The 144179-nt window shown below is 42.9% G+C and overlaps 1 protein-coding gene across 1 annotated transcript; it reads right to left on the minus strand.

Moving 5' to 3' along the window:
- Window positions 1-18674: 18674 nt before the first annotated feature.
- ELOVL6 (ELOVL fatty acid elongase 6) lies at window positions 18675-95258 on the minus strand. Its single transcript, XM_082050942.1, has 4 exons — window positions 94976-95258; window positions 43745-43876; window positions 23075-23226; window positions 18675-21099 (listed from the first exon to the last, which is right to left on the minus strand). Exons 1-4 carry the CDS (start codon window positions 95062-95064, stop codon window positions 20675-20677), a joined length of 798 nt encoding a protein of 265 aa, XP_081907068.1. The 5' UTR covers window positions 95065-95258; the 3' UTR covers window positions 18675-20674.
- Window positions 95259-144179: the final 48921 nt, after the last annotated feature.

The raw sequence follows: 144179 nt of genomic DNA on the forward strand, positions 1-144179 counted from the left end.
TGTTGCATTTGCCTGAACGGGAACAGCCTCACCTGGCTCTAATGACCCTCTCCTGGGAGCCTTGGTGTGCTGGGTGTCCCTTGGGGGGTCACAGCCAGTGAGGGTTATGGGAAGGGAGTTGTGTCCTGCGCCTAGACCCAGGGACTAGCATAGTTCTTATCTCCCCCGACTCTTGCAAGGTTTAATTTTCCTCTGGCATGGGCAAAAAGGTGCTAACATCCAGCCCACACAATGTGCTCGTTTTTGTGCCTGCATTGACTAGAGCTGGGAGGCTTTTAAAATGTGCCTATGGGCTCAACAGCACCCTCACGGATTGTATCGGCATTAACCCTCCTCTGTCCTCTCCTTGTCCTCCATGCTCTCACACCACCAGTAAAAATGGTAAACTTGTTCAAAGATCTTGCTGCTTCTGCAGATTTCATTGCTTTCAGGGGTTTCTGGTTGGGCTGGAGCTTCCACAAATAGACACACATGGTAGGAAAAAAAGTCACTCATGATACTGGGATTTGTATCTAAACCAGGAAATAAAGTGGGTAAACCTTTATAAGGCTTAAAAAGATTATAAAAGGTTTATATATAAGGTTTTAAAACTTTATGAAGAGATTTTCTCAGATATCAAGAGCCTCTATAAACTGCAAGAGGGAGCATGGTGACTGCTGTAAATGCTGGGCTCTGAGCGGTGGCCAAAGGCTTCTTTGGGAAAGTGGGATCCCACTGAGCTGCAACCTGGATAATCTGTCCATGGAGAACCAGGAGTTAACTGTATCTCTGATAAAAGTAGAAGCTTAGTTTGCCAGGGGGGGTCAGTGTCTTTCAAGCTTTCAGCTTGCGTATCTTGCAGAGAGGCCAGGAACTTGGGCCTCTGTTGGAGACATGTCATGTAGTGTTCATCTGTAAGGGAACAGTGTGGTGGGGTTTGGTTTGGGGCATTTTTCTTCAGTGTTAACGTATTTCATTTTATTGACTTAAATCTTTAGATGTGAGGTTTTACACAGATTAAATTGGGATATAGCAAATGATGTTTAGTCTTCCATTTGAAAGTAAGTACATTTAAATGAAAGAAGCTGTAGCATTTGAATAAAGGAGAGCAAGGAGTGTGCAATGAACATATACCCAGAGGGGCTGTCACTTCAGATGAGTGTGAGGGCAAGCTCTGTAGCTTGCTAACATGGAGACCTGGCTTCTTTACGTGTTATTTCTGCTCACTACTTGATATAATCAGAAATCCAGGAGGTGCTTAACCCGACCACATAGAACAAAAGCTGTATTGAAGTATATTGCTGATAGGTATTCAGGATTTGTTATATGTCCCCTAATATGTAGGGAAACAGTGACTACAATCTGCATTCAGCACATAACAGTAAACACATATCTGGTTATTTACCATGTTCTAAAAGCATCTATATTCAGTAATAGCACATATGTATGGATGACTGGGTTAATCTTTTCACCTGGATTTCTGAATCTGTTAACAAACCTTCCTATGCTCCCTGAAGGAGGCTGGTGTAAACATTGTAATTTAATCATAAAGATTTTGACCTTGGCACTATCAATGAGAGGCCTTGTTACTGGCTGAGGGTACATAGCAATATGCTTGAAAGTGGATATTGCAAAAATGTGTTTGCCATGAATGAACATTTGAGTGAATGTTTGCAGCTAGTTTTATGTCTGGTTTTGTCTGTTCTCTGGTGGAAAACTTTATCAGGAAAATATCTGAGAAGAGTTAAATTCAGACTCTGGTGCAAAAGTATCCAGTGAAACAGAAATGTATATAAGCTACATAATCATTTTTGCTCTCTCAGCCAAAGGCTGGAACCAGTCCCAGGCGTGATCCATAATAGCTGAGCAAGCCTCAGTCTGGAACATTAAGTATTTGTTTACAAGCTGATTTGGTAGATAACTATACATGTGCTGATTGAAATAATTGGTAAATTAGACAGCTGCATAGATGTTTGCAGGATGATGTTTACAACTAAAACTTTACAGAACAAAATGATTCTTTTGGTGGTGGTAGAACAAGAAATACGTTTGAAGAAATTACAATTGGTCTCAAATATTCTGCAGATGGAAAGAAACTCTTATGACGCAGGATGCATTATTTGTTGAGAATGAGTTGTTCCAGTTCTGGTTGTGGATGAAAGACAGGATTTAAATGAATCAAAAATTACACAAAGCCATAACTGTGGGGTTTAAAATTCAAGCAAGTAAAACCTCAGAAGTGAAAAAGCGCTATTTCTGCATGGCTACATTGAGATAACCACTTGGGATGAGATTCCATTGACACAGCTTGGGTACAAGGAAGCAATTGCTTGGTAGGAATGAAAGAGCTCAATTTGTAGGGTGCATAGGGAGAAGGTGAAGACAAAAGGGTAAAGTTAGCTGCACTGTTTCAGATGCTTCGGAAAGTAAGTAACTTTCTCCCACTGTCACAGAAGCATACTTGAGGCAGAAAGGTGAGTCTCATTATGTCATGGTTTGCCCACGTGAAACATGTGTTCCAGTAAATAAGTCATTTGAGGGCTTATATTAATACACTTATTTATAACGTGTTTGCCAAAGGAAAGGGACGTTATTTATTTTCATTACTTTCCAGGTGTGATGGTTCACAGCAAATAGTTTGGACAGCTTTATGGCCTGCTCCTCCTTCAACCCGGTGATGCTCTTCCATGAAACTGTTCCAGCTCTTCTACACTGATCAGTCTCTCTCTTCTCCTACATCTTGATGCCCCTCTGCCATTTTTACCTGCATTGAAAATGCTGGTCAAATTTTTTCCTCTACTAATGACTCCATATGCAAAACTGTAGTTATAAGCCTTGCCTTGAATACCTTGCTTAACATTCTTTTCATGTAAGCCCTTACAAGATAATGGGGCTCCTTTCTCCTCAAGCATATGTTTCAGCTGCTTCTTACTCTCAATGGTTTGTAGACCCTTCCTCTCCAATTTTTCCCTTTGCTCACTGGGGATGCTTCCTCTTTTGTCTTTGTGAGATGCTGTCACAGCTTCAGCAAGCCATGTGTAGGAGAAATTTATTGCAAACTAATGATGGTGCCCGTGTTTATTTGAGTTGCTGTCATGTTTAGTCTCTATCACATCAGGGAGAGTGGCTGCATCACTGGCTCTCACTTACAGGCTTGTGTTAAATGTCATTTTCAGCATGTGTTATAAAACATTGCATAGTGGAGATAAGCCGTTTTGTTAGTTCTGAGACACACAGCTCCTCTTCCCAGCTATCAGGAAGAACCTCACATAAGTTGTATAAATGACTTTATTACGGTCAGATACTGAACTAATAGATTTGTACTGTTGTTAACTGCTTAAGCAAAAGCACCTGATAGGAAAATTAACACTGACAATGTAGCATGACTTGGTTTATTACAAAGTCAGGTGGTAACAGCATCCAGGTTTGTCCAGCAAGTACCCACAAGCCTTCCGCTTCTTGCACATTAAAGCTACCCCTGTGGTAGGCAGCAGTGCATTGAAAAGAGCTGTATTAACTGATGTCCTAACACATTATTGAGCACCTGCACAGGACTCATCCCTGGGTACAGCTGGGGATCCCACCCAGTAGCTAAGCAAGGAGAAGGGGCAATTGGAAAGCTTTCCTTGAAGTCAAGATCCAACTTAAAGAAAGCAACACATAATGATGGAGCTTGTCTAAAGAATCAGATAGCTGTACGGACCTATCAAATGTAACTGGGGAAGTGTTTTGGGTTTAGAGGCTCTTGGGTGAACGGGACACACACACACACCACTGAGCTAAACCAGAGCGAGAAAGCTGTAGTGCTACATATTTATTTCTCAGTACCTCTCTCTGAACAGAGTAAATGATTCTTTAACCTCACGTTTGGGAAAATAATCAGCTTTATTTTTACTTTAGCTCTTCTCTGATGCTGAGTGATTTCACGGTGGCAGAGCAGTGTACTCAATTCACTGGGACACAGGGGTTTTATTCTCCATCATCCTGACATCTCATCCAGTTTAGACGTTCCTCAGTACTTGTAGATCATCTCCACAAAGATGAAAGGATTGGTAAAGATGCTTCTTGGGGAGTGGCATCTCCCTCAGCCAGGTCAGAACCTCCTTGGCATGCAGTGGGACATCAGGAAACAGCCTGAACCTTGGGAGTCTTCCAAAAGTTGGAGAAAAGGCCTTCTGCTCACCTCACGCATGGGATAGATAAGGTGTGTACTCATCAAATCATGCTGAGCTTTTGAAAACTTGGCCACTTCTGTGACTCCTATTGCACCGATCAGGAAAAGGGCTCCCTGCAGATGGGGTAGCTGATGGAGAATTGCTTCACTGACTCGTCCATTTTCTGGGAGAAGGGGGCTGATCCAGTAGCTTTACATATCACTTACACACCAGGCTGGTCCAGCAGAGGGGGCTTTTACACAGAGGAGAGACAGGCTCTGTGTGCAGAGCCTGACACACAGGTACAATAATTTCTGCAGCAGGAAACAGCTGTGCAACCAGAATTCACCCACAGCACTTAGTGTGGAAACACAGGGACAGGCTTATTAGATTAAACTTGTGATGCAGGAGACAATGGGCATTTCTTTTTTGTGCCTGGACTAGTCATTTCGAGATGACTGATACGGTATTGTTATGTCTAGTAATAAAATATTTCCCTGTTGTCACTCCACCTTCCCAATCACAGGATGTTTCGATAACCACTGTTAAAATACGCTCATACTGAAATGTAGCAGCAGTGATATGATCTTGGAGGAAGCGAAAATGTAAAACCATAAATGGTTTTAAAATTACATTTATGCAGCACCTAGAATTGATGCTCTATAACATAAAATAAGCTTTATTTACTGCTCTGAAATGTTTTGTTTCATTTTTAAGTTAGTTACCTGCACATAGAAAATTTAAAACTCATGAAATGCAAATTGGTCATATCCGCAAGCAGGACCTTGGTGGATAAGAGAAGTTTATGACCTTGATTTTGACCCTTAAACCCTGTTCCTTGCAACCATCCTTACTGGGGGTACATTGCCTTCTTCGGATTTTGTTTATACACCCCCAAAATCATGTGTCAGACCTGCAAACAGCCGTACACATGCTCTACAGCAGCTCCTGGCTCCTCCTTTAGTCAGGCAGCCTCTGTGCAGAGCCATGACTAAGCTCTTCCTGGGGCATGACTGGCCTTTAGAAATTCACCCGTTGATAAATAATAATAATTTTAAAAGTTGGCTATTTTATTTCATGCAGTGATGGGTCTCAGTGACAACCAAAACATTAATATCTTTTCAGGTATTCCCAGCATGATCCAAGGTCTGGTATAGATCTTTTTAGATGCGAAGTATGAAATGACAGATCAGCTGAGGTGGCTTCTGCTGTGGAGCAACCCTGATATTGAAACCCAGACATGATTCACACTGGCTTTGTATGTCCTGTGCATGTATACTTTAATGTTCTGCTGCTTGCAAGCCATTCACCTACACAGCACTAAACGTTCTGGGCAGACTCAGCTTAGCCTCTTAACTATGTTAATATTTTTGTACCTGTTGGTTTTTTTCTGTTTTTTTGTCTTTTGTTTGTACTGGTTTGCAACTTGCACATTTCTTGGCATTGGCTCCTCAAATGGGGTATTGTCAATATGCAACAATAGAAAGTATGATTTAACAGACAATTGTGAAGAAAAATGCACAGCCACAAAGAATAACAAGCTAGTACAGCATAGTTTTTTCAAGTAATCCAAATCTGACAGTGATTCAGCTTCTTTTTTCTGACTCATTTTTTTTTCTTCCTATTCAGGTATGTCCAACAAGTAGAAAAACTCCAAAACTTCCTGTACAAGTAAGTAAACAAGCTTTACTTATTAAACATGTTATTTTGATATAGCGAGTTTTCAGTGATGCACAAAGACCATGCATTGTAATTTATAATTGGAACCCATTCTTCAGGTGTAGTCCTGTGCTATCTAAGTTGTGGCAGTTGGTTTAACACTTTGCTATTGAAAATCCGTATAAACTCTGCCACCATTGCTGGCCCAGGGTGACTACTGGAGAAATACCTGTTACTTTTTAGAGAGTCATTGTTTTTCTACTATAATTTGTTATTGATTTCATATACGACACACAGTGTGTGCTTTTAATACTGTTTTGCCTAGTAGCTGCTTGAGGGTTTCTTTTGATTGTTTTCTGCAAGTTAAGTACACTTTCTTGGTTATATCCAATCCTCTGGAATAAAACTCATCTGTTCATTTTTAGAAAGTGAAGTTTTGTAGCTTTATTACCAAGCATATAACTTGGTAATCATGAGTTTTATGTTTCTTAGCAAATGCTTTGCATAGCTCTAACTTGAAAAATAAATGCCAGGAAAACACATTGAGGGCTGCAATAAAAATCATAGAAGCAGTACAGGGCTGAAAGGCAATCCAATAGATTGCCTGGTTCTTTCTGTTCCAGTGTAAGGCAAATTACCTTTATAATAATATTGTACTCTGTTATCATATTATATCTTCCTAATATGTTCTTCAGTACTTCCAGTGATGGAAACACCACACAACCCTGCCTTACAATCCGCTGCAGAACTTCTCTTACCTCTTAATGCTACCCTGTGTCTAACCTTGAAAGACTCTGCTATAAATCATTCACTCATTCCATGGATGCTCTGAAATATAATAGATGAGCCTGAAAAGGTCAAAGCATCTCTCTGTTTCAGAACAAAACCTTGTAAATGACCATCCTCAAAACAGTGGTTTTGCAAAACCAGCACCACTGAAAGTGTCAGGGCTTTCTGTTTTAAGAAAAACCGCGACTATGATCAAGAAACGTGATTTACTTTTAGCAAATGACAAAATGACTGTGAGTAGTGAAAAAAGTCCCCAAAAGAAAAGCCTTTGTACATCCTCTGAAATGAAAAATAGCATCACCACTTGCATATATGTGCATGTGTATGTTTGAAAAGAGGATCAGTTTCCTATTCATCTCCAGAGAGGGAACTGCTCTGTGGTTTGCAAGATTCTGAAGATGCTCCATGAGTGATATTTCTCAAAGCTTTGAAATGACTCAAAAGCACAGAACAAGATGTTCCACCGTGTTCAATCGTTTCGACTGAAAGCCACTGTAATATTTTAAAAGCTATCACTGCCTCTGCAAAAACTCTACCTATCTCCAGGATGTTTTTGTAAAGAATTAAGGTAGAGGAAGGAGACCACTAAGAAAGAAAATTAAATCTCAACTGATTCATAAATAGTTAATGATTGGGTTGCTATCTGTAACTTAGGAATAGCAGCAAACCACTGATCCCTGTTTGTTCTTTGTCACACTGAATAGTTGCTGTGTTTGGCTAAATGGGAGTATCTTTTGCCAAGATTTTCTATAAGCTGGTTTTGTGGCTTGATACTCTAAGGGAAAAAAATATATTGCAGTGAATTAACAGAAGAGCTCAGCCTCTGTTATGGCTTGGTACACTGACAGGGGGGAAATATGCTCAAAGCATACCTGCTATATGACTATCAGAATAGCTTAACAGCAAAATTTGACATAAAAAATGATAGACTACAGAGGGGAACTAACTTAGGTCTTAGCTGTCTCACAGCAAAGCCCAAGTGGCCCTGCAGCTCAGGTGAGGCTTGCAAATGCTGATTCAGCACAGAGGTTGGCTGTGCAGGGAGCATCTTCAGCACCTCAGGGGCTTCTGGGCACAGCGTGACCAGGGCCAGAAGGACCCTACTGACCACAGCTCCACCAGCCTGGCACCGAGAGCACAGAAACTGGAGGAAGATGAACCGCAGCTGCCAAACACTTGCTCAGAGCCCAGCTGAGCTGGTACAGCCCTGCTGTGTATCATCGCTGTGGCTATTCTGCCTGGCTGGATTAAAACCCAGGATGAGCCCTTGTAACCACTGTCCTAGATTACTCACTAAGCTCCTACATCAGTGTGCTGCAATATGCTAGGGGTATTAGCAGGCTAGTAGATAGGCCTAGGAGCCAGATCTCCTCCTCTTCCTCATTCTGTTTTCTGGATTAAAAAGGGATGAGCAATGCTGGTTTATTCCTGCAGAAGGGTTTTGGAGCATGGGCAAACAAACCACATCTAATTTGCTGTAAACACAGATACTGTAGTGAATCCTGCAAACTTAACTGTGCTGATGCTTTTTGATCTTGCTCCATTTGCAAGACCTTTACAGTCTTAACAGTTATTGAGTATATCTTAGAATAAGGTTTCCTTCCTCATTTTTAACATTGCCATTGTAAGCTATTTTTTGGTTCAATAATATAGTGCCTTTTTAGTTGTTGTTTTTTTTTTTTTTTTTTAAATATAGCTACTGAAATTCCATGTGGTAGTCAAGCTATTAGGAAAGACATATTTGCTTCAGTATACTTTATGCCAGATTTTCAGAAAATACATAACTGCAGCATAAAAAAGAAAAATAGTGGTTTCTATTCCCAAACAAGAGTCTGTCTTGTTGAAACCTCTGAGCATCCACTTCACATTGTGTGTTCACTCTTCCTTTGATCACTTCATTAAAGATGGAGAGATGATTGATTTACTTTACTTTGTTCTAACCTTAACAACTTCGCAAGCTGTGCAATACAAAGACTCCTCAGAAAGGAGAAAAAGGAAAATGAGAAGGAAGGAAAATTCTGAAAGGCCTCTTGGCACTGTGAGTTGAAGCAAAGAAATTTGATTACAGCAGTTCTTCCAGTGGCAAATCATAGAGCTGTAAAAACTAAGTATTTAACCTCTCAGGAGGTCAGTCTCTAGCTGATGTATCGCCATGCACATTGAGCTGTCCTAATAGGAACACATGCCATTCGTGCTACTCTGCAGACACCTTACCTGGTGTGTACACGTCCTTTCTGGAGAGGGAAGGATCAAAGATCACTTCGTTAATTCAGAAAAAAATTACTTGTTCCTGCTGAAATTCCTTACGTCATTGCATAACCACTCTTCTCTGCCAATGGGCTCTTCCTAAACTGAGGGAAATGAATACCTCTTTTCATTTCCTTCCTTCCTTCCTTCCTTCCTTCCTTCCTTCCTTCCTTCCTTCCACCCTTCCACCCTTCCTTCCTTCCACCCTTCCTTCCTTCCACCCTTCCTTCCTTCCACCCTTCCTTCCTTCCTTCCTTCCTTCCTTCCTTCCTTCCTTCCTTCCTTCCTTCCTTCCTTCCTCCTTCCACCCTTCCTTCCTTCCTTCCTTCCTTCCTTCCTTCCTTCCTTCCTTCCTTCCTTCCACCCTTCCACCCTTCCTTCCACCCTTCCTTCCTTCCTTCCACCCTTCCGCCCTTCCACCCTTCTTTCAATCCTTCCTTCCTTTTTTCATTAATCACTTTACAATCATATCAGAGTTTGTCTTCCTACGCTACAACTCAAAATAAACAGATAACATCCACTGACAATGCAGGTATTACAGCCACCTTCTCTCTTAGGCAGAATGAAAAACCTTACAAACCCATCAGCCTAGAATAGACAAGTGTGGAACAAAAGGATTGGCAAATAGCACAATTTCACAGCATTTGAGTCAAGTTCCCATATCACCTCTGCAGACTAATTTCTCCAAAGAGCTTCTCCTTCTCATCATTCTCAAACACATTCATGATTTTTTTCTTTTTTTCACTGTTTCTAAAAAAGAAGGAAAAAAAAAAAAAAAAAAGAATAAGAAAAGGAATAACCATCCATCCTCCCTGAGAAGCCCTGCTAGCAATTTCCCACTGCTTCAGAAGCAGCAAGGGAAGCAGACAGGAGAGGTGAGTTGTAGAAGGGATGTGAAGCGCTGTGTAGCAATTTGTGGTAGTTGGTCCCATGCTGTGAGATGAACTCATGCTCACTTGAATGCCCAGTTTTAGGTAGAGCCTCTGTTTTTTCTTCATGCCACTCTTCTCCACATTTATTCCAGTCTTGTGCATCTGTCTTGACCCTCTGTGAACTTGGAGGATGAGCCCCACTTCTGGCCTTATAATCTTCTAAGGGCTAGTCTGTCCCCTTGGGCTGCTGGCTTTCTGGGTTGCTCCTTCAAGGACAAATTTTCACGAGATACTAGTAACAGCAGTACGTAGTATTAATCTACACAATATGAAGAAGTTTTGCTTGAAAAAAGCTTGGTCCTCAGTGAATGGGAAGAAAATGGTCTAGGAACCTTTTTGCCTCAATGTAATTTCCTGAATATTAAGGGGATGCTGTCATCTTTGCCAATTTATATTGAGTAGTTCCCTACTGACTTCTTGGCTGGCCTATATTATTTATGCAGCACGAGGAAAAGAATTGTCAGGCTTTCTTTCTCTCTTTTGGCTTAGCAGCTGGACCTGGCTATAGGGATCAAGTCTATTGCTTTGGTGCTGCTAGCTGGTTGCACTGACTTGCTAAACTACAAGCTTATGTAAGTGCCTCTACTCCATCATGCACTCCTCCAAATCACATAAACACCACATTTAATATAAAGAAACCCTTGGGGCTACCCATACTTGCTTGTACTTTGTAGGTGTTGAGGACTAACCCAAAAGCAGAAGTGATGTCTGGGACCTGAAGTGTCATTTTGTGCATCAGATGAGAGAAGAGAACTGCTGGGCTGACCCATCTACCATGTATGTGAAATCTGGTCTGCTTGCCTGGGGCAATGGATGGGAGAGTGAGAGGGGAGCAAGGATGAAAGGGACAAGAGGTGGGAGCAAGGATGTGCACCTGAAATGTACAGTCTTAGTAGGAGTCGTAGTGGGACCTGAGTATGACACACCAGCGTATCAGCTGAGGATGTTTCCACCCTGCTGTCAGCTCCCAGCTAATACAAGCTTCCCTGGCTTACAGTTTTGCTTCTGGTGCTCTGAACGCTGCCAAAGAAATTGTATAGACGTGATCATTTGGTTTTATCCATCCCCTTACATACAATCAGCCAACACTTGCGTCCATGTCCTACTGTCCCTCTCCTTAGTGGGGAAGGGTGCTGGCAGGGTGCATTAGAGATACTTCCCACCACCAAAGCCTGGCTGGGTGACCCAGCCTCCCAGAGGCACTGGCTGGAAGAGATTTCTGGTATGCGAGCCTGTCTTTGCCTGCTAAAGGCAATACAAGGGTGCAAGGTGTGAGCAAGCAGGAGGAGAGCAGGAGTACAGCTGTGGGGCAGGGCTTTCTCAGAGGCATGAGAGACACTGCCATCAGACATTACTCCAATTGATTCATATTGGACTTGGTCAGAAAAGGTGTTACTCATCAATCAGACAAACCCTCAGGCTACTAATTGAAGAGAGAGTGAGCAGATCAGGACTTCTTAATAACTTCTGCATGCACAGTACTTCCCTTTTATACACCAAATATATATATGGGAGCAGGAATGTCCACTATGCTCATTTACACAAGAAAAACACCAGGCCATCAAATGAGCTGATCCATTGTAAAATCTCTCTGCTCTTCCAAATTTTAAGTGTCCAGCAGGAGGCAGCTATTTAATGCCTGTAAAAGAATGGAACTGCAAAGTGCTCGGGGAAGCTGTGGGGCAAGCAGCACTGAGTCAGAACTTACTCAGTTCTCTTTCTCAGGACTTGTTGTGTTTAGTGCCTATCATCTTTCCTGCTGTGCGAGGATTTAGAGAGGAAAATCAGTTTAGTTAACCATTTTTTCCAGAATTTCTGAGAACTCCATTGAGAAAAGTCTGGAAGCAGGAAGATAAACATGGCTCTTTTTTTAATTTGAAGGCTGTAAATTTTCATCCAAGAGACTGACATTTTACTATCTGGTGAAGTAGGCTGATTAGCAAATTCAGGAGTTTTGCTTTCACTCATGCAAAAGAAAAACAGGGCAGCTATCACTTTCCAGACCCACACTGCTTTTAGCAGCATCTCTGCACACAGGTCTGTGTCCCATGGAGCATCCAAATTACTGTTGCCACATATATTTTTTATTCACTCATTTTCTAGCTCCCACCTGTTATCAGCTCTCTTGTCTATTAAGCAGGAATTTTGGGGAATGGGAGACTTTTCCCCTTATTAGACTGCCTGAGAGGGTTGTCAAACAGGTATTTTCATCTCTAGAAGCTATGCAGCTTTTGGAAGTCAGGTACTTTCCCAGTCATTTTCTCTCCCGTATTTTGCACATTGCCTAACTGTAGGCTTCGCTCACGGATCACAGAGTGCCATGCTGTGTGGTGGAAGCTTGTTCAGAATTACATCTCCTCCATACCTTCCTCTGTACAAGCTCATTATAACAGTGCTCCTGATGGGAACTTGCTTATTTTTTTTTTTTCCCCTCAAATTCTGTCCAGAATTACTCAAATAGGCTTATGTATGAAGGAAGAAAAGGAATATATAAGAGAAAACACTTCTTCCTTCCTGCCATGTCCCCACTGAGTATCCTGCATTTCCTCCCATCAGTGCTAACTCACTGCATGAATATCCCTTCACATACTTGAAAGCTCATACAAATGTGAACATAGGACAATCCCTTTCCAGAGCCTGAGGAAGTGTTGCTTCCTCCATGCTGTAACTGAGTACCATGAGACAGAGTATAAAGTGACATCAGGGCAGCCAAATTAAAGCCCTTCTGATAGTGCCCTCAGAGGCTCGCGCACTGCCTTGCTCAGTCTCCTCTTGCAGGCAGCCTGTCCAAGCCATTAATTTTCCCTTATTATAGCAAGCCTGGGCCTCCTGGCTCCTCCGAAATAACTACCTCGGGAGCTTGGCTGCAGCATTTACTTCCTCTCCTCCCGAGCTGTGATAGCAAAGCCTTAGGCACACTGTGATTTTAGGCTCAGCGCCCTCCCCTTTTAGCCAAGCTTTTAGGAATGAAATGTATTTCTAGGAAGGAAAAGTCCTGCTGCCGAAACTGAGGGCTGGTTTTCCAGCCCGCGGTGCTCCTCCCTGCCCTGGCTGCTGCTGTGGCTCCTCTGTGCTGAGGGACTCAGTGAGACAGGCTCTGCTTGTGGGAGGTGGATGGTCCCCCAGTACGCGTTGCTTTGGTGGTGAGAAGTGAGGCTTTTCTGATGCCAGGGCAGGGATTTGTGCTGACCTGTGCTACTGGCACAGGATGGGAGGCTGGCGTGAGACTTCACCTTCACGCCATGCAGTGAAAAGGAAGCTGATGCTGGTAAGGACATAATATTTCTCAGTTGGAAAGCATCTCAGAAAAAAAAAAGAGACTTGGAGGCCGATTTCTTGCATACGCTTTGTGCCTGAACTAAATGTCCTTGTCAACAGGTCTGTCAGCCCACTTGCTTGCTTCTCACCCAGCCATGCTCTCTTTTGGCAAGGAAATCCTGGCATCTATTTGATGATTTCCCCCATGGGAATCAAGCTTGTCCCAAGCAGTAACAGAGGTTGTTTTCCTTTCAGTCTTAAACAAAGATAATTTTTTCAAAGTTTCCTTTAAATATTGGTGCCAAAGAAATAGGAAGAGGAGTTAGCACAAGAACAAAACTAAGCTTCCCTTGAAGTCCAGGCCGAGAAAGTTGAAAACCTAGTAGCTTAGGATCCAAACTTGTGATGAAAGCTGTGAGGCATTTTCCTGAAATGGCAAATTCCAGAAAGTTTTAATACTACTTTTACAGTTTCCAGGTCCAGCTGGCAGAAGGAAGTTATATACCCCCTTGCTCCCCAAAATACCACCTCTGGAGAGAAGGAACTTGAGGCAGGAGAGCAACAGCCATGGCCCCTGCTTCGCCTTCTGTGGTGTGGCTCCTGCATGGGGTTGGCTTTGTGCATTCCTGCCTGGCATCTTCACCAGGCCAGGAAACGTTTCGTCTTGCTGGGGTGACAACAGAGCACTGGTAGAGCCACGTGATGATGGATACCTGCCTGGCCACGCTGTGCTGAAGGACAAGCACGACACAATTTCTCTTGTCCTGATACCATCTTTCTGGGTAAGTGGCAGCCCACATTTGGTGGGATATCAGAATGACTGATTCTGCTGGGGACTTTCTGCACAAGGTCATTGAAAGTCATGGCCCCTTGACAGAGGAAACTAGAAAGAAGAACTCACTTCTGATTGGGGTATAACAGGTGACACTCCCTACCCACTGCCTTGCCAAAGGTACTAGTGTGTACTATGTCCACAAAAGCTGTACCCCTTTGCTTTTCACAGAATCTTAACAAAAGCAAGATTTACATGGTTCATCTCCAATCCTACCTCAAACACAGATGTAATCCAGTCTGGCTCACAGGTAGCTGTCAGAAGCACAGAGAGTTGGGTAGTGGAGCCAAGGAAATGTAGTTTCTCCTGTAAACCTGAAACAATCCTGTACTGCTCATGGCCTGTTTTTTTCTTCCCCAGTTATTGTTAGAGTTGTCCCCAACAGCAGAGCTGTACCTACCTTAGAAATCCCACTCCGCTTTGCTACATTTCCTCTTTTGCGCTGCCTGTGATAATCCTGAAGATGATAGGCATCACTTCCCAGTCTGTATATCCAATTCCTGCCTTTTGCTGCACCACTTCCAGGCTGCTCCTTGGGCTGGTCCCCAAACTAATCCTCAGGTCACCAAGGTCTCTCACAGCCTCCTGCATGCCCATCGTGGGCTTTGTGCTCTGCTTTACCCTTCTCCCTCCACCTCCAGCTCATGCCGTCTTTGCTCAGAAACCAGGGCTGGGAACGGGCTGGGAACGGGCTCGCTGGTGAGTGCTGCTGTGCTTGCATGTTCCCCTGTTCAGAAGGTATCACAATGGACAGGGATTTTGGTTCTAACCAGAGATGCAGAGATTAAGACTTCCATAGTATAAGCACATAGAAACAGGACATTCAAGCACTCTTTATCTGTGTGATATGTACTCATATCATACAAATGCATGTGCACACATACAAAGCAAAACCCATATAATGCTTCTGTGTAGTACATGAAAACATGGACTTGGTAGAGATTTGCTGCAAAGTGAACCACAGAGTAGCCATGTTGTGGCCTCATAGCTGGAGAACCGCTTCTCTTTTTCAATGGCTGGACTTGGTGACAGTATAGAGAATGAAATGGACGTTACAGATTAACAAAACACAGACACAGACTTTATTTTGAACCAAAAGTTAAAATTTTATTTGGAATATCAATATACTCCAAAAAAATAAAAATAAAAACTTCCTTTTATGTAGTGAAATAGCCATTTGAAAATGGTAAAATAAAGATATTTCTCATACTATTCTCTCCTAGTTATTGTACACATATTTAAGGTTGTTTTTTTCTGAATATAAATCTAGCTTGAACTTTAAGGCTCCAAAAAGCCTAAAGCATGTAGTGGCTCTTTTGAGAAAGCAGATAAGTCAATCAGAGCTATGTTTTTTCAGCAGACAGGCCTGCTTGAAGCTGTGCAGGACTGGACAGAAGTGAGACTTCTCAGGAAGGTCACTGTTTCAGGGGAGTATTATTTTATACCCATTGGGAAATACATTCTAACCCCACTTCATGCAGAATTTTATTGAGCTTTACAATGTACCAGGGAGAGCCCTGGTTCTCCTTAACCGTCAAGTTCTTGTGCAGATCTGACCTTATTCGTGTTGGTGCAGTTGGTTTAATTTAAGAAATCAAATCCTACCCTGTGGTGTTTGCTCTGCTAGAAAATAAGTTTGTAACAAGGCACTGATCCTGCCTTTCCCCCTGCAAGCAAAAGGTTTCTGTGCCCATGTACAGCTGCACTGACAGCAACAAGGCGTTTATGACAGCAGGATCAGGGACTTGTCCTTTAGTTAGCTTTTAATAAAACAAATGGAATGGAGAATGTACTGAAATAAAATAGTAGAAACCCACTGACAATTCTGAGTTGTAATTCTTCCCTTTCAGAGGACTCATTGACGCTAGGCTGGAAAATATGACTAAAGGTCCACGTCAGGGCCTGAGTGGTGCCCCGAGTGGTTCATGTCACCTCTAAGTGAACACAAAGGGATTTAGGGCTCGCATCGCCCTCTGCAATGGGGCTGCAGCGGGCTGGAGCAAAGATCACCCAAGCCACAGGACATCTCACCAACAATCTCACTTTAGAAGACATTGGTCCAAGTCCTGAATTTACCCAGTATTGTCTGCAACTTGCTGTGATTTCTTCCTTGATCAAAGCCATTTTTATTACCTAAAGTATGTTTGTATTTATGATTTGTATATAAACATGTTATATATCTGTTACTGGTTCTGCAGTACAGGACAGACTACAACTACGAGAGATATTACTGGGCTAAGATGCTATATCTGGCACTGCCTACAAAGGCTGCTGTTTCACGGGCACAGTAATTGCTGCCTTCTGTTCTTTGTTGCCTGAAAACCACCTGAATACTGATCCCTGAGGTACCATTGCTCTCAACTAAACCAGGTTTTTCTTTTCAGGAGAGAAAAATGAAATACATCCAGGCCTTGGAGTTCACAAGTTGTTACACCGTGGATATTCCCCTGAACAAATCCCCAGACCCACGTTTGCACTCAAGGAGCCTTGTTGCACTGGCCACCCCATCCTGGGCACCCAGCACCAGTCAGTCCCCGCAACTCCCGCTTTGCCTTGCCTCACCTTGGCAAGGAGGGAGCATTCAGCCTGGAAATACCTTCTCCTTCTCCCTCCTTGTCTCTCCTGCAACTTACGCTCACTACTTTATTCCTCCTCCCCAGCTCGGCTCTGTCGAGTGATTCCTTTGGCATGCTTTGGCCCTTATCTGGTAAGTAAAAGCTTGTATCCGTCTGCAGTGAGATTCTGGTGAGAGGTCTCTTTTGGAGCCAACTGCTCTTAGTTGGGTGTTATCAGTGAGCCCAGACATAAATCATTCGTGACTTTGAGTTACACAAGGTCTGGAAGCATGAGGAGTTTCCTTCTCATCACAGGCACAATTTAAAGAGGCTGCAGAATTACCCACATTTTTTTTCTTGCACTAAGTAGTTGAAAATATTTTCCTCAGAGCATTCAGCACACAACAGTAGTGTTCAGGAGGAACCGAATTCTGCTCACAGCTGCCTAAGCATAAATCTACACCAACCTTTCTGGTTTTATTTCACTACATTGGATTAATGTATCAAAACACAAAACACAGACTTTGACCTTAGCAGACTGACCTTATCACCAGTGTAACTTTCCTGACTTTAATAGCAAATCCCATAACAGCATTTCCAGCATCTGTGGTGGTTGTTACAGGTCCTATAGTGCTTGGTAAATTACATGAAGTTTGAGTTCCCTATGATGTGTGAGAATGCAACAAAATTATAGCTTTATTTAAAATAATTGGGGAAAAAAAGGGGGGTGGTAGTGGACAGAAAAATTTGAAAGTGTGACCCCAAGGCTGAAACCAGGGAAAATACATAGAATCCAATTAGCTGTGTTTGTATCTTGTGGCTCATAGGTTGGAACAGCTGGAATATTGTGAGGTGTCATTATGTTAGGGTTAACTGGCTCAGTGTTTAAATACATGTGAGTGGGTTAAATGTGATGTCTATCATTCATGAGTTTTTTCACGGAAAAAAAAAACAGTGCATATGTTGGTTTTGGCCTTATCCTCTGTTTCTTTAATGCCAGTTACCACATTTGACTCCTGTGGAAAACCTCAGAGGAAAAGTCCAGTGGTACAGTAGGAGAGGGCTATAGGACCTGTGTAAACGCATGTGTGACGTGTCATCTCCTGAAGCAAATGGCAGCGTGACAGCCAATTCCCAGGGTGACGGCAGATGTACCCTAATTTACCACCGTCCCTTATGTGTCTGATCTTGCTGCCCGTCCCCCACACATACACTTGCCTGCAGCCTAGTCATCCGCCAGGATGCCCGATGAATTGGATGCTGGTTCCCCTGCAGGCCCCGGGTATCCCTGCACTGCTCAGGCAGGTTCCTGCCCTGGAGCCACCTCCGGGTGGTCAGGATGGTGTCCCTTGCTGGTGGGGCAGTGGGCACAGTGGGGACTGGGCACTGGGAATGGGGAAGGGGCACCTGTGAGGGCTTTGGGAGGATTGGGTCAGAGTGGGTGAAATTCTCGCTCTGCTGAAGTCAGTGTTGGCATTGCCAGCGTTGCCATCCAGCACGCACAGCTGTGGGTTTTTTTCTCTTCTGTAACTGAGCAAAACAGTGTATGGAACACAGAAGGGTGTTTGCAACCCACCCTGTTTTCTGCCTGTGTTATAACCTAGGCTGCGGGTCCTTGTCCTGCTTTGGCATCACTTCTTATCCATAAATTTTATGGGGCTTTTTTAACTATAAGCCCCAAATTAGCAGGAGATGTGTGCGGCTCCTGCCCCTCTGCTCAGACAAAAGGCTGGCACACTGAGTCTGTCCTACGCACAGAAAAGCCTCCACTGACTTCACAGGGTCCAAGATTTCTGCTCCAGCTTCAGCTCCAGACACCAAACCATGTCCACCCCCTCTTGCTTTATTTGAACAGGACTGGGGGTCTAAATGGCACAATGGTGGCTTCTACCAAAGCTTTCATCTAATCACAGTCGACTCTAATTTTGCCTTTTCCATTCTTAACTGGTCTTCTGAACCTGCTTCTTAGCCAGGGCAAAATTACGCATGAGGAAAAAGGCTTATTCAGCATTATAATTATCTGCTCCCAAGCTGTATAACAAAATGGTTTACACATTTAATTGGTTTTGTCTAATATTTCCACGTATACAGTAGTCCTATTAATGAGTATCATAGCTTCATTACTGCATATCACATTTTGCTATTTGTTGTGTACCATAAAACGTCAGCACATCAATAACTTAAATAACACAAATGTAAACTCATTTTCTGCTTGTTATAATTATGATTTTAGCCTGCAAAGGCTTTTTGATTTGTAAGACCATTCACATAACATGGAATGTAACTTTATTTGTTTTTCTTTTGTATATAATGAGACACCAAAAGCCCTTGTCATCTCTTAACAGGATACTAAAGCAGCTCTGTTTCATGAATGACAGCACAATTAAAGCTAAAAATAATCATTAAAAAAAATCCTTTGTACTGTACAATCTCAAATTAAAGCAAGAAAGTTAATGACAATCTTTTGCATTAGCCAGGAAACGTGATTCTCTGCCACTGGGCTTTTTTTTTCTTGTTGACAATTCACAGAATGTGTATATGGGTGTAGTTATAGGTGTGTGTATATCCTATGCAGAACAGCAGTCCCTATTTTGTTGATCTAGTTCTTCTAATTGATTAGTTAAACTACCTAACTGATACAATTTAGAATACTACATTAACACATTTAACATCAAGTTTACATACTTGCGTCTTTGAAATACTAGGAACTCTTACACATTTTATTTGGCTTCGTAAGGACTGGAATAGCACAGATAATGCGATCTACTTGTCTTTGAAAGAATATGGCTGTTCTCAACTAACTCTCTAAGGTTCAGAGTGAAATACATTTCTCCTTATATCTGTAGCTGACTTCAGAGAAGAAAGAGTGTCTTCCTAAGTGGTCAGTCTGATGTTACAGTACAGATTCTGCAGAGAGAGAGAGAGATAGGTATTTAATGAAGGATAAATCTCTCTGGACTTTAGAGTTAAGCTGTTGCAGCAAAATTACTCCTTGTAGACTACTTTTTTTTTTCCTACACAAATCCCAAGAAAAACCTATTCCAAGTATGTTTTGTAGTAGTATCTCCACATGACCAGAGGAGGGCACTTTGAACATCATTGCACTGCCCGGGGGCAGATGCAGAAGCACAGTGTTACCCAATGTGGTGCAGTCCTGCCACCTCTTCCCACCCAGGCGGGTAACCCTGGGTGCACAAAAATACAGAATACGTGTTGTACCACAGGGCTCTGTTCTGAAAACAGTGGGCAGATACGTCACCCTCTTCTCACTAACTAGGATTTCTTCTGATTTCCCCTATTTAATTCAGTCTCGCTGTGGGTTAAATTAACAGATAATTTCCTAAAAATCACGTGAGGGGAGTTGTCTCCCTCTCCTTCATGAACATCCCTCTGCTATTAGCCCCTGGTAATTTAGTAAATATTGATCGATGACTTATCCTGCTGCAGAAATTCCTTGCCTTTAACTGAAAAATGCACTTGGAAAATGCACTCTCTGAGATATGTATTGCAACGGTGCATCTTTTCACATTAAGCTCTTGCAAAAGTCCTGCTCCTTCCTGCCTTCTGAGGGAGGTGACTGCGTCCCAGATCTGCTCCCCCGGCAGAGCACACAGCAGAGAAATCAGCTCTTCTCTTTTCCATTCATGACCACAGTGTGGAGTTCAGCTACTTTCCATGCAGGAAACATCCTTTTGGGTTTCATTTTGGCTAAAGGTATGAACCTTTTATGGAAAATAATTTAATTTTGCAATCTTACGGTCATCATAGATTGTTTTCTTTTTGTTTTCTTTGTCACCTCTCTGCTTTGTTTTGTTCAAGTTTAACACTGAAAATTATTAGAAAGGATTTAGAAACTTTGTTGTTGTTGTTGTTTAAATAGAAGTCTTTCCTCCACCCTGGGGAAACACACTGCTTATTTAATGTACTTTGTATCCCCCTCAACATTATTCCTTTTATCTTATCTTCTCCTTCTTCTCTCTTTCTTTCTTTTCTTTTTTCTCTTCTTTCTTTTCTCCTTTCTTTTCTAGAGCAGACAGGTACAAGAAGGAAGTTGTCTTTCATCAGCAGTCCTTTGAGATAGAGTAGAATTCAGTGAGTCCTCACCATGATAGGATCATAAACTTACTGGGTTAAACCAAGCTAACTTTCCCTAAGCTGCCAAGTTTTAGCTGCACCATACATATATGTTTTTCCTTGTGCCATTTTCTTTTCTTATAATTTTGTTTTTCTTGATGACCCTGAGCTATGGCTTCTGTCTCGTTTCTACCACTAGTCAACCTTCTTTTCTTTTCTGGTTTTGCCGATATAGGCCTCAAAGAAAAAATGGCAGAAGAGCACAAAGTAGCTGAGGTACATGAGAGAGGACCAGATGATGTTCTGCACGTGGGAATGGCACTGGCCCTGCTGCATCCAGGAGAAGACCAGGTAATTGATCACGCAACCGATCAACATCTGAGTGATCTGCGACAAGGTGATGAACATGGCAAACTTGCGTGAGACTCTGAAGCCAGCAGCCCGCAAGGCATAGTAAGAGTACATAACGGCGTGTACTCCGTAGTTCATGGTCATGAACCAGCCACCACCAGCCACCATGTCCTTGTAGGAATACCACGAATAAAGTAACACAGTAATGTGGTGGTACCAGTGTAAGAAGATGAGCTTCTGTTTCCTAAGAATAATGAATATTGTATCACCTGTAACAAAACAAAACAAAAAGGAAAAAAATGGAGGGAGGGGAATGAGAAACATATTGAACAATTCCACAATCATTGCGGCGCTCTCTTCCCTTTACTGCTGCTGCAGTATACACTGGTTTGGAACATGAAAAACCACTCTACATTTGAGAGCCTGTCTGATCTGAGAGCCAGCTTGGCTTCTAATCTCTACGCAATCTTTGGAAAACCAATGTATCCACATTTTCCTGTGTGGATAACCTGAAAATTCCATGGGTTTACTTGGTAGCCCTTTGTTGTAAACATAATCCATTAAAGCCTGAGGTGAGGTTGGTGGATGTATGTGTATCATTTCTGACTGTGAGACTGTCCATTATATTCTGGGACTAGAAGAGAAACGCAGCTCAACAGAGAGCAGAAAACCCAAAGAGGAAGTGGCACGGTGTCATCCAATTCAAACGCCTACCTGGAAACTGAACCTAGTTAAACTCAGCAGAGCCTTTTAAGCTACTATGCATAAAGCTTTTGCATATGCAGCCTGCAATACTGAAAGGTTTGTAATTGCCAGAAAAAAGGTTTCTAGAAAGAAATTTTGTTTACGTTGAAACGCACATCCATTCCTGCAAATTCATCTTGCTATTGTAGAGAAGTAAATTTAATTTTCTTTTGTATTTTTTCCTTCCTTCTGCTTCTCATGATTGCACTCAACATCTAAATTAGATATATGCATATATGTATGCTACTTGTTTTCTACTGTTATAGACAGTGTTTCTGTTTCCAAAAAGAACCTCAATATTTGAATCTGGGGACTTATTTCCATGTATATGTACCCCAGGAAATCCAAATCATGAATATCAGTGATGAGCGGAACTAAAATTGCACTGTCTGCCCAAGGTTTGTAGTGAGCCATAACGCTAATGTTTACTTAATTAACTGCAAGATGTTGACTCACATTTTCATAAGTAATCATATGTTCAATTTATTGCTGCTGTGCAGTTCTAGCTGATATTTTCCAGACTCAAAAACTAAATTTCTGTGGTTTTGCAGTAATTTTTGCAGCAGGAAACCAAGGGATCCTGACAAAGCAAGGCAACTGGTGTCTGTCTCTTTCCAGTTTTTATGGTGATGAATTGCTGTCCTGTAATTTGCTGAATCAAATTCTTTGCTGAAAGGTAAAGACTTATTTTTGCTCTACACCCAAACACAGTCAGTGCTGCAGCCCTTTGAGGTTTAGTAAGGGCATTCTCCGAAATGAAAGCTGGAGGGCTGTTAAATCACTGCCTCCTCTTTCCCATTAAAACAACCCTTTCTTACACTAATAAACCACGGGATGAGAACACATGCAGACTGGCTATTAAGTTGGCTTTGGAATGTATATCCTAAGTACACTTACAAAAAAAATTGCTGGAGAGACAGGCATTTATAAGAATCAGGACTGGAAAAGCTAGGGATATTATGGGAAATTGGTTTCTATTTAGAGGAAGCAGACAGCCACAGCTTTCAATGTTTAGGGAGGAAGCACGTTACTGTTCATAATTGTACGCCTACACATGTATTTAAGGAGGAGTGCTGCAGAATGCAGGCAGAACCTGCCTCAAAGCTTCTTGCTGACACAGCTGCTGTAGCCCACCCTTCACTTCTGTACCCGCGGGGTGAGCGACTCTCAATTACACTACTCGTATTTGCCTATGAGTAGCTAAGGAAGAGGTGTGGACCAGATTGCTCTTACCTCTTGACTGCCCTGCTATGTATAATCATTACCGTTTATTCCTGGGCTGGGAATGGTCTTATTCAACTGCACGTGGCTCTAACTTCAGCCAAGCTGGACTTAATCTCTAGAGACTAAAACATGGAGAGTTTGTGGCTGGTTTTGTTTTCCCACTTTTTCTAAGGCTAAAATGAGGTTTCAGCTGCACTGAGACCCTTCTTGTGCTTCCTGCACAGACATTTTTACTCTAAATATGCACAGGGAGAGAAAGAGACAGAGGGTACTCACCTAGTTCAGGTGCTTTGCTTAGCACAAATGCATATGCCCAGAATTTGCTGACAGGTCCAATGTAAAAACTCTGGTCACACACTGACTGCTTCAGGCCTTTGGTCATCAAAATGTACAGCATATAAGCACCAGTTCGAACAGCACCGAATATACTTTAAAACAAAAAGAGAAAATGAAGAACGTTGAGTGGACACTTTAAATCTACAAGCCATCACTTCAAATCATTGTGAGAAAAAAAAGCCACAAATGTGCCAAAATAATAACTTTGAGAGAGCCTTAAAGCTGGAACAACTCTGCTGGCTTCTAGGAAGTCATTCTGAACTCAGATTTGTAATGTGGACTGCAGTCATATCACCTGGTAAAAGCCTGGAACGTCAGTGTTTCTTATTTCATTACTACAGGAATGATCCTTCAGTTTTCAGGAGCAGTGGGAGACATCTACTTCAGCTGTAAACAACATGCAGACTTTCGATGGTGATGGCTAGAAGACTACAAGAAATTAGTTGATAAAGAGCTGTCATCAACATAATCAGGACCAGTTCCCTCTTCTGATTTCCTCAGAGTTTTCTCTTGTCTCTCCCTGTGCTTGTTACACCCACGGGAGCTCTGAGCAGAGAGAAACCCAGGTAGGGCACACAGATTTTGGTGGGGGTTCTCAGACAGGGCTGGTGTTTTGGTGCTCATGCTGACTTCATACTTCATCTCTTAACAGGTCATTGCTAACAGAGGAATCAACTAGTTGAATCAAGTCGTATACAGCAAATTCACCCTCACGTCATGCAAGGTAACAGTGTTCTGTAAAGAAGAAACATCAAGAGAGAGATTTGCAATGGTATTACGTAGTGTAGTTACAGAGGAGATAGGCTCAGATAACAAAAGACAAGCAGCTGATGTAAGGAGCAAAGGCTTCTCTCTCAGCAGTGAGGAGCTCTGCAGAAGGAATTGCCTCACTGTTCTACGGCAAGAAAATGCTTGCCCATTGTCTACTGTTTGCAGCTTGTTGGCCCTTCAAAAGCTTTGATAAATACTGGGTGAAACAAGCAGCTTTCAGAAAAATGGACCAAAGAAAAACCCAGTCTCCTCTGGATCTGAGTGTATCTTACTTTATGCCTGTATCTTATGTCCCTGTGCCTCTATGCAGCTACATCTTATCTCGCCCCAGCTCCTCTGTGCTTTTCTTACTCATGAATCATCTGGGTCCTGCTCTGCCTTGGCGTCTTTCATGACTATTGCATGGCAGCAAGCAAACCAAGCCACCTAAAACTGATGTGTAGACACATGTGGGCAATGCAAGCACCTTCTAGGTAAGGTATGTGGAAGAAGGAACAGTTAATCTGAAATTGTAGATTCTCAGTTACTTGTCCTTGTCTTCTGAAGTCAGTATTCTTTAGAAAAAGTGTTTAAAAATCATCAAGGCAGACTGAAAAGTTGAGGTCTATGGTAGTTCTTACTGCACTTGGTCACACTGCATGTTTCAAGTTAAGCCTGTTAAGATAAAAATTGTTGATCAAAGTTCTTCATTTTTTGCACACAGTACTTAGATTGCCAGATTACCCAGTCAAACCTGGCTGCTGCTAAGGAGCAATGCACTTGCTGTGCATTGTGTGCACCCTGCGGCTGAGGGGACCACCACACTGCCTGCTGCTCTCAGGGCTCTGTCAGCAGCATCAGAGATGGGGCTCATGCCCGGGGAGAAGTGTTACATCCTGGCTCCTGTGCCCTTACATTTTGATGCAAGAGGTTTGACTCTCCCATCAGGAAATTCAGATGACAGTTAGCACTTAAGAAGCTACTGTTATAATCTGCTAGTTGTACAGTGGTATTTGCTCATGGGCTCTACTGCCAGATGAGTCCTCTTGTGCTATGTGCAAATAGAAAGCCATCCTTCTGTGGTACAGGTTTGCTGAAGGAGTTTAGCTGAGCCTGGGTTTCCCATTAGCACTGCCCAAAGCAGTGCACATATTCCCGAGCTGAAGGCAGAGCTGCTGCAGTCTCCCACATTCATCCACCCCTGCCTGCAAAGAGACAATGCAATATCCTTAGCATCTACGCAGCCCATAGTGCATCCTCTCTGTGGAGGGTTGTTCCCTCCCAGACACGCTCTCTCAGTGTGCTTTTCTCATGGCTTTTGGGGATCAGTCTTTTTAACTCAGCAGAGAGTGCCAAAACCTGCAGGAGGAGTTTTGAAATCAGGTGCAACTCGTTCTGTGTATTCTCTCTGGCATTTATCATATCTTTTTTTTTTTTTTTTTTTTTTCTCAGGAGTTGCATTTCTCATTCCCAAGAAGACAGAGATCCTTACAGAGATGCCATCTGATCACTTCCCAAGGCACTGAACTCCACAAGCCATCCAGGGCAGGCTGCTGCTTGCCCCTGTTTTGAGTGGTGGCAAAACTGGGTGGAGGAAGATCAGGTAGAATATCTAATGACATACTGCTTCTCCCATTAGCAAATACCTCAATGCTGACATTAAAATGGGGAAAAAAATGAAATTTTAAATTAAGAAATCAAATAGCTGCAAGCAATATGCCCTTCCTTGTACAGAAGCTGTATTGTTTTTCTAAAATATCATTTATTATTAAAGTTTTAAAACCAAAGAGAATTCTGTGTCACGAAAACAAGCTCAGATGAGAAGAGCACTTTTTCAAGCAACAGGCAAATGTTGACTTAACTGTAAGCGATGAGTACGGACACCTAGGGATTTAATCTGGACTAGTAACAGCCAAAGAGCAGTTGCCCTGTGGGGATGACAGTGTCACTTTGCTGTCCTTGAGATTATAACAATGTAATTTTTCCTGTTTTCCAGCTGCTCCAGAGCTCTCCTTGGAGTGCAGCGTGTGCACACACACGCTCACACACTTTTCTATAATTTCACAGCACAGTGGCTTCCTCTAGCTCTGTTACTCCAGCTACTGCCCATGGTGTGAGTCAGACTAACCTGATTTCTTTTTTCCAGTAAAAACCGTTACATTTTTCACATAATTCACAAGGGAAGGCTTTATAAATAAGGAGGACAGCAAACTGGAAGTAACTGATTCAATTACCTAAACACACGCCATGAGCAGGTAGCTGTTTAGAAGATGTACAGCACGCCAAAATACTCTCTTGCCAACAAGCACACGCCACCAGAGAGAGGAAAAGATCTAATGCACATCTGCAAATGTGCCTTGGTCCCAGAGAGCCGGGACTGCTTTTTGTGTCTCTGCCACTTAATCTTGTTTGTTCTGTAAGATAAGACCAACCAACAAATTTCTATCTATCCTGCAAAGACGTGATGTGCAGCAGAGTGATGACATTGCTTGCTCAGTAAATCACTTCTGCTTCATTTCGTCCTCGCCCTGCTCTCTGCTGTAGCTTTTGTGAGTTAGTGAAATGAGCTGCTTACCAAAGCAGTCTGTCTGGTGGGAATCATCAGCAGGGATTTTAGAAATAAGGTACCAGTGAATTACTGTACAATTACAGCCTTTTGCAACTAGAGAGACTGATCAGAAACAAACTGTACCACCTAATGCAGCCTTCTCATCTATTCAGACTCAAAACGTCCTACATTCTCCTCTCTTCAGGCAGTGACTTCTCTGGTAGATTAACAAATGCCCAATTGATATTTTACTGTCCATAATATGATCAAAATATATCCATGAGTAAAATAAAAACCTGATACTTTTTCCTCACAAACTTGTTTTCAAACAAGGGCCTCAAAACACATCCCATGCATGGGTCAGGCTCAGCATTAAGAAGCAGGGAAACTGAGGGCTGGGGAGGTAGAGGATGGGAAGAGAAAGCAGGTGTTAGTGGCCAAAGCCTACAACTGCTTTCTGTTCCCACCGGCCAGAAGGGAGTGAAGTATTTGTTTCTCAAAAGCCTGAAAGAGCTTACACATAAAGAAAAGTTCTAAGTTGCACATAAAAAAAGTTAAAAGTTCAGCACAGAATAAAGCAACATTTCCTAAAGGATTTTAGTGCTGTGATATTCACAGAGCAGAAATTCTCTGCTCTGGTTTGCGTCTTAAAAAAACCTGTAAACTAACCAAACATACCATGCAAACTGTATCTGCAGAATGAGGTAAAGATAGCATTAAGGGGGACAGCAGTCTTGACTATGGCTAAGGTGAATGTAAAATACATTAGCTAAGCTATATGTCAAAAGCGGAGTATCTTATTTTCAAAAGCGTGCCATCCCGCATTCACAGCACCAGCAGAGAGCAGCAGGGAGCCTGAAGACGGCAAGATCCAGCTGTGCGGCACAAAATTAAGGTCTGGTAGAGCCTTCCTTACCCAGGCACACAGGCAGTTCAACACAGCCCTAAACCACCGGCGCCCAGCTGGTTTAACCAGCCTCCGAGGTGTGGGGCTGCCTGCTGCTTCGGGTGTGCTGGGCAGGTCCAGCAGCGAGCCGGCTGGGCTTTCACAGGTCCGGCTCCAGTCTCCAGCCTGGGGCTCAGCTAGAGGAGAGAAGGACTCTTAAATTCTGCCCTGACCTGTTTACATGGAGACTCACAGACTCCCAGCAAGTGTCTGTGCGCCGGGAGCACAGGGAGGTGCAGAGCGTGTGGTCCTCCTCAGTGAAACCACATGGAACAGAGGGTGCTCCTGGGAGAACAGCTGAGATCACTTTACGTGCAGAGCCACAGCCCTCAGACTGCAGCCCGCTTGTACCATAGCAATGGGAAAACAGGGAAGCAGGTTGTTTTATTTTTATATATTTTTTTTTTCATTTCAGCATGCAAAATATTTGCAGAAGCACTCTGAGTTCAAAATAGATGTTTAAAGGTCAGCGGGTGAAGAATGCGGAGCTTCCTACACCTTCCTTCATGAGAAATCAAACCACGTTCACCTTTCTGTTCTCTTCAGGAGTATTTCAGCGGTCATATCAAGTTTCCCTTCTCCTGCTGAAGACCTGGTCTCTTAACACAGTGAAATGGCCTTTCTGCGCCCTTCTGATTTAAAACCTGAGGTCCTCAGAGAAGAGGAAGGAGTTGTGGTTCTAACGATGGGGCACAGCAGCACGGGATGCACAGCGAGCCCTCGGTCTGACAGGGCAGAGCAGCAGGGCAGTCCCAGAGCACACCTGGAGAAAGCAGGTACTGTGAAAGAGCAACCCAATATTTCAGTGCTTAGCCAAGTAACAGAAAACGTAAAATATGAACTGATACTGGGAAAATGCATGGGGAAGGATCTGTAAGAGAAACAGCTCTCTGAACCAGGTTTCTTGAAAAGAAATGCAGCTGAAGCCACCTTCATCAGATAGCTCTGAAGTCCCCAACAGGGCAGTTATCCCCAAATCAGTAAAGAAACTCTGAAACTCCTGATTATCAAGCAGGTGGTGCCTCTTGATGTGAAGGAACGCCTCATATCTTTCAGCCATTTGCTTGCTGTGCCCTTTGATTAATTCCTAAAACAAGCTTGCAACAAAGCAATGTTGCAACATGACTGGCAGGTTTGTTTTGTAGTTCTTTGAAAGTATTTGTGGATCTTTTCTTCTCCACCTGGTAAGGGCGAGCTTCTTTACAATCACGCTTGCCTTCTGCAGTCTCATGAGACGTGGTCCCAGAGTACCAGCCCATCACTGATGTGCACCAAGCAGCTGGGGCAGCAGGGACAGGGCTGGGTGACAGCTTTCTTACAAAACTGATGGATTTTGGAGCTAGAAATGAAACTGTTTGCAGGAGATTTCTATCTGTCCGCCTCAAAACTCTGCTTTGGCCATATGAGAAGGAACAGTAGTTTTTGCTGACTAAAAAGACAGACACACATCTCTGCAGGATGCAAGCATTGAAGGGGCTGCTTGCCTTGCAAACCAGCCAAGGGAAGGGGTTTTTCTAAGCTTGCCACAGAATTTTTACTAGGTAGTTTCAGATAAAGTTGGCAGGTCAGTGTTGGGAAATGGCCCTTTCCAGGGAGGAAGCACATGAGGATAACTCCTACCTAGCAATCAGGGCAGGAGTTCTGGGAACATCCATTTGTAGAGTGACCACACACACTGTATATACAGCAGTATTGTAAGAAGATACACCTAAACTATTGTCTGTGCAGACAGGTGAGGTAGTCAGATCACAGGGTGCCTGCTGTTTTGCTGTTGCTGTGGTGATTATACTATCAAACCAGAGGGAAAGACGGAAGATTTAATGAACCGTTGGACTGCTCCCAACCTAAAATCTGTGTGTACGTTTTGTGGTGGCTTCAGGTCCCACAGGAGCAGACTGCTCTGGGAAACTGCTAACCTTTGTGTCAAAAAGAAAAGACCATCAAACATTTTTTTTTCCGGTTCTCCCAGGATATTGCTGTAGTGAGGGTAGTTTCTTTTTACAGTTGAGCCAAAAAGAAAGGGAATGTCCAGGTTAAAGTGGTTATCCGGGTGGTTTCAAATGCGGAAAGGATATTAAGGTCTGGCTTGGGTTGACCAGAATTAGAGACCAACAGCCTACTGACTTTTACTGGTGCCTGGGTGCTTATTTAAAGCCAATTGTTCCTAAATAATTGTGTGGGTAGATGTGCCAGACAGTTTTGAGTCTGGGAAAGGAATTAAAACCATAAGAGTGGCCTCTCCAAGAGCCTGCACCACAGAGCCGGCATTCACCCCACCGCAGGGAGGGGACTGGCGAGACTGGCCGCCACACACTGACCTCCCAGCATATGGATGCAAAGGGTGAGTGAAAAATATGCTTCCTGGCTAATTAAGTTTCCTCAAACTCAATTATGTGTCCACAGGCATGTATTCACACGGTATCACAGAGAGTAAGTGTGGGTCCTGCAGGCCCCCCTTCCTAGGGAGTGGATGTGTGCAGGAACGTAGCAAAGGAGCAGCACAACCCACCAGAATTTGCAATTGCTTTGCTCTGCTTTCTGACACCCAAGCTGCTCTTGGGTGTTTGTGGACTGGTGAGATTTCACTGCAGCTGTTCCTCCCTTTCTTCTATTTTAAATTGATCACTTCTTCACTTTTTTTTTTTTTTGTTCAAATGATGTGCACGTTCATCCATACCTGACTTGGGAAGCTTTGCAGAGTAAAGGGAGGAGCAGTACTACCTTCCCTGGGCATTGTGCAACACGTGATGGTGAAATATTCAAAACAAAACAAAACAAAAGGTTAGATTTTACAGATGGAATAAAAGAAGAGCGTAGGAATTAATAAACCCTCTGACAATTTTAATATATAGTTTCACTAAAGGGTTGTCGGACTACCTAAATGTTATCTCAGATGCGACTCCCGTCTTAGTTTGCCTTGGTTGTATTCAAATGCAGTTCCATAAAATCCTGGATCTTCTCATATTTAAACACATGTAGAAACCACAAGGTTGCTTTAGGCATATCTTTGATTGCAAAATCATTATATTCTTACTGTACATTGAGAAACCATGCACTTGGAAAACAGCCATTAAGTACAAATGAAATGTGGGCAAAGACTAAAAGATCCCATTTGGCTGTTGTTCAGTGACCTACATGGAATTAATGGCTCTTATTTTGATCTCAAGGAGTTAATGAGAGCTGTGGCTAAGTCAGTGCAATATGACATGTCCTCTAATCTCACAGAAAAGCAGCCTAGAAAAGGATCTGGTACCCAACGTCCTAAATGGTCAATGTGACACAAGGACAGCCTACATGAAATATTCATACATATAACTGACTAGAAAAAACAGCTTTGTAAGTCTGTACCTGGTTATTAAAAATATTTTGCTAGGTTTGTGGAACTGAGGGCTATATATTCCAAATTAAATAAATCAGTCTCTTGGTCACTGAAGGATACACAGTGATATGGTATTCTAAGTGATAAACTTTGAAAAAGAGTAGTACTGACTATGGATTTGGTCTCTCTTAACTCTAAATGTAACATTTATGAGGCATTTTATAAGCATTTAAAAGAGAAGACTTCTTAATAGTGAATTACTTTGAAATCCTAGGGAGACACTTGTTCAAATTACAGCTGATGAATTTAGCACAACTATTATTTTAAAAATAAATAGCAAAGAAAATCAATGTAATTAGGCTGTTGTTTCCTCACCCTTAAACATTTCTGAAGTGCTTTCAAGCAATGCCAAGGTTAGTGATGAAGAAAGGGAGACCTAATCCTGCAGAAGGACTGTTTTTATAAAACACTTGTAAAGCATTTCCCTGTTTTACCTCCTAGAACTGATTCAGGTACCTCCCTGGAAGACTCCGTCTCCTCATCGAATCCATCTGTGATGGAAAGGACACCTCCATTCTCTCCACAGAGGAGACCTTGTTGCCATACAAAAATTTTGGTCTTGTCTGCTTTTCAACAGCCAAGATACCTACCAGCTCCAGCTTGGGCTCATCCAGAATTACCAATGTCTCAACCATATTCAGGACAGCAAACGCTTTAGCTCAGGCGTCCCTATGTGAAGAACTGCCAAGTACAAAGCTGCTTGTAAGTTGGGGCTTCTTCACATTCAGACCTCACTTCTTTCAGACTTCTGTCTGTGTTGGCATCTTTAAGGCCCTTAGCACTGTATTTGTGAGTATTTCACAGTTCTTAATGGCCTTTACTCTTGTGATAGCCTTGTAAAGTGTCTAAGCATTAAGACCCATTTCAAAGACGGAGAGGTGAGGCAAACTGAAATTTAAGTGTCCTGTCAAAAATCTGTGTCTGAGCCAGGATAAGAAATTATGTGCAACATCACGAGTTGTGGTTCAGTGCCCTGCCCAAGAGGCCTGTTTGATGTAAGCAGGAAGAGCTTTGACCTCACCCTGCATCAGTGAAAACAGTATTATTGAATTAAGAGTAAACATGCTCCAGTAGGAGGAATTTTCTTCATAGAGTCCTTTGACCTACTATAGATTTTCTTTTCACTTTTTAAAGTTACTCTCTAAACCTTCAAGTCCCAAACCCTCCATCTTAATTACCCGAGGTACACCTATATCTTCAAAGATAAATAGTTTAAAGACATAAAAGCCACCGTTACACCTCTTAATATCCCATTTTCATTGTCTGCACGTCTGATATTTTGGCAGCATGCTTTCAAGACTTAAAAATACAGAGTGATGTGCAGAGAGATACAAAGTTGTGCTGTCCTAGAAACACAAAGAGCTGAAAACTTCCTGAATTAGCTGGAAGATCAGATAAGAGTAACACATGCCTTCTACAGACTCGGTCAGACTCTTGCTTCCCCTGTTTTCTCTGGATTTATTAGGCAAATACCAGTGTGGATTTGGCCTGACAGAGATGAACACAAGCCACAGAGAATGTGAACCTATGGAGTGACTTTTAAGAGCATCCCTGCCGCTACCTCCCCATCACTGTCCCACCCCCGAATTTGTGAAGGACCAGACCCCAGCAGCTGACCCTGCCATTAGAGAGAATATGCGGATTCTTCTCCCTCATGGAATTTTTGCAGTTGTTGTGGCTGGTTTGTATTAATGCTCCCTGCTGATCTCCTTATTTGCACCAGTGAACTCCAGATGAAAATCAGGTATGGATCAGAACGCACAGTGGAGGGCGCCTTTAAAGGCCTAACTCCTTGCGACATGGGCAAGTACAAAAAAACACACTAGTGAGGTGGAAAATTCAATAGCAATATTCTTTAAAAAACCTCCTGTTTTCCTTTACTAATGCCCTTGGTTGGTAAAACTACAAAAATGCAGGTATTTAATCCCATTCAACACAACTGATTCTGTGGGAAGTTAATTTTACAAGGCTGCTTCTATCTACCCAACTCTATGAAGAAAAAGCCTGAAGATATAACCAGTGAGTCAGCCATAGATGAAGCCAGAAAACTAAACTCTCACTGTAAAAAGGAAAAAAAATCTCATTATTTCAAAGTCAGCCTTGCAGAGGACTGCAATGCTCACTTTTTGTATGTTTGGGATTTAGGACTATCATGATGTTACTGTGCATCTAAGTTGAACTCCTTTCTGCTCTATATGGTTTGCGTTTCACTGGGGGAAAAAAAAAATCAGTCACACACTGGGTATCATTTTCCTGTATTTTCCTTTAATGAAACTAACTTTGGGCACAGATATGAAAACGTTACCGAGTCTTCCTCGGTGCTGATGAGCTATGGCAACTATTTACGTGCTTATTCTGTCTATGGCAATTTTAGCGCAAAACTATATTTTAGTGTAAAATTGTAATATTAGAGAAGGAGGTTAACGCTACCATATTTTACCCATTTGTAACTGTGTTTAGATAACCACATGCTCAGTTACCACAATTCAGTTGCTAGCAGACAACTGAAAGCACAGTAACTCCCTTGTGCACCTGTGTCCTCCAAGGCCTAGGCTATTGATAAAATTATTTGGGACCATTATTTATTCTCTTAAAATGGGCAGGAACAAAAAAACCTATGGAAAAAGCACCTTGGTCCCATGAAGTACCTTTTCCCTATGGTAACTGAACACATATAAAAGCACGATTTCAAAAGTTAACAGAACAGTCTTTTAAGAGCACTTACGTTAATCTCATTCTTTAAAAAGAACACACAACTCATCCTTTTCAGCCCAATCATCTGAAAGGCCGTAAGGTAGCTATATTCTTCACAATGACTAAACTATTGCAATTAAGAGCACGATTTTCAAAAATGTTTTAGACTAAGAAATGTTTTTAGCTTCCCAGACTCCCTGAAAGCTTGAAATGACTAATGGTTTTGTTCCCACTTGCAATTTAACCTCTCCAGCTGAGGGAACACGTTATTTGAAAAAACGCTCATTTTCTTCGAGGAGGCACATGTGACAACCAGCGATGGGCATCTCCTGTGGCTCCTCTGCTTTGAGCTCTGGTACCCATGTATTCCCCAGCAGTTTTGCGGCTTCTCTGGCTGCTCCAGCCCTGCTTCCATGGGCAGGCTGTGCTGTTTAACCAGACTGGTGAATGCAGCTAAAATAGCCATCCCTCCACCTAAGACAAGGTAATTGCTCTCAGTCCCCACGGGGAAATTGAAGACCAGGGAATGCAGGAGTCTTTCCAGCCAGGCTTGGCACTACACAGTTCAGAATGTGGCACCGTGCTCTGAGCAGCTACTCACTCTGCTCTGCAAAACCATTCAAAAGGCATTAAAGATGCTGGTTTGCAGCACTCGGCTGGATTTTGTTTCAAATAGGGTTCCTTTAGAGGGTGACAGAAAATCCCAAGACTGACTCAAAGCTTGGAAATATACTTAGGATATGGTTGAGAATGGAGCAGAAACAGTACCAATGCTGCATTAAGTACCATTCCCATTATATATGCTTGGTACATATTCTATATATATAATCCACTGCCCTGAATAACAGAATTGGAGGCCTCCAACACATACTTACTCTAACAGTTACCATCTCTGCAAGAGCACAAGAACACCAAGAATTTAACGAGCCCCAACAGCAAAATCTTCCTTCTACCGTCTTGCTACCCAAATGCTCCTCAACTTCTCCCCCTGCCCATCTCCTGACCAGGAAGCAGAACAGCTGGGTCTGGTAGCTCAGTCCTCCCTCACCCTCCTTGAAGGTGAGGGAGTCCCATTCAGGGTGGAGTCCAAGCCACAGTATTGTTAAGAGAAAGGAAAGGGGAAGATGAGGAATAACATATGCTTTTCTCAGTGTGGTGCTCACCTAAAACCTGCTGGTCAGCAGTAGTGAAGTGTTTTATAATGGGGCGCTCTATGTCTCAATACCATGTGTGTGAGCAAAACTTGTGCTGATCTTTGCAGTTTTCATCATTCTTTTTGGCAAAAGGCTTCTCTTTGCATAGATTTATGCATACTTTGAGGTTTGGGTTCAGTCCTATCAAAATCCCAAAGCAAAATTTGAGATAATTCCCCTTCCATCTCTAAAAGAACCCTCCCATCATTGAACCAAGCACACAAGCCCTGCTTTTCAGACCTTTCTACGGTATCTGATCCAGATGTCTCTTTAGCAAGCTCTTCAATGCAAATCATTTGAGTTTTCAGTTGGGACCAGAACCTGAAGCCAGGCCAGCTCTGAGCAATTTAAAAATTGTGCAAATATTTTACATGGCCCTAAGAAATAATATATCATTTGTGCAGGTTTATATACCCATAAGCATATGAATACATGTCTGGGTGGTTATTACTTTCCCATGTGATAAATTTTGGGGAGGGAAATGAGGTATATTAAAGTGACAGCTCACTCTGTGGTTTTCAAGTGAGGGCAGATCCTGTGCTCCTTGCATCAGTCTTTTTTGTCCTCCTTGGCAATAAATCGCTCCACATGGGGCCACTCCCTTCAGTCCTTCCCTCTCGTCAGCAGATTTCCTGGTCACAACTCACCTGGCTCCCGAAACTATTTCTTTGTTCCTTTTATTGACAAAACTGAGAAGAAAACCAGGCTTAACTATTTCCTTCCCTCTCCTGGGACCTCATTAAGCATACCCAAACAGCGACATCTCTGCAGGGCTCCGGATCAATGGACACTGTCATCTGGAGATTTTAATCACATTAACACCACAGCAGAGCAAAGTCCATCTGATTCTCCCGTGCTAAAGTGGCAGGCTCAACACTTCTGCCAATTGCTGCATCAACTACTTGGAAGGCTTATTTATACGTGTGGACAAAAATCAATCTGCCACAGCTACCGCCTTCCAGTCTCTCCTCACAGAGCTGAATTCCCTCTCCAGGAAATGCAATTTGATTCCCCGGACCTGCCTTCTTTATGATGGGGATTAGCTATATTCAGACAATCCTGAGGAGCAGAGTACAAAAATAATCAATAAAACAACGCTTTGTGAGCTGGTGGAAGAACCTGCACCACTTACAAAGCATAGCAGAAAAACAAATGCCAGGGCTAGATTGCTGCTGCACTCAATCATTACCCCAGGAACATGAAAGAATAGCAGAGGTTGCTTACAGGGACACCCATGTAACCACACACTGCTGAAAAATGGAACTGTTTTTCTTTTGACGAATGAAAAATAATTTTTCAGCTGTACCCACGCATCCCTGAGTCTCATCCGACTTCCCAAGAGTCAGTTACAAGCTAATCAATAGTAATTACCTATCATCCAGTCTTGCTGCTGTCCTCAATGTGCTGTTACCTGATGCTGCTCCCTGATTATCCAGCACATGGAGGGCAGGAACTTGCAGGAACAATATTTCTTGATGAAAGCTATTATTTCTTGAGCAGTAACTCACTCTTCCATCACTACATAATAATTGGACTTTCGTTGCAGTTAAAGATCCCTGGCACCCTGTGAAGGCTGTATACTTGAGATATTTTTCTGTCCGGAAACATTTCCTAGTTCTTAGATATTTATCTCAGCAAGTTTGGAATGTGGCTGAATTACTAAAAAGAGAAAAAAAAAAAAAAAACAACCAAACACAATTTTCAATTTAAGCCCTGTGTTTGGTGCGAAATCTCATAAGAATTAAAGAATCCATCTAAGGATTTCTAAAGTAGCCCATAAGGATTCATAAGCACAGTGTAACTCTTAAGCAATCCTCAATGAATGCTTCAGGGGCATTTGCACTTATTCCTGTGTCGTTACTGAAATTATTCTCAGCATCCAACATTATCTCAAGAAAATTTTAGAATAACTGTAATATTGCAGTGATTTAAAAGATAATCCAAAAAAAGTGGCTTAGCTATTTCTGCAGGATAAGTTAAAGATACTTAAAGGATCAAATGTATCACGTTCATGGAGTAACTGTCATGTATAGCATTGAAATATATGTATGTATCAGGAATTTGAAATTATCCTCAGCAAATAAAGCTAAAAAGTAATAAAGTAAAAGATTTAGCAGAGAATCCAGCTAGCCAATGGAGCTCGCCACAACTAAAGCTGTAAACCAGGCAGATAACAAAGCAAGCAAAATCTAAGTTACAGGGAACGGCTAGCATTTGACAGAACAAAGAAGGCTTAAAGAAGCTAAAAGTTATAATACAGCTGTAATGAGCTGCTCAGATCCATAAATTTAATGGCATTTACAGGCCCAGAACACTGACCTTCCTTTTTCATTCTGTCCTCCCCAGGCAGCACTCCTGCAAGTGTCTGGAGAAGTTCAGATCTCAGGGATTCGCCAACAGTTGGTAAATAATAAGTATATTTTATTTATTCAGCAACCTAGGTAAGATGCCGAATGGTACAGGCATGAGGATGCTCATTTATTTGGAAGTTGTTAAACTCCTCATGTACTTCGCTAAACCCCGGCTCGATACCCGTGTGTGACCCCGCGTGTGCGCAGCGCTCGGTTCCGCAGTGTTTATTAACACGCTCGTCCACAGATGCAATGTTGGATTTGACAGGTTCTGCAAGTTAACACCTCTCAGTGTTCTATTTCCCGCTGTCTCCAACAAGCACAAGCTGTTGGGGACTTACTCAAGAGAAAATACACAGAGATTCCTGTTCCCCAGGCATTTCTGCACAGGGAAGGATCTTTTACCAGGCACACAAACCAAGTACTGAGGATGAGTAAATTGCAGAAGTGCCACCACATGGGGACAGATGGGAGGCTTGATTTCTTCCGAATGCATTATCTACTTTCTCTCTAGTACAGTTCTCTTCTTAAGCCAGCAGACAGATGTTGTTTATTCCTAAAATACACTTTTCAGTCTGTTCCCCGTTTAAAATGGAGAGGAAAAGTCTCACTCCTGGGGGGCTCTGCTTTGAGCCTGCGAGGGCTCCCGTGGGCTGGGGCAGGGTGATCTCAGAGAAAGATGTAATTCCAGGTGACAAACTGACTGTCCATACCCAAGGATTGCCAGAGTGGGGAGGGAATAGGGGCAATTGAGCACAACAGCTGCTTCCTAAAAAATGCACTGAATTCACTTTGCTAAGATGTTTAGTTTTCCAGCAATAAAGACAAACAAGCAAACAAACAGCCAGAGGAAAAAAACACAAAGTTTCTAAAGAATGGAGGCCCAGTTTAGCACTGAAATGAGATTTTCACAGGAATTTATAGCCAGTCCTATCCATTTCTTCTGCAAAGTAGCATCGGCCAGGTCACACAGTGAATCCTTGTTTACTTTTGATTAGGCCTTATTAGGTAAAAACAGCAAAACCAGTTTACATTCAAAATTATGTTGATGGACACAATAGAATCCACAGCAGTAACAGCAAAGTGAGGTGAGATTTCAGAAGGTGGGCACAGCATTTTGTCATGTGGCATCAATTACAATTCTTGGAATAAAGATATTTTTCATGGGATGTTCTTACTTGGAATAAATAAGGTATATATTTGAGATACCTCTTCTTGATGGTATTTTATTCCTCTTAGTCTACATGTTTTTATCACCTCTACACTGTTTTTTTTAATGGTAACTAGCATTTGTTTTGCAATGTATAAATTCACCCTACATAGCACTGTTTGTATTTCCCCATTGGGATTACAGTTCAGCTTACAGAAAAGAATGTTTTCTTCTTAAACTGTTAAATCTCATTCAAGGGATTTTTTGTCTTCTCTCTAATCAGTTCGAATTCCCACTGTTCACTCAACTTTCAGCTTTTGCTCAAAAATGGTAACTAAAAACATGTTTCTGATATCTGTTACGATCAGGTAAGTACATAAAGATGAACATGGTCCTACAGACATAAATTACTGAGTATGTATATATTAAGCATTTTACTAATTAGGGTTCTGAGAAATGTCCTACTGAGAGTATGCACTAATGCTACACAAATATAGGGAATGTTTCACATGGAATTCACTTGCTTTTAAGTTTATAAGACAGAAGATTATTAGTTCACCTTAACTTCTGCTAATTATTTTTAATGTAAATTGGCAAATATTGCTCTTTTCAGTAATTAATTTTCTCTTTGAATGTCTTGTCAGGATCTTGATAAATTTTTGGAGTATTTTAAGATTTTGATGGGTTGCTCAGCAACATATGAAATTAAGTTGCGTTTTAATCTCCCTGGAAAGTACCAGTGAATGGCAGATCTTGAGGCAGGATGTAAATTTGAATCATTTTTCATCAATTTTCCTACTCATAAGCATGGTAACTAGAATACATTTCACAGTCACAAATCCAAGCAATTGAAATCCTTTCTTTAAATTTACGTTCAGTCTTTTCTGCTCAGTTCAGCTCAGGACTGAGTTCCTCACCTAAAGCCGTGTTTCAGGCTGCCTTGTCAGGAGGTCTCTGCAGAACAAGTCCAAACCCTCCTACAAAATGCTGCTGTGCTTGCAGGAACAAACCCATTACACCAGTTTCATAAAAGCAAAGTGAGTCAACTTCTTCCAGTGAGCCTTTTTGTTTTGTCTTTCATATGTAAGATCTGTTGCTATTGGGATACTTCACTTTTGAGGCTCTGGTTAGCTTTGTGGTGAGCAGCTAGTGACCTTTCAGCTACCTTCGATACCATTGCCACTACTTCGAGAGAAAGCATTTCGCAGGAAGAAAAACATTTGGAAACCGTGTATTGACATCAACTGATTTCCACCACTGCTACAAAGCACAGCTGATTTGGATTCGAATCCAAGCGATCTCAGGTGATGATAATTGCATTATGGTTGTGTGGTTTGGCTGGACAAAGAGCAGTCCCCCCCTCACACTGCACCAGTCACGATCAGGCTCAGCCTCTGCCCACAATGACCGCATCACGTTGGATGTCTTCATCTGCTGTATTGACGTGACAGTATTTCCTAGGGAAGACAACCTTTTACTATTATTAGTTAGTGCCTTGACCCTGAGACTTCTGTTGGCAGCCCCCTAAGGACAGAGAGCAAGTGGAAACGGTGTCACGCTGCTGTCTTGTGTGAGGATGAGGCGATCAAATACATGTTTAAGCTCCTTGGTAGCGATGCTACCCATACACAGACTCCGCAGCCCATAAAAGGAACCAAAAAATCCAGCTGAGATGTAACGAAAAAAATGAATTAATGACTTCAAATCCTTCTGTAAGAGTCCTGGTCTCAGCTTTGCTGATTCCTAGAGATGCCAGCACGACACTTTTTAATATACTCCAAGTAAAAATTTCAACGGATGACTCTAACTTCATGTTCTAAGGGGCATGAATTTAAAACTGGCAACACAGGTTTGATGTCATTTTGCAGATTTTTAACCCCAGGAAATATTCAGAAATACAGGGCTGACTGTCACTTGCATGTATAGGTGAACCAGCAACAGTTTCCTTGGGGTCTTATGAGACTGAAAAATGAACTTTTGTGTCAGCTTCCTAAGAGCAGGTTCCCATTGACGAGGAGTAGCGCAGAGCTGCTCCCCCAGGACTTCAGTACATAACCAGGGTGGGTGAGAACACTTAATTGAAGTGTAGAAAACACAACACAACAAAAGACTGAAAAAAATTTCAGACAACAATAATTCTTCAGTGCTTGAAACAAGTCAACAAACCTCCTAGGGAGAAAAAACAAACCAAACCAAACCAAAAACCCAATAACAATGAAAAAAACCCAACCCAACAACCTAAGAAAAATATCCCAAACTAATTTCTCAGCAGATTTCAGAAGATCATGTTTTCACAGTGGTTTCCAAATGAAAAGCAAGATTTACTGTCATTGCTCCTACAGAAGTTTTCACTGAGAAGTGGTAACCTTATTCCAGAGACAAAATGTTCAAAACCAGTTGATGCTTTGAAAGGAAAATAAAGCTGCTTTTCTGCCTCAGAAATCCTGCTGGCTGCCAATGTTGACATAAAACTCACTCTTGACCAAGCTACTAAATGCTCAGCAAGCCCAGTAGGGTGGTGTAGTTGTTTTGTTTATTTATAAGCATGGCAAGTTTCCTGCTGTAGCCGCTACCACATTTAAATTATCTTGGCAAAAGCAAGGCATATGGGATACTTTCTGAAGAAAGACCATGTCAGTGCCTGATAGGCAATTTCCTTTTCTATTTTTTTTAGTCCCAAACCACATCTTTCCAGCCTCTGCTAAATGTTACTATTCCTGAGGATACCTGAAGCAGATAAAATAGTAGGAGTGCTAGAAGGGAGAAAAACAAGGACTCCAAAAAAAGCCTGACACTAACCTTGAGGCAGAACACTGAGGGCTCTCTAAGCAGGTTTTTCTTCCTCACTACAACCCTCGCAGCAGACAAATACATATTACTTCGAATTTCTATGAGGTATCTTAAAAGTCACAGCATTTTAGCATCCCAGAAAGCCAAAGAGGAAGTCTTTTTAAAGTTAAAGAACATTTTTCGTGAATCCATACTAAGTCTACAGGTAGAACACTGGCATCTAAATCTACTTGAATTGACATTCAGAGGAAGCAGAAATATCCAAGTTACTTGGAAAGTTTACAGCATTCAAGGTCTAGTGCAGCTTGCTAATAGAGTCAATAAGGCTGGGAGTGACCAACACCCCTAGAAAGGACAGTGGTGGTGAAACATCACAAAATGTATGTTCCAATTAACATTTTTTATAAGAAGTCTTCATCTCAGGTTTTAATGAATATTCTGCATTTCCTCTGTTTTCCAGGCAAGAAATGTGTTTGAGTTGGTTTTGTATGGGATTGCATATTACTATGGAAGTGCAGAGGTTTTCCCCTTCTCTACTTGACCCGTCTGCATACAACTCAGCCCCTCAGAACAGCAAAGCTTTCTAAGCACAGCCATATAATTTTCATGAGCAACTGGTCTCCATTGGCAAATCCAGCAGCTTAAATACTCAGAGCCTCTGTGTAGTCCAAGCACCTCACGCTCCTGTTCATCCCCCCCTCCACCCTGCTGTCTCATTTCCTGATGTGCAGAGGAAAGCGTGAGTTCTGCAGTGCCAGGGGAACACTTGTCCCTGCACGCTGTTATCTGAATTGATGGAGGAAGCAAACCCCGCCATGGTGAATCCCTCTCAACCCGCACCCTTCCGGCCACTACTTCCCATCTGCACAACTAGAGCTCACCCACGTGGGGCACAGCGAGAGGTGGCCGCTGTGGCAGGTTCATCCTGGCAACGTGCATCTTCAAAAACACCAAGTCCATGTTTTAAATTTCAGCCAGCAGCTCATACTGGCCATGAATTAGCTATTTCATATGATTATGATGGCAAACTCCAACCAGCAAGTAATCAAGACGTTTATTTTAAAGTCCATCTAGACAGCACTTTCACAGTGCAGTGCATATTCTTGCTATTTGTCGATCAGTGTATCGCTTATGATTATGGGAGGAAATTAATTAGTGAAATTGCTTAAAAACCCCACACTGTGAATGTCGGCCACAGACCCATCTCAAAAGAATATTATTTTTAAATACATCCTAGACACCTGCAAAGGACAGTTCTGAAATTATGCTTCTCCCCCTCAAATTGGGAATTAAACTACAAATGCTTTGCGTACGTCAGCTAGTTGCTAGTGGCTACATTCAATAAGAAAGTGTAATTGGAATATGCATTTTGGGATCCTGCTGGCTACAAATCACTTTACAAACTGATCCACAAATGACATGCCATTTAGGAACCAATTCAACAGCTGCCGAAATTCAGCTGTTTCTGGAACAAATGAAGGCAATTGCTTACAGGGCCCTAACAGCAAAACTTTATTAGACACACAGCCATAAGTATAGCATCACATGCAACCAGATGGAAATAATACATTTTCACAGTGTTACAACTGGCTCTTATAGTTATCCAGACTGCTCAGAGTTTTGTCTGCACCAGGATATCTATTTTAAAGTACTGATGGACTGTTAAAATCAAGTCAACATAAAGTTCTTCTGTTAGCATGTCCTAGCTGGATGAGACAATACAGAAATACAATTTATTTTTCCCTGTTAGAGTTTTAGAAAGTGCCAATATGATAGAACAATTTTGGAGGAAAAAAGCAAAAGCCACAAAAACAAGCAAACTTCTCCATTCCTGCTTTATTTTACTCTGTAGAAACTCTCAGCTCAAACTATTCCCATCCTGTGAAAAATCATGCACCCTTCACAGCTGCTCAGTAAGCAAACCTGTTCTATGTACTTGTGAACTAATACAATCAGTAATTATTATATTGATATTAGAAAAAGTTTCAGTTATCAGTGTTTGATAATGGTTTGCAAATGGTTTCTATGCTATGAACTATAACTTACACTCCCAATAGGCACTAAAAATCTTCAGGTCTTCTGTGTACTGTTATTAGTAAATTGTACGAAATGTTCATTTGTAAGGGCTATTTTTATAAGCAGTTTTTCATTTATCTTCAGCCCCATTAAAAATTAGTATATCAAGCAGATAGAGTGGAATTCAGGTTGCTTAATTCTACTGACTTCAGCAACTATCAAGAATCTGACCCCGGCTTTCCCCACACTTGATGATACAGTGTCAACACACAGCTAGAGAGATGTGCATCACTAAAATATAGCCTTCCCTTTTGCTACATTCACAAGCTCTTTGTGATGGAATAACCAGAAGTGAGATTCTGATTTCCATTACAGTGACCTAATTTACCTGTCATTAAAGCAGTGACTTTAGGTTTACCTCACTGTAATGGAAATCAGTGTCTTGACTAAATATTCCATATAGGCACCCATATAAATGTAGTACTAACTAGTAAGTGAGAACAAGACTAACATCTTAATGCACTTTTTCTCATCCCCCCACTTTATTTTCACCTTTGCTCTTCAAGAAGGTTATTTATTTCCCTCCTTCTCAATCAACGCATGATCTGTCAAGTCAAAGGGAATAATTTTGATGGTGAGAAGTGGATCAGGACATAACCCCGAATAGAAGAGCTGAAGAAATGCCATTTCTGGGTGAGCTTATTGTCGCATTAGCAGTGCTGTTATATGTAAAGAAGCCCAAACCCTCTTCATAGACTACAGTCAAAGGCAGCTGGTGTGAAGAAACGCCTACCTGAAGACGGCAAGGCTCAGGGACCAGAGCACTAGTGGTTTCCTCAGTTCAAATTTTGCTCGTTTGTTCATTAGGTGCCGACCACCAAATATAAAGGCAGCATACAGAGCTGAAAATAGGAATGATTTTTTCCTGCAAAACAAAACCAGAAAACACTTGTCAAGGATTTAGTTAGTATTAGATACACAGCAGAGTCACATAACTGCCAAGGGCTTGTGTGTTTCCTTGAAGGGAAACTCTTTTGAAGACACTCCTGCAGCCCAGCTGAGATTATTGATAGTGTATGAACATACATGTGGGCACACAGGGCCAGGTGCAGGCAAAACTTACCTGGGGAATTTCTGGAAAAGGACAGCCAAATTTGGCTCCCTTTCTTCCCCAATGTCCAAAGACTGAACTTAGAGGAAGAGCATAGATATTGCAGAGCCCAGACACACTTCTTCAAGCGCAACACAGTTGATTCGTAAACAAGCTGATCATGTTTTGTGGCTCATTTATATTTTTCACACCAATTTTTGTTTCCTGCAAGCTCCTTGCTACCTCGCAATTTAGTTTCCCATTGTTTTGTCCAAGAAGCCACTTAAAGATCTTGAGCACTGCAGCACATCATGAAGAGCCTCATGAAAAGCGGAGAACCAGCAAGGAGAGGTCAATAGTCCCATTAAGCAGCGACCATACCTGGGTGGCATTGCCCTGTTGCACAAACCCTGCCTGCAAGAGCCGGTTCAGGAAAACCAGGGACTTTGCTGAAAGGTCAAGCAGGGCCTTGTTAAGGAGCTTCAGTGATACTCTTACAATTGCAAGTTTTTTTTTTAAAACTGCTGGATAGTAGTCCAGCTCAGCAATAATCGGCAAACATTTGAACTCTTCAGTTATAACTAATTGTAAATCAGCCATCAGAGGTCAAAAATAGATTCAGCCTGGAATTCCTTCCCAAACAGCACAATATTACACTGACTAAAACTTAATGATGTACAGCATTAATGATGGCGTAACTGATGGGCATATACTTAGAAACTGTTTTTTCTCTAAAAAATCTATAATTACATTCACAAACACCAGTGGGACTATGACTTTGTAGCAAGAGATGCTGGTTCTTTTTTGACCCCAGGAAGAACAACAAACACTCTCAAGAAAGGTAACTGCTTCATTAACATCCCAGAAAAGGCAGCAGCAAGTTACAAGATCTTACATTCCTTCTGACGCTGGAATCCCCAGACAATGCAGCGTCACACAGACCTGTGACCAGGACATGGCACCCTGCCCAGGCTTCCCATCGGGTAAGGTTCACCCGCATTGTGATCTTTAGAGCTTTTATAGGATTTTCAATTGGATGTTTATATGAAAGTATGTTTCTTCACCTCAATATAAAGACAACGATGTGCTTATGGTGTCACTATTGATGCCAAGTAGGTGCCACCTCCAGGCTCTTCCACTGCAATTAGATGGCTGAGGGTACCCCATGGCAAGGAATATGTGCACCACAGCACAGCACATCTGTGCCTGCTCAAGGCAACCAGTACATGGATCACAAGCTCCTCAATGGACAAGGGTCTTCTCATGAGGTCCACGAAAACTAAAAAGAGCTGTAGCAGCACATCTGATCGGAAGTAAAAAGAAAGCACACATAGCCTTCACTGGTGATGAGTTTTATATGCATTTGAAAGCTAAGTAAAAGGGAAGTCCAGAGAGACAGAGGCGTATCAGTCTGCGTGCAGCAGCATGTCATTTTCTGCCCACTTAGAAACTCCTCTGTTTCTATTGACATGTTTATAGCTGTGTTGCAAAACACAGGTAGCTGCATGAAATTCTGACTGGTGCTCTGCACTGAGAAGGGTGGACCTGGTGCCGGTGGTCCCCTGGGTGAGCTTTAGCATCAGCACTGGCACCCAGCCCTAGGAAGATGAGGATGACCACAGAACTAGCGCCCTCTCACCTTGTGCATCGAGATTGTCTAATTGCCATGGTAATGTTTATCACAACTTGGTTTTGAAAACCACAAAGCTTCAGCCCTTATCTATCTCATAATAAAGAAAAAAGCATTCATTTTCATTTCTGTGGTCTTAAATTTTACAGTCAGGGAAGGGGATATCATGATTGCAGTTTAGCTTGGCTGGGGGCCAGTAAATATTTGTTAACCAGTTTGGGTAGTGATGAACCAACCCACGCTTGCTCATACTGAACTGCCTAACATTTAAGCCAAGATATATGGGTTATGGGACAGAAGCAGACTCTCAGTGTGAGGTTGGAGCGCGTTCCCATTTCATTCCCTCTTCAGCAGTGATGTGAAGAGCAGCCCACAGCCAACCTGGGTGAGGGAAGGCAGAGGGAGCGTGTACCACAGTCAGTGGTGCTCTTCCATCTGCCCCAGAGCATGGGGAGAGATATCTGCTCTGTGTGCTTCGGCTCCTTCAATCCCAAACACCTGGACTTGCAGCACTCAGTGCAGACAGACAGCAATGCATACAACAGGGCATGGAGATATGCACACAACAAGATGTGGAGATCAGCACACGTGTGGCTGCTCAAGCCAGGTGATGTGCAGGGGCCTCAGAGGAGGCAGCCCCGTGCCAATCCCCAACTTCTGTGGGGGGTGCAAACCCCCAAGCTCCCGTGAACAGCCCTGCAGTGGGAGTCCCTCACACCACAGGCAGGAAAGGTCTGTTTTGCACTGGTCCATGCGTGGAGCTCCAAAGCAATGGAGGGCAGCACAGGACGACATCTCAAGCAGCGCAGGACAACAGACATCTCAGAGCAGGGGAAGAGACGGCAACACAGCGTTGCCATGCGGCTGCCAACAGGACGTGGGCTACGCAGGCTGGCATGGGAGGAGGTCAGGATTTGAGAGCAATAGGTAGAGATATTGTGTGGAAGGGCAGGCAGGCAGACAGCAGTTCAGCTCTGGATCGACTACAGCCAAGATATCAAAGTAATGGTCCCAATCAAGAAAACAAGACCAGTCGGAATGAACTAGCAGCTCAGGTTTGTGCTCTGCTGGACTCCCCGGGCAAGATACTCTACATATTTATACAAAGTAACATTTCATCTTGCTTCTTACTACAGAAACTATCTTTTGTGAGTTCAGTCAGTCTAATTAGGTCAATAGTTACGTTGTATTCATTAGAGCAGATACATTTTAGGTCACTTTTAACAGCTTTGTAATGAAGTCAGCATTATTTGCAATGATGGTAACTGGTATTCCCACAGTACACAGCTTTGTACTGGCAGACATGAGAAGATTTGACTGTATGCACGATGTGAACTGCAGCGAGAAGCTGCAAGTGGTTTCAGACAAGGAGGAATGCAGTTGTATTATCTCCTATCAGAGGTAAGCACAATACTGAATAACTAAGGCTGATTTTGAAATCATCTCTCTGTTTCAACACCTTCTGACAACTTTTGATAACTTTTACTTTTTGCATCTAAAGGACTTCGAATTTTCCCCTCTTTGAAGCATAATAATGGCTAAAAGAACTGGGTAGTCTAGGTGATATAGTTATAAACGGGTTGCAGAGGTATGTAATCTTAAAATAATCTGTTTAACTGCATTAGACTGCTATTAACCAGCTTTCTACCAGTGTTTTTATGATGGATTTTCCTGAACGGTTAATGACTACAATCTGGTTCCTGGGCTGGTAACACAAAGCAATGGCAATCTGATAGCATTCAATTATATCTGATAAAGGTTTTAGCCAAAGGAGGCAAATATCAAACGAGCACTTTTAAAGACATAGTTTTGCAATTGTTATGGAGTGCTGTAACTTTTCATTACTCTTATCTGAAAAGAAACTAAATAGAGCAGAATGATGACAAAAAAAATCAACCTTGAAACTAAAAAAATCCCCCAAAGTAATTCAGTAGCAGACTTGTATCCAATAACTTCAACGTTAGCACATTCATGTGTTTGTCTTCAATTCTGTTCTGCAGAGTAACATAGTAGACATAAAGACGGGGCTGCCAAATCCTCCACATTTTTCTGGCATTTCTGTTTCTCACAGTTGTCTCCCACCTTCCTACATTTTCAGAATTCAGGGACTAAGTACTGTTTCTACTGAATACAACTCCATGTTTCCCTGTCGGAAGTTGCCAGCTCTTTCCCTCAAAAGGGAGGGAGAGGAATTTTCTGGAGAAGGTATAAAATGCTCTGCTCAGGCTGGGGGTTACTACAAGAAACTAAGACAAGAGTTTGGGGCTACAGGCTGAAGATGTGAGGCAGATCTTCCAGGACGTGAGCACAGAGGTGGCCGCATCACGAGCCAAGGGGACAGGTGGAAGCAGCTGACACAATGGGAGAAACAGAAGCGAAAGGATGAAAGGTGAGTGTGGCAGCAAATTAGGGGAGCTGGTTGTCAAGAGATGGACGTAGAGCTGGGACAGAATGGAAGGGGAAGAGGCTTGAAATCCTCTCCCTGCTTAAGCTTCTGGAGAGATGCTTCTTGCACCCGTGGGCACAGAGCTTTGGTCACTCTCCTGTAAAAATCCTACAGTAGGACTGTCATTATTATCATCCCCTGGACCACAGCCCATGTGTCCATCTGCCCATGCTTGTCCATCTGCACTGGGTAAACCAAAGAGAGGTGATGGGTTTTATCAAGGATGGATGAAGGTTTGTGCACTGATGTGCTTTTTAGAAGCTGAAATCCTTTATTAGGTCTGCCATAGGGCAGAGGAATGGCCGTAGCAAAGAAGAAAAGGAAAAGGAGTATAACTGAGAAGAGGGAGGTAGAAACTGGGGCCGACGAAGGAAGGCAGAAGAAATTCATCCCACCAGAAGCAAAGCTCCTCCTGGTTCACAGCCAGGGAGTCCCACCCAGGAAAGCCCACTGGGGCAGCAGGGAGAGACCAGCCATCCAGCCCCACATGGGGAAACACAGCAGGGAAAGGGGCAGCAAACAAACCGAAGAGCAAAGCAATGGCAAACAGACGGCTAAGGAGTAATAAATCCTGACTCCCACAGAAGTACATTATTTATAAAATACTGTAAATATAGAAATAACCACAGCAATCTAAAATAAGGGGCCAAAGCCTGAGGGTAAGCCTCACGCACAGCAGCGTGAGACATCCCAGTGTCTGTGATGCAAAGTGAAATAGCCCTGAACATTGCAGAGCTGCTCAAGGAGGTGGGTTCAGCCCAGATGCACTGTTGCCATTTTTTCCCCTGAAAATAGCAGCCTGAGTCATTATTGTAGCGCTCTCTGATGTTAATGAGTAAACTGAAACAGACACAGATATAGGCTGTGAAATCTAATATTTCCATAGCATTTTCTTTAAAGAAAATCCTTATAGGAATGCACAGAGGACAACCTTGCCATAGATCTTTTAACTATTGTCTACCAGGTAACAGAGGATTATCCCCATAACAGCACTCATTAGGGGAATAGTGAAGTGAAGCAATGTTATCACCCTCTATGTACATTCTATAGAGTTTTAGAAACTTCTTTGATCAAGATCTATTTACTTTGCACAGTCAGAGTCTTAAATTCATTAACACTTCTGCATATGCTGTCAAGGGAGTACAACAGGTTAAAAAAAAACCCAAAAAACAACCATACCAAAACACTGCAGTTGCCAGAGCACAATGCTTCTGGCAAGTAAACAGGCAATTTCAGGCTTCCAATGTTTTTCTTTTGGCCTTCTTCATCACCATTTTATTGACTATAAAAGATTTTACTGAAGAAAAATATAAAACAAAGCCAAGGATGAAATATAGGGTGCTTCTCTTACCAGTTTCTCCCAGCTTTCAAGAGAAAACAACAACCAATTGTGTTCATAATTTTAACTCCTAACTTGAGAGTTTAATTAAAGTGCTTTAACCCGATGCAGTGTAAATCACACAGCACACTCATGTCCACGGTTCATAAGCAGTGGCTGGTAGCCTTGGCAAAGTTATTTTCTTTCTGGTGCTTATTTAAAAATCACACATTCTGCATGTATAAAAAAGGGTGTGAAAACTCTTCTCAGTCTCTCAGCATTTCTACATCAGAAATACTGTCAAAGCAAACCTTTCTCTCTGTCTTCCCAGACACAAATTTGACAGAACCAGCAAGAAAAGATCCGAAGTGTGGATATGCCAGATCTGCATATGAAAATATAACCTGTAGTCCTGGCTTTGTGTTGTATTTCTGCAGCTGTTTCGTGTTCACCATACCAGCCTTAGTAACAGTGAGAGAAGGACATGTAGAAGGGGAAGAGCTGTCCGATACAGACAGGCCAACACAGTCTGATTTACTCTTACAGCTCAATATGCTTTGACATTTATATTTAGAGCAGCAATGACGACAGTCACACACACATGGGTAGGTGACTCACTGATGATGGTCTTTGACGTAACAAGCTATCAGACAGTAAACAGGGATGTATCTCACACAGATCATCCGATCCCTTGATTTCTAAAGCCTGCCTTTCAAAAGACCATTTCAGCCTCCTCATGACAGGTCCTGTGGGACACTCAGGTGTGTGTTCATCCCCGGGGCCAGGGCGGCTCCCCATGTACCCCTCTCCCTGCTGCGGGGAGACGAGAGCAGCCAGCGTCCTGGGAACAACACCCAGTCCGGCACTGCTATACCCCACATCTGCCTTTTCTCTGGGGTCCTGTTCCAATCACCCAATTCCTGTCCCTACTGTATCATCAGCCCAGCTCCTTAATCCCTGGAACGGAAGAAAACGCGGCGCTGGGAGGCTGCCAGAGGGACTGCTGCGGGAACTGTCCCAAGCTCAACTTAGCCAAAAAGGATGGAGAAGGACTTGTGTGCACACTCCTTGCTCCACGAGTGCTAACTGAGCTGAGGAACAGCCTGCAGCCCAGGGGTTCCCCTGTTGCCCAGATCGGAGCAGGAAGGGTCAAAGCTGCTGGCCCAGCTACCTCTGAAGAGTAGAGCAACTAATTTTTTGTGGTGAATCACCAGGTCACAGCCCACTATGGTCCAGCTGGAGGTCTGGCTGGACATGGCCCCAGCTGCCCATCAGCCAGTATGCCTGGGCATCCTCCCTGGGGAGCAAGGGGAACAAGGGGCTGTGCCCACTCGAGCCTCCCCTCACATTGCATTCAATCTGACCCAGGAGCAGGAAAGTGCTCCCAGCAGGTTGTGCCATTGGCAGGGCAGGCAACAGCCCTAACATTACACAAAGAGACGAGGGCACAGCAATGTGGAGGCACCAGGGGAGGTGGCTCGTGTCCTGCATCTCCCTGATGGTTGCATTAGTTTTGTTAAAATGTGTTTGCCAGAACTTTGTCAGACTCATGCTTGTAGAATAAACGTGTTACAAGGTATTAGCCATAAAGTGTGTGCAGCTAGGGACAAAAACAGCAGCAGCAAATTTTTCTTGCTTTCCTTTTGTAGTGGGAAAATGTAAGAGAAGTGTAAAGGTGAGAAAATGAAGTTAAAATTCAGGGACTTTTTTTTTTTTTTCAGATAGAAGGGGCAAACTCAGCTCTCAAGTATATGAAGTCCCTTCTTCTTTATAAACCTCATATAGGCTTAGTGGAACAAATCATAAACCCTTAGAAACCCATAAGCTACAATGTCAAACATAAGCAACATAACAAGATAAAATTACTCCTCAAATGGGAAGCGCTTCAGAAAATAACAAACAAACAAAAAAACCCAACAACCAACTAACCAATAAAAGCTCCAAAACTTCGGGTTTTGAAACCAGCTTGCTGAATTTTGTTATCAGTGAAGGCAAATCAGCTTCATCTCTGGCTCTGCCCTAGGTTTCCTCCGCTTTTAAATCATGCTTTGAATGGGGACCTATCCAGTGGAGATGGCAGGTGGGACTGAGCTTGCAGTGACAACAGTCATCCCGCAGTCTCCACCTTGCACAGGCAGCAGTGGAAGTTGCAGCCAATGGGCAGGATGGCCAGGGTGAGCCCCATCACACCCTCCTACCCAGCTGGCACCCCGGTGACACTGCCCAGCCTGTGCAGAAGCCTTTGACACCCCATCTCCAGTGCTTCCACTCCACCCCAGGGATGGGCCACCATCTGTTTTCACTGTTCCTGACACTGATCATAACTAAACAACTATTTTTGCACAAAGCCCCCCAGATCTATGTCAACAGAACCACAAGAACTGAAACTAGCCCCAGAAGACTCATAGAAGCCTACTGGCAAAATGATGACCATCCCTGTCCCTGTTAATAGTCTTCATAGCAGATCAGCATAGTAGGAGAAACTCCTTCTCTGCAGGAAGCCTCTGCTAATTCCATCTGTATCACTCCAACAACATACCTAGTTCTTAATCAAAGATTTGGGGTTGTAACAGGTGACAAAGTGGGGTGTCGCAGTGTCCCCTGGGATCCACCGTGGGTTTCTCCAGGCTTTGCTGGGGCTTTCAGGCAGTCGGTGGAGAGATGGCAGAGAGCACAGAAACTAATGTAGGTCACGGGCACTGTAGTTCTGATGAAAAGCTACAGTACTTTCACTTTTCATTTCATCAATGTAAATTTAAACCTCTGGCCTCCACAGTAAAAACCTGGAGCAAGTAAACACAACAGCAACTGAACTTGGGGACTACTAAGCCATGTCTTACTCAGTTGAAGTTATTTTGTTTGTACCCACATCTCACCTGGAAAAGGTTGATGAAGTGGAGGTATGACATCTCGACATAACATAACATAACTAGATCTCCATACTGCCTTACTCATTTGATCTGCTTTATCTGATCAAACCAATCAACAGATATGGCATTTAATAAGCTTACACTTAAAGGAGTACATCAATGTTACACTGAGCCTTCAGATCCAGCAAGATCCCTGAAGCAACTCACAAATGTTATTTATATAGACAAGTGCTGCTATTTTTCACTGCTTTGGGGGTAGATATTTATTTAATACGACACAACACTACAAGTAACACATCAATAAGAACATTTTACTTAAGCTACCTTTGCCCCTGCGTCCACAGGAAAGCCTGTGCACCACAGTGGCATGGTCAGGTCTCTGTACCATTGCAAATGCAACTCGTAAACACACTTGGAAATAATGTCTGTTTGATCTCAAAAAATGTTTAACTAGCAAAAAAGCAGTCATCCGAAATGAAATACGGAAAATGCAGGGATTGCAAGCAGTGTGTTGTTTTTCTATCTATCCACCCCAGAAGACATCACAGCAGACGTTGCTCCCTTCCAGCCTTCTGCAATACAACCGCAGAAAATGATGTTGCTACAACTGCCAGTGGATTGCAAAATATAAACAAACAAAAACCGTTCTGATTTTCTGAGAGCGTTCCCAGCCAAAAAAGACATGCCAGATTCTCCCGTGGAGCAGAGCGCAACCTTAGAAACAAGGCAGCCAAAAGTCATGTACAAGTGAGCGCTTACAGCCAGGGCTTGGTGACCACCTTATGGAAAGGATCATAACTTCATAACCCTTTCAGTGCCAGAAAACATTAAATCATCCTGGAGGAAAACAAACTGAGAGGATGCCTGAAAAGCACAATAAATTATAATATACGCTTACCACCCTTCTCCTCCCTATCTAAAGGCCTAAAACCACACAGACAGGTCAGAGCAAGCCAGCAAAGCCATTCTGTGGCCTACGACTGATTAAATACTGGATACTGGTACCAGTGACACTGTGGTAATGGAACTGTGGAATAAAATGTCTTGCTTTCAAACCCCATAAATGCTCACATGCCCTGTGGAAGAGAAGGGAGAGAATGGAGCTCAAAAAAAAGGACATTTTGGTAGAGAAGCAAATGGAAGAATATTTTCCGGCATCTCTCAGTGAAGAAAAATCAGGTCATCTGGAGAACAGCTGCCTGCTCTGACTGGTCCCACAGTACTTTTTGATACATGATGTCAAGGACTGCTTGATGTATCTAATAAAATCTTCAAGGACATCTGACCTTTGTCTGGTGCTGAGATATCAAGTGAGAAAGGATGCTGATAGAAACACTGCGGCAAACCTGCACCTAACTCTTGACTGATAGGAAAGTAGCGAAACCCAGAAAAAAAAATAATATGGGGCAATCTTGCCATAATCTTTCCAACCACCTCTCTAAAACAAAGAGCCCTGCCAAACAGCCACTTTCCTTCCTAATCAACTGAGAAGCAGGTCAGGACAAATACAAAGGTGTTTCAGCACAGCTTGAAACTTGCACCAGGGAGCAGCTGGGGACGGGTGTGCATACACCACGGTGCTCTGCAGCTTGCCCACCGCAGCCACCAGCAGGGAAGGTGTGACAGCTCTGTGCATTAGCTGGCTGCGTTATCATTATCAAATGGCATTTTCATGAACCAAACCTCACCACTACCTACGTGAGAACTTTACGCTTTTTATTCCCAGTGGAAGCTTCAATCCCCAGACTAATCTGGTAATGAATTTCCCGGTACTTTCAATTCCTCATGATTCCCATGTCACTGACTGTGACCTATAGCTTCTTTGTTAAATCCAGAATCACTCTACTCAAAATCAGTCAAGGCAGTAACTTTAAAGCAGAACCTTTCAAAGATAAACGAAGAGGCAAACTGGCTTGAATCCAGCTAAAATTATTTGAGGAGAGAACACAAAACACTGTGAGAAATACTGTGAGCAATAAAACAGTAGAAGTAATTTTCTAATTACTGTCAGAGTTTTCAGGATCCAATGCAGATAAAATTTAAGAGGCAGGATAACACTCCTAAACCTGTAGTGGAAATGAAGATGGTTCAGAGGAATGCAGCAAACTATCACCAGCATCCGTTCCTCAACTAAATATCACAGCCTGGCTGTTTTTTGAGCATTCCTACAGACATCCCACTTGCAATCCTGAACAAGCCCGAAACAATAGGAATAAAGCAGCAGGCGTGGCACAAGGCAGTGCAAAGTACATGGCAGTGATGTAGCTTATCTCTGTCCCGCCAGCAATATGTTTGTGACAGCTTGTTCTGGTTTTCCACATCTGCTGACAGCTTCACGCTTGGCACAGGCCCCTTCACCTCTCGAGAGGAGGCAGGACCCACCAGGTCTCCCAAATTTAAGAATCTGGGTCTCTCTTTTTGCTTCCAGCTGCAAGGGCTCGGCTGACTGCATCCTGCCCTTAGCCACCCCCTCACCTAATTAGATGGGATACTAAACTGCTTAGCAGTATTTCACTTTCCACTGCAGTATAAAGAGCCCAGGTTACTAAAGGATTAGCAAGTACAACATTAAAGCGTTATACATACACAGAGAGTTGCCTGTCCTAGTCTCTGCTAAACCTTGGTCACAGGGGACTGTTACAAGATAGAAGACACCAAAAGGAAAGAAGCCACAGACAAACAAGGTGATGACTTCGGAGTACAGTAGAAGTGGCTGCACACGTGATACCACAAGAAGGAAAAGGAGCACTACCACGAGTAATTGCCATTCAGCTCTTCTGGACAGGCAAAGGGAGCAATAGAAGGAAATAAATATGTTTTTAAACAATTCAAATACAACAACAGTCAGAATTTAATGGCCATGGTCATTAAGGTGCGAAAGGGAGAACCAGATTACTGCAAATGAATAGGAAAGCCTGTTAGCATATCAGTGATACCATTTCAGATTTTTTTAAACAGAAAGTAGCCTCCCATGAAGGCAAAGAAATTAAATAAATGATGCGACCTTTGGTCTTCTCCCAAAGGTCACATAACCAAAGTTTGTTTTCCACCTCCAAACTTATTCGTTTTGCTATTCTTTTTCTTAATTAGATTATCTACCATTGATACTTTTGTAACTTGTAGATTTTGCTCAAACTTCTCTCTGTGGCAGGATTGCTAACTTGTGGCTGGCCTATTCAGAGGTGAAAAAAACCCAAAAAATGTTCTAGTAAACAGAATACTACTTTTCTCTCATGTGGCTGTCGTAAGAGCACCAATAAATCTGCCTCTTGCATCTACCCACTGTTTGTATCATGTTATGACCAGATGTCGCAACTACACACAAACCCATTCACATCAGTACCTCATTCAAGGATGCCCCGTTGCTCTGTTTCTTCCTTCATTTGCAAAGGGAATATAAAAGTCGCTTGTCACCTGTGTGTAGGATCTAGCGGGCAACAGAGAGGTGGAAGAAAGTGATCTTCCTGAAGATACTATTTTCACAGAGGGTGCTCTGAGGGCTGCAGCCCTTTGCAGCACTCCCACCACAGCCCAAACTCCAGTTTCAGTGCATTATGTTCACATTAACAACAACTTGCTTTTACAGGCTTCTCTCCTTGGGGAAAGTAAGTGCTGTCTCTTTGAGGCTGGTAATAACCTATGCAACTGCATATTTGCCACCCAACTAAACTAAGTGCCCAGAGAAAAAGTCGTAGCACTGTATTGAATAAGTTCTCCCACTTTCAAGACACCCTAGAGCAAATGGTAGCTTGTTGATGTTTACTGCTTTCAGAGTTTTGTTTTGGTTTTGTTGGTTTTGCTTTTTGATGTTTTTTTTGTTGTTGCTGTTGTTTGTTTGGGTTCTTTTTGTTCATTTGTTTGGTGTTTTTTGGTTGGTTGGTTGGTTGTTTTGGTTTGGTTGGTTGGTTTTGGTTTTGTTTGGTTGTTTTGGTTTGGTTGGTTGGTTTTGTTTTTTTGTTTTGGTGTTTTTGTTGTTTTGGTTTTTGTTGTTGTTTTGGTTTGGGATTTTGTTTGGTTATTTTTGTTGTTATTGTTTTTCCTTTAGCTGTAGCTCTGAGATTCAGGAGTGCAAGTGCACTATAAATGCATATCAGAGAGTTTCACAATTATTCTACAACTGGACTGAGATTTCATTCCAGCATGTTTTCCAAAAGGCAGCCAGTCTCGGAATTCAAAACGCCAAGGGCAAAGAGTCTACTCACATTTTAGGGACCTGTGCCAGTGATTCCCCTCCCATGCCATTACAAGGTTTTTTAAATTTCTCTGGCTCACTGGGACTCCAGTCCACTGAAAACAAAAATATTTTAGAGACAAACAGACAGGTGTCCCTGTGTTCACCTGCACCCCAGCCACAGCAGTGCTGCACTGGGGCCAGCCCATACCTGTGCTGAGAGCAGCGGCAATGGCCTTGGGCAAGACCTCTGCTTTGCTGTTCTCCACACAGTCAGCACAGGGCAGGAGTGACCAGCTCACATGCAAATGTCCAATGCAGCCCTTCCTTCTGCTCCTTCTTGCTGGCCCAAATCACCGAGGTGACTGCATGGGCAGAGAGGGGAGTGGCAGAGAAAGGTCGCTGATGAAAAATATTCCTCTGTGCAACACCGGCACAGCTCCTGTGTCCTCGCCCCAGGAGAGGCCAGCAAGCACGGCAGGTTGGGCCAAGCAAAAACACATTCAGTTTTGCAACACATTGCAAATAATTTGTTTTCAGCCCACGGTTTGTGTTTTAGTCCCTCTAGCTACCTGGCATATCAGCAAAAAGAATCAGCAGCTCCCTGCCTCAGATGTTTAGCAATCTCACAAGACATTGGTGACTTGTTCAAAGGCGCATCAAACCTGTTGTTGCAGAAGTTTGATCTTTTGGGGATTGAATTCTTATAATACAGCTTTGAGCTTCTCATCCACATTTCTGAAAAACACTGAATCCATGCTATAGCCACCACTCCACCCATCCTGCCCCACCCCACCCCAGCAGCTTTTGTCCTAAATAAAACAAGGGTGTTACACGGCTACAAACCAGATGATGGACGTACCTAGACTTCAGTCACAACAGTACCAGCCCTTATGACTTAAATCAGCTTGTGCTTCTTTCTTCTTCTGTCTGTATATTTAAATATTGTACTGATATACACCAAACTCCCTATAGCACTGTAACACATTTTATTCATGCCTCCAAAATGCTCTTGTTTCTTTGGATGGTGAGAAGAATAAATCTCACTTCTAATTCCCACTCACTCCTGTTCAATAATACCAATAGTACTGAAAAAAAACATATAATACTAATAATACTACTGCTGGTAACATGCTAAATGATCCCGTTAAATAATAATTAAAGAAAATGGGTTCACTCACAAAACAGCTGAGTACAGAAGAATGAGGCCCCACGTAAGCCCCAAGAGCACTGCTACATTTGCATTCACAGAAAGACTGTAAATTTCAAATAAAACTATATTCAAATGATTTGGCTAAATTGGGTGCTCACAGCCTTTGCCAGGCTGCCACCTTCCTGAGAAGGCTCAAGAAAATGAATTGGTTCCATCAGATCTCCTAAAACCTACAGGCGACAGGAGCTGTTCATAAGCAAGAGTCTGGGAGCTCCTTGGGATCAAGAAAAAGTTGCTAATGATGGGCCTATCTGAGTTTAATGGCTGAAGTTATCCAGCAGAGCAGTGGAGAAATGTTCTCACGCAGCTGCTTCTCTTTCTCAATGTGGTATCCTGAAGCATTTTAAACCATGGAGTGGTTTAAACCATAAGGGTGGCATATTAAGCAGCCTTCTGGAGTACATCCTGCAGCCAAAATGAAAATGTGAAAGTCTTGGTATGAAACTTCAAAATCTTGCAGCTAATATAACTGAAAAGTGCCAGAATATACGCTTGATATCCTGAGAGAAGCTGGCATGGTTTATTTTTGTATGCTAGTCCATTTCGGACAGAGTGAACAGTCCTGGAAAACCCTCCACATCCAGGGCTCCTCGAACCCAACAGGACCAAGGCTCCTTCACACAAGGAAGGCTCCTTCCCTCTTTAGTTGGTTCCCCAACAAAACTCAGGAGCTCTCCAAATGGCCTCTCTGGGGCACAATTTTGGACCAAGAGCTATAGTCAAAGCTCCGTGTGAGATGTTTCAGTGGCTTCATGAGGTCAGCCTCCTGCAAGGGCAGCTCATCCAGCACTGCTCAAATGCTGCAGCCCACACTGACTCTTAGCGTGTCTGGAAAGCAAAAAAATCTCAGTTTCCCCCAAATTAAACACTTTACAAAGAGGTAAACTGGGCTGGAGAAATATTTTGTTCTGACAGGTCTGAGGAAGAGGATGACAGACAGGCAGCGAGAAGGTTGGGACATGAAAGTCCCCTCAGCTGTCTGCCAGTGAGGGGACCCACTGGGCACCCATCACTGATCCCAGGGCTCCCTGAGCTACAAGTGTGTGTCATGTGAAATAACCACATACCTGATGTTTAAGTTACTAAATTGTTTTCACAGAGTGCCCAAGGGCAAAACACAGGGTTCTGCTAGAGAAGTCAGGACTGGACTGAAAAATGGAGGAAAAACAGGGAACCAAAAATCTGAAGGAAACTAAATTCATGGCTGTGAGTCAGCTACAGACTGAAGGTAGGTTCTTTTCTTCTTCTTCTTCTTTATCTTTATCTTTTCCTTCTTTCTTCTTTTTTTCTTTCTTTCTCTCTTCCTCTCTCTCTTTCTTTCTTTTTTTCTCTTTCCTTCTTTCTTTCCTTCTTTCCTTCTTTTTCTCTCTCTCTCTCCTTCCTTCCTTGACTTGTTTAATGAGACTCTCCTTGGTGAATCTTCTTTTATAATTAACAAATGAAATGGAAACACACTTCTGTGCCTTAAAAAATTAAAAAAATACCGCATCTGCCTTACGCAGGCCATTTCCATTTTTAAGACCAGGAAAAGGGTTTGCTGCCTCTGCTTAAATACAGTCTTATTTTTCAGCCTTGCTTAATTTGAGAAGGAGAAGGGGAATAAGCAAGTGTCTTAAATGACCAAGAATTTCTGCATTCATATTAAATGATAAACAATAACAAAATAACAGTGAGAAATAGTCTCTAGTACGCAGGCTGGGGCAAATCTATCACAACAAACACAGCAGGTGGCAGATATCGCAAGGTCTGAAAGACTATCTTGATCCTCAGTGTGTGCTAACCACATATGTTTTAAATTAAAAAAAACACAAATAAAAACCCACAACCAAACAAAAAAAATCTCTACATGCCTTATATAGGTTCACACAACTCTTCCCTGCTACATGCCTATTAAAAAAAACCTGGAAGGCTGGCTGAGTTTGCTGTCATGCAAGGGGGAAGGTGAGGAAGGTAGATAACCTCTCCACTTTTCTTGGCACCAGAACAAACCCACAGAGACCAGCTACGACTACACGTCGGCAGGAAGATGACTCTGAGCCATGAGGACATCCGAACTCTGAGACACTCTGCTTTCCAAGCGCAAAAAGGTTTGCCTGCTTCAAACATGGGTCTTGGAAAGTTTGGGGAAAAAAAATTAAAGACCAGGTGAGGGGCTGCACGACTCTGCAGGTCCTTTACAAAATAAAATTGGGCTTGGGCACTCCTGCCTGCACCCCATCCCTTCCAGGGTGACACTGAAAGTGGTCACTAGGAGCACAGACCCTGGAGGAGAAAGGCTCGATGGTGTTTGGTACAGCTGGGTGTGATGCACAGAGATAGCAGAGAAGTCTCACCTCTACCCTACCACAGAGCAGAGCAAGTGCGCAAACCTGGCACCTTTAATTTGCAAAAGCTTCTCCCTTGCTTTCTGGCACTTGCCCTGCCAACGCAAACCCCCCCAGGCTGCAAGGCTGGGACTTGTTGAGCAAGACGTATACAGTGAAACTCTGACTGAGGCTCCTGTGCAGCATTACAGCATAGAAACAACAATACAGAGCCAATCCTCTGCACAGGCACCTTCCTGCACACTGAGTCCTGAGAAGACCTGCAGAGTTATCAGCAAGGAAGAGAAATTCAGAGAAGGAATGGGGACAGGAAAAGTAAGTTTGCAAGCATATACATCTCTATCTCTATCTCTATCTCTATCTCTATCTATCTCTATCTCTATCTCTATCTCTATCTCTATCTCTATCTCTATCTCTATCTCTATCTCTATCTCTATCTAACAGACATATAGTGACTGTCCACCCAGCCCAGCTGCTATATCCTCTTCTGCAGCCCTGCAGCCCCAGCAGCAAGGCTGGTCTCTGTCCTCAGGACTCCTGAAGACCAGAGCTGTCTAAACCAGCCTGACATGGTGCCGAGGAGCTGGGAGGAGCAGGCCTGGGACATGCACCATTGCTCTGCACCCTGAGACAGGCTGCAGCAGGGATCCCAAAGCAGTCCCTCGCAAGATACTGAACCTGCCTCTGGCACAGTGCTCTGCAGCCCCAGGGGATTTGGCTGCGCCAATAAATGCTGGTAGCTCAACCTGAAACAAATAAATTAAAATTAACATTCCTTTGGGGCTGACTCATAGCAGAAGTGTAATCAGTTTGCTGGACTGCACTTCCTGTCCCACACGTGCTCCTCGCCCCACCAGCGGAAGAACCAAGCACTGCAGTTTACCCAAGACCAGGCTACTACATCACTCCCAGCCAAGCCTGGCTTTGCTCAGCTCACTGCATCCCTGAAGCTACACAAATTATTTAAAGGGCTTTGTTTCAGAAGGCAACTCAGAGCAAAATGTTGAAACCCATCACTTGGAAAAACTCACCAAGCTGTGCCTGTGTGCGGATTCCTCTTTCTTTTCATTTATTTTGCTGAAATGATTTGCTGCTTCAGTGCATTGATTTGGCTGACAACAGTGTATTTCTGGATATTTGCTAGCCCATTTGTAATAAGAGCACATTTTTGTTTGGCTTGGTTTGGATCAGTGGCATTTGTTACGCATCTACCACAGTAGAAAGTAAACATTTCAGGGTTTGGTCCTACTCCACATGTGCAGAAAAGAGAGAGAAAGAGAGCCTGGTTCTTAGAGATAACAGTATTTATCCGAGCTGGAGGTCTTGGCAACTAGAAGTTTTTACCAGCTGATGCTGACAAGTCTTTGGTAATCTCAACCCCTGTCCCAAGGGACCTACTAAAGGACAGCACTGCACTGATGGCACTTGGCAACCTCAGCCATCGCTGCAGCCGCTGCCAAAAGGGCTGAAGAGGAATTAACTGAGTCACCCTCTCACTCCAGGTCAGGTCAGCTCAGGTCACGGCTGAGGTGATGCGGAGAGACCTGCACCGATCAGGTGGAAGAAGCACACTCTGCTTTTCCACATGATTGTCTACCTGTGACTGTACATGTATCAAGAAAAAATAGCAGTTGTATAGGTTACTGCAACTTATTGGGCAGGGAGGGGAGAGAACAACCCTTGCTTAGGGCATAAGCTGGGCAGAAAGCATCTATTTCTACAGCTGGGAAATACAGCTCAGCAACTGCAAGGCAAACATAAATGCTGCAGGCAAAGCTGCTCTACTGCCTGTCAAATAACAAACATATTTGTATCCTGTCCTCTTTATCTGCACAGGCCCAGTGGGAAATAACAGAGCGAGGCGGCCAAACACTGCCAAGTACGTGGTGAAACTGCACAGAAGCCGGGAGGGACTGCACCTCTCTCTTGCTGCCACAGAAGCGCTAAGGTCTGGTCCGGAGCTCAGGGGCATTAATGGAAAATCCCCTGCAATTTCAGAGCACTTTGGAAAAGTTGCTTGTTAGTTGGTAGATACTGTTGTTGTCATTTGCCATCCCTAACTTAGCAAAACTTGACAGCTTTAACAATCTTATTTTATTTCTTACTTTCTCAAATCCCTCTGCCAATATTTTCTCCTGATTAAGAAACCTTTGTTACAGGACAGATCAGCTTTCAGTGATTTCTGCTCCTGTGTGACCTTCTGATGGGCAGAGGAGGGGTGAACAAATCTGTTCTGCACCCCTGGGGCTCCTTGTGGTATCTCTAAAGTGCTCAACACTGTTCTTTGCTCACTTGGTTGGTAAGACTGCTACTCCTCATGTGGGTATGTTGACTATATATTGCTTACTAAGTGAAACAGAAACATTTGAAAAAGCTGTTCCTCATCTAAAAAATTCACATGGCCCAGTTTCCAAGAGTGAGTTAAACAAAGGTATCTGAAGAGAGGAACTACACACCTGACCAAGTTCCTGCTTGGGTCAACTGCAGGAGTAAAGTCAAGCCAGTTACAAACTCTGCATGCTTACGAGAGTCATTAGCAGGCAACAGGACAGAGATCACTGCGGGCTTCCCTTCCTGCAGATCATGCTTGTGTGACTCCCACTCGCTGAACGTGGGTGGTGTCACCCTTGGTCCCCCTATGACTTGGGTTCCTCTTGAGACAAGCTGAGGAGAGCCCAGCCTGCTGGGGAACGTTCCACAGGAGGTAAAAGCAAGGCACCCTCTACTAAAGAAAAAACCCAGTTTGTCTTTTTCTATTAATTTTTGGCCTGTCCAACACATCTGAGTCTATTATAGTTCATTTCATTGGCATTCTTGACTACTACAAGACCATAATTGCACTGGTGCCAGGTTGTCTGCGTTGTGAATCTGCATTGCGTAACTCCTTCATTATAGTTACTCCAGTGAAGGTTTCTCTTGCAACAAGACTCTAGAGTAAGTCTGAAGAACACAAGTGAAACCAGGACTTACTAGGAGCAAAAGTAAACAAGCTTGATCTTTGGTTTACAATGACTTGTTGGATACAGCATGTAAATACCACCTCATTAACTTCATTGTAGGCCACTTGAAGCATCTCACTTTTCCTGCCCAGATGTAAAACAAACATACAATGTTTTTTTCAAGATCTGCTTTGTCTTCTTAAACTTTAGAAACATCATTTCCTGAAATGTGTCTGCAACACAACTGTCTTTGCTAGAGCCTGTTAACAACACAAAAATAATTGCAAAGCCAAGAGGGAAAACTATCTTTTTGCCTAACTTCTCATACCGGTGTGGAATGCCACAGCATCATGAGACACATAAAGACATCTTAATATGGATAGATTCACAGTCATAACTAGCAGTTACTTTTACTATATGCTTATATACAGTACTTTTCCTGTTTGTAAATGCAGCTGACTTCAGCCCATAATTACTACACAAACTGGCTTATCTACCTTAAATACCTGTATAACCTTGTTACTGCTCACACTCTTTAATGTTTCCACTTCTCTCCAGAAAAGAACAGTCCCGTTTTACAGACAGGAGACTGTGGTAGAAAAATAGAGCTGGCCGCATTCCCATCTTTGCTTTTGAGTCCCTTCTATGGGGGAATGCTGCCCAATGGCAAGAATTAGCAGAAGCTGATTGATGGCTTTTCACCTTTCTTCCTCCACTCACTCACAGATAAATATGTCTTAGACTATATAGCAATTTCTCATTGGGTCTAGGATTATAAATACGGTGCTCATGGATGATTCTTTGAACTAAGAACTCTCTCTTTGGGGTCAATCCAGCCAACTCTCAACCTGTGGCTAGAGGGGAACAGCTTAGTGATTTGGAAATCCTTGAGACTTGTCTACAAACCACCTTTAGCCCACATCTGTTCCTGGGTCTCACATGGAGCTGCTCACCCATCTACACGCACACAAGCAGAGGAAAAGGCTGTTTCACCAGCCCTACTAAACACCTCTTGGACCATAAATGATCATATGACAAGAACAACTTTGTTTTCCGTTCTTAAAGGTAGTAGGCACCTTGAAGTGTGTGCCTCCACGGTGTCCTGTGGAGCACATGCAGGTTCAGGAAGACATGGGAAAGGAGGGGTGACAGCAACATTAACAGTTCTCACCGCAGCAGGGGGACCAGACCTGACCCGACATGCCCATACTGGGCACGGGAGTGATGTGGTGGACGAATTGACAGACTCTCAGGAAACTGGAGTCATTGCAGTGTTAGGCTGACAGATTACTGCTCAGGAAACTAGAGCTGCTGCATCACAAACTCTTCTGTGATCTCAAGCAAAGAAAACTTGACCGTGTCCCTAGTCATAATCAGCTTCCAAATCCTTACAAAAATCACTTGAACAGATACCTTGTGGGCTCTGGTCAGGTCTCCTCAGTATACTCATGTCTATTTTCTACATAACCACACTAATCTTGACACTGGGTAGAATTTGATTTTATGAAAGTCAATGACAACTCTCCTGTCCCCCTACCTTTATTATCCTGCAGACATTTCAGTGACTGAGGAAGGAAATAAGGTACAAAATATTGCCCAAGACCCCTCCTCTACTCAAACACACTTCTGATTATTCATTTAATTAATTGATTGCATTAGGGAATGGCATCATCAAGCACATCACATTTAGGACACATCTGCATTCTCCTTTTTAATACCTCTTCATGATTTGCAATGTATTTCTCTCATTGAGAGGCAGAATAACATTTCCTAATGCAGAGTGAATTTATTCAGAAGCACAGAAGTCAGTTGCCTTTACTACTGACAGATACATTTCAATGTAATTAGTTTCATGACTATTAATGAAATAACTCATTTGAACTTTTGCCACTAAAATGTTAATGAGTAAGACCGGATAGTGGTTTAGTAATGGGATATAGATCCTTTTACAGTTTGTTAGCTCAGATCTGGCCCATGTGCACCATGACCAAAGGTCATTACTACCTGAAGACGATCTGATAATCTGTGCGAGACGAGTTGGTAGCATTAAGCCCATGCTTAGCAAGGAACAGCCTTACAATTTGCTCTCAGCAGAAAAGCAAAGCGGAGAAAGGTCACTGCAGTGGTCAGAAAATATCAGTCGTTAGGACTGTTCACCCAGCACCTCTCACCAGCAACGAATTCAGTGAAGGCAGAAGAGAAATAATTAGAGTTGAAAAAGCTTGTGGATCTTTTGTGCGAGATACAATTAGCCTCTCTGACTCACTGCTGCAGATTGTTTGCTTTTAACACACTCCTAAAGAGAACCGGAAAAATAAATAAATACCAGACCCCATAAAAGGTTGTACTTGGTGTTTCTAAGTTTTAGCCAGTCACTCATTAGGTTCAGAAAAGCATTTCAGAGGTGAGCCATATTATTCCTGGTATATTTTTCACTACTGCCACTCCAGCAAACCAAAAGGTTACACATGACCTTCAATAGTGGCCAACACATACTGCATCCACTCTTCTAAAAAATGATGCTCTTCTGCTAAGGTAATGTTATAATTCAGCCCATAAATAAGCACATCCCAAACTTAATAAATTCACCCTGACAGCCCACCAGTGCAAGCCTTAAAAATTAATGCTACCTCTTCCCAGACAGTAAAATGGGACATGCAACAAAATTATTTGCTCAAGGACTTAGAAGAACTGGGACCAATTAAGTTTTCATGGGGAACTTTAGGAAAGGTAGGCACAACATAATTACTCAAACAGAAATTCAAACACTGCACTAAGCTGGCAACCCTTCTCTTATGACTGCACATGGGCTTGACCGAGGTTACATGTCTCACTAACAGGATGATACCTTCAGCACCATATTCCTTCACATTGTCATCTAACTCCTGCCTTTACATGGACTGAGTCATAACACAGCCATGTAAATGAATGCTGAACAAGCCCCCTCCTGAAGCACTGATATTGAAACAATATATGCAATAAATGCAATGAATATAGGCAATATATGCAATAAATGTAATTCCCTAGCTAACCTTAGCTTTCCCCTTCTTTAGTCTTCTAAGAATATAATTTTATTTGGACTAGATTATCTTCTGCAAGAGATCTCCCAGGCCTTCACCATTCCTCTTGGCCATGGAAAATGAAACTAAAACTGCTGAGTGGCACCCAGGCTTGTGTGGATATGACACTACGATGGGAGCACTTACAAATGTAGGTATGAGCTACGGTCTTCAAACATCTGTGTGTGCAAATGCAGAATAAATGAAATGCTTGTAGGGAGCTAGTATTCCGTTAAACTTTTAAAATAACAATCAAGACTTAGGTTTCAGTTTTGAGCTCATTTTTTTGAAAGTCACATCATATAAGATAGTAATTCTAGGTTGTTTTTTAAAGGGCTGCAGCTTAGAGAAAAATCAGTCACTCATCTAACTGGGCAGCTGCCACATATTTATGTATACATACACACATACATAGATACATATATATAAATATGACAGGGCTTGCATGAGCAATTGACAATACATGAAAGAGCCAAGAAGAATTTATTGAGCAGCATTGCCTTAGATTTCACAGGGGACAGTGACTGTACACACCTGCATTTTTCAGATGCCAAGATCTTTGCAGCAAGTCCGATGTCTAGAGTGGAGCTGGTCAGTATCTTTTGCAAACCAGACTCTCATCAGGTGTTTCTGACTAGGAACCTACTGGGGAGGTATTATAACCATTAGTCACTTTGGAAACCTTGAGACAGCAGTAGACATGCAAGGTTAAGCATTTCACTTCATGCACGTTTCGAAGGGAAACTTTCACATCACATCCTGTAGCCTTAACACCAGCTATTTGCCCACTCACAAACCGCCTCTTTCCTCCAAAGAGGAAACACAACACATGCAGCAGAGTTATAAACATCGCGCATAAGACCCAAACAAACCACTAATTAGTTAAGGACCCTCCAAACTTCACATCAAATGTGGTTTTACCCATGTTAAGGATGCAGCCTTCAGTAAAATCCCAACTGCTCTGTGCTTTCACTTGCCCATCTCCAGGTGGGATTCGGAGTCACCCCTGCGGTCCATTGGTGAAGCCCTCATGGTACCCGGTCCAAAAAGGCACTCGATGCCAAAAAACACTCAAAGCACAAAACCTTTAACTACTGCATCTTGATATGTGGCTAGTGCTTTTCTCTAGTAAGCCATGCTGTCAGACAGTGTTGTGATATCAAGTACAATTGAGTACGATGGCATTCAAATCATGTATGAACTTTAATACTTAATCCAAACTGACTGTATGGCAGCTTCTGAAACAGATTGACATTACAAGGCAAAGGTGACAGAAGGATCCCCTCCATGTAGCAAAACTGAATGTGTCTGAATTCAGAGACTCAACAAGAAAAAAAGTGCACTTTTAATAGCACTGCTTGAATACAGCACTTTGATTCTCTAGAAATAGGGCAGTTTATTCCGTGTTCATATTTTTCCTCAAACAGCAAGCTATGGCACTGTTTTCATATTGACAGATCCTTTTGCTGTTTACAGTGATAATTTCTTTTATTTTTTTTTGGTTTAGTGTTTGGGATTCTTCTAAAGCTTCACAATGACGTTCCTGAAATAACTTTGAAGAAGAAATAATGAGCCTCCCCTTACTTTACAGGTTCTCTAATACAACGTAAGCAGCTTTACAAGGCTTAGCTAGTCTCTGCTGACCTAACTGCATATTTTACTCCTACAATAAACTAAAATAAGCAGCCTGCTTCCACAACAATTGACTAATTAACATGGTGATCTTGTTAGTTGCTTATTAAAAAAAAAAATCCTAGCCTTTCAAAAATCAGACATACCAAATAACAGTGGATCAGATTACTAGAAAGAGAGACAGACATCTCAATAAGAAAATCAATGTTGTGCTAAGGTTGTTGTGTGGGTTTGTTTTGTGTTTTATTTTAATTTCCAGCAATTTAGGCTTTTTGTTTCTTTGCCTCTGATTCATTTTCTCAAGAGCAGCCGCTGTGTCCAGATCCCTGCCGGCTGCCGCGCCTGACCGCTCGCCAATCAGTGCTATTGGTGTTCGTATTGGATCTGTCTGCTCCTGAGTCACCGCGTCCCTGCCGAGAGCACCAGGTCACCGAGCGCCCGCGGGGACGGGCCCGAGTGGACTGGGACGCGTCTCTGACGTGAAACGAGAGGCAGGTTCGTCTCCTCTGTCTGCTGTCTGCTGCCTTGCCTTCGCTTCGCAAGAGGAAAAACAATGGACATTTTTATTAACAGACGTATTTAGGAAAGATAAGCTCACAGAATTTACTATCTGGACCATCTATGTCTTTTGCACTGCGCAAAACAGATACACTGTATATACACGCTGTATATATGCTGATATTTGGGAGTACTGGGAGGAGAGTGCATTTAATTGGAAAGAAACCTATTTTCTCAGACTCAGCTTATCACTCCTGTGACGGCAGACAGCATTCAGACGTGATGCCCCCAGCCTACTTCTTTTGTTTGCCCACAAAGGAACCAGCAAAGATGCCTTTAAATTGCTATCATTAAACTTCAGAACTGGGACCTTATGGAAAAGAAACTCGGGAGCACTCAATTCAGTTCAAGCTATCAGGCAGAAAATTGCATGTTGGTGCAAACTTCACAAGGGTTTAATCATTTTCTTTTCAAGGATTTAAGTTCTATCTTATCTGAAAATTTGGTTTCTGAAACCCAAATGGCAGCTCTGAGGAGCAGCATTTGATCAAAAACGTGCCATCCTTTGGCTTTACCCACTGACAACAATTTTTGCTTACAAACAAAAAAAGACAAAAGAGCAAAAAAGAAGCAGTTTGCCGTCCATAATCAAAGCTCAGTAGCCACAGTATTTTTCAAATCCTCATTTTCAGAACTTCATCTTCTGGCTGATTAATTTGAGCAAAGGCATAAGTAAATGAACATGAGAATCTGGTGGGAACTGCAAGGCAATGGTATCTATAAGTGTATCTATTGCTACATCCATTATAGTAATACAACCATGTAGGTAACAGATTAAACATACGCTTAAGCTGATACCATGAATGACAGTGAGCAAGAGCAAAGAAAGAGATGCAGCTTGTCTCCAGCAGCTGTTTACATGGCAATGAGCCGTATCTCCCACCAGAGATGTCACCATCAATGCTGATAATGCATGAAACGCTACGATTGAAAAACTGTAAATGGCAGTTAGATTAATATGATTGGCTTTGCCTTGTTTCACTCAAGAAATTCCAGAACTCAACATCAAAAGCTTCTAGGCAGGGACTTTAAAGAATATATGCTTTTTCTAAAGATGTGACCATCTCAAGAAGAACTGACAGGAAACAATTCTGAAAAGGGCAAAACCTTCCAAGGTGACAAAACATTTTACAGTGCTCTCATTATGTAGCTTTCCATGTGGTTACTGAACTGACTGATGTGTGTTTACATTAGAGTGAGCAAGATTCAAAACCAGCCATTTATTCACAGCTTAAAGGCCAGAAGGGACTATCATCTCATCTGACCTCCTGAGTATCTCAAGTCCTTACATTTAATCTAGGAACTCTGACACTGAGCTCAAGAAGGTGGGTTTGATTAAGGTATATCTTTAGGGTGACGTCTGCTCTTGAAGAAATCCAGTGATACAAAAATAACTGATTCCTTTACTAATTTGCTGCAATGCATAATCAGACTTATTATCAGTCACAATTGCTGTGCATAGGACTCCACCTCTCAGGCATGGACCTTGCTCAGCCTCCCTTTTCAAGATGGAAGAGCTCTATAGTGCTCAGTATTTGTTTTCCTTTCTGGTGCTAACATACAGGTTTTGGATAAAATCACCAGATAAACACTTAAATTTCTCCTCAGAGGGCATCTTCAGTGTTCCTTGAATATCTGCGAGCTCTTTCACAACTTCTTCAATTTTTCCAATAACACTGTCAATGCTGGAATTATGCACAACACTTTTTTCAATATCCAAAACAATCTTTCACTTTTCTTCCTTGTTTGACTCTTTGCACATTGACTTGAGCATGTTCTGTGGAAGGAAAAGCCTGACCCACCTAAAATAGTAACATCCATTGCACAGGTACATCTTCCAAAAAAATCACACGATCTCCAAGCACCCCTCTACATACCATTAAAGCCCATAAACACTGGCTGTGTGTGCTTGTTTTTCTCTACAAGGCACTTTACCAAAGACTAAAAACATCAAGAAAAGCTGGGATTTCTTCCTTCTTGGCTACAAAAAACAAATACCAAACCGCTCACGGGCTAAGCGGCACAAGATAAACTGAAAAAAGGTTGAGCTACATACAATGGTTTGACTGGAGGTCACACTCAGCGCTCGGGAAGAAAAAGCAAAGAAGAAAAACTTCAGATGGCTACAACTAAAAGCACAGCCTAAGACCTTGGGCACTGCCTCATCAGAGGTAAGCACCAAGACCCAGAAGGGCTCCAAACAAACTGCAGCTCAGCACCTGCTTAACACACCTTTTACGTGTCCGTCTCAGGGTAAGACAGCTGAGGAATCAAAGGAAATGCTGTGCAAACAACTCACTACGCAATTCTGAGGGGAAATTTTAATTGCACAGAAATACAGGTCTTTGGCTTTATCGTTACAAAACCAATTTTATCTTTGCCCTCTTGCATGTTTGAATTGCTCTTGATTGTGCAAGTGAACACATCACCTGGTTGTGCAAGCTCCAGCAAGGTGAAGTTTATTCAGCAAATATATGTAAGAATCTGAACTTCTAAAATGTTAGACATGTTAATGTAATTGTTTGCTTTCCTGTAATTATTGTAAGCTGTAATTTAAATACCATTCCTCCAATACAACTATGTAAAAAGATGAATTCTGCACCATGCACATAGATTCAAAAGGAAATATTTCCTGTAGCTGTAGATATATTATCAGTCCAATCTCAGATTTCATGTTGGATGATTATCACTTTTTAATGAAAATATATGGGGTAGAAGCAAAGTGACACGTCACACAGAAACTTCTAAGCCCAACCACAGTATCTTCAGACACATATCTCAATAGTACTGAGAAGAATCACCTTGCCAAAGAGTTCATGTATCACCAACCAAACAAGAAGGAAATAAGATATTTTGAGTTGGAACATGGTATTTGTTCTTTCCCTTTCTGTGGCTTACCAAGCATTTTTGGCAGTAACCCCCCTGGCAATTGTTTATCCATAAAACTTGCCTTTCAGAAGTTTACATGTATGCATCCATCCACACATCACAGCTACATACAATCAATAATCCAGATGAATAATTCAACAAGTATTACAAAAACCTAGAGTTTTTACTTGCAGATTTATAGGAGAACCATTGCCTGTGTCTTGCTCTGAATTAGCATTACACAGTTCTAGAAAGATCTTAGCCCTCTTGGGCAATTCCAGAAGCTTTCTGGCTTATGTATATGCAGTCAAATTCCTCTATTGGATGCCTCAGAGCTAATGCATCTCTGAGGCCAAATGACAGTATGCTACAATTCTGAGAGCTTCAGCAGAGATAAAACTTACCAGTGACATCCTGAGTAGAGTTTGATAGTATTTAAATCTCCCTCTGGTCTTGCTTCTCCTCAGTCAAGAAAATAGACATAACAAACAGTTGCCAAAAGAAAGCCGAGACTGATGTTCACCTGCTGCTCTGCTTTGGTTACTGCTATTAATTATGCACAAATTCCTTGAACTTTCAAGGGTTTAGGGATATCTTGATGTCCTAGTTTCATTTCACTGGCACTATTGAACTCCCAAAGGATTTGCCTGCCTCAGGTGGTCTTTTCTTCTTCCGATTTGGAGCTACATCATTACTACTGCAACACGACAACAAGCAGGGAGCCCCAAGGCAAGCAGAGCAGCTCATCCTGTGGAGCTCAGAGGATTAGACATGATACCGGTTATTTGTGCAACACACACAACATCCTGTGTGACCAAAGGGCTGGGGTGGGCAGCTCAGGTTCCCCAGCCACACAGCATGACTACCCGCAGCCAGCACGAGCTGTAATCACGCCAGTCCTTCTCTGGGAATGCCTGCAAGGGGGACAATCCTTCTCTGGGAATGCCTGGATCCTCCTCTGGGAATGCCTGCAAGGAAGAAGATGCCAAACCCATACGGTCCCACCTCCGTCCCGAGGCTGGCAAGATGAGCGCAATCTCTCTGCAACTCCTTTTGCATAACCGAGGAGTGAATCCGGCTCTCAGTATTTTTAGATGGCAAACTGAGCTGAAATACCTTTCATTACACGAGACATGTTGCCTGAATCAGTTCCAAGCAGGTGTGTGTGGGGGCATCACGTAAAGTCAATCAACACACCTCTCACAACCAAGGCTGCAATTAAGGGGAAAATTCCCAGGTGACTCAGCCCACAGTTCTGCACAGGAAATACAATGGAAAGAGCACCACATTTCTTCCTTAATTGTTTCCTGTTTACATGAAACCCAGCATGGAAGGGACCCTATAAAGGCAAACACCATAATTGCTTAGTGCTACCCAGGTTAATCAGGTCTGCAAAGAGAAGTCCAGACTGTGCCTCAAAGACTCTCCTTCTCTTTCACATTCTCTCTGATCTGGACTCAGAGGAAGAGGTTTCAATATACAAGGCCCTTTTCTACTGACCATTAAGCACATTTTGGTTTAGTCATCTTTACAGCTGGGAGACATGAGGAGTGATCCAAAAAGATTAGACAGAATACAGCAAACTCCTTCTGGCCTTGCAGGAAATTGAAGCCTGAAGTCCCTTGCAAAGAAACCAATTTCTAAGCCTTTGAGATGTTGATGAGAAAGTTTTGGTGATTTCTTTTTTTTTTCCTGGAGTAATTTTCCATTCTTCCTGCTTATTTCCCAGTTACTTTAACTGCCTAAACTATACTGAATTGAACTAAACCTAATATAGAAATATGTAATCATGCTAACAACAATTAAAAATTACAGAGCCACCCAATTCATTCATTGTGATCTTCTAAAATGACTTCAAAATGTGCCTTTTGTAAAAACTGTGACTGACCCTAAAACCATCACAAACCTGTGATTTTCCTCCTCCCACATAGACACTGAAGTGCAGAGAACAGATGGATCTCTGTCCAGTTCTGCAGGCAGGGGACAGTGGAAAGAGCACCCAGTGTCTACATGAGTTTGCTGCTGCGGTTGTCCATCGTTCTTCTACTAACAGGTAGTAAAGAACAGCATTATTGCAATCCTCTATTGGGTATTCCAGTCTGGCCACACCAACCTGTGTTACTGCATCACTTGTTGTTATCGAGGAATAGCTTATATAAAAGCTAAGATATGATTTTATCATCCCCTTCTAAAAGGTTACCATTTAAATACAGACCTACGTCTGTCTCTACATGTGACTCTCATGTGAAGTTCTACACAGAGCATCCAGAATCCCACACCATGTGTTGAAGTTTCAATGCTCTCAGAGACTTGGCTATCTGATTTTGCCTTATCCGAACTGTAGGAAAATCTTTGCTTTGGGAAAAGACTACTCCACCTATACTGGGTCTGCTATGTGTACTGTATGGTTAGGACAGCTCTTCTGGTGCCATCCATGGAGAGCAAGAAGAAGTAGTATTAAATAAGAGAAGCAAGCCTTGGTGTGTCAAGTAAAATTATTATTTTTTAACTGAACAGTAATAGAGATAAGCTGTTAGTAGAAAAAGTATGACTCTACCCACAGAATAACCTAGAGACAATGGTGATGTTGCTTTGGAAAGCTCCTTCTGCCAGGTGAAAACATTTCACATTTAATTAAAACCCAAAATGTTCTTGTGGTTTTTTGCTTCTACGTGTCTGCGCTTTACGCTTCACTCCCTACTTATTTGACTTAAAACTTGGTCCTAACTTCAGAGTCTATATGCAGAAAGGCATTACCAGGAAATGCTGAAAACTTTGCTACCATATTCCAGCCCACACTGCTACAATGGCACAGGTTTAATAATGGTTTTAGGTCTCCCAAATTAACCGCTTATCAGACTAAGGATGGTTACCCAAGTGACACCAAAAATGTATTGTCCTAACGCACCGCTGGAGAAATTACAGAATAAAATTACATAAAAAAGAACAGTGGCAGTGGTTGTTCTATATCCCACTTGAAAAAAGTAACCCTGAAAGGTTTGAAACCTTCTTTGAATTCAGTGAAATGAACTTACCTGAACTTTAAAATGTACAGCACATTGGGATTTTAGATCTAATTCACATTCACTGTAAGAATGAGTAAGAACCAAAATCAATCATTTTCAGTATTAAAAAGCTCAAATGTAGTTGAAACCTGGGCCTGAATCGTTCACTTCGTGCCTGTAGATTTGCTGGATCTTCACCCTGGGTGGGGGTGGAAGCAGCCGAAGGTACCAGCTCAGGCAGGACCACAGTCCAAGCTGGTATCGAAAAAATGCAATGCTGTAAAACACAGACTACACAGAACCCATAGCGAAGTGGTAACCGGGGTTTATCCCCATGTGTCAGTGACTGTGGGTGCAGGAAGCCTCTCCAAAGTGACGCTTGTTAATTTGCTTTTGAGCAGTGCCATACAATTGACGCACCACATGGCGTTACTCAAGGACAGGACTATTTTCTACTCGAGGGTGATAAAACAATGTTTGTCATTAGTGTGGCTGCCAGCCTACTGGATAATGCACTAACCTTTGGAGAGCAGTCCAAATACTATCATCATTATTTACCTAACCTGGGTTAGAAATAGGATTACCAGTTAAATACATTTTGATGTCTACTGGGATAAGCTATTTCACAAAACAGTTCCCTAATGGTGCAACTGGACACCTCTCTTCACAAAGCCCCGGACACTTACAGAAGTGTTTATTGCTTTGCTTTACAAGCCGAAGATCAAAAGATGTTTTAAGCTAAACAGATCATAACTGGAAAAAGGCCAGGAGCAAGCCAAGGAAGTGATACAGATGGAGCATCAACACCAGGAATCAGAGACTCCAGCTCTGGTTAGACAGGTTTTATCACATATGCCTTAACCACTCAATTTAACCAGTGAAAATGCTGTAGCCCTTCATGAACTAATAAACTGTCAGGAAAAATGTAGAGGCATACTAATTACAGTATACTTATAAAAAAACGAAATTGTTTTAATATTTGGAGAAGAACAGGTTTAGTACAACTTCTGCAAAAACTGTGCAGATTTGATACCCGAACAGGTGCTTGCACTTAGTGCAAAAGTATTTTGTCATAGTTGGGGAAGAGTTAATGAACGAAATCCGTCATGTGAGAGTAACTGCAATATGACTGCAATACACCTGTGGGGTACCCACATCAGCATCTCTTTAAACTCAAGCAGATTTAAACAGAGACTGAGAGGTATTCACTCGTAAATCAGCCAAATATGTAAATCCCAGGATTTGCACACACTACCTCAAGTTATTAGACAACGAAACTGATCCAAGGAAGGCCAGCAAGCATTTAGTGCCAACATACTCTTAAGAAAACAAGAGACAGAAAAACCTGATAAAATATTTAGGGAAATCACACAAGGATTATCTCTGTAAGAGAATAAAGTGTGAAACTCTTCTCTTTTTAAGTTAGCATTCTTTTATGGCTGCTCATGGTAAAGAAGAAGAGTTGTCCTATGGCATTAGTGGAAGCTGTGCCTCAGCAAAACATGCGGGGCTGGGTTTGCTTCCTGAAACACAACAGCAAAAACATTGGAGCCACAGGTAGAGACTTAAAAGCTCACTTTGTACATATTTCTGATACCAACCACAAAAGGTATCCCTTCAAAGAGACGAACAGTCAATTGGAAGATACTCTCTGATTGTTTAGCTGCAGTGGTACACCTGCAATTCTGAATAAACCAGGAAATCATGAACAATCTTTACTTTAAAGACGAAACACTGATTCATTTTTTTAAATAAAGCAGAGGTACATGTAATGTGCATTTAGTTTAAAACCTGACTTACAAGATCAAAATGCCTGAATCCTGGAGTACCACCAAATCCTAGCTAGATTAATTTTTAATCACTGCAAATCGGGATAGAAATTGCCAGCTAGTAGAGGGCAGATTAAACATTAATGTAGTCAAGAAACTTTGAAACTTAAAATTGAATTGCTGGTGAAGCACTTTTATGCCAAAAGAAAAGATGTTCAAACAACATAGGAAAAAAGTGGTGGCTGATATTTATTCTGTTGTGCTGTAACCAGCAGGATGTTTCTTCCAGGGAATCTGCAGAGGGCTGGAAACATCATGCACTAAGCTTCATTTCAGTGAACAAGGTCGTACGGTCTGCTGGGCAGCTCCTCAGACCTTCTTGGCTGGTACAATGTTTTATGCCTCATTTGAACCAAATGTGTTTCTTTCTCTCTCTCCATCAGCCTTCCACCCTATACCTCTGCCTGACAGACACACACAAGCACCCTTTCCAAGGCCAGCTAGGGATGCTGCTTACAGCTACAGCATCAGGCTCCCTTCCGCAGATGGTTTTAAATTTTAGTCCAAATGCAGAGCTGAAGTCTACGCTGGTTAACAACAGCAGAAAGAAATTCATCCAAGTATCTGGGAAATACAAGTACGCTCTCAGAAAGCTGCCAAGTCTGAAGCCTTAAAAAGTATCAACATACCATGTAGGCCAATAAGTAGTACTGGATTAAACATGAATGCTGAAGGTCTATTGAAGTCATTAAAAATAACTTAGCAACTTAGACTTAATAACCTCTAACTGCATTCAGATGTCTCAACATGCCTGTAAAATAAACAGCTGGAAAATCTGGTCTAACTATCCATTTAACTAATATATGGATATTTCCTTGACTCAGCCCACAGCGCAAAGTATCTTCCAGAGGTACAAATCTCTTCCCTTATTGTAAACAAAAAGCCAAGTGACCAGCTTTGGGCCAGAGAGGGGGTATGGCACGAAGCTGTAAGGCCAGTAGTTTAAGGGCCAGCCAGGGTGGGAGCACACGTAGGGTTTCCAGCCTGCAAAGGAGCTCCTCAGTTCTCTAAAAGAGGGGATTTGAAAGCTCAGTGGTAAAGTCCTGGTTTTCATTTTAAACTCTGCACTGAAGCAGCTATTCATCCCAGAAATTCATTGTGCAGCTGCACAAGGGGACATAAAAATGTCACCGGGAGCAGGTGCTGCAGTCTGGAGGTGGAGGAGAGTTCATCTGGTCCAGTACCACTGCTCACCCCATCCTGCGACAGAGCCGTGCTGAAGAAAAAGCTTATTGCTCACCTCAGGCAACAGAAATGAACAAATATTTCAGTAAAGCAGATCTCAACAGGGTACATGCCACCCCTTTGTGATAAGTCATCTTTTTTACAGTTCTCATACTATTGTCTTTTCTGGGACTGGTAAAATAAATTTATTTTACTTGGGTAAAATAAATCTAAATTTATGGTTTATAAATAGGTGATGTCAGATGCTCTTTGCCATTAAATACTATACAAATTCAGAGGAAGCTGGGATAGAGAAGACGGACTACTGCTCTGCGCACCATTTAGCCCTCACTACATGGGTCCAAGGTGCCAGGAACTGCTTTTGAGAATCAGTACAAGTAAGTAGGGAGAGAGTGCAAGCACACACTTGCATATATACTTGGTTCAATATGTATTCAGAATCAAGGACAAGAATGTAAATCCGAAATTGAGTGAAGTTGGTCACAAGTCCTTAGCATTGCCACTGAAATGCCTGGAGGGCCTTCAGAGCTTGGTTCAAGAAGCTGACAGTCATTTCCACCATGAAGAAAGAGCTAATAGGAGAAGACACCAGAGAAACTGCATGTTTAATGCCCTCCAGCACTTATAAAATCACAATCAAAAATGCCAAGATTTTCAAACCTAGAATTTGTTTGCAAATGCTAAATATCTCACTGACCTTGGAATACTGCAACCTGCAATAAGAAATGCCATAAATACTGTTCAGCTTGAGAAAAGTAATCATGCTTAAAAAGAAGCAAAACCGCAGCCCTTTCCAGGTTGAAGTTCCTTAAAGCAAAGCTACTGTGCCTGAGAACTCAGAAGGGTGCCTCTGGTCAGCTGCCAATGTGCAGAACTGGCGCACAAGGGTTGTAGATTCAATGCAGTGAGGGTTTTAAAGGCACCATCGGTGCTGGATACCATTTGGTGACGTTGGGGACCGCCGTCTGTCTGCTCCCAGTCTGACACAAAATTGATGAACAGGAAAAGGCGCAGAGGGAAAAAGCAGGCTTCGTTCACAGCAATGCTGCTGCAAGGTGACACTGTGCGGTACAATCTCTTGGGTATGTGTACGTAACACTCTTTGAACCGTGAGAGAAGAAGTTGTCTGCTAATTAGTTTCCTGGTAATTGGCCATGCAAAGTCATTCCTGGCATTAGGATTGCTGGGAAAACATTGGACATCATCTGATTAAGAAAAAAAAAGAAAAGAGTGTTATGTGATGGCAACTTTATGAGATGGGCTTCAAACTAGCCCTAAGCAAGCTGGACAAGAAAAATAAATCATGACCTGTTCAGATGATATTGAGAAGATCAGATAGTTGCAACCATTTGGGATACCCATAGACAAAATTTAGGAGCCTGGGCTCTAAAGGGAAAAAACCTGAAGACATAATTGTCTTTGCATACCAAACCAGATCCTCAGCGATTTCAAGAGCATCACTTAAGACCAGAGTATCACCGGTGTTTAGGAAGACACACAGGAAATGAGCCATACCTCCAGATGTACACGAGCATTGCAAATCAAGGACAGACACTCTTTGAAGTGGCAAGAGACAGGGACACTTAATGGCTCTAGGTGAGAGATCAAAGTGGGAAAGCAAGCAGGGCTGGCACGGCACAGGGCTGCTGCAGAGAGGAGGAGCTGGATGAAGCCCTTCCAGGACCACCCCACAACCAGGGCAGGTGGCCAGCAGGGCCTTTGATCACCCACATGCCTCTTGGACAAGCAAGACAGCAGGGACCTGGCAGCTCAGCTGTGCTTTTCAGCCATGCCCATGTGCAGCTCCCACACTGAAAGCGCTTTCATACACAGGCTGCATGTCTTGGTGTCTTCTACAGCCGAAAGCATGAGGCTGAATTCAAATTTATCAGTCAAACTAGCACTGGGGAGCAGCACCTGAAGAGACAGTAGGACCAAATGCAGCTGGTGGTGCGAAGTCAGGGGCAGTGATGCTGGGGATTGGCCCCTCCTCAAGAGCAGTGTTTCACAGCCCTCCCTCCCACGTAGAGGGATTCAGGCCTCGGTATTTTATTACTATTATTCACTTGTGGGTGAATTATTTTAACGTTTGAATCCAAATGTAGATACCTCCCACCACCATGGGAGCCAAACGCAAACACACTGATTATACAGTGTCTGGGGCACAGCCCTAGTAACAGAGATAAAAATCAACACATGCAGGCAACAAGAAAGAAAAAGGCAGTGCAAGAGTGAGTCAGCAAATGTAAGCAAAATGTTAGTCAGACGAGCATTTCTGAATGCACCGCAAGGCTGTTTGTGCTGCAAAGTCACACCCCCGATCAGCTGGACGACACACCACCCCGGTGTGAGGGTCTCCTCCGCTTTCAGGAGGCACTCTGCATTTTCATGCTGTTTTGCGGAAGGCTTTACTGCAGATTTCTTGCATCGTCTTCCCCCACACCTTAAGTCTAGGAAAGGAAAAAATCTGTAACATGTTTAGAAAGACAGAGACATGAGCCTGGAAAGCTGGTAAAGCAGAGGCGGCCGGCCGTGCTGCTGTGTCGGGTGTCACGGCAAAGGCTGCAGGTTTCCAGGATTAGCCCGATCACTCTGCAGACCACAAAATGCTCCACTGAGCCTAATTACAAATTAGCCCGTGGTCTGGTTCATCCTCCTGCCAGCCCACACGTCTCTGCAGAACAAGTGCCTCAGAGGACCACCAAAATGTGTCCCCATCAGAAGGGGGACCTGTCCCGCTGCAAGCGGCCATCAGTTGGCAGGTCTGAATCTCTCCTCTCTCGGGTCACACAAATCACAAATGACTACAGCGAGTTCAATGGACACAGCTGCAGTGAGTGGGAAGAAAATGCAAGGTATGAGGCCAGGAATCTTCACAAAAGTGACGGGATTTCAAGTTGCCAGCAAACTTATTTGCAGATTTTTTCTGATCTAAATCCTGCTCTTCTGCTACTTTAAAAATGCACTCTAATTAACTCATATTCTTATACGCTCTGGTACCCTGAAGAGCATACTTGCTTTTGTAAATGATGTTTGTGAAGCAAGTGCTATTTAACACCTGCTTAACATATCCATAACCTTCAAAATGCCTCCTATGAGTCAACACACCATGACTGGAACCGGGATTTCTTTCCCCTTTCTGTTGTGTAAGGCTTTCTCTAGCATATGGCCACCATCCCAGAGCATGGCAGAAGGCAGCCTAAGCCCCTGCCTACATTAACTGGTTCAACACTGGAGACGGGTAGTTTTATTCTGGAAGAGAAGCACCTGCACAGGGAGGATTGCATGTAAGCCATTCTCTGGGAAACAAGCCATTTTCAGTTTCATCTTCATGCTTTCTAGTGATCCCCCACATACTACCACTTACTCCATAGCCACATCCTGCATTTACATCCTCTTCATCAGTATTTCTGCAGTAAGCCTGGGGGACAGCAGCTTATTACAACTCCAGCAGCGCTCCCATCTCTGTCTGAATCAAAGCTACAGCAACACTAGAGCTGCCTCATGTACCTGTGCACAAAAATTTACATCTGCTTCCAACTCAAGTCACAAGTATGCCTTCCACTGACTTGGACGTACCCCAGATGCCATCTTTAATTGTGAAGGTCCTTGCAAGCCTGTAGTTCTCTAGATGGATGCCTTACCCACTCTTTGAATGAAACTGGTTGAGCAGAAGAGTCTGGGGACCAGGCTGCAGGGTGTTATTATCATAGCAGACCACGAGATCCAGCTAGAGAAGGATGTTTATTTAATTCACAACTTGGAGTGGTTATCCCTGTTCGTGCAGCTGGAATAAAACTGCTCAGACTGCATGGGTGCAACATTTTGGGCACATGAGCCACCACATGTCCTCATGGGTACTTAATGCCAAAGGACACATCACCTCCACGCCATGCTGTCTCCAGGACTATGCTCCGGAAGGCCACGCAGGCAGCCTCTGGGCAAGGCAGTTTGATGATTTACTACCCCTGTTGGTCCTTTCTGCTCCACTGCGGGAGTTCATGGCCCTGGCAGAAGTCACGTTAGGCGGCCCTGGCACAGGTGGCTGTTTCACCTAACCGTAGCGGTGGTGGTTGCATCTGCATGGCACAAGGCAAAAGTACAGCTCTGGGAAGCTACTCTAGCACCAGCAAACCCAAGGCAAACCCACCCTGACATCACTCCCTTGTGCAACCTGGGTCTCCGGGAGGTTGTCCCTGTTGCTTCACACACTGGCTAACATTCAGGGGGCAGAATCTTATCCAGTGCCAGGGAAAACGCATGACAGTACCAAGTGTATGCCTGATGTGCTCTGGTTTATTGGATGTGCAATGGGAGGCTCTCAAAAGCACCAAGAATCTTTTGCTTCCTTTTAATGTCGTACAGGACTTGGGAGCTAAGAAGAGAAACCCCAGCCAACAGTCAGTGGAACTGGTCATCCTAACCTGGTGAGACTTCCAGTTGCAATGGTTTTGAGCAGTTCTCAGAGCAGCCCCACTAGCTGTGCAGAATGACCGTTTTCAAGACATCCCTCCTGTTGTTAGAAATGCGACATGATCGAGCTTTCTGTCATTATAGCTGCTAACTCAACAAGAATGTGCCTGTGGGATTTGCCCTTAGCAAAAGACAAAAAGATACTAAAATCCGAACTCTCCATAATAATACAAGGAACACAAGCGGCTCTCTTTCAAGATATATAGCTAGTTTAACAACACAAGAGCTACTTGAAATTCCACCAACTCAAGACTCATTCTTGAAAACTTAAACAAGGCAAACAGGTTAAAGATCTCTGAGGCCAAATTCATGTCCCCTGTAAACAGATAACACATGATCTAGTTTAATGGAAAGGGGCCTACTCTTTGCCAGCAATAAATACAGATTGTAACCAAGGTCATTAGGACACGGCCTTATGAAGACAAAATGTGGGTACATAATCATAAAAAAAAGTGTAGGCAAGATACCTGTGGTGTGTCAAAAGCCTCCCTCAATTGTATACGCCATTTTAATTGATGCAATTCAAAATTGCTTACCATTCTCAGAAGAGTTCATAGAGATAAACCAAAGGACCACCCTCGGTATCTTATGTACTTTGCACGCCTACCTTGAAGCCACCAGCATTTCATTAGGGAAGATGCTCCATGATACCACGATGGCTGAAGCCATAGGGACAGCTAAGGCAAGAAGAGCATTTGCAAAGCCTGAGGTCAAAATCTGCATTTCCAGCTTTAACACCAATACACAACAGAGGCTAACAGATCCTTTTTTGTTATCTTAGTCCAGCTTTTTTCTCAGTCAAGAGCATGCTACTGCAGAAAGCACAGAGAGGAGCTCTGCTCATTCCCCACACAGTAAAAAGCTGTGGTAGCTCTTATAATTACTATTTCTACCTAACTGCTGGATTGCCCATATTATCAGCCTGGTGTGTATTTTTTCCTAAATGTAGACATCATCTCTTTTCTCTTCATATTCTTCTGGCATCTTTTCCAATTATTCCATTTACAGTAATGACCATTTCAAAATATGGGAATTGTCATAACCGTTTTACATACCAGATGCTACATTGCATTTAGCCAACGCATTCAAGTGTAGGAACTAAATCTCTTCTTACGCTGAAGCCAACAGAAGTTCTACTGTAGACTTTGTTTAGGATTTTTCCAGCTAATGACTGGAAAGCAGCTTTTAAAAGAGAGGCCCCTTTTATGCGCAGATATGATGGGGTTGAGGAAAGCTACAGGCAAGCGCTCCTCTTGTGTTGTTATAGCCCTATTCCAGAAATCAAGGACCAAGCAGCTCCATCAGAAGGTGGCAGCGGGACTACCCCAATGCAGTACTGTTTCTGTTCATCTGCGGACAGCCCAGCACCGAAACACATGCCAGTGTGTTTCCACCGCGCAGGCTGTTTAACCCAAGCACACAGGGCTTTCCCAGCCACCCCCACTGCTGGCTCCTCTGTTCCTAAATGGGAAAACAATATACAGAGAATGAAAGGAGGAGAAAGGGTGATGAAAAGGAAGAATCAAGTACATATCTGGCAAAAGAAGAAAATGCATGGTGGTAGGAGAAAGGAAGAAGGATGGTTGGAAAAAACTATGGTCCAATTAGCTCCCTGGAGTGTCTCTGTATTCAGTGCGGAGAAGGGAGTGGTTTTAGGATGCAACTTCTCTCTCTCAGATCCCAGTTTCAGGATGATATGACTCAGACACCTTACAGAGCAGGCATCTATGTGTGGTCAGACAAATCCCATCACCAGTGCCTGCAGGGTATTCAAAGCACTTGATGAGTGAACAGTAATATACATCATCTGTAATCAGCAAATACCAGGATCTCGAACATGCAAACCTCCCAAGCAGGATCAAAAGACATCTGTGGAGTTACTTGGGAAAGGAATGCACTGTAACTACCATCTTTATACAGAGGTACCATTACACAGGGACTATCTTCTCATGAACATCTAGGGCCCGGTTTTCAAAATGTTTCTTTCAGCAAAATGTTTTATTTCATCTCCTAACAAGCATGAGCATCCTGGGTACAACAGCCTTCTGACAGCCTGGCTCTAAGTGTTGCAATAGGAACACCTAGTGTTGATCCTATCTTTGAAACCGAATTTGGAAATCTGTCCATGATGTAAGCACTGATGTAGGAGGGCAGCTCTTGGAAAATGCTGGAAAGGTTATGTGAAATTGTTAAAAATAAAAAAAATACATTTCAGATGTGATATTAAAAGTCAGTGAACAAGGACACATTAACTGAGGATTCCTTTCAGTGCTATAACATTATTTTTATCCATGGTGTTTGGCTGTCTGGAGCCATCCTCCCTCCACCAGGACAGAAGCAAAATTCCCCACTGGGTCACAGGGATTGTGGCAATATAGCTGCACAGATCTAGATGGCACAGTCCAAGCAATAACTTACCAAAATATTTTCAAAAATAAGTATGAGTTTTGTCTGCCTGGGGTACTCCTAGTATTAACCTAAACCCACAAGCTGCTAGGGGCGAGACAGAGTTTTTCACAGCATCCATGGACAGTGCCTTGCACAGGAGGAATCTCACCTACCATCAAACCCCCAGAAATACCAGAGTATGTAGGATTGCTGGGTATTTTCAGTACGAACTGCCAATCCAAGTAAAATTTCAAAATAATGGATATGACACCACAATATTTACAGAGTTCTCAGACAACAAATAATGCTTGCACAAAATAAACTGACGGTCTGTTTACACACAGAGCCATTGCAAGAGAGAATGTTGCTCCCAGACAGTTCTGGCATGACTGGTACAAAAAACAGTATTTTCTTTATTAGGCATATGATCAATGAATGGTACTTCAGCACGCAGAAGCGATCGGGTCAGATTCTTGTTTCAGACAGCAGCCAACAGCAATGTCTTATGGAAAAATATAACAGGAAAATGCCCTCACAAAATAATATAAAGCCAACATTGTGCATCTAGAAATACTACTACTAAACAACCTGTTTCAAAAGACAATCAATGCTGTGCATTCTCATCAGCAGTTCTACTTAGCATATCTTCACAGCTTTGACTTTTACCATGGAAACACAGTGAAATCAACAGCAGTTTTTGCTGGGTTTGGGTCAGTTGCCCATGAGCTTGGAGACACTGGTGCACAAGGGTCGGGTCCCCATCCACACCCAGGAGAGAGGAACCAGCAAGTCTCGCTGAGGTCTAACGTGGGCTGGGGCAGCCATCAGCCCCTGAGCTACTTTGTCAATGGAGCAAAAGTCTGCTCAAAAGTGAAGGCAGCTAATCAAGGCAAGAGGATCTAGACATCATCATGGAGTACAAAACAGCTTGGAGCTTATGGCTTGGCTGTCATGTCAAGGAGGATGAAGAAACTAGTAAGGAATTGAAATGTAAGATGTGCATGGAATTTCCTGCTAATAACCAACGCCTGTCTTGGTTGTGACCTGCAAGGATATGGAAAAGGAGTTGGAAAGCCAGCCCCTCTGAGGGGAACAAAAAGGCAGAAAACTCAGGACTTTCAACTGCCTGGAGATTTTGTATGTTGGAAACCACAAAATTCCCATTAATGTTTACAGAGCACCTGCATTCAGCAGGTGCACAACGGGAGATCTAAAGGGAAAATTCCCAATTAAAACTGAAAGGAAAATTACATCAGGAAAAAGCCAGATTTTGACAAGATTTGTTAATAAACGCGCTATCTCAACAGGACAGTACAACAATTTTGGCATCCTGTTTTTGTTTATACTCGGGGCGTTTTACTATCAGCTCAAGTACCACTTAATGGTTCTAAATAAAAACTAAAAGAAGGGAAAAAAAAGAAACAAAAAACAAAAAACAAAAAACAAAAACCAAACAGAATTTTGTTAGCCAGAAGATCAGACTCCAATAATGTCATTCTGGTGTTTTTACTGAAATGGACTTGGCCCATTGTTCCTTCCCCTTCAAACGTTAATTGGCACTCCCTGGCATTGCTGATTCCAGGCGTATTTATACAACTCATCGCTCAAGATATACAGGGCAGATATTTGTCCTTAATAATGCTCCTAACTGATCTTAAGTTTTATGTCCGGGGTAACCAAGGCCATCAGATATCAAAACCAACACATTCAATTTGAGGAGCTCACAATCACGGATTGTGCCCAATTCATTTCCCACTCAGTTTGCAGGCTTCATATGCTGAAACTAATTACCAACAAATTTTTGAAATTCTATTTAAAAGTTATCGTCAGAAGATGCTGAATACTCTGAAGTTCTATTGGACTATTTGAAGGACACTTCCTTCCACAAATTTGCAATTAAGAATGGGCTGGACCTTTGCAGTTTAATCCCATGACACCCACAATTAACTGCCTCGCCTCTGATATTATAGCAGCTCCTCTTACTCCTCAGTTACCACAATCAAGGAGACAAACTTTGCCCCACATCCTTGGCAAGAATATTCTTCAGTGCTAGTACAAGTGTAAAGCTGCATAGTAACACTGTAAGACATTATGTTTTCTGTACTGTTTTAATGTAGCTACTCATACCAGTCTTACTACCACCTCAGGATCACCTTTGTGGCATGGTAAAAAAAACCAACTTTCTTCCCAGAAAGGAATTGGTACCCATTTTACAGCTAAGGAACTGAGGAAACGAGCAATTTTCATAGATGACACAGGTCCCTGTTTTCCATTGAAATCGTGGGACTTGTGCACTTTCCAAAGAACTGTGCCTGACTAACTGATGCCTGACTTGTCCGAGGTGGCTATGGCTGCATTCAGTTTCAAGTCAGGCTCCCCACATCCTCAGAGATGTATTGATCATCATTTACCTGCATGTCAGGTAGTGCATAAACTACTACATGTACTCTGAAAAGCTCCAAGTCCCTGGCATGGAATAAACCATTGGCTTGCATCATCCCCTCTGCTTCCCCACCCGAAATACATGCTCGTCCCACAGGAGGTCAAGAGCTGCTCAGCAGATACAAGATCTGCCCATCATTTCACCATTTCATGGCACGTCTGATCTTCTGATCTGCAGGATCTGGGTCCCTTCTCTAGCCAAAGCAAGGTCATGTTGTTTTTGGAGTCCCTCCGCCTTGGTCCTGGTCCATAAACAAGACTCGTGGCAATCAAAGGGTAAGATGCCCTCAAAAGTCAACAAGACATGCAACTGAAGGTTTGCAATGGAGCACAAAGTATAAGGTACACAGTGAAAGGCAATATCAGGTACCACTACTACTTTGGATCTGAGAGCAATAATAACCCCATTGGCAAAATATGCACATGAAGTGATACAATTTTCTCCTTGCCTGGGTGCAGTCACAGCTCCTCCGTTTCCTGTCCTGCTGCCGGTCTGCATAAAACTAACCTGGGTGTCCCTGCAGAGAACCTACCAGGTTGCACCAGGCTCCCCCAGCAAGCCCAGCCCCAGGGGACACGATGCTGTGACACAAAAGGAACAGCACAGCTTGTAGTAGCAGCAGCTCTGGGACTTCAGAGACAGGGCACCACTGTGCCAGCTGCTGTGTAGACACAGAGTAAGACAAAACCCTTCTACTCCAACTCAGGATAAGGCTCAAGTGGGCTGATAAAATGGTTGGCAATACAAAAAAGTTATCTGGTAGCAGTATGCGGGTAAAGTGGTTACACAAATAGCTCACATGTTGATACAGTCTGAGTTAGTGAGAAATTTATTTTATATTCTATCCGATGCTAATTTATATTTAGAAATAATAATATGTCTTAACCTCTGCCCATTTCCATTAAAAGAAAAAGCATGTAGCTATCTACTGATTAAGCTTTCCAAAATGTGTTTTACGTTACCTTGCCTTGTGCAGGCTCAGTGGACCCTGTACTACAAAAATCATTCAGCTTTGAGCTGCAGAAAGCTCCATAAACACTTCTAAAAGTTTATACTCGAAACAAAAAAACAGAAACCCCAGCTCTGTACCAACAACACCTTTGCAGAGAAGGGTCTCTGCATTCCCCATCAGTCTGTCCCCTCTCCCCAGACCCTCAACACACCAGGGGTACCAGCCTACCAGTGCTAACACAGTCACAAAGACAGAAACACTACAACCTTTCCCTTACAAATCTTCTCCCTTTTTATCTCTATACTTATCATTAAGAGTCATCAGATCAAAGTGAGCTGAAAAGAGCTTGGGATATACTCCTGAGCAAGGGGCAAAGAGTGCACAATGACATAAAGGAAGAAAAAAGTACAAAACATCCTTTTATTCCCAGTACCACTCTAGATGGCTGCACAGAAGAGACCGATGGCAAACGTAGTGCATAAATTTGAGAGTTAAATACTCAGCCAGACCTTTCTCTGCTGAGACCAATGCGAATGTGATCTCGTTTGACATTTTAAGGAGCAGCAGATGTACTGGTCATGAATGTTCACCGTGTTTTCAGCATGGGGGTCAGGGAGAAGGCCAGTTATGTTAGGGGTTGCAGAAAATGAAGTAATCGAGACCCCTAACCATGCAATGGGATAGATGGAGAGATCTCCTGCTAACCCTGAGCCCCATTAAAAGGCAACAGCTACCAGCATGGAGTTCATTAAAAGACTGGGATCTAATGAATTATTGTAGCCTGCCTACAGTGCTTCTCTTACCAGATCACAGACAACCAAACTGCACCCATTTGAGGGAGGAGGAGAATATGGAAGCTCTCCCCACATAAATTTTATTCATTACTTTTAAAGAAGACTTTTCTTAAGATTTCTAGGCTGCAAGGGACACACACACTTAGTGTCCTCTTCAAAAAAACAGAAGGAAAAAATGCACCAACCTAAATAACAGTGGCTCATCATCAAGGTATGATCAAAAATTGGCAATCAGGAAAGGAATGCCGCTGCAGTGCCTAGAAAGAACCCAGAAGTGCAGGCAACCTGACAGAAAAACAGCCAACAGCAATTCAAGTGCCATCACACAAACTGCTGTCCTCTCAACGCACAGCAATGACCTTGGCCAAAGATGTGCTTTGCGCTCCAGCTGCCTTCGCCTGGGGTGCAGAAGAGCCCGTGGAAGTTGATTACAGGTTGTGCTTTTGCCAGGATTGTTCAAGTAGAGATGCTACCACGTAATCAAAAGGATATCCACTCATGCCGCCCCAACAGCCCACACACGACGTCCTTGGGAAGCTACGGCTTGGCAGATGGGACAGTTGGACCAGCGTGCATGGTGCCTCCTTCACTGACCCCACGTGGATTTAACCAGTGACGGATAAACATCTGTCTGCCTCTGCATAGGTGCCTGTATCCACAAGCTAGCAGAAATAGCCACAGAGGTGAAAATACTGTCTTCCAGTGGAAAGATTTCCTACAATTCAACACGGCTGAGGTGTTTAGAGAAGGAAGGAGACAGCTGGGCACCCTGCACCCCAATCCCAGGGGAAATCGGCTTCTTCCCATCGCTCCTCTGCGCACCCACAAAAAGCACCCTGACTCCAAGGGTTCAGGCCACCGCTTGCTACTCAGTCTGTGCTTGCACAAACACCCCTCTGCTTTCACAGCGTATACCTACTTGAGGATACAAGCTACTTTTTCAAAAGTGCCAAAATAATTTGGTGTCTAACATCTCATCCCAAACCAAAATGCTCTTGAATGCCCGTATTCACTTGCAAAAATGACAGCAAGCTCCTAACTTACTTCTTGCTACATTCTTACAAGTTTATTATTCCCACAAGCAAATGGTGTTTCACAAAGCAGGAGAGATGTCTTCACTCTCAGAGGCTTAAAAATTAATGAAGCAACATGATAAGAGATGTGTTCATGCTCTCAGGATAGGGTGAGCAAAAGGCCAATGCCTGTGTTTCAGTGGTAGGCTGAATCCAGAAGACACCAATGTATTTATCTTCAGGATGACATATTTGTGCCACCATCGGGTTTGTTTTTATTTTTCCAAGTACACAAAGAGACAGAAAATACCTGAACCCTGAAAGGTTGTGAACTGTTATTTCCCATAGACCCCAGCCTTACAGTTTAAAGGAGCCAAAGCTCTGTGATACTCCAATAGACCGGCTTTTGCTCAGAAAGGCCTGTGGGATGGAGAAAAGGCAAAGAAGCAGGTGTCCTCTAATCTCTGTAGCACCAAGGCTGCTGGGCATCAGTGGCCCTGTCAGCTTTATGGCCAGTTTGCACAAGAGAGCAGCAAAAAGCCCCTCTAGGGGATGAAATGTGTAGGTAAGCTAAGTTCTTGGGATGCCTGAATTTTGCTCAAGTAAAACAGTCTCTCTGTGGTAAAGAACAACTTGTACATCTTCCCTTGGAGTCCTTGCCGTGGCACAGAGAGAAGGACAGGGTGACTCCACATCCTTCATTGGCATTTAGCAAGAGCTCAGGGGAAAAAAAAGGAAAGTAATTTACATCAGTTTTTGGCTGCCACGCACGGATGCCTGGAGAGATACGTGCACAGCCTCTCATTCCTGATTTCTGCATGATGTAAAAGTAGCTTAAGTGGATGAGGGAAGCTTGTTCTGCATTTAGGAAACAAACCTGTCTAGGATGACGGTGCTTGTGTGAATTATTAAAAGGGAAGCACATTTTCAAATCCAAATTAGCTGACCCTCTGCTCTTCCACATCTATCTCCAGGAAAAAGAATCACGCCAAAGGATATATTTCTCTCAGCACTGGCTACACTTTCTGTCTCTTTCCATGTAAAAGTTTTGATAACTAAAGGTTAAAAATAACATTCTACACCAGGATGTTTTTTTTCAAATATGGAAATATTTATACTCATCTAAGGTTCAAAAAGTTAATTTCAGAGTTCAGTTTGTGTTGACAGTGTCCTTTAAAGCCAAAACATGCCCAGCTGCCCCTATGCAGTGCCTCACTATTTACTGAAAGCTCATTAATTAAAACAGCCACTTCCTGCAGCAGAGCCCCACAGCCTCTTTGGGGAATAACCAGCTCCACTTTCCTCCTGCTCATCCTCCTGTGCTCCGACTCAGTTCCCACTATCACCTGCGAGCACGCTGCCGGTTGCCACGGGTTAACCCTGGGCTTTTTGGGGATAAAAAAACGGGAGAGGGAAAAGCCAGGAGAGGCAGAAGAGAGAGGGGAGGCTGCCCGAGGGCAGCAGCCGGCCGGAGGGCAGGGTGCTCGGGGCAGGGATGGCGGCAGCTCTGCAGCAGAGGAAAAGTTTCTGTGATTTTAGGCAAGCCCTCGCGTGACGTCATCTCGCCCAGATAATCTCGGCGCAGTCAGCACAGGCCTCCTGCCTCCCCATTGGCGAGCCCCTCGTCAGCAGACATCTGAAGATAATTATTATTGGCCAGACAATTATAACAGGAACAACTGTCACTTTGTGCTGATGCCCGAACCTGGCGCTCTGTAGCGCGATGGAGAAGGACCCCGGCGGTCACCGCTCCGTCCATGCCTTGCTGGCACTTTTGCTTTCCTAAGCACCGGCTGGTTTTTGCTGCCTCACTGGCTGCAGCTGGGAACCGGGATCTCAGCGCTGCAACCCTTTCTGCTGTGTGTCTGACTGAACCGTAAATTTTCTGAAAAGACAGTAATGTGTTTATTCATAGGAAATAAAAGACTAGAGCTGCATTAACTCTCATGCAGCAGTTTAAGGGAAAAAATAATCCTCTGCAGATTATTTACTTTATCATTCTATGAAGAAGTTTGGGAGGAGGTGCTGGGAGAGTTTGATCTGAGAAATTATTTTAAGCAATTTAAAAAAAAAAAAAAAATTGACTTAATCCTGGTCTTACTGAAATCAAACCTCCCACGGCCTGAGCATGATAAGATCAAAGTGATACTGTATCTTATATCAAAAGCTACCTACTTGATGGCACTATATGTAAAGGTACATCAACAACAGCTTTCCCGCAACATTAAGTGTAAGGAGTTTCATGAGAGTAAACGGACCTGTTAGTTCTTTAACCTCCTCACTTGTCATCACTTGTTTAGGGAAGACAACTAATTGTTGGCTCTTGCCCTCAGAGACCAGCAGGCTGCAGGTCTACTTTGCAGCCTGCAACTCTCTGCTGTTCCTGCCTCGCTGCAGGAGAACCAGGCAGTCTGGGGGCTATACCATAAGGGTGTGCATACACATAGAGCCAAGCATGCAGGGAGGCACGAAACCCACCAGCTTGTGAGTATCAGGAACCAGATCATTCATTTTTCCTGTGGAAAAGCAGTAGCCTGTTTACAGCACTGCTAATCCAGGCTCAGGCTCTAAAGAGGTCCCAGCACAATGCACACTGCAGGATGAAGGCCTCTCTACAGTGAAGAAGGAACATCTGGACTGAAGCAAGGACAACGTTGTTCACTGCCATTAGAGCAATTCGCCAGCAGATCTGCTCCATTCATGCCAGCCTCAGAGAAATGCTTTCCAGGGGAAGACAGGAGAGAGGAAACAAAACCTAGAATGGGGTTTGCTGAAGAAACGTCTAAGTGTTGGCAATGGGTGAGTGCAGAGGACATGCACTTACCCCAGGGAGTGATGGACCTTGGAGCACAGAGGCAAAGGACGGGTGAGCCTTGTCAAACAGAACCAGCCGCTTCATTCCTTTGCACTGTGATCCATCCAGACCAACCATACTGCTACCCTAGGCTTTCTGTTCAAGCTTTTCCAGCCTTAGCCTTACGCAGTTATAATTAAAAGGGCTTGCCAGTGCTTTAACCAGCTCAGAACCCAGAAGGTATGTAAAGGGATTCATGTCCTACCTCAAATTGTATTTTGTCTTCATATACGACCTAGTCAGGCTCCAAAGATGCTTCTCAAAATTCAAAAGATAGGTTCAACTCCTTAGAGCCACTGCACCCCCCTAACACCCTACAGCCTTTTGGTTTTCCACCTTGTAAGGTATCAAGAAATATTTCTAAGATGGAAGTAAAATAACAAATGTCTCATCTGTGGAGTTTGTTTACCTCCATGTTAGGCATCATAATAGTACTGCATCCTAATTTAAATGCCGATTAGAGTATAAAATCCTGTCCCAGTCTTTCCTGAAGCAAGTCCACTTCCGAAAGAACAACAGTGTTTATCCCTCCAAACTACTACTTAACAACCTCATCTTAGGATGGTCTTATGTTAATGATGCGTACATTAAGGGTAAGTCAAGAAGCCATATACTGCCATTGATGTCTGCATAAGCAAACCTATCGTGTCATCCTGATATGAAGCAGAAAAGCCTTCTTGTATGGCCCTTAGCTGCTGTGTTTTATCAGTAAAGGTCCCCTGCAAAATTCAAGTGAATTAAGCAAGTGAATTTCCTTAAGATAAAACCACATAATTTAACCTGAAACTTGGAGGAATCTTCAGCAGCATTTTCAGGAAAAGCCTGACATGGCACAGACCTTGGCAGGCACAGCTCTGTTTCATTTCCAGAAATGTTCCCTGGCCACAAGCAGATCGCTGTCCTCCTTTACTTTCATGTGAATCAAAGGTATTAAGTCATCAGTTGACTTAGAGAAGGTGAAACCAGACCAAAAAGCATGTGCACACAGATCATGATGTCTCTTTAGCTGTATGGCAGCAGCATAAAACTGACTGTCTCCTCCTCTGAACCCGGGAAGTGGGAGCCTGGCCTTACAGGAGTCCCAGCTGGCAACCTCTGCAGCACATTAGATTGCCAAGGAGATTTTAATAAAACTGCTTAGCATTTATATAGTACCTGACATCTTCAATGCACCCGGCAAACATTAGCTAAGTCATCAAAGCACCTCATGAGGGCATTTCAGCATTATTACCCCCCCACTTGCCTGGTCTTTCCCTGCTGGGGAAACTGAGGCCTAGAAAAGGTTATGTAATGTTCCCAAGGTCATGTCATGAAGCACAAGAGAGCAAAGAAGATGCAGGAGTCCTGGTTCCTAGTCACATTCTTTAATCTAAACTGCGTTTCACCTGGGTTATTTGGGTATTATATACACTCAGGTAACACCTCCTCCATCCTCTTTTACCAGTTTGCCCTATTCTGATGCCAATTTTCTTCTGGAACATGGACAAAATGGGAAGTATCCAATGCTCTCTGCCCAAGGATATCTATGTAGTCTTTCTCCTGAAACATGAGTGACACTAGGCACCCCTTAAGAGCTAATGAGCTCACCTGCAGAAGAACAGAGGTAGACATACACACACTTAAATAGTCATTTTAATTATACTGCCCTTAAAACCCCACAGACTAGTCACTGGAGGATCCTAAGCAAGTCCCTGGCTGAGAGCCACCTAGGATCTGGGAACATTCTGCCTTGCAAACATAGGCACCAAAGCCTGGACCCAGAGACAGTCCTATCCTGCCATCATCACATGAAGGTGGTATGCAGGAGTCCTCACTTTGGAGATACCGGGATGACGGAACCTGAGAGTGCAGGCAGCACCACCAAGGGAGGGTGCGTGGGCAATGGGAAAGTTGAGGGCAGGTGGAGAGAGGGACCATGGGTGCAGCAGAAAGGGCAAGACTGGGCAGCAGGCGAGGGTGACCAGGGACAATGCAGCAGCAAAGCGTGGGTGAGGACAGGCAAGGTGTGAACAGAAGATCCGTGCAGGTGGATGAAGCCAGGATGAGGACTGGGAGGAAGGTGTGGGTGGGAGTGATGGAGAAGATGAGGCCTGAGAGGAAGGTGTGGGTGGGAGTGATGGACAGGGGGATCCCCACCCTGAGGGTGGCCTGGAACACCCCTCAGGAGGGGACAGGGGCAACTAGGGTGTTCCCTCCAGCCCTGCCTCCGCACTGCTGGCCAAGGCCCGGGAAGCATCATGGACCGTGCCCAGGACACAGGACCGGGGATGCCCCTGTGGAAGTGCGGGGCATCGAACGGGCTCCTGGCACAGCACTCTCCTTCGGCGGGCAAGGCTATGTGCGTGCGTGTGTCCGTGTGCGTGTCCGTGAGGCTCCGTCTCGCAACGGCCCGGGAAGCCCCGCCGGGTCTCTGCGCAGCCCCATGGCACGGCCGCTCCCGCCGCGCCCCGGCTCCCCGGCCGCACGCACACGCCGGGAAAGTTAATAGGCGCATGGCTGCAAATGAAGTTTTATTAGGAGCTGGGGGAGGGGAGGGGGGAAGGAAAAGGAAATCCGCGGGGAACGCGGGCACAAGCGCAACTTGTTTTGCCGGGCGTGCTGCGCGGGGAGCGGGAAGGACGGGCAGGGATGGAGGCAGGGGAGGCTGCGGGCAGAGCCGGGGCACGTGTGCGGCTCCGCGCTGCCGGGCCGGCCGGAGGGCCGGGGCACGGCGGGAGGGGGCGGCAGCGGGGCTCGGGGCCCGCACCGCGCCGCCGGTGGGATGCCCCGGCCTTGCGTAACCCGGCGGGCGGGCGGCGGGGCGGCCCCCGCCCAGGCGCGCAGGTAGCGCCGGCGGCAGCGCCCGTGTGCCCGCGCACGGCAGCGCAGAGCCGCGCCGCACCGTGCCGGCTGGGCGCACACAGCGCGCACCCGGATGGGCTCAGCGCCTCCCCGCCGATGCGGACGGCGGGGCCCGGGGGCGGCACTCACCAGTTCTCCTGCATCCACTGGATGGCCGCATGCTCGTTGAACTGCTTCTCGAATTCGTATTCCTGCAAAGTCAACACTGACATGTTCATTGGCGCGGTGGCTGCGGAGACGCTCCGCGCGCCGAAATGCTGCCTGCCGCCGCCTCGGGAGCCGGGCCCCTGCGCGCCCGCCGCCGGAGAGCCCCCGCCTTTGGCCTGGCCCGCCCCGCCTCAGCGGTACCCCGGGTTTAGCATAGCTCCGCTCCCCTCCGCGCCTCTCCTCCCGGGCCCGCCGGTCTCCTCCTCTTCTGCGGCCGCCGCGCAGCGCCCGGGGGCGGCGCGGTCTTAGTGCCCGCCCGCCGCCGCCGCCGCGCCGCCGCCCGGGACACCCGCCCCCCCGCCGCCGCCCCTCGCACACCCTCCCCGCCGCTCCGCACCGGGGCTGCGTTCCGGCCTGGCACGGAGGAAAGCGCCCCCCGCCAAGGCTGCCTAAAATAGCTACAAAAATAGGAAGCCCCCACTCCTGTGTTGAGTTGCTACCGCAGCGCCCTGCGCGCCCTCCTTGGCCACCCGGGAAATGAAGGAGCAAAAGCTGAGGTTTGGCCAGAAAAGCAAACGCGTACACCTTATCTCCCCCAAATCTCTACCTCCCCTCGTCCTTTTTGTATTAAAGTCGATATGCACCTGCTGTGACTGACACCCCACTCCCATTTCACACCCCGCCCCCCGCGGTGTGTGGACCCCGCGTCCCCACTGTCCAGCTGTGCCCGGCCATGTCCGGCGTGCTGCAGGGCCACAGGGCTGCACCTGGGTGTCCCCACGGGGGACACACTGTCCTGCAGACATGCAGCCCCAGACTCCTCACTGTGCACACAAATACTTGCGTGTTATCACATGGATGGGGCTGGTGGAGCATGGGGCAGAGACCCTGAGTGTAACCATCACCTGCTCAGCTTCTCACACAGCTGAGGCACACGGTGTTTACGTATCCTTAATTTTGTCTTCCTGTGTCATCTGCCACATGCCGATGCCTCCAGCTGAGCTCCTGTGATTCCGACAGCACCCTGCACGTGCTTTACAGTACAAGCTGGGCTAAAATAGCGGTCCCAGCCCCCACTGAGCTTGCCATCTGAAGGCAGGAGGAGAACAGCCATCGTGTCAAGAAAGCGAGCCATAAGTGAGAAAGTGCAGCTCAGGTCAGCGTGCTCTTGACTCTCATGGACTTCAGTTCTCTTTGACATGGAATTGTGTAATGTCATTAAACTCAGGCACTGAGGGGAAAAAAAAAAAGAGTTCTGAAACATCAAGAGCTACCCAGTCTGATGTACCTGTCTGCATTTTGAGTATCATGCTCTTTAGAGTCATGTTTTTCAGCCTTTTTCTTTTTTTTCCCCTGACAATTAGAACTTTTCCCTTTTCGTAATGAGGCCTGAGTTTCTCACACTGTCATCTGACTGAGGGTTTTAAGCAAAACACTGAACGTCACACTGCTCGCACTGAAGATGCAAGGCAGTGCTAAATTATTATTTATATTACTATTATACCCAGAGGCCCTCAACAGACCAAGGTTCCACAGTCCTTTTCTCAAAGAGATTACTGTTTAGATAGATAAGACAAAGGGGAAGAGAAACAGTCCTAGCCTCGCTTTCCAGATGGAGAAGCACAAAGAGCTGCAGGGGTTTTCAAAACTGCTTCGCATCAGCTTTCCACGGCCACTGAACGGGCCAGTGGGGTGATGTTTGGTCAAAGCTGACTGCATTTGCACTCCCGCTCCAAAGATCTGCCCCTAAAGGTGCATGTTAGTTTACCAAATCTCCACCGGCAGGCAGTTTCAGTGGATGGGGACCTGAAGGTAGATGGGGGATGATGGATGGAGAAGTCTCCTGCACAGCCACAAATGACATTGTGTGGCTGGATGAAGCACAGGGTGAAGGGCTCCTCGCAGCTGCAATGCTTGGGCTTTGAGCCAGGAGGCTGCTCCTTGCCATCATGCAGGAGGATAATGCTGCCCCATGGCAGATACTGGCCTGTGGCCCCTGCTCCTCTGCCAGTCACCTCCTGCAGGATTATATAGGGATGTGCCACCTCCAGCTGCAATATCTCCTGGCGGTGCCCTCACCACAGTGTGTGTCCATCCTTGGTCCATTGCTCCACTTGCTTCAGGTGATGCCGCTCATCCATCTGAACAATATCTTCAACACATATAGATGTGGAGAAATTCATTTGGGACACAACAAATGCTGGTGTATGTCAAACCTCTTTGGCTGAAAATTACTAGGAAATAAACAGAAACCCGAGCCCCAATTTTGAGAGAGTATTTGTGTATCTTGTACATTTCCTCCCCTGAATGTCAAAATATTTTTTTTTGTCTTAAAAGTGGTGTGGTTAGAGAGAGGAACCAACCAGAAATTTTATTTTTTTGGAAAAAAAAAAATAACACCCCTTTTTCTGCAGCTCCAAACCGTTTCCTGCTATAAACTTGAGTGACTTAATGACTTATTCCATCTGAATATTTCTTCAGCATCTGGTGGGTTGAAGTTTATGGCTTGTGGGTTTCTTTCTCCCAGAAAATGGTTGTCCAGAACAGAAGTCCCCAAATGTGAAGTTTCCAGAATGCATGGATAGATTTTAGAAACTCCAAAGTGGCAGATTAGCCAGAAGGTTCAAGACCCGCTCCCTTACACCGGCGGCTTCCTAAAGTCAGTGCCAGAGCTGGTGGGGTGCACAGGATGAAGCTGAAGGTTATAAAATGCTATGGCAAGGGTTTATCCAGGGTTAAGACAGCCACAGGGCTTCAGATGAGGTTGAGTATTCCTCCGAGGGTTTCTGTCTGGAAATATGTACCTTGGGAGATCAGTTGCTCTACCGACCCACGAAACATCCATGTGGTGTTGGGCACTTGTGCAGGAGTGCTGGCCGTGCAAGGCATCATGTAGAATCTAAGTCCCAGCAATGCCTGAAAAACAGCTGTAACTGTTTCAGAAAATACAGTAACAGCCTCAAAACGCTAAATCCTAGTGGGATTTGAATGAGTCCTAAAAGCTCACCAGGGATTTCTGCAGGTTTTCTATAGCTCACAGGACTTCTGCATAGGTTAAACAATCTGCAATGAATCTTTCTTTCCTTCCTGTCCCAGTCTCATGGGGGCTGCCTGAAAATTCTCCCTGGTATGTGACTATCTGCAAGTTAATCCCAAAGCTCAGGGTCACTTAGAAAATCTGCATCGACAATGGGGAGAACATATAAAATCTTCTTGGCCTTGAGGAGGTTGTAAGCCCTGCTTCTATTTGCTTATATCAATTGCAGTCAAAAACAGTAAACAAAAATATACAGTCTGTGTTAAGGGGACATAACTTTTATGTAACTGTTTTCAAAGTAATTTAATTAATTCTCACATAAAAGCAGGAACTTGAAGTCAAAGTTGTAAATACCTTTCAGGAGGAAGGATGTAGGAGAATGATGCAGTCTCAGGAGACAGGGAATACAACCTTAGCCCCTCTGTGCACATGCATGTGCGTACCTTTGTTTTTTTTCCTATGGGATGCTCATCGCTTTCAGTAAGTGGATAGTTATTGAGCATTACTTTTTATTCCCCTTATTTAGCACATCTCCTAAAGCTGTATAGAAGGCATAGCAGCTAAATGCTGCATTTTATACCAGATAGATGTTAATGCCATTTCCATTTTAACTAAGACCCTTTGGTTGAATAATGCAAGCGTATTCATTCAGGATTTACAAAGAACTGTCTAATCAGGTTGAGCACCTTATCATTATCATTCCTGTTACTAAGCAAATACGTTTTCCTCCCTGCCACAGTGTGAATTTATTACAAAAACTATTATGCTTCTATTGCTGTAAGGAGTAATTTTCAATAGTTTGTCGTACTGATGTATAGCTAAATTTCATCTAAACTCTTAGCAGCTGCTGGGAAATCAGGTGCTATATTGCTGACAAGTCAACATAAGATATAGTAAGTGGCAATGAGAGTTGACATTGTGATTTAAACACAGCATCAATTACTAAAACAAACAAAATCTTGAAGCAGGCCTGTGTGCTTGAAAGCTTTTTTCCAGCTGTATCAATTAGTGCATTAAAGGATTTAATCTTTCTGTCTGTGATTTTGCTATACCTGAGAGCAAAGCGGGATACAAACAATGGAAGTCATGGGAAACTGGGTTCTCCTATATACTCCACAATCTAGAAATAAGTAGGTGGATAAGATAATGGGAGTTAGTATCAAGAATGAATAAAGGACCTCCCTAGGACTACTAGCTGGTCCTGACTGGTCCTAACAAAAATAAAGGTTTCATCAAGTGCCAGGGAATAAACAAAAATGGCCAAGGGATGTTTATGGGCAGCCTAAGTCTACCTTGCAAGTCAGGCCTGTAAATCAGGTTAGTTTGTGCCACTGTGTGACACCTGCAGTCCAGCACGGACAGCTGGGAAGCTGCTTGGATGGATACCATGGGAAGCCTAAGCAAACACTACAAATACGTTGTTGTAGTCAGGAAGTGTCAGCTCATAGTAAATCAATAGTAAACACTAATCAGAATTAAAATATTATAAGGGAATTTAAAGCAGAAATATTGCATCATATTTCAGGTCTATAAAATAAACTATGTCTCAGATGTACATCCATCGTTGTGCTACAGTCCCAAGGGACTCCAGCTTGATCATGCAGTTAAAAATCACCTGTATGCTCTGAAACCACCTAGATCCAAGCTCTTCTGTCATGTTTTTAATGCAGCTCATGCCGGTTGCCACAGAAGTGATGATGGGCAGGAGCAAGGTGCAGAGTGCACAGCAGGGGCCAGGTCCCGGCTGCAGCCCTTGTGGGGAGCTTGGGGTAAATCTGCCCCTTCGCATTGTCAGGACCACGGCTTAGATTGGCTTGATAAAAGCTCCCTGTGGTTGTAAGTGTTGTAATTATTTCTTTGTCTTCAGATGGTTCCTCTCCTCAGCCCCTCTCAGTATTTTCTTCACAGCCACAAGCAGCAGAAGTATTTTTCAATTCGTGCTGAAGATCTAGGCCATGGTTTGTGGCAAGAAATGGAAAATCTCTGTGGTTTTGAAGCACGCGAAGTCTTGTGCATGAAAGGCAATCCACCATCAAGACATCTCTCATTATAGCCATTTCCATATAAATCACAGAATTTGAATTTCCCATCTTCGCATACATTAGTAGCGGTTCTGAGCATATCCCAGCTGGTATTCATTCATAGGCAAAAGACATGAGAGTTTTTTTACATTATCTGCCAGTACCTCTGCAGACCTGTGTAGTGCTTCATCCTTAAAGTTTGGGTGAGCATGACACCAACAGCACACTTCCTTCCCTACTACCTTGGGTTGGATGATATCAGTAAATCTGAGAGAAAATAAATTTACTTTCATTGCTAAGAGGCTTACAAAATAATCTGTTTTTTAAGGGAAGGAGGTGACATGGAGAAGCAAAAGGCAAAGTGCTCAGACATGGGCACTTCAGTTTGTAGTGCGAGACCTACACTGAACCGCCTAAGTTTACATGCTGAGGACAGGCTAAATAAAGGTCTATGGCAGAGGTTGGAATAAGAATCGACTCCTATGGTGCTTGTTGTCAATCCATTTATTTGCTTGACATTATTACATATTACTTTTTATTGAATTAAGTTAAAAATGAAAAAGGTGGTTGAAATAATGGGGTCTGTGCAATCACATTCTAAAGACTAATATAATTTTACATTGCAGTACAAAAGAGCCACAGAAGCAGAGAGCACTTGCTTCAAGTGATTAGTGATGTTATTACAGGTGTCTATGGGTAGGTATGTGTATATTTGGGGTGATGAGTGGAGAGATACAAAGATAACAAGTGTGTGTACTTCAAGCTTAACTTTCTGTACTTTTTTTACTTGGAATTTCTTGAAAGCCTGTTTCTGCGTATTTCATTATGTTGGAAAGCAAGCGAAATGCTGACAGGCGCTTTGATGAAGTGTCCGCAGAGCAAATACTGGGCACTCTGAAAATCTTGTGGTTGGATTTTGCTCTTCACAGTTTCAGCCTCCAGCACAGAGCTTGCCTGCCAACTGTGATTAGGAAAGTGTCATCAAGCAGGTCTGCCTGGACTCTTCTCCTGCTTCTGCTCTGTGCAGGTTTAGCTGCTTTCAGAGCCAGCACAACTGATGTTGCTATCTCTCCTGAACAAATTAGTTCACTTCCTTCTTTAAAATAAACTTGGTACTGCAACAGTGGTATTGCCAAATGGCTCACAGCCTCTACCCCAACTGTCACAGCTTGCAGTACATACGGATCGTGATTTTGCTGTAGGGTTTTGTCCTGTATCTTGCAGTGGCTCTGGAAAGTCCTGCTGACCTCAGCAGGGACCAGATTGGGTGGCACAGTTGCTGTGTGAAGCAAAGGAAGCAGCAGTGGGATTTAGAAATGGTGCTCAGCCCACTCTCTGCCACTCATGGCCACTTTGAGGATGGCAGCCGTCATTTGGGCTCCTGCAGCAGGAAGGCAATAACAGGATTAATTCCTGTTAATTGTTGCTTAACTATTATGGTTAAGATTATTATTACTTACAACTGTCATTAAATCAAAAGTGAATGTGCTACTCAAATCCCATGCAGAGGTTATTAAAATGAAGGACAGGACTCAGTCATCAGTTACGCTGCGTAATCTCCCTGGTGCTGACGAGTTCATACAGGTGTGCACAAAGGCTCCCTGATTAGAACAGGGAAAAAGAAGGTCTCGCTGTTCCAGGTAACAATGTGTCATTTAACCAGACAAATATTGATTGTATTCTATTTTAGGGATTTACCAAGAGAAAAACCCCAAATGATGCCTAGGCTTGTTCTTCAAAACTGAAAATGGGAGAAGATTGCTGAACTTTCCTCTTATTCTTTCCCTTCCTCAGTTGGACTAGTGCTGCAGTCAGTGATGAAGGGGGTACAATGGCTGAATAAATCTTTATAGTCACCTCTTCTAAAATCTTTGGCTTTACATAGCAAAGTCACTTCCTCTGTGCCATCTGGAATCTGTACAAAAATAGTCTATAAAAGAACTTTACTTTGCAATTTAGAGTTGCATGCGCTTTAGAGTACAAGGAAGACGAGTCGTACAGAATAGTTGCACAGTTGCACAGAGAATCTGTTTTTAAAGGACTGTCTTTAATTTTTAAACACATCTTCGAACATCTCCTGGACCACACAGGTATTTTTTGTCCTTAGAAGCGCGGGTTAGCATTAGATTGAATATATGAAGAAATAAGAACAAATTAAGATGATAATAAAACTTCCAGGATTTTTGTAGGAAGTCAGTAGGGTTAAGGAGAAGCTTTTGTGCACAGCTGTACATTCAATCTGCTGTTACTATCTCAGAGGTATGGGGAAGTCTGTGGGTAGGCTCTGCCACTGCTACTCAAGCCCAGGAGTACCCAGTCTCCCAGGCGGTTTTATCAGTGTAGCTGGAGCAATATTGTATCAACCTTAGTCACTTCAGTTTCAACCCATTTTCAGAGAGATGGGTGCCTGGTACTGCCATTTGAGATGCCCTCCAGTTTTCTACAGCAGCTCTTCCCCTAAATCCTATGTCCTACCTGCTGGCCCCAGGGATGTGCTGGGTACCCTAGCCCACCTACCCATGGAAGCAAACACCTGCAGTCGGAGACATGACCATGCCTGTGTGCCAGGAGCTGTTTGTGTTCCAACAGAGGAGCCAGAGGAATGACTCTTCTGGAGACTGCCAGTCTTTTGGAGGATGAATGCTATTTAGGGAGTGTTCCAGAATAACAGGTCATCCTGCTCTCTGCGCTCCAACTGATTGCCACACCAGCAGGCAGAGGCTGCCTGGGTGGAAGGGCTGAGCCAGTCTGGTTGCCACAGAAGGGAAGGGGAGTTTCTGCTCTCCTACTGGTCATGCACTCCCCTTGCCTACCCACCCCTGGCACTCCCCTGACCCTTCCATCAGCTAATTCAGCTCACTACAGTGAGTGGGTAAGTTATCTAGAAAACAAACAAACAAAGTAAACAGCTTGTGTGGTGATAGTGAATTGCACCAGCTCCCTGAAGGGTCAGGTCTGGCTGCCGGAGGGGGTGAGTAACGTGGCTGGTAGTGGAGCTGGTGCTGGGCTGCCCCTTGTGCTCTCTCAAAAGGGCCAAGCCAGCCAGGGGGTTGCACTGGGTGGCTCTTGCCACAGTGTCCTTGGCCCAGGGGCTGCAGGATGGGCAGGGGAAGAAAGACCACCTGCTAAGTATGGCAAGGGTGCTAAAATTTGAAGTGTTAATTCTCTTTGGGTTTTATATATTCCTGAGCAGACAGGTGATTTCTCAGTTTCAGCTATCCGCTTGTTTTTTTTTTTTTTCTTGTTTTACTGCTTCAGTGGTGATCTATCTACCAATCTGTAAGCTGGGAAATGCATATTGCTACAACCGGGTGTTGTCCAAGGATAAGCCTGCAGCAGTGCAAGCTCACGGCAGAAACAACTCCTCACTAACAGGAGCAGAGAGCTTGAAACAGATTAGCCGTGGGCCAGCTATTCTGGCCAGAAAGAGGCAAGTTTAAGTTTGCTTGGCTTGGGTGACTTGCACACAATGTAGGAGAGGACTCCCTTGTAAGTGATCCTTGTTTGGAAATTAGACATTTCAGAGTTCTGGTACTAAAGGTTAAGCCATAAGTTATCACTTGGATGTATGGCAGGGTGTGAATATATCTGTTTAAGTATTATTCAATATGAAAAAAAAGGTGGTGAAATCTGGAACTATGATTTTTTCTTCAGCATTTTAAATTGTGCAGATGTTGGGAAAAGGATAAGAATTGCCTTCCCATAGGAAGATACAGAAATATACTGCTGTCTCTGATCCTATATGCCTTTTCCCAGTCAATTCCCTCTCCATTTTCAAGGACAACCCAAAGAAGAGAGGTGAGTTTTCCTGCATGCTTATATAATTATTGAATTAATGTTCGAATACGCAGAGATAAAATTTGACCACTGATCACCATGAGGACCTGACCAAAGGAAGATTCTTTGCATTTCCATCCAGGGCTTTTCATTTAGCTTCCATAGCAAGAACAGTGAATCAATGCATTTCTTATCTGAGCACTTCATCTGTTCAAACCATCATCCAGGAGACAGAAGATTTCATCACTTGCTTCATATGTGTATAACTTGTGTCACCAGAAACTCGTGGCTTGGGCTCCACAGGTCAAATTGCTTATTTTAATTACAGGAATCAACAGAATATTTGTTGGACTTCAGTCAGGCCCCAGAAGCAGACACACACAAACATAGTTTATGGTTATAGCACTGTGAACTTAAAAGATTTTTATTCATTGAGCCTAAACGGGTCACTGACAGAGTTTCCAAGATGCTGCTGACAAGTCACTTCTCTGCTTCAGTTTTACTCTGAAGAGCAAAACTAACAACTCTTCCATCACAGCAGATACAGCAAGACTAAATTCATTATTGAGAGTTAAATGTTTGGAGAGCCTTAGAATAAAATTTTATTTCACATAAAAAGCATAATTATTGTTTTGCTTATCTGCTACATACACTGTCCACAAAATTAAAATGTGTCATATTCATACTGTTAATAATATAAATGCTTGCCTGTGATTTGTGGTCATCAGTGAAGAAAGATCTAGATGCCATAGCTTTGTAGCTAGGTGTTAATTACTGTCATGTTATATAATATGAGGATTGCACTTGCCATGACGGTCTACTGAGACAAATAGAGAAAACTCAAGTGTGCTTTTAATTATGCCGCAGAGGGAGAGCCCTGACTGAGGAGAATGTAGAGCTAAAAGGAGCAATGGGAGGCATCATAGGAAGAAGGGCTCCCTGAGCTCTCCCTCACACAAGAAGGGCACATATACTGATTTGTACCTCCCTGAAGGGTGTATATTGGTTCTCCCTGCACATGCTGGCTCAAAAGGACCCTCTGTTTTGGCCCCTTTTAAGTGCTGCACAGGCTGATGGAAAGGAAAGGGACCAGATCAGTCCCATATCAGAGGGGAAAGGTCCCAGTGCCTTCCCTCTCAGTCCCACAGCTCACAGGGGTATTAGGTGTAACATCTACAAAAAAAAATCATTTTACAAGTTAGAGCTGCCTGGCCAGCAGGCAGCCTCAAAATTAGCAGAAGTGTTTTGTAAATAAGGAACAAGAGTATCATATAGGTGGGAAGAAATTGTACCCCTCACTTGTTGCCTCAAGAAAACCTGCCTGATGCACATATCCAGCATAAGATCAAATGTAATGCTGCAAAAAAAAAGCCTTGTTCTGGCTGTGCTAGCTTCCTCTCACCTGCCCAGGCCACGAGAACACGTGCTCAGGTGCCAAAAGCAGACGCTGTACTTCTTTTGAAAGTGGCAGGGGCCGGTGTGTTTTTAAAGGAGAACCTCAGCTACTTTTAGGAGGCAGCTGGGGTCGGCAGGAGCCAGCCCTGCTACCTGCTGGGGGACCCCTGCTCCCTAGAGCATCCACCTGCTCCTGCCCCTGCTCCCCACTTCTGCTGGGTAGCTGTGCCCTCTGGTGGAGCCGGCGTTTTGGGCATTTCAGGGTAAGGACCAGACCCAAAACCAGGCTTGGGCAAAGGTGCCAGTCAGTGCTAAAGTCCAAGTGAGCCATCCACAGCCCCGCTCCCCTCCCTCCGGCATCTGCCCCTTTGGGCTGGGAAGGCTGTGTTTCCCCAGGCTGCTGCGTCAGGGACAGGGCTGGTGGTGGCTCTGCCACAGGTGACCAAGTGACTTGGTTATGATGGTGTCACTGCTGGATGCGGGACAGTCACTGTATAAAAACCCCAGCAGCCGCAGGGGCAAGCACCTGAGCTCACAGGTGAGTTTTAGGCACAGAGTGCAGAAACACTCCTCGTGGGTCCCTCTCTGCTCCACTGGAGGTCTAATTTGTTCCCACAGTCCGTCCAGCAATTTCCAGCCTGCTAACAGGCGTTCTTCCCCAGTGTCCACTCCATCTCCCTCCTGAGCTGAACAAAGGGGAGGCAAGCACCACTTTTGGGAGTGGGAAACCCTGATATGTGGGTCCTACTGCTGAACTAGCTTGTAGTGTTACTTCCTCCTTGATTTGGCAGAGACAATCAAGACTGTTGCACCAAAAGGTAACTGGAGTTTGGCACTGTAAGGCAGGGACTGTGGGAGGCTTTTGTGAAGGCTTCCCTGGATGTCTGAGCTGTGCTCAGTTCATTTCTCAGTACCATCTTTTGTACTCTCCTGAGTATTGTTGGGCACTTGCAAGCTATTTCCTTCTGTGCAGAGAAACTGAGCTCATACAGAGTTAAACCAAGCAGATACAGCAAATATGATGCTCTGCCTATGTGGCTTATTATTGATAAATCTTAGGGGAATGAACCTAGTGAAATGTATTCTACTGAAGCATGTCCTGCACTGGAAAATGCTTAGGTAGGAAGGGGGGCACAAGATGGATGAAGGTACTTCATTTGCTAATAAGAGACAGATTTGGTTAAGGGCCAGAATTACTGGGGCAGGTTTTAACTGAGGGTCAGCCGCTTTAGCTGTGTAGCGGCCAATTCAGGTGGGGCAGTTGGCAGCAGTTGGTCTAAGTCTGCTATGAACTCTGTCACGGCTTGTTCCTCTGCTGACAGCAATGTAGGGAAAGACTCTATTTCACCTTTGCAAACATCTCAACTCATGTTTTCGTTAAATGCTTCCTAGAGACCAAAATAAATAGTAAAACATGTTACTGGCTTGTTCTCTCTGAGATGCCTTTATTGATGCACGTGATCTGCATTTTGGGAATAGTTTCTGCGCTCGCATACAAGAAGGGGTGTGGGATCACCTTGGATTTGCCTTAGAATAGCTAAGCGTTTTCAAGGGGAGACTCTTTGGTAGGAAAATTGTGCTCCATGAGAGTTAATATTAATGCACACACACAGTTACCATGGTCTACACATAGTGATGAGAGAGATTTTGATCCAATTGCAGAATGATACTGGAAAATCCTCCAATATTAATAGCATTCTGGCAACTATAAATGAAAGCTTCTAGACTGACTTGATGTGGACAGTCTAAAGTGTCCCCTCAGGAGCCCTGAAGCTGGTGCTACGTGTGTCTGTGCTGCAGTTGGTGCCCAGATAAATGGACCTTGCAGCATATCAGACCCACAGCTTATGTTCGTCAGAGTCACTGCTTCACTCGAATGCATGGGAAACACAAAGATATTTTTTCCACATTTGCTCTTCAGTCCTCTGATAACAGCACTCTTTTAGGATTTTTTCCTAGTGGTTTTCTTCTACAGACTTTCTAGTTTTCATTTCATTTCTCGATTTAGTGACCTGAAATCTGTCACCTCTCAATACACCCAAAACTAGTAAGCCTTGATTTTGGAATAGTTGAGGGAATAAAGATGACAAATAGCACTGCACACTGCGCAGAATAAATTATTACTCCAAAAATTTAATAAAATAAAATACCAAACAGAGCAGAAAGAAATCACATCTTTCTACGCATCTGCACACACATGCCCCAGAACCTTGCAACGGCACTTGGCATTTTGTACTTCTACACCACAAATTTTTCTAAGCATATTGGCCTAAATACATCCTTGCTGTAACTCCAGTGACATTAATGACTGGCTTTCACGAGGGCTGCACTTAACCTCAAAGGCCCGATGCACTTGTTGGGATCAGCACTGCTTGGAGGAAATCCTTATCATTTTCAAATCTTGGGCAAAGCGGTCAGACTGGCTGTGAGACTGTACTTTTGATTTGTATCGCCTGGCTGGATGCTTGGAAATTTCATGTGAAACGCTGCACCCAAATGCATTTAGAATAAAGGTCTGAATTTCCATAAAAGCTCCTAGACTTTATCTGTTGGCCATTACTCTTGTGATGGCCAGGGAGACAATCTGGAGTCAAATCAGGCTGCTTTTGAAATCAATGGCAAAACTCTTCTCGTCTGTGTTTTCTCTACAGGGGACCATGTGCTCTGAACTAGAAGGCAAAGATCAGGGACAAAAATACTCTCCGTGAAGAGAGAAAGGAAACCAAAGGAAAAGAGGAATTGTTCTTGGGAGAGTGTTAAACGACTATATACATTCAACTTTGTTACCATTAATTTTGTGTATAGAAACACTTCATGAAAGAATAATTTTCTGTTCTATGCCTGTGTTTTAAACAACCGTGCCCCTTACTTTACCACACATATCATTAAAGGTAAACAAAATTTACCTTTAATGCAATATAACTCCTGGAAGGTCACCACCCTCTTTTTCTAACAGGACAAACCCTCTCTACAAAAAGCTGTGCAGTAGCTCAAGCTGTAGAGAAGACTGAGTCAAAGTACAGTATGATGACAGAAATGCAGGTTTTAGACTTTTATGGTGTATCTGTAGCTTTGGTCATCCTGCTGAACATAATAACCATTGCCTTGCTCCAGCATCTGTCTTCTCACTCTCTTCACATTTTCAGAGCCTGACTGACAAATGGTGACCTCAGTCAGATGTAAAAGAACTGAAGCCATCATCTGCTGATTGATATCTCATTTATTCAAATAATTCATAAATAGAAGCGGTGTAAAGACCTTAACTGCAGAAGATACTTCAAGAGCAAACCCTGCTTTATCAACTTTAAGCAACCCTCGCCACTTAGGTGGAAATATTTCATGGCTCTTCTGCTGAGATTTGTCTAATTTGACAAAAGCAAATGCTAACACTGTTTATACCCATCTGTCTTCACTGAAATCAGATCTTCAAACATGCAATATGTCATTTTTATAACACCTTTTCTTTAACATCTAAAACTATTTCAGATGAGAAATAATTTTCATTTAAATAGAAAGAAATAAAAAATAAAAAGGAGTGCAAATTTATGAGAAGTAGCCTGGTATAGACAAGTGAGATCTACCTAGACTACAGCATGAGCACAGTTGTACCATGAACTTGAATTATTAAACAAACAAACAAAAAAGCTAAGGTGGATTTTTTTTTGTTTGTTTTTTCTTCGTAGCAAATGCCGTTCAGTGTAACAGCGAATTTGGTCTCAGGTGATCATACATGAATCTGGGTGATCATACATGAGTTCAGCTGAATTAGGTTGGATCCTGTGCTCCCCTCTGCCTCCAATAACGTATTTTAGGACAATCCGAAATTTCATCTCAACACCTTTGGAACCTAGAGGTTCATCTTTTCATTCTGAAAAGGTTTTTCTTTTTGCCCTTCAGCTCAAGAGTAAAATTTAACACGCCAGTTACCAGAAAACCAGAGAAATATTCATTTGCCATTCCATTCTTTTATTTTGCCAAAAAAAAAAACCCACCACAAACAAAAAAACACAACAGCAAAAAAACCCCAAATGACATTGCAGACCCACTTCAGGTTCATTGCTTCTGTTCCTGACCCCTCTCTGGCCGTGGGTTCCCGACGGTGCCACCAGCACCCGTCTCACCTGTGCATGTCCCAGGCCCCTGGTACTACCCTGGATCTTCCAGCCTGCATTGTAGATATTATATTGGGAAGCACTGACCAGCTTTAACCATAGATTTCCTTTCTGGCTCCTCTGCTCTCTCTTGTGTAAAGGAATCCTATTACTCTTTCTTTCCACATCAGAGTGCTGGGAATATGTACTGGCAGAGCCAGCACCGAAATGTTTCAGCTCCCCTGTACGCGAATGTACCTGATTAAACCCTCGCGCAGGTACAGCTATAATTTGCGAGGTGTGCGCTGAAGCGTGCAGGCAATGATCCCGGCATCGGATCTGACAAGCAGAACAATGAGGTGCTCTCCTGTGCGGCTCGGCTGCTGCCAACTTCCTCAGCTCTGCTGGAAAAACAGCAACCCAGATTTTACAAAGGAGGGTTTTGCTGCTGAAGGTGCTGGGCTTTTAAGAGCTATGTGAAAGCACCTGGGAACTGGCAGAACTGAGGTACCGGTACATTCCTACTGCATTATTATGGGGTACCCAGTCTGGGAGGGTCATAAGGAGATGCAGAGTGAAGAGGTTGTGGAGGAAACCATGTTTTTCTCCACTGAATGTAGGAGCTGAAGCAAGCAATAGCATCAACGGGCACATAAATTTCTCTTAAGTGCCGAGGGAAGAAAATACATTTTCCATTTCATTTAGTGATAGCTGGACCCTGTTGGAATTGGTCAGTATTTCCTGCATATCACCTTTTAAGACAAAATGCTTGCTGGCATTTGAATTTTTACATAAAAAGTGTGGTTTTATTCATTCTGCTAAGGTTTGTGGTTATTATTTTTTATATCAGGCTTTTTCCACACTTGCAAGTGAAATGGACTCCTTCCTCTCACTCCCTTTGCACCAGCAATTCCCCTTTAGTGAGACAGCAAGGTGCCCTTGAGAGCCTCAGGCTTCAGGACCAAAGACAAATCATTTGTTTCCAGAAAAGACACAGCAAAAGCAGTGTGCATGACAATACTGGCCTCCAGAAGTGGAAAGGCAAACCAGTTTTCAGCTACAACCCTTCCTTGAAAGTGCAAGTAAAGCCAGTCATGGCGATCTCCAGGAACTGGACGTTCCTCTCACCAGATGCCAGCATTATATTTTAACCAACAACCTGTAATGGAAAGATCTTCCCTTCTACCATCCCCTAAAATGACCTGAGAAACCTGAAGTTTCATGAGTTACTTCACTGACATTATCAAGGCTCATCAATGGTGAAGCTGAGGTAAATACCTTAAATCCTGTAATGGAAGCTGGTCACTGTTGTAAGTCCTCCTGCTTCCTATACATTGCACTGTGCACTCTCTGCTGTGCGTGACTTTGTAAGGGACGATCAGTGTGTTACTGAAATGCTTGTTTTGTTTATAATTTAATTATGGTATTCTGGGAACATTTCCAATTCATTTTCTGTATCTGTTATCTTTGCATTCCCAGGTAATACAGTTAGTTACAGCAATGTCACGAAGAAGAAGAACATCTCAGTTTCTTTTATTGTTTTCTTGCTATCCTACCTCCAAGCACAAATGGTAGCAATTAAAGGCCTTGGTAGAAATCACAGTCCAAATACCCTCTGTTCCACTTTCTGCTCAATGTGGAGATGGGAGGTCTACACACCACAGCTGCTATTTCAGTACAAATCACACTGTTATACACTGGTTTTAGCAACAGCAACAAAACAAAAAACATAGTATTCTTGTTATACAAATATAGTAGCCACATAACTTCAGCGATAAGGTGATCAAGCCTAACATGTACTAACTAGCATGCTAACTACGGCTGATCCCTGATAAATAATCAAAGTTCAAACCTGCTGCCTCACAGGTGTAGGATATTATTCTTCCGAGGGAGAATTTTGTATTTTTTAATGTATCTAAGTCTCAACGTTTGAGTGACTACTGCGTCTACCTGACTGTGCAAACAAGAAACTGGGTTTGCACTCTAAGGCAAAACCAGGATTTTGCTTCTTCCTAATTTCAGTCTGTCCCAGGTCCTAGTAAACATGGAAATGTTTACTGAGTGGAAATGATTGGCAAAGGAGGATATTTGCCAAGAAATATGAAGGATGGCAGCGCTGCTAAGATTGTAAAAGTCTGTGTTCTAGTTTCAGTATCTCTGAATTTTGCACAATCCTCACTTATGCCTTTAATTATTACACTTCAAAAGCAAGCTAGCAAAATGCACAGTGCTTCTCCAGGAGCAATGGGAGCTGTAATCGTGCAGACACAATTTATGCACTTATGCATTTGCAAAAACCTTTCAGTGACTCTGACAGGAGACAGGCACTTGAATTCCATAATGAGGCAGAAGCTGACGAATATGTTTTTCCTTTGGTACCTATCTTGTCTGCTTTATTTGGCTACTTAGGAATGCACTTGGAAACCCAGTGGCAGAGCACTAACATGCCGTCTCCTTCACTGTGGTGGTGGATGCCACCAAAACCATTTGCCTTTTGAACTCTAGTGGCAGTGAGGGAAAGTTGGAAGAGGACTCGTAAGGACCGATAAGGTTCATACGCATGATTCTGTGCAAGAACTTTGATTTCTCTTCCTCCCATTTCTCTGCTCTTGTCTGCTTGGGATCTGCCTTCTTTGAGATAGGGGGTATTTTTTCTTAGGTACTCTTATGTTACCCAGCATAGTGGGACTTCCATACAGAACTAAGAGAAATAACAACAACAACAACAATAATGACATGATGCTGTCCTAGAAAAAAATCACTGATTTCCCGTGCACCTGATTTCTCCTGCAACAAATACAGTTACTTCCTCCAGAGCTGAATTTGGCCTATTTTGAAAGATACTGAAACAGGAAAATAACCTAATTTCTTGGGGTATGAGCATTCCAGTGGGAAAGTTTGCAGTCATTACCTTTTAAAAATTAGGCTATGAATTTTTCTCTTTGACATTTTCTAATGAAAGTTCATAATCAGTAATTTTAGCCATCTTCTGGTAAGACAAGAACCAATGACGGGAGGGCAGAGCAGAGCAAACTCTCTTTTTCCACTACAAGTTGCTGAATTAACTGATCTTGAAATGCTTTGTAAATTAGTATCCATGCCAGTGAAATTTAGAAAGCAAGCAAGCAAGATCTCTTCATCTTTTCAGCAGGTTTCTTGCCTGTCCCACTTCCCAGTCACTTGGCAGCTCTCTTCCCCGGGGAGAAGGCGCCAGGGAAGCTGGTCTGCCTGGCACACAGATCCCTGGCAGGCAAAATTTTGGGGATTTCCAGGATTGAAGGCTCTCACAGAGTCTGCTCTGCAGGCAACATTAGTCAAGGGGGAGGATGCCTTCAGTGCTGACATAGGGGGCTCAGAATGTTTTGGTTTTCCACCACACTGTGAAATCTCCAAATCCTCAAAGGCACAGAATTGCATTTCTCTGCATAGATTTCTAGTTTTGGACAAGTCACTAATTACATTAATAAGAGATTTCTGAATGGTGGTCAGAAAGGCAGTTAGAAATATTCTCCAGTGGTAAAAGCTTGGCTTTCACTATGAAAGGTTCCCCTGCTTGTGAACAAACCCTTACATTCAACATACTGTATTTAAAAACATAAAGTGCTTGTATAAGCCTGATTTTTCCCTCATTTAAAGGTTAATCAACCATAGCAAAACAGATTTCACCTCCATAACAATGACAACAAGATGACGAAATCATTTTATTTTCTCTTGTTTTTTTCTTCTAGTTGCAAAGCTGTTAGCACTGCCTGGACAATAACATACCAGGATTTATTAAATTAATACTAACAAAACCCAATAATTACAGGGAAGTTGCTGAATGAGTAGCAAGACCATGCAAATATTCCTGCTCGTGGAATATTCTAGCTGGTACAGAATTTGAGAAAAAAAGAGGTATGATGACTTATTCTGCCGCTGGGCAACTGCTAATTGCACGCTGTAGTTACAAGCATGTTTCCTTAAGCTAATCTGGAGGGCAGGTACGTAGTGAGAGTGAACTGGAATGTTAACTCAGCGCAACAGGTCTGCCACATCTTTTGATTCCAAGGACACTTGCATCTTGCAGGTGTGCAGTCGATGGCTGCATAAGCCATCCTGCACCAGTGCAGGTGTGTCCATCTGCTTCAGCAGCTGCAAACCAACCAGCACAGTGGCCCATGGAGCTGTGAACATGACTATGCTACAGCAGAATCTGTGAATAATGGGTATCATAACTGTCTGTGGCAGATCTGAAAACTGATGAAATTGTGAGTGATGATGCAGTAGAAGTTACTGCTATGGAGGGAGCAGCAATTCGGCACTGTGGTCCCATGACAAACTTGTGGCCTTATCAGTATGTAGGGCAAAGCAGCTGCTGTAATCACAAATGACTGCTTGGGGCTGCTGGGCTTCTGAGGCCGCTGAGAAGACTTGGAATTCACAGGCTGGCCTAGTTTCCCCATCTACCAGCAAGGTGGAGCTCATAATCCAATGCTTGCGTCAGCAATGGGGGGGAATGTCAATCCTGAAGCCCCTGAAGTGATGAGGAAACTCCTCCCAGTCACTGCTCGCCCCAACCAGGAGATTTCAGGATGATACATCAGTGATGCTCAACAAGGTTAGGAAGAGCCTGAGCCACGCACTGTGCTGCTAGGGGTCACATTTGTACCAAACCAGCAAAAGAAGGCTGTCTGCAGCCTTGTACGGGAGGAAACAATGCTTCTCCATGCAATTAACATCAACCTCATATCACACGTTCTCCTGCTTTTCCCTCCCTGAAATCAGTTGATGTATCATATCATTTTTTTTTTAACTATTGAACATTGTGGGTAGCTTGAAAATATCTACTTCATTTGTTTTTCAGAGCATCTGCTGCATTTTCTAACATTTTCTAACATATATTAGACAGGCATTAGGTGGCAGTATGGACTGGAGACTTCAGCATGGGGCAATGGGAAAGAGATTCATATTCCTGATTCCAGTTGCAACACAAAAAGATTCTCTACACTTTCTTTTCTGTCTGAAAAATGGAGGTGTAAGTCATGATCCACTGACATCCTATGAGGATTAATTAGCTAATGTCTTGACAGAGCTCTGTGCATGAAAAATGAACTCCACGAGGAGAGAAATAGTCAAGTAGAGAATTTTTCTTTGACATCAGTTTAATGTCACACATCTCGTCCTTGGTTCCTGCAGTGACACATTTGATCCATAATTCAACCCATACATTCTCAACTATTCTATTTTTAGATTTCAGAGAGACTCAGGATTTTATAGCTAAATCTAACTTCCCGAACCATAGCCTGACAGGACTGATCAGAGCTAAGCACACAGTAGTTAGTGAAGAGCTGACAAAGTGCTTTCATAAAATCATCACATGTTAAAGAAGGAAAAAGCCTAGTGGGTCATCTAATCCATCTTCCTGCCTCTGAAAAGTTCTTCTTTATTGCACAGTTTTGCTAGTGCCGTACCTAAGATGGTGAAAATGTCATTAGAAGATTTATAGGGAAATCCCTTACCTGACAAACAAGGAAGGCCCAGATTTTCAGATCATTTTCAGCCTCATTTTCCCCCAGTTTCAGCCCATAACTTCCAGCAATGTGCCTCATTCAAATCCACATCACTTTTCAATGTGTAAAGGGGAGTTGGGCTAAAGCCAGTCAAGTACCAAAATATGCCAAATATACTTTGACCCAAGTCCTGCTCGAACTCATTTCAAATACTCTGAAATTTCCTTGTATTACTGATATTTCAACTTGCAGTGGGGTATTTCTCTTCCCAGGAAAGCAGAACATTATCAGGGCAACTTCACCTGATGCTGTGCCTGGGAAACGGCAACACATCTGCCTACAGGTAAAGCCTAGACTCTGAACTTGTGTTTTTACATCTGAAATCCAGAACTAATGCCACCTTTTATGCCACTATGTCACATGGCAGACTCATTTCACTGGCTCTGTGCTCCCATTTTTGCATATTTATCTTTCAACATAGCTGCTCTGAATGAGTTTTCCTTCTTTTGGATTATTTTCATCTATTCCTCTGCCTCAATGAGTTAATTTACATATTTTCACCGCGAATCTCATACTGTTATTCTATACCCATCTTGTTAGCCTCTACAGCTTGTCTCTTCTATTTCCTCCAGGGCAGTTACTTATACTTTCACATCATCTGCAGTTTCCCTTACTCTCACACAAATGAGGACACCTGCATTAAAAGTGAGCCTAAGACAAATCCCTACCTCATCCATTTTCCTTTTAGGATTCATTTCACCTTCATGTGTTTCTGCAAACTCCTATTCTTCTCAGACCTCCATGCATGGCAGGAAGTTATTTGGCTTATCTTCTACTCTCTTTGCTCCATGCCTTCCCGTGTTATTTGCCCAACAAACCCTTTTCACTTCCAACATTGGATTCTTTTTTCATTTTAGCCCCAAACACTGGAAACTTCTTGTACCTCTATGTCAGTGGGTGTGCTGCAAGGTGCCTGTTCTCTATGTGCATGTGAGCAGTCTAGAACAATTTTCTCAACATTCAAAGCAGGGTAAAGAATTAATTTTAGGTAAGACCCTAACCCCATGCAGGTATTCGAGTAGTGTGCATGATCATGCAATTTTAACTCACGTATTGTTCGAGATAGTCTCAGTAGTTTTCTCAGATTCATAGCTCCTGAGGCCAACAGGGATGACTCGTGAGCTGCACTCCCCCATGTTAACTCTCATTTAAGTGTAACTGTAAGAAAAACAAAATAAAGCAAAAAAGTTTTACAAATTGCTACCATAAATTCTAATGAGAGCCTCACTGTTAGATCCTGTGTCCTATTTCTAGTCCCATTTTTCTGCCTTCAAGACTGCAGAGAGCCACCACCAAAGCTTTCCTCCCCTGTAAGCTCTTATGGACTGCAAATAAGTCACCCTTTCACTTTATTTTTCTAAAATAGATGCCAGCTCCTACATCCAGGATTTTCTGCCCATAATAAATATTTTTCAACTTCTTAATTGTTCTCATAGCTCTTTTCTGAACGCATTTTAGTTTGCCAATATCTTTCTTGAACTGTGGAGGACAGCACGGGACACAGTATTCCATTAGTGCCCTCTCCGGTGCCAAACACAAATATCATCACTCCATTGCTATTTGAGCCACCTCTGTTTATACATCCAAGGACTGCATTAGCACCACCCTGTCAAGGAGAAGCTTATTACCCAAGCAGCTCAAATTACTTTTCCAGTCTTTTACAGAGTTGCTGCTTTCTGGGACGCAGGAAGCTTTCCTCCCCTCATTTTTATTCTAAATTGCACCCAGGTCATGTCTTTGTGTAATAAACTTCAGGTGAAGACCCACATTGTTTAGCTTATTCTCAGTTTATCCAGAGAACCAGATTGTTCTCTATGGCATTTAAGCCCAACATTGCAGTCGTCGTAAACCTTATTGATTTCTGCCAGTTAGTCAATGGCCAAGAAGCAGTTACCAGCTGACCAGAAGCACATCTGCTTGCTCATGGTTACCTGCTTACAGCCACACCTGAAGATCTGCCATCCATCTTACTTTTAAGACATGCTATAGCAATTTGGTGGCATTCTTATTCATTATTCAAAATATTATGTAAGATCTAGTCAAATTCTTACCAAATTTTTAAGTACATTATATCCCAAATACTACTGAAATTTATCCTGACTTTATCTAGAAATCTATTTCAAATATCAAAGTATCGATTTAAGCTCTTTAAAAAATAGCAATAAGTAGTAATTATGAACCCATTAATTCTCCCAACCATTATATCTATTGTATCCAATTTAAAATATTTTACCCAGAAAGAATATCAGAATGAGAAGTAGCAGTTGAAAGTATCTGGGTCATGACATCTTCTGATTGTAAACACAGGCATAGGACTGGAGATTTCTCTTTGTGTAAAGAATTATATAACATGCATCCTAGAAATACTGAGGTCCACAACCAGCTCATTTAAAGTTCCTGGGTGTTGAGAAAGCAAAATTATTTCTCTCTCTCATTTTAATTGAGATTTTTAACAAAGCTTGTGTCAAAGATGTCTCAGGCCTGTCTGGGAACACAGTGAGACCATCTAACAAAGCTGTCAATGGTGGGTCTGTGCTTCAGGTAGGTACCCTCAAGAGCTCTCTCGGCTGCCACCTACCGCTGGAAGCAGTAGTATCCCTATTGCATCGGTATTTTGGGGACGAATTCCCTCTGAACAACCAACCTGGCACTTTTGCTGGTGTTTCATACTTGCAAAACCAGGTCTCACAGGTGTCCTCTGAACAAACACGCCAGACATCTCCCAATAACCCTTTTATTCTGGGTCTTGCACAGAGCTCAGTGGGGGCTCTGAGCCCCCCATGCCCCCTTTGCAGGGAGGTGACCTGCTGTGGGAAAGGCAAAGGCACTCGTTCCTTGGGGCTCTTCAGTTTGATTTGCTGGGACAAGACCTAGTTGTTGTCCCTATCTCCAGGGGACATTCCTGCTTGAAATATTCTAAGTGATTTCCCACCAGCCTGGATTTAAAATAAGATGATGGCTTCAAGTCATGATACCTAAAGCATCTGTCCCCACAGCTGTGGCCAAAACATAGCAAGAACCCTCTTTCCACTCCTTGCAGCCCAGCTCTCCACATGGCCAAGGATGCAGAGGACCTCAGTGTCAGTGTGCTCCAGCACAGCCCATAAAACCCTCCTGGGAGTTCAGCCTTGGGGAGGGCACATTTCCCCACCTGAACTGCCCCATTTACTGCATGTTTCCTGGTGGGAAGCACAAGCAAAGGATATAAGAGAGTTATAGTCTTTTAAGTCTACAGTTCCAGATAAAAACCCCTAAAACTGATCCAGATTACATTTCATATGTGACCTGGCCTCTGACCTTATCCAGAGACTTCTGTGTTAAGAAAATGTTCAGCAGGCAGGTGATGGAGAAGAGAGGGTGAGGAACTTAAAGTTGTTTTGCTGCTACAGAAAGGCTGGGTGAGACTAGATTATATAAAAATAATCCACCTAAAAAAATAAGTAGAAATATAATGCTAATCCTATTTAGACGTGATAATTCTCACTCTCTATATATGTATATATATTTTAATGAAACTGTAATCCTAGAACAGCAAATAACGCTATTTTTACCCTCTCATGAAGGTAATGGGATAGAAAGAAAAGTATGTAGCATGCAAAAAAAAAGCACACACTAAAGGAAGAAATTGATCATGTAATTAAAAGAGATTTTTTTTCATGGGTCTTAAGAATCTTTTAAAACAGCCTTACATAATGGAGATTTGTAAGGGATTGCTTTCACAAAATGTATAATACAATAAAAATGATGAAGAAATTACATAAACATGTTATGTTTCAACTATTTGACGTTGCACAAACAGCCTTTGTTAAGTAGTATAAACCAGACACTTTCAGCTGAGACTTGTTAGCTATTGCAACTGAGAACAGCCTTGTGTAAATCTGTATGAAAACAAACCACACAAACTCCCCATTTTCTCCTCATTTCTTCTTTCTGCATTAATTCCCAAGGATTTAGTAGTCCGGGTCATCCAGCAATGTGCCGTGGTTTCCACGCTGAGCTAAATGCTGTCATGTGGACCCAAGTCTCTGAAACTTGGCCTGGACAAGGAAAACAAATGAGGAAAACTGTGGCTAGGTCAGAAATCAAAAGTGTAGTTTCTTGGCTGGCCGAAGATCTGAATGAGGTATGTCCTGATTTGGTGCCAAAACAGGATTCTGAGTTGAGCTGAAAAACCATAAACACCTCCCACGGTTTTGATTTGTCACCTAGCAAAAAGCATGGTTATTTTATAAAAGTAAAGACCCTGTTCTTGATTTTATTCACCCAAAGCTTGATTGCACCCTACGAGGCAACAATTAGTAATGGCACAGAATTAACAGATTTGACTGGTGAATCCAGCCATTGCAATAGCTCCTTTTCAGGACTCCCACTCTCATTGATTTAATAGTCATGATTTGGGTTTGACATCTCAACCTGTGTGATAAGGTATACTGTAAAAACACCTCTTCTCATGAGATACCCCATGACTCTCTCTTTTGCTGTGATGGTGGTATTCTGGAAGTGGGATGCACAGATTTCTTACTCTCTTCCAGGTTCTGCAGGTGACCACTGGCTGCTCTCCCCTAGCCCTCTGCCTCCACTTGCTTTGGGGGGGTATATTCAATAAGACAACCACCCATGACGGCCTTGCTAGAGCCTGACCTGTAGCTTTCTGTGTGCACATAAACTCCACTGCTCACTGGGTCTACAAGTCTATGGGGTTCTGTGACAAATGTATAATGCTTTAACCTATTCCTGCACCTATGAAATTGAAACTCCTCCCTCACATGGAAGAGCAAACCTTCCCCAGACAGGATGCTCTGAGACACAGCTCTGCCTCAGCTTGGTCCATACAGCTTGATACTTTTTCTGAATCATGAGTAGTTTCCACAGCTATCAAACTGCCAACTAATTCTGAATGAACCACTTAGTTCTTTTGTTATTAATTTTCTAAAATGTATTAAGGGATTGAGTAAAGCAATATTTAATTTGGAAAACAACATTTTTACAGTCTATAAAGACTGACAATAGAGGACTGAAAAGGCACAGAAGTGTATAGCAATACAGTAACCATTGATGTAAGTACAGTAAGCATTGATGTGAATATATGCATATGTATATATTCAAAGTAGTGCTACTCATTCATGCCTGTGTAAAGCAGCATGTTTCTGGCAATGGCAAGAAACTGATGGTGATTTACTTCAGTGAAAGATATGACCATGGTTATAGGATATACATGAGCATTTCTCAAGTCTCTATTGATAGTGAAAGGCAAAATGCATCAGTATTTTGGTCCAACTTTTCCTTGAACCTGGAAGAGAAGTTGAAGACTATTTCTGCCATCTAACTTGAAGCTGACAATTGGGTACAAGTTCAGCAATGTGTTTTCAAGTTCACCCTTCTCTGCGAATCTCTGAAGGTTTTAAGGTAGCTGCTAACCCATTGGCACTAAGGGAAAAGACAGCCAAAGATAATTCCAGGTATCCCAAGCATCCTCCTCTTTTCACCATGTCTGCTGAATGAGCATAACCAGAAATACCCACATCTCTCTCCCAGCAGCATGGTCAGACATGAACACAGTCACAAGTGTCTTTTTCCTCACCTGAGGTAAGGAAGAAATAAATGACCTTTGAGCAAAGTGAATGATGAAATAGCACACCTGTTCAGCCAGGGTACCTGGCAGAGGTGGCACTGCTGTGGGAGGCAGCACTGCTCACATACACATGCGCATCCAGACTGATGGTCTTGAGCTGCAGTGGTGACAAAGGTGACATGGGAGTGGAGAAAGCTTTGGGATTCCCCAGACCCAAGGGCATCGCTGGGAGAAGGAGTGGGAGCCTCGGGCCCGTCTGTCACAGGAAGGGCAACTTCTAACCTGGGCTGCAACCACCTGGAAATGCTTTTCAACATCCAATTCCCCAAAACCAGATACAATTCCTTCCAGTGCTCTTGTTTTCCGCAGCAGGAGTAAATGTTGAAGTGTAGCATCATTATCATTACCCCTGCTGAAGGTTGCTCAGTGATTAGTTTCCTGCCAGTGATTTAGACGACCTGAGTTATGTACCTGCCCCTGACATTTGGGCAAGCACCACCGCCACAACAAATGCATAGTACAGATGTACCTAAAAGTTAGAAACTTTTTAGGCTAGCTACTGCTGCAGCAGTTTTACCACTGCAGCACTAAATTCAGTGTTGTTGAAGTAACCACTCTGCTACTCATTCTGATTCTCCAACCCGTTTTGCAGCACATTCTTCACTCCGTGATATTGTGGGTACAACACACAGATGTTATCCGCTCTGTTGCAAACTGAGCCCTCCTGAGCCAGCTGGAGACACCCCTACCCTGCAGTGCCTGCTGGGAGTGAATGGAGAACCTCTGTGATTAACCATTCATGTCTCTATTCTGCCTCTGTACAAGAAGGATACTGAGGATTGCTGCTTACCTTTGTAGTGCTCTGAGGACAATAACATAAGCAATTTTCTACTCATCAATTACATTAGGACTCAGGAAATCAGCTGGTGTACAGAGAATCTGATTATGCAGGACTGGAAACAGTGTCTACCCACAAATCGGAAATAAAGATCTTGACCTTATCTTCTGGCTTCTGCAAAGGCCATCTGGTGGTCAATTGGGCATTGGTTATGCAAGTGATGATGTGCACACACTACGGAGAGGCTTTGCGGAAGAGCACAGCCCTGCAGCAGAGCTCCTCCAGCCCCTGCTTCACAGCTTCCAAAAGAGCAGAGAAGAGGTCTGTGCTCCAGACAGCATTCAAGTGGACATTGGCACTATTTCCAAACCAGCGATATCTGCTCAGTGCCCTCACACACATACATGGGATCTTCTGCCAGCCTTTTTCTAAAATTATCCATTCTATTACTTTAAAAATCCGTAATTCAATGCAGGCCAAAATACTGCCAGCAGTCACTAGAAGGACTGCAAGCAGAAAAGGAAGGGACTGTGCTTTGCTCCTAGTCTGGTCTGGGCATACGTGTTGCTTGATGAAGAGAGAGGGATGTCCAAATTAAAAAAAGAAAACCTTGGGTTTTTTTAAGAATATAATTGAAATAACCTGTGTGCTTGAATTCCAAGCAATCCAAGTTTCCATGCAATTTTTCTCCTATTGCAACTAGCTATTCATATGCAGTGTAACAATTTGCAAATGGCACTAAGCTATCAGGTAAGATTTGAGACTCCTGAGTAATGTATAAAAAACATTAGGCTGCTGTTCAGTTTTCAGTCTGAAAAAACAACAAGCCACCCTACACTAGAGAAATTTGGATGGCATGAGACACGTACGTGCTGGCTACTTTTGAACTACACACATTTCGGTGAAGAAGTCCCATCAGCACTTTATAGTTGTCAGTGGGATGGCTAAGAATTAATTCCTGAATTAGATTGCTCTCTTCCATATGACTATATGGCAATCAGCTCTCTGCTCATGGTCAGTGACAACATCCGTATCAGTCCCTGTCGAAAAAACATCTTCCTATTCTGTATGTTTGGACTGTAGGTCCTGGCTGGAATTCTGCACTGAAGAAAAGAAATTAAAAATAATTTTGCTGGAAAGAGGGTGGCTCAGAGAAATGTTGACGCCTTTGCTTTTTGAGCACTAGTAATACTCCAGCTGGTCCCTTCATCTCCTGGTTAAAGGCAACTGAAAGCAGCTACCATCTGCCTGCATACTGTTTCTGAAGACTTGTTTCTGAAGACCAGTCAGTCACAAATGCCTGTGTCCATCCAGACTACTTATTTCATTTTCAGCAAGCAGTTTTAGCAGCTGAAGAGGCACAAAGACCCCCGAGTTACAGTTTTAGTCTATGGATAAGTAGCAATTTTGCCTTGGAGGTAGCTGTACAGGAAAAGTGTGGTGCCGGTTATACAACATAAAGCTGACAGCACTCCAGCTACTGTGTGAGCAGGTAGAGAGAGAGGACCGTGGTCTGGGCAGCAGCTTTCATGTCCCAGCACACTGAAGTGGTCTTCAGAGCCATCTAGGCATAGGAAGAATAATGCTTTGGATCTACCAAGAATTTGTCCTATTTTTCCAGCAGAACAAGGAAGCTGAGTCATGGAGTCTGTTCCCCATCAAGAGCAGCAAGCCAAGGGAGATCCCAGCCCCTTCTTTACTCCTCTTGAGATAGTATCTTACAGGCACACTTCATTAGCTATTTATAAATGTATATGCCCAGCACTTTACACCTTTGTTTACAGCAACTTCTTAAGCAAAAAGCTGATTTTTGCTGTTATTGGCCCAGCTCCACTTTCATTTCCAGAAAAAAAAATGTAAAGTGAGTATCACTGGGTGGATATTCTGCTTCAACTTATACTCAAAAATAAGGGATTTCACAGTTAAAGCAGACAGCTGAATTTAACATAGTCAGAACTGGGACTGAATTAGCTGCTCTTGCAGGACATTGCCCATAGCTGTCCCTGAGAGCGCTAGTACTGATTATCCCTGAGTGATCCCAAATAAATGGTGGCTGGTGCTCAACATCGCTGCTAATTACAGATAGGCATTTTGGAGCCGATCCAAATACTTGCTTGTGTGCTTAAGACAGAACAGAATGCTAACTGAAGAAAAAAATATATTAAAAGATTGAGCAATGAAAGGGATATTATATTACTGGAAGTGTTGCCCACTTTTCTTCTCCCAAATTGCACTGTGAAATTTAAAATATCCCAACATACAGCTGGATATTGTATACAGCGGAAGGATATTATACTAGAGCACTGTATGCAGCTAAATGCTGTTATCCTCCAATGCCTCCTTCAGTGTTTTAAGTGGAATGTAATTAACCATTAACTATTGGTTAGTTAGACATTTTATTTGAAATGAAATCTCAATTTACTTCTTTTCACGGAGTGAACATTCTCTGCAGAATGAGCAAGTATTTTCTCTGCTTTAGGTAGCTGGATATTTACATCTTGCTTTAAGTATGCAAAGAGCCCTTTTGCTGCCGTTAACTCCTACTCCACTGTCCTGGCAAAACCACGTCCTGACTCATATTATATAGTCCCAGTGGGAAAGGTGGATTTAGCCAATGTGCATGGTAATGTCAATTAAGGAATAAAGTAGTAATACTTCAGAAATGATAGTATCTCCTACTTCCATTACAGAACTTGGCACCAAAGCTGGTCTGACTCAGCAAGCTCTTTCCATTTAAAAGTTGGCTATCAATCTTATTCCTCAAAAAAACAAACCCCACAAAAGTCCAGAGATGCTTATCATAACACTTTATCCATAATCAGTAAGAAGGTGTGTTTACTTTTCCATGGATATTTGTGGCTAAGCAACTTCCAGGTTTCATTAAAAAAAAAAAAAAAGCCCACAAAGCATGATGGAAAGTTGAACCAGGGTTAATTCCTTGCACACTTCCATTGGTGTGAATGATGGGGAGCCTGAGAGGTCAATGGCCTCAAACCAATGCAAGCTCCTCATGTTTTCTTCTTGGTATGACTGCTTGTTTCAAAAGCTTATCTGAGAAACAAACATTTCTGCAGTGGCAGAAATGAATGGGGTTAAAAATAAAGGCAAATTAATTTTGTGTTCAAAGCTACTTGACCAACAGTCTGAGAGAATCACTGGAAATGCACAAACTTACTCCCACACTTTCCCATAAATATGCCTCAACACTTGACAGACTGCATAAGTAAATGGTGGATTTGTGACCTTGAATATCTCAGCTTTAAATCAGTGTCTAGCAGTACTACCAAGCTTGTTTTATATAACCAGATAACAATAGGTGGCAAATTCTATTTACTATCAGACAACTAAGTGCAAAAGGTATGAAGAGTTACATCTGGTCTATTCTGTTTCCTTGAACAGGTTTATAGCACTGGCTAAATGCATGGGTGATTCCAGCACCTGTACTATATCAAATCTATAGAGACCTAATAAAAAGGCAATGGGAAATAGCATGGTAAAATATTTGGCTTTGCTTCTTTCTGCCTTGCTTGCATCTCTGCTACCACAAACCCACAGCCCTCCCTTGAGACCAAAATTGTGCTGCTGTCTGGATGGAAGCACAATCTAAATTGGAAGATTGTTTTCTGATCAAAACTGCAGGGCTGTGTTTTGAATATTTAAATTGTGGGGATTACATTTCTACAGAGCAGCATCTCCTGACTACTAACCAACTTACTGCTATTTCAGCTTGTTGAAGTGTCTCATGAGATTGTTTCCCACTTAAAATCCCAACTCAGCTGCTAAAAATGGATGTAGACAGGTAGCAAAGACATTCTGTACAATCACTGGGCACAATAAGCAGGAGCAGACTAAAATGCACAAATTTATTTGAGAGAAGCAGGAAGGGATGTGTGGAAGCGTTGCTATTCCACGTTCTGCAATCTTGCTGAACATTTAAAAACCATCTTAGCAATTTCTTCTATTGTTCCTGCCCGAGAGACACGCTGCCTTTCTGCTAATTCAGTGGAAGGAGGAGGATGGCATTTACAACCGCCACTGTCTGCCTGCAATTCTGTCGTCCAAGAGACAGAGAAAAGATGGAATGACCTAAATAAACCCTTTTCTCCAGTAAAGCAACTTAATAAAAAAGTGACTAGTAATAGGCTGTCTCTAGCTTTTTTTTGCCTGTATTTCTTCAGATTTTATCCTACAGCCTGCCTATAAACTTTGCCAGAATATCTGGACTCCCTTTTTATTTGGCAGCAGATAAGGCAGAGAGGCCCTTAGATTTAATATAGCTTAGAGATAAGAGGTGATAATGAACCTAAATGAAAGTGCTGTAGCTGAAGTTTACTTACCTGCCCTGACTCCCTCCAAAAATCCAGATGTAGCAGAGATGCATCTCTAACAGTCCTGTGGTGCAGGACACGGGGAGCATGCAGTGAGGGACAACCAGGGACAGGCAGTGCCCCAAAGCGGGCAGGACAGGGGTGGGTGGAGGAGGAGCTGCCTGACCTGCTCGACAAAGGCTCCTCTGGTCAACTCCATATGAACTGGTGTCTGTCACTGCTTCGCCTGCCTTTGCAAAGCCTACAAAAGACCCTGGTATGTGTTTTGATTATCTGCTTTCTGGCACTTGCCTTGAATCTTTCATGCTAACACTTGAAAAGTAGCTGCAAGTCTGCTAAAAAAAGTCATGTTTTGACAGTGCTGAAATTCAAACCATATGCTGAACATTAGCTTCTACTACTGCTTTGTAAATAAGTTTATCAAAGATGCGGATAAGAAGAAAGCTCTGACGATGACAAAGCCGATCACTGCAGCACCAGCTCTTCTCTCAGCTGCTTTTTGAAAACTCTGAGAGTTTTGGTATCCAGAAATAACATCTCAGGAGTTGACATAATAGCTGTTTACTGTAATGACCTATTTTCATCCTAAGCTTAAAAATAAATAGATAAATAAATAAATAAATACATACATACATAAATAAATACATAAATAAATACATAAAGTAGCAAACCCTACATGAGGCAGGTGAACCTTAGGAGAAAGTAACTTTGCACTGCAGGAAAGGGAAGCACCTCGGTCCAACGCAGCCCAGGCTGCACAGCCCTTGTGGCAACACAGTTCCTTCTCCAGCCCAGAGGGGAAACAGCCCCAAACACATGGCAGCACGTCCCTGCCAGCCAGGCAGCTGCCACTGTGCCCCTGCCAGCTGGGCTGTCCCCAGCAGCAGGTGTCAGTCCCTGCGGCAAGAGGTGATGTGCACACCAGCTCTTCTGCTTTCTCCCACGTGTCTTTAAAGGCCACTGGTGATGCCAATAGCCTGCTGCCTTTTGCAGCTTGAACATTTGTTTTCAAGCTGCTGTAGAGTCAGCTGGGTTGGTGGCGGCCTCATTTCCTCCGTGTCAGCTCTGCTACTGCCTAACTCGTTTCCCTCTCCTCTCTCCTTTCACCTCTACTGTTTTTTCCTTCAGCTTTCTGCTTCTGCGTCACTTCTCTTTACCTTGCTGAGCCCTCTCAATAATGAAATGGCACTTTAGATAGTTGTAAATTGCAAAGATACTCCAGAATATTATGTATCCTTGTCAGACGCATTCCTAATTTAATGTTGTATATTACTGTTAGCAATTCCTTCTCTGTTTTATTTAACGTTTAATTCCCACTAGTAGTAAAAAATATTATTTTTCTAACTGAGCTTCTGTTCTTGTGCTAAAATATATTTTCAGGCACAGTTTTATTCTATTTGCAGAAATCTCAAATCTCTCTACATTTGCCCAAAAGAATACAGTTAGAATGCAGCTTAAGTTCCTTTCGCTAATATACATTATATAACCATATTTTAAGAGGAAGAGAACTGTTCTTTATGGACAAAAGTACGATCAATATCTTTGGGGTACTTTAATGAGATCTAGTCCCAGCTGAATAAACTAAGATTCAAGACTGTGTAGAATGGATTTTTTTTTTATTTTTCTTGAAAAAAAAAGACATACTTTAAAAGTTAGAGATTTAAGAAATGGGTTAAAATGATCACATGCTAAAATAATCCTTTTCCACCTACTATCACGTTAAAAACACAACAAAAGATCTCAGGCTTTCCCACTCCATGGTGCCAACAAAAGAATAAATCTCAAGGAAGTTGTAGGAAAGGGAGTCAACTGAATAATCACAAGAGCTGCTCCCTGGAACTCCTTGAAGCTCTGGATGCGCTTGAAGTTTGTTGCCTTTGGGATAGCGTGTCTTGACTCTATTAAGAAGCAGCTATTCCCAACCAGGGAAACACATGTGGCTAAATAAAGTAGTTTGAACTCCTGCTCCAATACTGCACATAGAAAATGACTATGAGGTTGTAATAATGGTGACAGCACCATTTGTCTGGCTGGGAGTTACTGTTTTAGCAAACAAGTAGTATTGCTGAAAGAAAGAGATCTGTGCCACAAGATACTATAGTGGAAGTGGCAATTAACAGTAGATAGCACGTTGCCCTCTTTATGATAAACACAATTATATAACATTATTATTCAGTGATATTTTTTGCAGCCTGATTTTGCATATATGTAATTTTAGAAACAAAACGAATAACTGGAAGTGTTCTTCCCGATAGATTGGACTGCCTGAAGCTATCCACATACTAGAGATCCAATGCTCAGAAAGCTTTAAATAAACAGCCCGAAGTACGGAAGAGAAATGAACGCACCATTAGAGGAATAGAAGAGGATTTATTTTCTCAAGACAATAGTCTATAGGAGTTGTGCATTAATGCAGGTGTAAGTACAAAATGAAAACAGTGGCTTCCAAGCTAAAGGGTTCTGCAAAATGGGAATTTCTGACAATGGGATGGATGCATGTTGCTTCTCACTCACTTCTCCTTCCTTAACCAAGCAAAAGGGGACACCTTCCTTCTCAGTTCCTCTCACAGTCCTTTTCCTTTTCCATGCTAAGGACAGAAACAAGGATAATGGAAAGAAAGACATATTTGCCTGCACTGATTTTTGTTCCCTCAGTGCTGTTGTGCTGCCTGACCGCAGGAAAAGGGTGGATGGTAGACTGATAAAGGAAATTGATTAGTTTTCACATGGGAATCAGAAGAAAAATGCTGGCAACTATTAATGAAAGTTTCCTGACTGATTTGTAAACTAGGGAAAGGATGAAGGTTCATGAAAATCGTGCAAGAGAACCCAGAGTGCGTTTGTCTAGTCAGCCGTACTAAATCAAAACAAGTGTGGGTCTTCACACAGGAAAATATGAGTAGTGCCTTCAAAATAGACATTTACAATCAGGATATTTCAGGTGAATCCAGAGGATTTATTTTTTAGCCTACTTCAATAAATTCACAGTTAACATTAGATTCTTTGTCTGTATGAGTCTATTCTGAGACTTCAAGTTTAGACTGCGAACACTTCATCAGTTTTCAGGAAACTGAGTGTCATTTTCCACACAAACTCTAAAGCAGTATTCCCTAAACCTTTTGCAAATGCATCTCTTCTGCAGTGCCTTCCTTTGTAAGTGTTTACACAAGCCAGGAGAAAAGCTACTTTTAACTGCTGACAGGGCATCAGTCACACCAAGGTGGGTATTAGACTCAATTGTAAAGACCCTGGACTCCTCCTCTTTGATCCCTGTGATCACAACCCACTCTCTGAGACACCGCGACTTGGAGTATAAGAAATAAGAGGGTTATTAGTGCAGTTGCTGGGGTTTTTTTCTGCCATTCATAAAATAATATTGTCCACATGAATTCCATCATTTCAAGATAGCTATGAAGAAGATATAAATCATAACTATAACCCTCCAGAAAGTCAAATATTTCTGGGAGCACTATAAACAAACCTGAACTCTCAAACTGTTCTGCTGTTTGAAGAATTCTGTGAGAATTTGTGGTGCCTCATTAGCAGGCAACAATTATCTTCGGTACCAACACTAGCACGGACATGGTCGTGTTCAGCAGGAAAGCAGGAGAGCTGATGAAACATATTAGAGAAAACAGTCCCAGCCCTTGCAGAAGTTTAAACCAGAGAACCAAACCAGAGCAATGGTGCTGAGAGGAAAGACACTGCAGTGTTTAAACAGTGTTATTGTACAGTTCACCTTAGACCATAGATTAGATCTGCAATTAGAAACATTATAAATGGGAATTTTTAAAGCAAGAAGCGAATGTTTACAAATGAAAAAAAAAAAAGTGTCACTGGACTACTCTTCAATATGGAGTATTTTTTAATGAACTGAGTGAAGGGATTTTCACGTGTATACAAGACATTTCTATAGCCAGGCTATGTTTGTTAAACTTGCATTAAATTACTCATCTGGTGTAATTCCAGTGACATCAGGTTTGGGAATGCGGCCATTGGTTGGGGTCATCCAGTTACTACAACTTCAGTTACACCAATTTCCTCACCTTGAGCCTAATCGAGGAAGCACACAGACCTGGGTCTCAAATCAGATTAAGATGAGGGAAGAGTGTCATTTAGATGCCTACACCCAAAATTAAAGCCCTGAATTTGTAGTTAGTTACAAGGCACATTTTGTCTGTAGATGTTTCACTGTTTCCCCAGTCTTGACACATCTGAGCAACACAGTTCTAGTCAGGACCCACGTGAAATCAGGGTCCAGAAATAAGCAGTTTTCTGGCTAAAATTCTCTGCAGACCTCAGTGCAGCAGATATTTCTAGACCACTATAGAAATCCTGATATCAGCCTCCACAATAGAATCTGACTGAAGAATACATATATGTTCCATACCATTAAACAGAAAGACAAAAGCAGATTGATCATGTAGATGTGTGATAGGGTTTGAACATCTATGGACAATAGAGATCTTCAGATCTTCAGATCTCTTATGGATGAGAGAAAATACTGTTTTGTAGAGCCATTCTTGGGCGTCACAGCAACATGTAAATATGTGTTATCTATGGAATCCAAATAATGGGTACTATATAAACACTTTATATAAAACAAGAATGACATCCAATGATCAGTTTACTGGCCTCCATTCACATTTGCCTATTTACCTTGATTTCACTTGTGTTCAATCTCTTGATTGTGTCTACCCTTTTACCTAGAGGGTTATCACATTAAATGTATCATGCCATTCATTCATATGCTATTTAAAAAGCAAGATTTTCAATTAAAAATATATGCTTTATGACAAAAAACACTGACCATATGAAGGTCACCTGAGGTTAATGGATACTCAGCTGGGAGAAAACAGGCAGGTGGGGTTTTTTTTCCAGCTCAAGAAAATCCATTGTCAAGCCAAATCTTAACATTTCTATTTGCTTGTATGAACACAAACAATTTTGTAAACTAGGTGCAATGATGTTAAGAGATCTGTTCTTATTTATTTTCCATATGTAATATAAAATCCCATTCTGGCATCAAATTCTGATTTCGTCACTTTAATAGAGCTTCAGTAACTTAAATGACTCCAACATAACCTTAAATTGCCTTCACAAGTCTCTCTCAGTTTCTTTAATCACGTTTCAGTCATTTATATTATGAGAACTGCTGAAGTATGTTTCATGTAAATTCAGACTTGGCCTTTTGTACAGATTTATAATTGGAGATGAACATTCAGGAGTGATATAAATAGCCATCGTAACCTAATTGAGGACAGCTTCAATGTAAAGAACTGAAAGATAAGAATGAGACTACACAGAGATCCTTAAACTTCTGTTTTAAAAACTAATTAATACGATTTATTTTTGAAAGAAAGAAGAGAGTGATAAGAATCAAAAAGCTCTTCTGAAACAATTTCAAGGATTGCAGCTAAGAGAACTCTGTCACCCAGAACAAATGGGGTTTTACAGTCAGGAGAGGAACTCAGTAAACATGAGGAGGGTGTCACTTGGCCAATTAGAACAACCAAAACTGCAAAATCTCAAAGGTCATGCCAATTACAATGACAATGCTGGGAGAATTAATTAAAAACTTGAGAATTGATTTCCTCAAAGAAGAAAAAAGTGAAGAAAAGACAAGAAAGAAATTACCATCAGCAGACAAAGATGTACAAAGTTTTAGGGAAGACAAAAAAAGAGCACACGTTAAATGTAGAATGCACACATTAATTGACAGAAATTAAGGAAAACCCAGTGAGTTCTCTTGCAAGAGATTCATGACTTACTGCTTTGACATCAAAGCCTTATCTGTCCTGAAGATGATACACTTGAGAAGTTAATCTTAGACTAAATGAAAACTAAGTTATTTCAAAAGACAGAACACTTAGTGGATGAAAATTTCATCCCAGCTCCTTGCAAGTAAAGTTTAGATTCAGAAAGGAAGAAATTCCTCATAACCATTAAGGATTACACACTTGGTGGTTGCTATTGATATGGAAAGCGATAAGACACTAAGGTGAAATGTTGCAGTGCAAAAGCATGAAACTGATGGATTTGCTCCAACACATTTGCAAAGGGGCTTTTTAAAAAATAACATTATTTTTTAAATTAAAAACAAGGTTGGTATTTTTAGAGACTTTTAAAATACAGTTTACAATTCTAAGACATTTGTACTTGTGAGGATGAGGAAAAGATACAGTGTGACTTCTGTAAGGGTTCACTAGTTCTATGTACAAACACCAATTTGGCACAGCTCACCAGGATCTTTGGGTGTTGAACTCTGCCAGCAACCAGTGGATGAACTGTGGAGATCTACATCACTGCTTGCCTTTTAAAAATCTGGCAAGTAGACTTTTAGATATTTGAAAGAGATTTTTATGGCAATCAAAGTGACCTCAGAAAAAATCCACATGCTTCGGAGAGCACTCTGAGGTTACGGGCCAAATTCATCCCTGGGAGGCCCAGCAGAAGCCAGTACTTTTATTGCCTGTAGAGAACTCCAGCTAAGCCTTAGGAGGTGACACTGAGAAGGTTAAGCACAACAACGAGGAGCTATAAAACCAGAGTAGTCCAAAGATAACTGTACCACATCGTCCATGTCTCAATGAAAAAACTCTCACCAGTTTCAGTGGGTTGTGATCAAAATTTACTGGAAGAAACACTCCAGGACAAGGTTTGTAAGGAGTGATAAGAGACCTTGACTGCGGGTATAAAAGGAAATACTACCATTATTTACTACAGCTACTCTTAGATTTTGTAGAATCTCCTAGAATTTCCCATTAAAATAAATTGTACATAGTGCAGGTTGAAGCAATTGCTACTGAAGGTGTCATATATTTGTAAGACATATAACTCCAACATGAGAATATTTGCCAGATGAAGCAAAGAACTGAGCAGTATCACTGCTCCGAAGTAATTTTGGATTCTTAATTACATCAATTCCATTGAGTCAATATGATTGTAATGGGTCTATAAAGGAAACAGCAACCTGGCAAATGAGATAACGTTTTTCTCAGTTTTATGATTTTCAACATTTCTATCAGAACAAACAAAAGACAAATTATCCCCAGCCAGATAGAAATGCAGGAGAATCTCTCATCATATTTGTCTATACCTCACCTATATACAATCTTACATTTTTCTCAAGTTAAGCAGCAAACATTGGTACTCCAGAACTTTTCTTTCAGGCAACATTCCCAACAATCAGCAGATGCACCAAACTGGCATCACTGGGAGGTGGAGTTTTGTAGTATGGTCTCCCATTAAAACTTACCAGTGAGGTATGAGCCTGAGCTTCACTGAGTGATTTTATGTCAGTGAAGATAAAAAATACGTGTTTCTTGTAGAAAATGAGCTAAACTTAAAGGCCTCTAACAAAGGCAGCCAGTTGTCACACTCCATAAACTCACCAGTAAACCTATTGACTGAAGGTGCAGAAATCCAAGATTTTGCATCCATTTTCACAGAAGAAAAATCAACTGTGGGTACTTTTTAATTTTTCAAGAACAGTAGATGCCTCTGGACTTTTTTTTTTTTCTCCCTTAATAAACCTTACAAAGGAAGAAGAAAAGGTTAGAAGCACTGGCACAGAGGAGACTGTTGCAGCAGGCTGAAAAAAGAGCACTGAAGAATGGGTGTGATAGCAAAATCTGAGTATGGAAATGCTCTTCATCTGCTCCCAATTCCACAGCAGCTGCACAAAATGCACTGGGCTTACACTGATTTAGGAGGATGGACTAGATAACCTCTCAGCCCTCAGTCCTATTATTTTCTATGAATCAGCAGAAAGAGAAACTCCCTTCTTGTACAAATCTCAGTTCTTCAGGCTCCAAATTCCCATTTTTCTTTTCAGGTGTCTAAATTATATAAACACAGGAATCTTATCATTAGACATAAACCAGACCAAACATAATTACAACACAGATCAGTTATCAGTAGATTCTTAGTCCTGCCCTTAATGACTTTCTTAGAAGTGCAAACATATAAAATACGCATGATGCAAACCTTGTCACACAAACACACAAATCTGCTTGTTAGATTTGATCGTGTATAATTTGGCAAATTTTGGTCATCAAGGGAAGTCCATATTGTTCATTATCAATGTGAGGTAAGAAACTTGCAAGGTATTTGACAGTTACTGCAATCCCAAAGTGTCTAAAAGAGCACTTATTTCATGCCCAACTTCATCCTTATTCATCACACAGTACCCTATAATTATACGTATTCAGAGATTTTAATAAACAGATTTTTACTGCCACAGCCATCTTCAGCATATAAAAGATGTCTAGTCAGGCTGGCAAGCTTCCTTTTCCTTATAACTCTTTTTATTGCATACTGAAAATGAGATTGTAGGACAGCAAAACCAAGCGAAACAGGCTCCTGCTGAACACATACTGAACATAGAGGTTTGCTCCATCTTTCTGGTATTACCAGCTTTCCTCAGTCTGCATAATGTGACCATTTATGTAAAGCATTTTGCAATCGTTTGTGGTGGTCCCGAATTAGCCTCCTTTGGTTTGTGCTGGAAGACAACCTGCCAGTTCCTTGGAGATGCAAAACAACAGCACCGCAACCAATAAGCTCTCCGAAGTCAGTTATATACATGTTTCTTGTTTCAGCCTTGTCAGACAAGCTACAGAGATCTTTATCTTCAATTATTTGTAACTGCCTGGAAATCAGCATAAACTGTCCATATGGGAAACTTGACAAAGTTGTCAATAATGCCTGTTTCACTGTAGATCTCTGCCAAAGAACCTTCTGCTCATACAAAATTAGACGAAGATTTTAAATTTTCATTTCTGTTCCCTTCTAAGTATTTTAGGAAGAAAGAAATGAGCCTACAGTTAGGTAAAAATATAAGTCAAGGATGTATGCAGGAGGAAGGTAAAGACAACAACAAACTAGCAAGCATAACATCATATCCATTACTGAGCCCCTGGGCACATATTTGACTGAAGTTACTTTTGACAGCTTGCACATTTTGCACACAATTTATAATTGAATTGTGTGCCACTAGTTCTGGAGTTTAGGCAGATTAAGTTTGGTGTCTGATTTTCAATAATATATAGGAAACACCGGAATAATTTAGGTTCCCACAGCACTACTATAAACCCAGAATAATGCCGTTTCAACCAGTAAAGTGTATGAGTTTGCATCTGGGATGTTGAATTCATTTATTGCATAGCTCTGCAGTTTATTTCTGAAGTAAAACCCAGGCTATGTTGAAGTCAATAGGCACTTTACCACCTGCTTCAGCACGGCCCAGATTTTAGCATTATGATGTGTGCTTGCACAGCAGAGGGAAAGAAACAAAAAAGACATCAATAGGATTTTTTTGTTTGTTCCATGCTCTTGGCCGAAAGGGTCAGAGCTTGGAGAGAGAGACTCTTTTTAGACACTACTCATTTTTAAATTTGGTCAGGAGGTCTAATTCATTGCCCTGTGGCTGTGGCTGTGGAGGGAGATCCCCTGCAGCCCAGGAGGCTCCAGCAGCCCAGAAAAAGCATCACCCTCCCGGGACCAGTTGCTGCGAGGGCTCCTTCAGGCAGGGAAGAGCCGAGCACACACCACCAGAGGAAAGCGAGGAGGCACTGCCAGCCCCGGCCACTCGCCCGGGGAATCTGCAGCCAGGAGGTGTTGGGCTGTGGTGCTCTCCAAGCAGACAGAGGCCGGTTCTCACAGCCCGGCTTTGGCACTGGCTGACAGCTCTGTTCTTTGGCAGTGTCCGTACTGATTAAGATCACTGAAGCAAACAGGGAAAAGAAAGTGTCTTCTCCCCCATGATGTCAGGGAAGAGTTGCTTAACCCTAGCACTGCAGAGAAGCTGGATCTGGTTTGCTGTCTATTGAGAATTATCAACACAGCTACCTAAGTCCTGTGTCCATTTGTGACTTCTCACCAACACAAAACTAGTGTAAAAGATGTGGAAATACTCCCTCCCATGCAATTACAGCTCCTTTAATAACTACAATACAAATGCTTCTACACAGAAAGCACTGGAAAATCTGGTATTACCCAGAACATTCTTTACAAAAAAGCCAGCCATGAAAGTTAAGCCATTTACAAGTTTTGTCCAGAACTGGAGGTGTTTTCCTTCTGGGACATCTCACATTCAGTTAGGACTGCAGAACATACGTAGTTGTCCTAACTGGACTATCGTGCATGGAGGAGGTTGTGATCCAAGCACTGGTTGCCCTCAGTAGGCGCAGACACATGCTGTGCTGTGCCATACTGTGCTGCATGTATTGCTTGGCCTTCCAGACCATGCTGTGCTGCCCATATTCCCTTAAACATAAACTTAACTGGTTAATTGTAATGGAAAAGCCTGGATGTCGCTCTGTCCTGGCACCAGTGATGACACCACCAGCGTGTCTTTGTCTTTATCTTGAAAGGAAGCAGCATATTTTATTTCTAGGAAAGTCATATAAAAACTTTGAAGACTGCAATGCTGGTGAATCTTGTCCCTGACGGGAAGCCTGCACAGCATGCCATGCCGTGAACATCAGGTCAGTCTGATGCTGCATCCATCTCAGGGTTCCCAACATCAGAAGGGACACAGGATTTTATAACTTGCTGTCACTTTCAGTGCTGAACCAGCAGTCCTGGTGCAAAACAACACAGAGGAGTGATTTTGACATCCCTATTTTCTCCTTCTACCCAAACACTCCCCGGTGTGCTCCAGGGAAGCTAATTATTGCTATTCAGCAGAAGTAAGGACAAGAGGATCTACCCCTACACACTGCAAAATAGCTCAGTTTCCAAACTGTTTTCCCACGCCCCTTACATCATGTTTTCATCTGCTTCTTTGAAAACCCACGTGCTTATATCCCACCAGCCAATAATCCCACCGGGCGCTTGCACAGCCAAAGTTACTGAGTTAGACACTCAGGTGAACTCATAGTTACTGAGTTAGACACTCAGGTGAACTCGTACTTCGCTGAGATCAGGTTTGATACAGAGCTTTTCACCGGGTTAGATTGCAGGCTGCAGCTGGGAGAGCTATCCTCTTCTGAAATATATCCCACTGCACTCAGCAGTGATACAGAAATACAAACAGGCCTTTGCTTGCTGAGGAGCACAAACAGGATCTGCTGTGTTTGTCACTTGCAATGTGGGGGAGAAAGGGCTGCGAGATCATAAGAAGAAAGGGAAAGTCAGAGAAAAATACGTCAGCACATGCAAAATTGACAGCAGATATGTGCATGTAGCAAACTCACATCTTCCTTGACTTCTTGGAAATGTGATGTCACCCCTAGTTGCAGAACACTTTAGTCTGCTGCCTTTAAAATGCTTCCCTTGTGTTTGGAAATGTTCTCTTGAGTTCCCAGTTCAGAAAAGACACTGAAATACCACGAGATGAGAAATTCTTGATTCCTCAGCCCAGCAGCTGAAATGTGGAAATCCATGCACTTGTAAATGAGTTTCTGTGTCGTGCCATCCCCCCCAGCCCCTGCAAGCTGTGATCGGGGGAGCTGGCGGAGCTCCTGCTCCCTGAGCAGGCGAGCGAGCAAGGCACAGCCTGGCAGCTTCAGCACCTGCTCCCTGGGAGCTGGGCTCACTGCACCAGGCAGTATCCAGCCACTTGCAAAAATACTTGCATCTATATTCATCATAAAGCTAAAGTCTTGGGGTTTTTTTAGAGGGTTTTCTCGTGGCAGCTAATGCTGCTTATCATCCCTGTGCCCTAAAAGTTCCCCAGACAGCAGGGCACGTGAACTGCAAATTCTCGACTGCAAATGCACTGTGAATATCTTGCTGAAGACCTTATTAAATAGTATTACCTGTGGTGAAAGCGGTACCAATTGGGAGAAATCTGCTTTGCCATAACGAGTTCTCAGAAGTGCTTTAAAGCAGAATCTAAGACTATTACTTTAAATCATGCAGAGTTAATTTCTTACTGCCTGTTGTTTGTTTATTCTTTTTGCAGGGAAGGGGTATTGCACAAAGTGTAAAGAATCCTATTTTTGTCAAAAAGAGCCTGAGCAACAGTTAACATTTCTCAGCAAATAGGCCACCGCTCCTGGTTGTAAAACCAGCCATGAACAGCAAGCAGTTGGCCTTCGTTTATTGCTCTTCAATAGAGTGTATCTTGGAACAAATGGCTTTTCAGAAAGCAGGAGTTTCAGGAAGCTCGAATAGTCTTTAAAGCAGGCTTTTCTATCTTCCATATTAAACACAGCTCTGCATTCCTGCCCAAAAAATCTTGTTAGCACAGCTGAGAAAAAGTGCTTGATAGAAAGGCAAAAGCCATCAACTCTAAAGATGGGATCAGCGGTAAGCGTATGGAACTGAATTAAGAAAAAAAAGCTTCCAAAAATATTTGCAGGAGACACTGACTTCCTGCTCTTCTTTAAAGGCTTATAATGAATCTTTCTTTTCTTGTTTGTTTGCATGTCTTTCTGTCAGTAATTAGCTCTTTCCATCATTTAATTGTCTGCTAAGTTCCATATTGTTTGACATATTTTCCCATTTTTATTAATTTAGTTTTTCTTCTTTCCACTTTGCCCTTGCATTTTGAAATATCCCTAAGAATCCTTTATTGTTGCAGGCTGCTCACACCCTGAAATGCCAGACCTGACAGTTCGATGTGCCTGTGATCATCCTTCTCTGGGAGAAGATGGCTTTTCTTTTCTTATCCTCCCACATGCCCTGTGCATGCAAACCATAGCGGGTGTTCTGTTATTCCCCTCCAGACAAGGAGCAAGACAGGTTTGTTGTGGGGTTTTTTTGTTTGTTTGTTTTGTTTTGCTTTGTTTTTGAAAGAACACTGTCAGGCACTTCTTGTGTTTCTTCAGATACCACTGCTTCTCCAGTGATGAGCAACCCAGCAGCCCCATGTCCTTCAGCCATTTCTCTTGTGGTCTCCACTGCCTGGGAAATCCTCTCTTAATTCAGTGCTGAGGGAAGGAAGAAAGACTTCTGTTCACAGATGGTCAGAGCAGAAAAACAAACCACAGTGGGATTAAAACTACTTTTTCTTTCTTAATTATTTTAAGATTTGAGCAGTTGGTTCTGCAACATGACCTGTTGCCTTTTGTTTTCCAAAAAGGTTTCCACTTGAGTGCTGAGCAAAACAATCCTGTCATCAAGCAGGAGTCCAAATTATCAGGTTTCAGTTGAAAAAAAAGTACTTTCAAAGTCTATTTTCTGTCTCGTAGTCTGTCAGGTAAACACGTCTTGCAGATGTAGGTGCAGAAGCAAGCAGACAAGGAATAGCTTTGCACTCCGCTATTGTGTGACAACAGACGGCTCTTTTAGACTTTCTCATCTCTGTTTCTCACCACACACATGAGAAATACCTGTAGGCTAACATCACTCCTGATAACACAAGGCAAATGCTTTTATGCATCGACTGTTGAACAGTGTGTGTTATGCAACGTGACACCACACACATGCCTGAGAGAAGAGGTCAGAGCAAGAAACATTTTGCAGATGAGACTTGTTTCAGTTGATGTGGCAGAGCAGTGGGATCAGCAGAGCAGTGGGATCACAGTGCAGTGCCACTGGGTGCAGCTGCACAGAGATCGCTCGAGACCCCTGCGACTGGCCAGTTAGGCAAACCCCTCTGGTACTTCTCACTGAGGGGCAGGCCCCACATCTCATGCAGCATATGGCAAGAAGCTTTTTCTTATGGCAACAGTGCAACTCTTTGGTTGTGACATCGTCCTCATCCGCTTTGACCACAGGCAGCACTGCTGCTTTACATAGAAATACATGTTCCCTCCCACCTTGCCTTCTACTTCATTTCCCCACTAACATCACCTTGGAGACTTCCTCTTCATAGGGACATATATTCTGTGTCCAGAAGAAGTCTTAATGCTAAAACTTTGTTATGTCCAAGATTAGGACACCAAAGAGATAAGGCTGAGATAAAAGTAACCAGTCCAAAAGTCCTACATAGCATCTTGAACCAAACTTTCAAGTTAGTAAGAAACTGTGCATAGGGCCAGGATTTAACAATATTATTGTGGTGGGAAATGGACAGAAAAAGTTAGAAGTGGAAGAAGATCTCAGGGCACAAGTCAGTAAACACAGATTCTTATTTTAAAGCTATTCCCATCTTAGGCATACTGAGATATATGTTACTTAATATAGATTCATGCAGCTGGATGCACACCTAACTCCTTCCAGGATGTGTTAACATCCAATTGTGAACTGGTTACTTATCATTAAAGGCAAACAACATACATGAACAGTATTTGCAATGCAATGCAGTCATGATGTATCCAGTCAGGCAGGGTTCTGGGATGTTCTGCTGGCTTTGCAGCTGTCACAGCGCTACCCCTGACCTGTCACTGTGCCTTTCATAATGTCTTCCATGTCCCCAAAACTGTCTGATTGCAGTTGCAGAGCAGTGAGAAAAAGGATGATCCAGGACTTTGTCTTGCACCAGCTGCTCCCTATCTAGCACCATGTAGCCCTGCTCTTATTTGAGAACTCCTGACATTCCTGAAGAAAACTGAACCAGAAATACTCGTAATTCTAAACATCTGCAGACTTCAGGACTGTCCTTGCTGGGTTCAGAGCACTGGGGACTAGGCAGACATAGCACAGGAATGAAACCATCAGAATACTGACTGGAGAACATGTTTTACATCATCTCTGAAATTGAGGATCACAAAACTGATAGGAGATGGTGACCCATGGTGTTAAAAATAAGATATTCATGGGTGCTTTGAAGAGTTCAGATATAAATTTGAAAAGCCTAAAAAAAACATGAGCTCATTATTTCCTTCTTCATCTGTAATTCCTATTGCTCATGGAGTATTTAAATTTATTTTTTTAAATCTTTCTACCTTGTGAACATAGCTGAATCCAAAGTTAAGCTTTGGAAACTTTACTAATATCTAAATGTTTCCAAATCTCAGAGATTTTCAGATGAAACACTTCATCATTGTCACTACGGTTTTATTTTCCTGAAAGTGGGGCTGATTTTTTTCCCCTATGTGATAATTACCAAAAAATATCTTTGAGAGAAAGGTTGTTTTGCAGTTAAAAGTGTGGCCCAGCCCTCTGGAAATCTGCATTTCTACTCTGCTCTACTACAGATGATCTTTATGATGTTGGGCAATTAACTTGATCTTTCCTTCGCCCATTTTCCCTTCTCTATAACTGAAGAAAATAATAATTCCATACTTCATAGAAGAGTTATGAACATAAACTAATTCATATTTATGAGGTACTAAAGGGATTCTGATGCGTACCATAAAAAGGCTGACTTACAAATAAAACCTTCTCTGTTCTGTTTTTCCACTGATATAGCTGTTTTTCTCTACTTCTTAAAGTAAGGACTTTTTTCAGAGTAATATTTTTCACTTGTGACACTTCTTGTTTTTACCTCAGAACAATAAGTACTTGTACATTGCAGTTGTAGCAATTATTTTTATGCATGATGTGCTATATACGAAACTTTCAGTGTCCTTTATAGCCAAACAGAACAGAATCGTTTCTTTTAAGATTTATTTTTAAAGCCTGTGCAAAAGCACCAGACCTGCAGCTGACAAGGCTGAAGCACAGCACCATTACAGAGAAAGCAAGAGGAGGATGGGAAGCAGAGAAAAGAGCAACGTTTACAATTGCCATTCAGTCCTAGGGACGTTTGACTCACAGGTGAGACAACAGAATCGAAACCAGAGGCTCGCAGGGCATCACTCAAGTGATTTTCAAACTTTTGGTGACAACCAACAAACAAACAAACCAGGCTGAGGTCTCCCAGAAGAAGGCAGAGACTATTCTGTTTACCTTTCACAGGTAAACTTGAACCACTTTGATGGTGCAAGAAGCAGGAAACCTTTAGCAGAAGCTATCACACAAACATTAATTCCTGCTGGCAATTTGGGCCATCATCTCCTGCCCTACCTGAGGGTGGAGCTGCCCTTATGGGGAATGAGGAGTCTTGGTGTCCCTGCCTTCTCCAGCTGAAAAAAACTGTGCGGTCCTTGGATCGATCCATTTTTCCCCATGCTCCATCTCAGAGGTATGAGATGTCAGTCTCACCTGGGAGCTACTTCAGCAATTCCTTATGGAAGAGTGGCCGCAGATCATGGTCAATAAGATTTAAAAAATAGGGAGCAATGTTATATGTTTATACTCAGTGCATTGCCATCTAAAAAACCCTAAACACAAACCCTAAACCTGAACCCTATAGCTGTCACAATAGGTCAGCAGAAAGGCTTGGAAAGTGTTGCTGCAATGCAGAAAGTTTATCCTGCTACCAAAAAAAACCCCAAAACAAAACAAAAAAGGAATTTTAACACCAGTTTTTCAAAGGAAATCATGTGCACAAACTAAGTTTCTTTTGTTGCCTGAATGTACCTATTTCTCTATTTATATTTATGATGACACCCAAGCATTATGTAGAAATTAGCTACACAATGCTGTTTCAGAATTTGTGTAGAAAATGAAAGCCTTCAAAATATGCAGGGAAGGAAATATTTTGACTATAAAAAGCAGCTTTAGAACAATTTGAGAAACAAAAACAATTCAAAATCTTTTCTTCTGCTTGATCAGTATTAGGAATAATAGGGAGCTGTGTGACACCATTCAGACAAGAAGATTGTTTAAGTAAACCCCTAGGCAGGGGAATTCAGTCAGCCCCCCGATTATCCTTCCCTCCGCATGTCATTGAGCTGGATGAGAGAGAGCCGTGGAAGAAGGAAGCATTTTAAGCCATATACTGCCACTTGCAGGTCAAACTAAGTCCATGTCAGCTCCATAAGGCAAAGAGAGAAGCACACAAATCCACAGATGTGTAATGCAGGGCTTTAGTGAGAGATTTGGTAGATGCACTCAGGAAGAAATTATTTGTCACCCTCAAGAAAGAGCAAGTTTGAACAAAGCCAGCTTTGCCTCCTAGGAGGCAGTGCTTAGCAGCAAGCACATCTCTTAGAGTAACTGGCATTGCATGTTGGGGTGACTGACGGCACAGAAGGTTGTCCCAGTTTTCACAGCCCAGACACGAGTGCACGGAAACACCAGCATGTTGAGAAAATGCTCCTGGACAACAGAAACAACCACTGACACAGCATGTGGTCAGCTCAGGACTGTGCCAGAGTGAGTCCTGGGCTTGGGGAAAGGCACACGTGTTTTTAAGGCACCTCAGTCTCTCCTCAGGGCAGTCTTGATGGGTCCACATTGCTCTGAGAGCAGCGTTCCCTGCAGGCTGGCTCTGTGGACTCAGGCTTGTGCCCCATTCCTCCGCTCTTCCCAGGGGAACATATCTGCTATTAGGAAACATTTCTTCATGGAAAGGGTTGTGAAGCAGTGGAACAGGCTGCCCAGGGAAGTGGTTGACACACCATCCCTGCAGGAGTTTAAAAGACGTATAGGTGAGGCTCTTAGGGACATGGTTTAGTGCTAGAGCTAGGTTATGGTTGGATTCCATCTTAAGACTCTCTTCCAACCAAAATGATACTATGATTCTGTGGAAAGCCTTCATAGATTTGGCTATTGTACATTTGTGCTCTGACCTACTTTTCTGTAAAAAAGGTGTCGGTGAGTCTACCCATGCAGAGGACTTGTCCCTTTGCCCAGAGGAAAAGCAGCAGTTGAGGCTGTGGAAATCTCCTCTAGGTACCACACTCAGAGGAAGCAAGAGGACCAGCAGTCAGCAGGGGAGGGAGGGCAGCAGACCTGCAGTTCCCAGCCCACAGCAATGCCTGGAGCCTCGGGAGCAGGCAGAAGGGCTGGGAGGTGGCAGAACCAGGGTGACACCAGTTCAGTGTGTCCCACTTGGCACAATCCCCAGGCTGAGGTCCAGCAGGGTTTCACTTCAGGCAGCACTTTGAAGCTGCTGGCTGCATTTGAGCAGCCCCATGGGGCTCCTGTGCTCTCCTGGGCTTGAGAAGCAAAATACAGCAATGTTGGCCTCCAGGTCTTCATCACAATGAAGGGAATTCACAGACTTTCTACTGGTTTGGAGGAGGCAGGGAGAGAAGAAAAGCGAGTTTAACACATATGTAAGAGGTGGCTTCATCTCGCAGCAGGGGTGCATTCCTGCTGACATTTTAAATTAATAACTGGTTGATGGAGTCTGAATTACACTGTAAATATCATAGCACTGCACATCCATATTATGCCTGCGTGATTTCATCACAATAATATTCTAGCCATAAGTGTGAGATTCTGAAAATATTAATTGCTTTCCAGTCAGTAGGGTGACCATGAACTCTACCCCTTCAGGAAGGGAAGTCAGCCCAGGATCTGTGCTCTGGCTCATATGCTGCTGTACTATGACCCAAACAGACAAGTGGGAAAGAGAATGTTTTTATCCTGTTGAAAGGGTGTCTGAACCTTCTTGTCTTTGGTTTTTGGGTGCAAGGCAAGCTTATTGCATTATAGGGAAGAAATAGCTGTGTCTACTGTTTCCATGAAGTATTTTGAATAACTGAGAAGCTAGGGAGCTTAAATAACGGTATTCACTGATTTAAGCAGAAGTGAGAAAAATTCTGTAAAATTAATTGGCAATGGTAACTGAACATAATCCTTGATGTAAAACTTAATTGCTCCATTTTAGTAGTAGATTAAAGATTATACACATTCACTTATTGAAGGAGAGAGAATAATCATTCAACTTAAGCTCAAAGTTATCGCTC

This window comes from Streptopelia decaocto (genome assembly GCF_964273445.1).
Source record: "Streptopelia decaocto genome assembly, chromosome: 4".
Taxonomy (NCBI): Eukaryota; Metazoa; Chordata; class Aves; order Columbiformes; family Columbidae; genus Streptopelia; species Streptopelia decaocto.

Coding starts and splice junctions, on each gene's coding strand:
- ELOVL6 (XM_082050942.1), bottom strand. CDS start 95,064: ATGAACATGTCAGTGTTGACTTTGCAGGAATACGAATTCGAGAAGCAG. Junction 43,877..94,975: donor CAGTGGATGCAGGAGAACTG/GTGAGTGCCGCC, acceptor TTTGTTTTGCAG/GAAAAAATCATTCCTATTTT. Junction 23,227..43,744: donor CTGAGCCTTGCCGTCTTCAG/GTAGGCGTTTCT, acceptor TTTGTTTTAAAG/TATATTCGGTGCTGTTCGAA.